This window comes from Phalacrocorax aristotelis, chromosome 9 (assembly GCF_949628215.1).
Source record: "Phalacrocorax aristotelis chromosome 9, bGulAri2.1, whole genome shotgun sequence".
Classification (NCBI taxonomy): Eukaryota; Metazoa; Chordata; class Aves; order Suliformes; family Phalacrocoracidae; genus Phalacrocorax; species Phalacrocorax aristotelis.
The window spans coordinates 12,318,523-12,455,965 of record NC_134284.1 but is presented as its reverse complement, the minus strand read 5'-3'; the positions used below and the strand labels follow the sequence as shown (position 1 = coordinate 12,455,965).

Sequence of the window (137,443 nt, the reverse complement as noted above, 5' to 3'; positions counted from 1 at the left end):
TGGGCAACCTGCTCCAGCATTTGACCACTGTCATGGTAAAACATTAGGATTTTAGCACATGCTCTGAAAAGTCAGCACTCCAAACTGAATTTAGGCAAATCACTTATGCCCACAATATGCTGTTCCATAGGGGTTTACACAGCTCTGTCAGTTAAAAATCTGTCTCTCCCATTGATCTGGTATTAGTATTTGACTGATCCTGCAGTAACTTTGGCCAGGGACTCAGACCAGCTGGAACTCAACCCTCTCATATAAATATGTTTGTTGTGTCAGTGTAACTTCCTGAACCATTTCATTGAGAGGTCAGACAAGTAACCATGTAGAAGCCGGGAAGGAAACAGAATCACATGGAGTGGATCAGATAAGATAGCAGGACAACATATATAGATTGGTTTAAGCTATCCTGAAACTGTAGCTTCAGCGCCTTGATTTACCCAGCTATTAAGATGGGATCACACTCTTCACCTGCTTCATATGGTTCTGGGGGACAGCTAACTGAGTCAGTGAGAAGCCAAGGTCGTCACCTTCAAGGCCCTAAGTGGCCTGGTACCAGCACATCAAAAAAAGGTTTCCTGAAACACCAAGATAAACTGTAGGAAACAACTCTGACCCTCTGGCACAAAAAGACTGTGCAACAATTAATGCTTGCCTGTGCAAGAGACCCCATTTCCCATGGACTTGTCCAGATTGGGAGAATGAGCTCTCTGGAGACTAGGGACCCTTCAGTACCTGCCCCTCCAGACTGCAAGCTATGCTGCTTTCACCTGTAATGTAAACACACTGTAACACAGAATCTACTGGGGAGAGGAGAGGGGAACAAACCACACATTTGTGTATTAGTCACATTTGAGGTTAATGGGAAAGTACTCAGATGCTGCTCTGAACAGCTCATGGAAGCTGCAGAATAGAACAGAACACTTCAATCATTAGTGCCCATAAGGAGCTCTGAGATCCCCAGGTGGAAATCATTATGTAATAAATACTTTGTCCTCATAAACACAGATGATTATTTCAGTGCATGGTGATCTTAAAAGGAAATACAAACCTTTGGTTAAGAGTCAGAGCTGGTCCTTACCACATTATGTGCCTGATCACCTGCAGGGCACAATCTGTCATGCAATATCCAGTAATTAAGCTATATTTATGACAAGATTGGAAGCTGTGAGATCATTCCCTGTGCAACTACACATGCCTTAAATTAGCTGTGATAATCATTCTCACATGCACGCAACAGTTCAGGCCTTCAGCAGCAGTCTGGTGTTACAACAGCCAGAGACAATATAACATGGAGAGGAAAAACAATGCAGACTTTGGTCATAAAACAGTTTGGGAAAAGCAGATTTTGCTGAGGTCTGACTGCTTGGCATTACACTCAATTCCACATATCCAGCAAATGGAATTACTGGCACTTTGATCACAAACACACAGATACCTCCAAATGTCGTCTTGGTATCTGCTCTCTATAAGGAATCACCAAATAAGCTGCATATATTTTTTAGTATGAAAACACTTGCACAGTAAAATGTTTTTCAAATTACAGGTTCTAAAAATTATGAAAAAATTGAAACATTTCAAATCTGGAGAGCTGAAGCCCTCTTGGCAAAGATGACTTATGTTTACATTATATGACAAGTTTATCAAGAAGCCATGTTAATCCTGCTCTGGTGTAACAAGTGAGAACCTTGCAGTCCTGTAGTACCTTTCCACAAGGACTAAAGCTACAACAGAAGGCGTTTCATAGGAAGGTGATGACAAGTTCAGGTCTTGACTAAGTGTGTTGGGACTAAGAGCCAGAAGCTTTACCCAGTGAAGCATTTGCTCTCAGTAGGGTCCCTAGGAATGTAGAGGTAAGAAAAGTATATATATAAACTTTTCTCAAGTACATGTTCCTAACTGGGAACACCCCTTCTGGGAGAGATAGCTTGTATCATTCTGCAGTTCTAAAAGCTGTGGAAACCATCCTGTAAGTCTGCTGTGCCCCTCAGCTTGCAGACTGAGACAAAGATCTTGAAGAGAAACAAGCAGAGTAACATGTTTCCTCTTGTGCTATGCCACTGTATGTCTCCAATTACAGCTACAGATCTACCTTTCAGTGGAAAACAACAGTTCATGTTTCCCTTAAATCCCACCCAATATTTAGGGTGATTTGGGGATAGTTTACCAAACATTGCAGTCATCAGAATTCTTTTGGAGCACTGAATGCCTTACAGACCCCTTACAGCGAGGTAAATCCTCTAAGCTGCCAGAGGTCATTTACAGAGTGGTGGCACAGGCAACATCTCCAATACCAAACGAAGCAGGACCAGGAACTGCTCTGTGGTGGAAGGGCCAGGCAGTGCACTCACTACATCCACACTACACAGCACTTGGCCCATGGTCACCTTCGGACTATGTGTGGTGTCCTTGTAGCCCTACTGCATAAGTATTATTTGAGGGGTGTTACTTCGAACACCCAGAATTGCAGAAACAAGAGCTGTGCTGTAGTCCAGAGGGGTGATTTGCAGAGGGGTGTGTTTGATAGGATGAAGACTGCTAGGATATTGCTGGATGACCCCACAGAGTGAGGGGAGCCCTGTTTCACAGAGTCTAGCCCACTGCTCACCAGACACATGCTACCCTCTGAACCATGCTCAAGCACCACCTTGGAGATTGCTAGCTGACACGGGCCAACACTGTTTCAGGAACAGGGCAGGGTGGGAAGTCAACAGTCCAATGCCCAAGCTTGATACCTACCCAGTTTGATTTAACAGCACAGGCATAGCCAAGGAACACAGGCTTGTGGGCACCTGGAACCTGCTGGCAAAAAGCACGCAGGGGGTCGCGGGATGGGATAGTAGATTCCCATGAATAGTTGAAGCAGTGAAGAACTGAATTCAACAGTCTCAGAGTGAAATCCTTACCTTTGCTGAAACTCCATTATTGGCTTTGCACTCAACTTTTATGTAATGACAGCAAATTACTTTGGCTTGTCTTCCTTGGTGTCCTCAAGGTTAGTGACACATCATCATTAGGTTATGTTACTATTTTAATTCAATTACTATACCACATGCTTAAATGCTGTAACAGAGCTTGTCCTTCTTTCTACCATGTGTTACCGGCAGCTGTCATTTCTCCTGCAATTAGAGTTCAAATGCTTCATAGCAGCAATTGCATCTTTCTCATGCTGAAGCACCCATCACACTTCAGAGTAGTGTCAAAATAATGTTTTACTTAAAAGCCCCAGTAACCCAGTAATATCTGAATCCTGTACATTTCAGATTACATTCGTTAAGACTGACACTGCTACTGTATTTTATGGCTTTTGCAATACTGTTACATATTCAAAACAAATACTTAGTTTTCTAAATGTGAACAGATAAATACTGTATTATGAGTTGGTTTCAAATCCCTTACTCCCTAGCATAAGAAGATTCAAGATGGGCTATTTAAAAGGAGCTAAATCCTTACCAAATGGAAGATGAGATGCAATCAGAATTAAAAGGACTCCTTTAATGTTGCAGCTGGTTGCCTTTAGCCAACAGGATCAAGTTACAAAACAATTGTATAAAAACAAAGCTCAAATATAATCAGTGAAGAGGAGCTGAAAATCTGTTGTTCTGCAGACCAAAGATATGGGGGGGGAAGAGAACAAGAGCTCCATAATTGGAAATAATAAAGAAACTTTGTCCACATGCTAGCTATGACCTTCTTTTGTTTCCCCATGATATCCTGTTGATATAATATCCAGGTCCCTTGTGGACATCCGCTGTTTCCAAATGAGAAGAATGAGTGCTGTTAGTTTCACTTCAGCACCTCACCGGGTCACCAGCCCTACCTACTATGTCTGGAAAGCCTGCCGGAAGCAGCATCAAAGAACAACCTTATCAGCAAGAGATCTAAACAGATGAGGAGCACGGACATATGAGATCACATCTTGTGGTAATTTAAACAAATTTCAAATAGCATTACAATAAGGAAGCACAGAACATGAGCAAAACTTCAGCTAAATACTTACAAACCCACATTAGGAATAGTCATAGCTGATGAGATCAAGCACAGCTTTTCCCCCACTCTGCTATCAGCAACTAAGCCCCACACAGCCACTCACTCACTCCCCTCTGTGGGATGGGGGAGAGAATCAGAAGGGTAAAAGTGAGAAAACTCGTGGGTTGAGATAAATACAGTTTAACAGGTAAAGCAAAAGCTGTGCAAGGAAGCAAGGCAAAACGAGGAATTCATTCACTCCTTCCCATGGGCAGCCAGGTGTTCAGCCATCTCCAGGAAAGCAGGGCTCCATCACGCGTAATGGTTACTGGAGAAGACAAACACCATCACTCTGCACATCCCCCCTTCCTTCTTCTTCCCCCAGCTTTATACACTGAGCATGACGTCATATGGCATGGGATATCCCTTGGGTCAGTTGGGGTCAGCTGTCCCCGCTGTGGCCCCTCCCAGCTCCTTGTGCACCCCCATCCTCCTCACTGGTGGGGTGGGGTGAGAGGCAGAAAAAGCCTTGACTCTGCATAAGCACTGCTCAGCAGTGACTAAAACATCCCTGTGTTATCAACAGTTTCCAGCACCAATTCAAAACATGGCCCCATACTAGCTACTAAGAAGAAAATTATCCCAGCCAACACCAGCACAAGGTTGTAAGCACAAAGTCAGGGTGTAGTGCTGCCCCCTGCAGTATTCTTCAAGGCCCCAGAAATTTACAAAAATCAGGACTTCCACAGCCAAAGGGGATATTTTTGTGTTTAACAGTCCCCGTTAGCTGTCTCTTCTGTTCATTTTCTGGACTTCTTTTCACCTCAAAAAAAAAACCCTGTAGTATCCACAAAATCACGCAACCAAGTTTTCCACAAGTAACCACAGTATGGAATGAGCACCTCATCAAGTTTGGGTTTATCCCACGTTTTCCCCAAGTTTCATTTAATGCACATCGTTCTTATGTTGAAAGAAACCTCCTCTCACTTGTGTCTCTAAGGCTTAACAATCCTCACTAATTTATCTGTCTCTCACCCAGAAGCTGCTCCACACCTCAGAACACCTGTTTTACTTCTCTGCACCTCTTACAGTGCTCTACGTCCTTCTGAAGATCAGATCAGAACTGTACACAGCGTTCAGAGCACTGGCACGCCAGATCAAGCCCGTGCCATAATGATGCTCTCTGCTTTTTCCTCTAGCTCTTCTTTCTTACCTCCTAACATTTGATTTGCTCACTTACCAAGCCTTGAGCTGAGATTTTCACAGCACTATTATTATGTCAAGATCTTGCTCCCAAGTGATAAATGTGTTTCTAGGCTGTTCCTGGATCTTTAAAGTTACGATTGCTTACCTCCCATTTGAAACACTTTACATTTACGTACATCACATTGCATCACCTGCTCATTTTGCCTTGTGACATCTTACTAAAGTTCCTCTCACACCACAGGCTCCAGTTCAGATCCTTGTGGAACTTCACGTGTTGACTCATTTCACCAAGAAAATGTTTTTGCTCTGTCTTACAGCAACCTGTCTTTAACCCAGTGCCATCTACCCACATGAAAACTTCTCTTCTTACTCCACAGTTTCTTCAGAAGCTTTTGCTGAAAGCTTTTTTTTTAAATGCTTTTTAGAAACCCAAGTAGACAACGTCAGCTGAATCGCTCCTGTCCGCACGCTTTGCCAACTCCTCACAAGACTCCAAACAACACGTGAGGCCAGCTCTCCTGGCACACCATTTCCTCCCCACACCCACTAGCTCACCTTTTTAAACAGTTTTCATTAACTTGCCTGGTGCAGATAACAGGCTTATTGCTCAGCAGCTCTCTAGAACTTTTCTAGACACTTTTTTTTTTTTAATTGGCATATTAACTATCTTCCCATTCTCTGTTATTAAAGCACTTCTAAATGCGACGCTACACAAAACCATTAGTAAGCAGCTCGGCTATTTAAATCTTGACTTCCCTTGGAACTCTTGGATGAATATCATGCAGTCCAACTGTTCATCGCTTTTTATTTTAGCTATTTGTTTCATAACTTTTTCTACAGACTCTTCAGCTTGAGACACACCCTCTGATAAATCTTTCACAAAATTGAGTATAAGCACAGGAATCTTCTTAAGTTCCTGTACAGTGAGCACAGAACTAAATACTAATTTAATTCTTTTCTAGAACCTTATCTTCTCTGAACAATCCATTTATTTTTGACTGTCCACTGGCTCCGACAACTTCTTTGGCAGGCCGCCTGTTCTATTTTGACTGAAAGCAGAAGAGTCAGATTTATTGGCAAAGTAACAACAAAATAAACGCGAAGAGAACCGGCAAAACAAGCATTCAAGGATTCAGGTGCCTGGTCACCTGCTACACTGCGGTCAGGTTTAGCGGGGTAGCTCTTGTACTGCCAGCATGGTAAGAAAACGGTAATTATTTTCTTCCACTTAATTCCATACAGAGACAAAAGGTAATTGCTATTATGCATTTTTTTTACGTTAAACTATATCACCTTTGATTTTCCACTGTCATAGGTCAATTCTTCCAGCTAAAAGCTGATTGTGAAGATCGAGGAGCTCTGCACAGAACTCAGCCACAGGCTTCACACCTTCTCTGGGATGGGGCAAGACGCTGAGCAGTACTCCCGGCTGTGAGGAGGCTGCCGGGGCGGGGCAGGGTGTGGCCGGGAGGGGCGGGGCGGGGCAACGCAACACGGCTCCCCCACCCCTTCTGGAACTTTCCCGCCGCAGAGCCGCACGCGCGAGCCGACGTCCAGCGCCCGCCACGGCAAGAAGGTCGCTGCCGTTTTGCCATATATGGGCACGGCCGGAAGTATTTGCGTCATGGCGTTGGCTCGTAGCGTCTCCGCGGGGAGCGGGACGTCACGTCCTTGACGCGCCCGCCGCGCGGCGCCCTGGCAACCAAACAGTAAACACGGCGGCGGGGAGGGGCGCGCAGGCGCGGACCGGGGCGGGGAGGGCAGGGCTGGGCTCGGCTGCGGCGGGCGCCGTCAGGCTGCGCCTCGGGACCCCGGGCAGCGCGGAGGTTCCCGGGGAAGGCCCGCCTCCGCCCCCGGGGCCGCGCTGGGGCCGTCCCGGCGCGGGGAACCTCCGCGGCGATGTCAGATAGCGGCGGCGGTGCCGGCTCGGGACCGCGCGCCCGGCCCTGCGGGGGAGAGGGGCCGCCGGGGTGAGGGGCTGCGCGGGAGCCCGCCGGGACCGCAGCCGCCGTCCCGTCAGCGTCGCGGCGGCCCCGGAGGCGCAGCGCCCGCCAGGAGCCTCTTCGTGGTGTTCTACAGCTCCACGTTTTGTAATTCGTAACAACAGTTCCACTACTCTCTGTGTTGCGTGGCAGTTTCATTTCTAAGAATTAATTACAGCGCTGCCCTCGGTGGGACCAGGAGCGCGGGAGGCGTCAGCGTTACCCGCTTGCCTTATCTCGTTCCATTGTTTTGTTTCACAAAGCTTTGTACTGGTATCTGTGTGATGCATCAGATACAGCGTATGATTGAAGCACATGGATGCAATCCGTTCCAAGCAGAGATTGCTGCATTACTCCCTCTCACGGCTCTGTTGAAGTTAGTGGCAAGATTCCCACTGATTTAAGTGAGATTTCACTCCACAGTTCTCAAACGCTAGGAATCAGATAAATTGTAGCTATGACACGCCATAAATTTTATCTAGCACATCCTGAATCCTGGATCACACCAAGCTGAAGGCAAAGAGTAGGGCTGGAGCCTGGGGTTAAACGTACCATGTCTTGTGCCATCCCTGAGTTTGACATCATTGCGTAACAAATGCAAAAACTGACACACTTGGCACTTGCTGTCGCTGCTGTTAGAAAGAAAAGCCTCAGTTAGGCTGCAGGACTGCTGTCTCTCAGAATTCGTTAGTAGATTTGGCTTTAACCTGTCCTGTGATTATGAGAGATAATGGGGACAGGATCACTCCACCTATTTTGATGGGACTGTATGGTATTTTGGGACTCTAGAGCCCCCTGCTCCTTTCTGCCTCTCTGCTGAACCTCTGGCAAGTTCAACAGCATGCATGGGCTCTCTGGGACGTCTGAGTTCTCCTGCTCTGAACCTGAAGGTCTTTCAGCAGAAGGCACATGGTGATTCCAGATTTACTGACTTCATGGCGTTACTTGTCATGTAAGCTGCCCTCCTGCAGCTACACCTACATGACTGCTTTGGGGGTCAGCACTACTGTGCGTTTGCTGTGCCTGGGTGTTACCCTTGTAAACTCGAATGGCAATGTGAACATAGCTGCTTCTCAGTGGGTGGCATCTCAGTAGCAACTGGGGTCATTCTTCATCAGTTGTCAGTGCTGCTTCTATCTTAATGTTGAAAGACAGGATGCCACGCACATAATTTTTGCTTTTGCAGAGGGCAGGCCTTGTTGAGCAAGCTGTGAAGCTGCAATACACACTGCTGAGATGAGATACATCCTGTGCGTGTTCTGATTAGGGAAGGGGTGAAGAAAGCAGGGCCTGCTGCAGCAACCAGGAAACGCAGTTACACAAACCCAGCCCTTGAATGCCAGAGAAACCTCCAGCCTGCAGAGATTGCCAGAGAGCGCAATGTCAAGGTGGCCTTTGGCTGGGCACACATGGCAGCACAGGTGGCGTCTTTGCCTCCACCTTCAGAAGGGAGTTCTCAAGAGCAGGAGTGGCAGGGCTGGAGGCCATCAGGGAGGCCTTGCTGCTCTCGTGGAACTCTGTGTGTGTGTGAGCATTTGGGAGGGAGCAGGGTAGTGCTCTGCATGCAAGGGCAACCCGCCCCAACTGCTGTCCTGCCAGAGGGCCCCATGTTTCACTGCACAAACAGCAGGAATGACAGGGTGGCAGCCCCTCTAAGCTAACTGGGGAAGGAGAGGCCACATTGCAGATGGAGCGTGTACATGCAGAGGGAACACATTCCCAGAGTATATGGGCTGTTTGCTATAACTTGAATTCATTCAAGCACTGGGCTAGCTTTAATAGAAAACAAGCAGCAAGGGGCAGTGCCTGAGTATTTCTCCTCCCCTCATGACCAGGAGGCAATAGTCTGTAGCTGTTCCTAGAAGTGCCAGACCAAGTCCCAGGGCACTCAAAGTGAGCCTGTGCCTCCTCCTCCCCAGGCAGGAGGAAGTTGAACTGTTAGGCACATGCAAAAAATTAGGTGGACCCCAGCCTGGAGGAGGCCCCTTTTATGCCTGCTTTCCATGGAGGCCTCCAGCTTGTCCCTGAATGGCCAAAGCAGGCAACACACAGAGGCCTGAGCAGCAGGAGGGGACCACACCCAGACAGATTAGGTGGGGAAGGTCATAAGGAGCCACCCCACCCTGCACCAGGTTGGGTGGGAAAGGTGTCACCACAGCCAGCCCTGACTAACACCAGGGCAAGGACAGGTCTGGCCTTAATGGTACACCTGCCCCAACAAGCCCTTTGCCTCAGGCCACCTGCACCAGTCTGCCATTGATAAAGCCCAACCTAAATGAGAGGCTAGGGAACCCCTTTGGGGTCATGGGGAAGCAATGCAAAAGGTAACACAAGGACAGCTCCAGCAATCAACTTAAATGCTTTTATTGACAATGTATCTGAACAATAATAAGCAAACAATGCTTAAGTTTCATCCAAATTCACTTTCCACATGTCAAAAAAGACCTCAAGGTAGAAAAAAATAAAATAAAAATATAAATATTTGAGAATCCATCTTAATAAATAAATTAAAAACACAATAAAAACGTTTTCATGGAAAACTTATGTAAGAACATTCAGACCACCTCAACAATGCATGATCAGTAAAGTTACAATGAACATCAATGTAGAACTACAGTACATGGATATAGCTATTTATCTACCTACTAGAAAATAAAATAAAGTCTCTTTCCCCCCCACGCAAGATGGGTCATTGCTAAGTCATCAGAACACGATATTGCCAGGAACACAGTAGTTATTGTTAATCAGCTGCACTAGATACGAGTTGGAGATACCCAGCACCAGGTTAAATTCCAATCATTTAAAACCAAGAGATTAATTAGTTAATGCTAGTGATACTAAGGAGGGGAGGGAGTCACCTACCCAGCCATGTGGGACATGCTACAGACTACCAGCTCTCATGGATGGGCCATTGGGGACGAGACAAACTCCATGCGATTTGCTACATCTCTGGAAGAGGTACGAGGCCTCAGTGCAGGGCGCTTTGCCAGGCCCCAGGGCACCAGGCCAGACAGGGCAGGGTGGCGGTGGCAGGGCCCTCCCCAGGCCCGGGGAGCCCCATGGGGCGCAGCGGCAAGTCCGTGGGGGTGCACGGGCAGGGGAGGGGGCCCGGCAGGTCAGTCAATGCTGGAGCCCCTCACAAGGCCAGGAGGGTGGGGGAGCTGAGGGAGTCGGACGAGGGCTCATTGCTGCTGCTGCCCTTCCGGTGCGCGGCAGCGCAGCTGGGGAAGGCGTCCGCCTCAGGGTAGGTGAAGACAAAGGTGGAAGTGTAGGTGCTGGGGCATGGGGTGCAGGTCACCACAGGAGTGCAGAGGGGCTCCAGCTCACTGCTGGTCCCGGCGCCCAGCGACTCCCAGTCCGACGCATAGAAGGAGGAGGCCCCAGGCAGGTCCATGTCGGGCACAGAGCGGGAGGCCTCCCGCGGCCCCGTGGAGAAAAGCAGCTCGTCAAAGGGCTCAGCCTTGAGCTCCAGCCCACCGCCGGTGGTCTCCTTGGGGGGCACGGCTGGCGGTGCCTCAGCCATCAGCGGCAGCGTGAAGGCAGCCTCCTCAGCCACGGCAGGGCTGGGGGTGCCCAGGTCCAGCGCGGAGGCAGCCGCCAGCTCCTCAGAGAAGCGCAGCTCCTCGGGCATCTTGCAGGCCGGCCGATGGGCCGCCAGGATGAACTCCAGCTTCTCCTTCTCCTTCAGCAGGTTAGCGATCTCTGCCTGCAGCGCAGACTTCTCCTCCTCCAGCTGGTCAGTCTCCTGCAGAGAGATCAGGGCTATCAGCCAGGGCCGGCATCACCCCCGGATGGAGTCCCCTCCTTCTGCCGCCCCCGGTACCACCCCCACCCCCCCCCACCCCGCTTCCCGGTCGGCACTTACCGCCTGCAGCGTGTCGGTGAGTTCCCGCCGCCGGTTGCGGCACTTGGCCGCTGCCATCTTGTTCCTTTCCCGGCGGATCCTTCTCTTCTCCTCCTCCTCCGGGGACAGCTGCGGGCAGAGTGAGAGTGGCCGCTCAGTCCCGCCGCCAGCCCGGTGCCCCCCGACCGGAGTAGCCCGCCGGCCGCGCCCCCCCATTTTCCCTCCTCATTCCCCCCAATAACCCCTGTCCCCGCTCACCTGCTCGACTTTGCCCCTGCGGCCAATGCTCTGCCCGCGGCCCCCCGGCGCCTTCAGCACGGCGGGGCGGGAGTAGGCGGCGGAGGCGGGCGCCGCGACGCCGCCGTAGGGGTGCCCGCGGCTCTGGGAGGGGGCCACCGAGGAGATGAGGGTGGGTTGCACCAGCCACTGCAGGTCGGGGCTGGTGGAGATGGCTGTCACCGTGGGCACGAAGCTGGCGCTGGAGACAGCCAGGTCGGTGCAAAAGTCCTGCGGGACAGAGGAAGGGGGGGTGCTGCCGTCAGCGGGGCGCCCGGACCGCTCCCCGTCGCCCCCGGGGCCGCGTCGGCCGCGGCGCCGCGCTGCCAGCGCCGGCTCCACACGAGAGCGGCCTGTTATAAATATCTCTGACGTCCGCGCTGACGCAGACGCTGCTCCGGAGTCTCCTCAATGAACTCGCGTTTTATCAATGAAGCTGCTTTACACACCCGCCGCAGAGCGCGGCCCTGGCCACGGCTCCCCCCGCCCGCCCCGCCGCGGCACCGGGGCCGCTCTCCCCGCCCAGCCCCCGGCCCGGGGGCAGCCCCGCCGCAGCCCGCCTGCCCTCGCTCCGCGGGCACCGCCGGGCCCCGCACCACCCGCTCCCGTCCCGCAGCCCCGTCCCGCTCCCGCCCCGCGGCAGCGAGGGCGCAACTGGCGTGCCCGGCGCCTCACCTGCGGGTTGACGGGCGAGCCCATGCTGGAGAAGGAGTCCGCCGGGGAGGGGTAGTAGGTGAGGCTGTCCCCGGCCGGGGAAGCGCTGCTGCAGCGGGAGGAGGGCGCCTCGTACTCTCCTGCGAAGCCCTGGTACATCATGTCGGCTCGGGGTGCGTAAGCCGGTGGTGCGTGCGGGGCGATGCTGCGGTGGTAGCGGAGCACCCGTGGGGAGGAGGCGAGGAGGGGGGGGCCGGCTGCGTGCGTCCCTCTGTCCGGTCCGCGCCGCGTCTCTCCACTCCGCCGCCGGGGCTGCCTCTGCTGCCGCGTCTCTCCACTCCGCCGCCGGGGCTGCCTCTGCTGCTAAGTCCCGCGCGGCGCCTACCTTTTATACCCTCCCGACGACGTCACTGGGGACGCGTCACTAGCGCCCGCGGGGGGGACCGCCCGCACCGCGCCCGCACCGCACCGCCCCCGGCGCCACCCTGCGGGCCGCCCGCCGCCTCCCGTCGTGGGAGAGAGCCAGGACCGGGACCGGGGGGTGGCCGGCTGGACGAAGGAAGCCCCGCGGGCGGGGCGGGGGGGGCCGCGGCGGGGTTTCCCCCCCCCGCGCGGAGTGGTACGGCCGGGCTCGGGAACCCACTGACGCAGATATCCTTATATGGGATACATCCTGTGCGAGGGGGCGTGACTGACGGGAAGCGCTCCAGGCTGCAGCCAAGTGCGGCGGGCGGGACGGGACGGGGCGGGACACGGCGGCCCCTTCCCCCCACCACCACCCCCCCACGCGTGGCGAGACCCCACCGAGGGCCCTGGCGCACCTACGTTGCCCCGCGGGCGCCGTCCCGCCGCAGGTGACACCCTCTCCGGGACGGGAGCGGGGGACAGGCGACACCGCGGCTCGGCGGGGCCCCCGCGCAGCCCCACCGCGGAACAAAGTGCTCCAAGGGAGGAGGCGAAGAAGGGCCGGGCCCTGGGCCCCGCAGAGGGCCGGGCGGGTGGGTGCTTTGCACTGCAAGCAAAACTCCGTCCCCCGGCACCGAGCGGCGTCTGCCCACCTCTGGGCAAGGGGATGTGGTGGGTCCTGCGTGTGGGGAGCCTGACCTAACACCCTCCCTGCAGCGAGGAACGCGTTACACTCATGTGGCACCATTTACTTGTCTTGCACATACAGAGTAATAGTTGAGAGCAAGGGTAATGGCACAGGGTGCTGGGAAGCCCTGCCAGGGAAGCCTGGGGGGCCACAGCCCCCTGGGAAGGTTAGCAGAGCTTGGGAGCCGCACTCAGGGGTGCCAGGACACCCGCCAAGGGCATGGGCACAGGGCCACTGGGAAACCACCAGCAAGGAGCAAGGGGTGAGGCTCGTCCTTTCCTCCAGTTTGGGTTTTGTTTTGATCCTTGTTGCAGTGAAGCCCGGAGACACCCACCCACGATGGGGATGTCAGGCAGCCCTGGCTCAGGTCAGGCTAAGCTGGGAGCCAGACCGCAGACTCGCCTTGCACGGGAGCCAAGAGATCACAGCTATAGATAGTAACAGGGAAGCTGCAGCAGTGAGCATGTTTACAGCAATAAACAGAGCCTGCAGCGCAGTCTCCAAGCAGGAGCGTCACCCAGCCAGGCTGGGATTCTGCTGGCAGCCTCTCCTGCTGTTTGAGCTCATGGGCTAAATGCAGCGCCTGATGCTGCTGCTGTTGCTGTCACTGTGCGAGCAACCTCCGTTCTTAGAGATCTGGGCCACGGGGGCGGGAGAACTGGGCCAGCTGCTATTTCTGAGCTGCCCGTCAGAGCAGAGGGGATAGCCAAGGACTGCCGCAGCTCACGGCCTGCACCGCTCCCTGGGAGAGGGCCCGCAGGGGCCAGCACTGCCTCTTGCCAGCTCAGCACCAGCCCATAGGCTACCCCTCTCAAGGCAGGTATCGGCCACCCCAGCTCCCTGTGCTCCCTGTGCTGCCAGGGGGTCCTCACCCTGGCCAGCATTCCCCCCATGCCGGCTCCTGAAGCAGTGGGGCAAGCATGGTCTCTTCAGCAGCCCCAGGCTGCAGGCAAGAAGGTCCCCTCTCAGCATTGCCCCAAGGAGGGACATGCCAGCAAATTAGCAAAGCCACAGCCCTGCCAGTAGCCAAGCAGTGGGCCAAACCTCTGTGGCCACGTCCCCATGGTGCCCAGCATGGGCAAGAGACTCCAACACAGTTTCAAGTCCCAGACATTTGCCAGGCACACAGAAAATCCCTGCTTAGCACTGCTGCTGTCTACAAAGTGCCCCAGGGTTGCTCTACCCAAACTGCCCCCCTCCCCCCTCCCAAGAAGCATCTGGAAATCAGGGAGGGGGACCTGCTTCACCAAAGCCCAAAATATTTTTGTGGCACCTAAGCAAACCGCCTGTTGCCATCTCCTCTGGTAACCGAGTGTGCTCCGTTTGTACCAAATGGAAAGTGCACAGATGCTGCAGATTTCTAACACGTGGAGGCAAGGAAACAGAGAAAGCGAAAACACATGACGTGGGTTTGTTGTTTGCTCCAAACGCAGGGTGCACAAGTTTTACCACAGCATGTGTGAGAAAAAAAAAAGGAAGCAAGCAGTACCGCAGGGACAAAACAGAGTCAGAGTGCAAACCCTCCTGCCTGGGCGACGGGGTTGCCCTTGCCAACATGCCGCCAGAGCCTGATGAAGGTTCCTCACCCCCCTCACCAGCTGGGAGTGGGCAGAGGCATTTGGCCCTTCCAAAATAGTGTGATGTGAGGAACAGACCACAGGTCCATTGAGCACTACAACATTATTAAACCTGTACAGCCAGGGTCAGCAGGGCTTTGCGGGGCTCCGGCGGTGCTCAGCTGGGCCTCAGCTGTAGCAGTGGACCACTGTAGGGACTGGTACTCTCCCCAGCCCAAGGGTAGAGATCCCCCATCCCAGCATGATCCTTTTTCCCTGCTCCAGACAAGCCCATGAAATGTCTGGGCCCTGTGCTGGTGAGAAGGAGGTGGCTGCTGACCACCACCAGCAGAGAGATGGCTCTTCCCAGATGCCTGCCCAGACAGAAGAGGCCATGGCCACTGCACTGCTCAGGCTTCTCAACTCTGCTGGCAGGGCAGAAGGAGAGCACCCATCCAACAAGCATCTTGTCCTGGGTACCAGTGGGACCCCTCCACCTGCCTGGCCCCCACTTTGCTTCCTGCTAAGCAAGGAGGTTGAAAGCTTGCAGCTCTCCAGGCTTACAAGGGAGCAGTGAGCTCCCTGGCCCCACAGTGCAGCATGGGAACTTGGCCTTGCTTTCACACCCCTCCTTCAGCTGAGCTTGCGACTGAGCCTAGGCTTGGAAAACCACAGCAGAGAAGCACCCAAGGTGTGTGGGCCGGTGCAACCCACATAGCCAAAACCTGCTTCGGGGCAGGAGATGGCTGTGCCTAAATTTGGCTGCTCACCAGGGGAAAGTTCATGCCGGCAGCATGGCCCTTTGGCAGCCATGTGACAGCCCCAACCCACCCTCTGTCAGCAGTACCAACCACAGTGTGGTTCCACGTTCCTTCTCTGGGCACACACTCTGACAGATGTCTGCCTTCAGCTAACCAGGGGCTGTTGCGGTGGGTAGGAAGGAGAGCTGGGGGCCAGAGTCCAGCAGCAGGGCTGGCACGCAGGGGACACTGCTGTGGGCACCAAAAAATATAGTCCCTCACTGTAAAATACCTCTCTGCACTGAGAAGCCATCACTGCCAGGCCAAGTGCCCTGCCCATACCATCAGAGGATCCATGCAACAGCCTGAACACCTGTTGCAGTACAGACTTCATGTGCAGGCTCCAGGGGCATTAGTGCAATTCCCCCTGCACACCCACTGTTCCTGTGTCCCTTGCCACATGCACTCCCAGCACGGCACAAGGGACACCTTCTATCTGCCTGGCCACAGGGATGCTTACGGAGCTGGGCAGGGGCTGCAAGGCTCAGGAGCAAACAGGATGGAAAAGCAGAGAAGGGGGCTGATAAACCAGTAGAGGGGGCCTGCCCTGTCTTGTGATGTGGCTGGGGAGTAGAGGGTGGAGGATGGGCCCTTAGCGCATTATCTAGGGGGCCTGAGCTCCCCCCAAGACAGTGCAGTTACTGCCCTCCCGCCTAGCCTGGGAGCCTCCAGGAGGGCAGGGTTCCCACCTCTACTGGTCTTTACAATGCAGCGCATACCTAAAGCAAAGTATAAATAGTAATTAATAATCACAGCAGCTGGGTGTGTGACAGGGACATCCTAAAGTATAAACACTGTGAGCAGAGACATCCCGGCACCTCGTGGTCATGTAGCCGCATGCCATGGGCCACCAATTACTGCAGATGACGTCGTTGAGCCCTCCCACCCATTCTCACTATTCACCTTCCTGCTTTCACCTGCACAGTCATGGACACTAGCTCGCCAAGCACAGCTGGACTTTGCTCCACACATGGACAAAAGCATGTGCTGCTCACAGCCTGCAGGTCCGAAAGGCAGCTTCACCCATTGCAGTGCTTCCTCCGCACCCCATTGCCCTGGGGCCGGGCTGGCAGCTGTCGCCCCATGAGTGATGGTTCATAACCCAGAGCAATCCAAGTGCAAAGTTCTCCAGCCACAGCTCCTGCTGCTGCCACCAGCGCCATCCCTTCATGTGCTGTGGCAGCACAACAGAGCCACAACACCGCAGCCAAGCTCCAGCACCATAGGCCCATCCCAGGGCGTTGTGTGTGCTCACAGTTATAATCCCAGGGAACCGACCAGCTGGGAGGAGAGGAGAGGAAAACACCTGAAACAAAATGACCCACACATATGTGGAACAGCTTGATATTTAGAAGTGAAATCCCAGAAATGAAAGGCAATAAGCTCATGCTCAGTGAGAGGCAGCACATTCAAACCCAGTGACAGACAGGCTGATGCAGGTCTTTTCTGCTAATCATACAAGATCCAAACAAGGCAAGCACAGCTGTGCTTTCCTCGCTAGAACTCCACAAGGAGCCTGCAATAAACCCCACACAGTCGAGAGAAAGCTGGGCTTCTCACTGCATCCAAGAGCTTTCAGGAGGTAGTGGCTGGATGGTCCCATCACATAAGCTGCCTCTTCCCCCGTGGGGCTGGGCAGCCACAGCAATGCTTATGCCATGGGCTGAGGTCTAGGTAAAGGGTCTGGGGTCTGGGTAAAGGGGTCCTGCTCCCTCATCAGTGTGGTGGCTCTTGAAGAAAATGGGCCAAGGGTAGCAAAAGAGGAAGTGCTGAGATGAAGGAGAAAAAAGCCACTGTGCTTAACTAAGGAGATTTTGTTGCGGGGTGGAGAACAAAGCAGCTGAAGTGAAGGGAAGGGACAGGATGTTGAAGATTGTTTGGCTCCTGACAGAAAGAAACCCTCTAATTGTTGTGACTGGGGAGTGTTCTGGGGAAAGGCTCAAGGGGACTCAAGACAAACAAAGGATTACAAAGCTGAAGATAGCTTGGGAGGAGACAGCCCAAGGCTTTGCCACTGTCTGGAGAAACAGCCTTGCTTCCCTGGAGGTAGTCCCCAGATCACCTTCCTCCTGTACAGTCGGTGTCAGCGACCAGCACACCAGGCAGGCTGCCCCAGAGGACAGCCATTAAGACAAGCAAGGCCTCTTTTTTTGAGTCCTCAGCTGTCATAGTGATGGTGCTGTTGCAGGGACTCAGATACTCAGCTGGCCTTGGCCCAGGAGAGTCACATTCAGTTGCTGCTGCTGAAACGAAACTCTGAGATTTGAAAGCACGGTGTTTGCTCCAAGCTCTGGCCAAGCTGTACTTCAGGGCTGGACAGTCAGGCTGCACACAAGGCAGAGCCAAAGGAAGTCATCGGCTCTGTGGAAAGACGCTGCCACTGCAGGAATAGAGACCCCAGTAACGCACTGAGAGAATAAATGATGAGGCATGCCTACTTGGAGAGTTGACCTTTTCAGCCCTAGGAACAAACATTGGGAATACCCCAGGAAACTGAGGTTCCTTAGATGGTATTTAAGAAATGTAATAAATATGAAATTCAATATTATTAAATGGTCTGGGGTTGACAGTGCCATGAATATACATACATGTAAACAGCATGGAGTGCTGCCAGCCTGGCCCTGAGGCTTTGATCCTCCGCAAGGATCCAGATCTGCCAAGCAGTTTGGTTTGGCTGGGGGGAACTGCCGGGAGGTGGAAACATCTTTTGTGTTAACTCATCCCTAACTATCTGCGCAACTGCAACAAGAGCTAAGCACATGCTTGCACAGAGAGACCTGGGAGGAATATGAGATTTGCCGATCATCTGGGGTGCTCTGCTCTATCTCTGCATGGTGAACAGGCTCTGGAGGAGAGTCTCAGTCACTCACTGCTACCAGCCCGCAGCTAGGTCTGTCGAGGAAAGCACTTGCCATTATTCAGGCCCATACCACCTTCTACCTGAAGAGGTTGGCCATTTCCTTCCCCATCAAGGTCAGACAGAAAACATGTAGACAGTAAACAGCCCTGGAAACTCAAGTGCCTGCCCGGACAGAAGAGGTACAGTGATCCACTTTGGGACCGAGTCTGACTGGCAATTGCACATGGGTGTCTGTCATTTTCCACATTCTCCTCCTAGGAGCCCAGCTGCCAGGGGCTCAAACACAAAGCCAGCGGGGACAGGTTAACTTGTTTTCTCCCTGCTGGCTTTAGGATGTCAAGGGAGCTCAGCGAGCTGTGAAACTGGCACCTCTCTCCTGTTTGAGACACCGCTTGGCTGTGCCAGCCTTGCCGGGCACGGAGTGTGCCAGCGCGGGTGTGGGCAGGCACCGGCACGGAGAGAAGGCTGGCACCAAGCCCCAGCCAGCCGGCCCTGTGACCAGGGGTTCCCTCCGCCCTTCCCCTGCCCCTCCCGGGGCTGGGGGCAGCCCGCACAGCGCGGCCCGGGCCTGTGAGGCAGTGGAGGTTGGATGCTCGGCCCGCCGCAGCGCTGCCCACGCTCTCCGGCTTTACCAGCCCCCTCCCGCCCGGCGCAGGGCCCGGGCCCCCCGGCCCACCCGCACTGCCCACTGGTGTGCCGGGGTGCTGGCCAAAGCCCACACCCCGTCCGGGCCTCCGCCACCCCCAGCCTCGGCCGCCTGCCCCGCTCCCCTCAGCCCCGGGGCGGCGGGGAGCGGGAGGGGCCTGCGCCACCCGGGGCCCCACCCCCGCCCCTCGCAGCCAATCCCGGCGCTGTTGCTGGGGCCGGGCCGACCGCCTGACGTTGCCAGGGAGACGGCGGAACGTTGAAAACACACAAACCTGTTGACGTCGGTGCGTGGTTTCCGTAGAAACGGACCGGCAACGTCATCGCCCTCCCCCTCCCTCCTCTCCCCGCCGGAGCTCGCGGGCGACGCAGGCGGCGGCGTCAGCCGCGGCGAGAGGGGTGGAGCCCCGTCGCCATGGCAGCGGCGGAGGGTGGGGCTCGGTCGCCATGGCAGCGGGAGCGGCTGTTGTTTGTTTGGGAGGCGGCGGCGGCGGACGGGAGCCGGCCCGGGCTCTGGCCGCGGTCCCCTCGGGCGTCCTGCCCACGCAGCCGCCGGCGCCCGGCCCGGCCCGGCCCGTCCCGGCCCTCCGCCGCTGCCCCTGCTGCCCGCCCGGCCCGGGGGGAGCCCCTCAGCCCCGGGAGGTGCCCGGCCGCGTGGGAGACTCCACGGGCAGCCTGGGGCGTGGGCTATCAGGCGTCCCTTCCGCCAGCAGTCCCAGCTGAAGCAGCGCCCCTTGGACGGCGGGTGGCTGCTGGGCACCCCTGCCCGGTGCTCCAGGAGGGCGGGGGTTTAGGAACCTGGGGAGGGAAATGGGTCCAGGGTTAAAATTAATCCTGCTAAAAAGGAGCATTTATTTTTAACCGGGATTGGCTGTGCAGCCTGCTGCACGGAGGAGCCTGAGCAGCAGTGGTAGGCGCCCGGCTGAAGGAAGAGCCCAGGGCTGGGAGGGGTGGATGGGACAAACAGATGGAGGGATGGACAAACAGATGGCTGGCTGCAGAAGGCCACGCTGCCAGTACTGGTCTGAGAGGAGCAGGTATGAGCTCTTTCCCCAATACAGGCACAGGCTGAGCACCCACAGCATGCATGTTGGGGGTGTACTGTGCTTATCACCCAGGGTGCCGAGTGGGATGCGTGCGTGAAGTGGACAGCCAGGAAAAGCTCAGAAATGTGGCCTTGAAACAAAAAGAAAGAATCCAAAAAGTGAACCACAGATGTTCCGGTGTTTTCTGGTCCATGTCTTGAAGAGTGGTCGGGTCCGTCCCCTCCCAGTGGCATCCTCTGCAAAGCCTGCGCTGCCAAAACCGCCTGGCAGACTTTGCCCAGTGCCGGTGCATGGTGTTGCTCCCATGACTGGTAGCGGCGGCGCCTGGCAGAGGCAGGACAGACCAAACACTCCTCCCTGCACGGGGGCTGCATGGGCTGTTCCAGAGAGCCCTAATCCTGGCACCCTGCCTCCTCCCCTGCTGCCAGCCATTGGGTGTGCTTCGGGTGTCTTACCCTCTGACATCAGCTTCCTCCCCTACAACATGCGGCAGCCAAGGCCCTCCTAGGTGAAACACCCGGCGAGGAGAGCCAGCTGGCAGGGGCACCCACCCACCAGCATTTCTCACACACACACACACCAGGGCCAGGTGGGTGGGTCACACCAGCTGGGGGGCTTCCCTGAAACCCCAAACACTGTCTTTGCATTAGGGGTTGCACAAGCACTGCTGGCAGACAGAAGAGGAGGGAACCTCGGGGCCGCCCCGGCCTCTGCCGCTGTGTTGGGTGCCTGCGGGGTGGGAACTCCCGGTGTCTCTTCCCACCGCAGCCATCTGCTGAGGCCAGCAAACTGGAAACCAGCTGCTTGCCCAACCCTCGCCAGCAGCCAGGCTGTTGTCATTGCAGTTTGCTTTACATCAGCTCTGTTTGGTTTGGCAGGCCAAGGGCAGCAGGTTCAATCCGGGTGATTTTATGAGGGCTGGTTCCTGTCCCACACCCCTCGTCAGTGAACAGAGTGTACGTTGAGGATACCCTTGCCCTGCAGCCCTGCGGCAGGAAAGGTGTGGCTGAAATTAGTGTTTGCTTCTCAAGGGCAAGCCTGAAGTGCCAGTGTTTGGGAAGGTAATCACTGGGCATGAGAAAATGGCTTCTGCATGGTCACGGCAGCTCCCTGCATGCTGTGGGTGCCCGGTCACCTGCATGTGGGGACCGCTGGCTGCGTGGGAAAGTGTGGGTAGGTGGCCAAAGGCAGGGATCATGCTTGGGGTCTGACCGGCTGCAATGCAGAGCTTGTCCAAAGTCACCTGCCAGGGTGACAGTGGCCAGCAGGAGGGATGACCCACCAGGACAGGTACGGTCCCACAGCCCTTGCCCCAGGCAGTGCCTGCTACTGATGCCTGGCACATGGGGCGCATCCCATTTCCATCTGAGCTGCATTTCACCCAGGCAACTGGTACCTGTGGTAAGGGAGGGTGGTTTCTCTTCCATGTTTCACACTGAAGTGAGAATGGAAAAATGCCACTAGTTACTCCCGCTGCTCCCCTTTTCCCAGGACAGGCTGTCTCTGGCCCCATCCCATCCCAGGGCACAGGCAATGTGCCTGCTGGCATGGGTGCTCACAGGTCCAGAGCTGCAGGCAGCCACAGCATCTGGAGGACAGTTAGGCCAGCGTTGTCCTCCTCATTAGCTCCTGCCTCAGCTCAGTCAACCAGGCAGTGCTGGTACCCCATCCTGTTGGTCAGTGACCCCACCAGGGCTAGGGTGCCCCCACTGTTTGCCGCAGGACCTCACCCGTGGGGAAGGAGCAGCAGGGCAGAGGACAGAGTTCAACACACAGCAGCAGTTCAATTCATCTCCAACCAGCCCTGCCCCCGCTGCTCCTTTCCAAACCCGCCCTGCCCCAGGGCATGCCAGCCCAGCTGAGTGCTGACATGGGGTGAGAGCAAGTGGCTGGAGATTTGGGGGGGGGGGGGGTTGGGGAGCAGGCAGCCACGCAGCCCTGTGTCACACCTGGTCCCTTCCTGCCTGAGCCACAAGCCATGTGTTTCTTTCCCTTGCGCTGGCCACAGGGGCATGTAGAGCATGGCAAGACAGTTCAGAGACCTGAGCTGGCTGGAAACAGAGCACTCTATTTTGTCAGGTTGGAGGTCAGCTCAGGCCTCTTGCCGCTCAGGCTTGCAATGGGCTGAGCTGCTGCCAGGGTCTCCTCCCCACTGGGGGACCCCATTCCTGCCCCTTGCTGGGTCGAGCTCTCGGCCATGGGGTGAGGAGCCACCTTCTTGTGCTAGCCCAGCAGAAAACCCTTTGCTGTCTTTTGTCAATCAGTCCTTCACCAGTTTAGCAAAGTGAAAGGGAGCAAACTCAGGAGTCAGCAACTGGTGCAAGGAAAGGGCTGGGTCCCAAGCCAGGAGGAGTGGGAAAAGACAGCCTACGGCAGCTTGGCTCGGACTGCTGCGGAGCTGCAACCTGGGCGGCCAGGTACTTGGCTGTGTGGGCATGACGCAGGGTGCGGTGCCGGCAGCTGCCCAACTCCCTCTAAATCAGCTGATCTAAATCTGGGAGGAAGAGCCGGCACCTCCCGAGCCGAGCTGTGGTGCATGGCGCTGCTCTGGAGCCTTGAGGTGAATTGTGCTGGCAGGCAGCTAACCCCTGGAAAACGGAATATGATGGTTTTTCTGCCAGATCAACTCCTGGATCAGGTTTGCGAAGCAGCTGTATATAGCGTGGCTCTGGCACAACAGAGAGGATGCAAGTTAGTGCTGAGGAGTTGCGATTGCCTAGATGGGTTTGAACATCCCTGGCATCAAGAAAGTGTAGTCATGGCCACACAGATGACCCCAAGCTAGTAAGACTCCAGTTATCTGCAGATCCTTTGTGAGTCCAAGTCTCTACGGAATCGCCTCTTTAGGACAAACTTCAATGAGCGCTACATCTGAGCTCTAGCAGGAGGGCTTGTGGGGGGTTCATCGGCCCTTTTGCAAAATATTTGAATGCCTTCACACACCCCATGTGGAACTGAGGTGCAGTTGGTTGGCTGTTCTCCCATTCTAGTCTATCCGGGGTCCATAATATTTTCACTCCCTGAAGCATTTTAGTTTCTTTGTGCATTTCTTTGTTGCACTGGTGCCAGTTCTGTCAGTTTTACTGGCCTTTGCCCCCTGGGCAGCATTCACAGTCAGGCGCATCCACAGCAGCATTGCAGGGGTCTGCATAGTAGCACCACTCCTCTTGCTTCGCCCTGAGGGTGCACTGCCTGGCCAGCGCTACAGGGGCTTACAGAGCTGCTGTGCATGCCTCCACGCAAATCCTCTCTCTCCACACAAGCCAAATCTGTCCACATAATTTTCAGGATGCTTCCCTGTATCCCAGGCTGGGCTGCACTCACTCTCTCGGTGCTGAGACTGTTCTCTCCCTCCCCAGCAACCAGGATCACTCTGGAGTGAGCTGCTCGCTGTGATCGTGATTGTTGTGAAACAGCTTAACTTCCTATGGGAGTGGCAGCCCTTGCCTGGCAGCCTGTGGCTGGCGCTCACAACGCCTCCAGCACTCACAGCTTCCTTCTCCCTGACGTGCGCACATGCACGCTCCTGCATGCACACCCGTCCCTCCTCTGGCATGCCTTCTGTGCCCGCTGGTTTCCCAGGGGCCAGGACCTGCCCTGGGGAGCATGCCAGCCAAGGGGCCACAGTGGCGTGTCAGGGTGCCTCAGCTCCCAGCACCAATGGGTGATGCATGAGGATGATGGATACAGGTCCTGCTGGGAGGTCCCCAAGGAAGCAGCTCTATCACCCCAGCCAGCAGGTCCTTGGGTGGGTGGGTGGTGGTTATATGTGGACCACAGCCTCATTGCCCTGCAGGTTATCCTGCACCCAGCAGTGCCTTCTCAGGAGCAGCCGGGTGGCAGGCATGGGCTTTTGGGCAGGCACACGGCCGGGGGGGGACATCGGATGCCGTGGCTGCCTCTGGAGGCTCGGCAGAGTTCCCAGGAGGTGACTCTTTTAGGAAGTGGGTGCATCCTGCCAGTGCCGCTGTGGGAGGTGGCCCAGCAGGAACTGCGCGGGAGTGAGGAGAGACACAGAACAGGCTGGGCCCTGGCCTGACCCCCCGGTCACTAGGGAGAAGGCGGCTTTGACATGAGTCAGCAACAGAGCTGGGTGCAGAGGAAGCAGGGCCTGGAGAGCAGAGGAGCAGGGAGGTGCCAGTCGGCATTGAGACACGTCCAAATTACTTTAGCTTCCAAATCCATGTTGCACTGTTAAATTTGCCTGCTTGTATGAGAAACAAAACCAAGAGGCATTCCCCAAAACTCCCTCCAGGCAGTGGGCTCCAGCACCTAACCCAGTTTTTGACAGAACTTGCCTGTGCCAGACAGAGGAGGAGGGAGTCCTGGTCACACCACCTCCTGCCAGAAATTCCTAAACCGGTAAGCCCAAGGCTTGCTGCCCTGCCTCGCCAGCCTGGGATCAGGCACTGGAGCATTGCTGATGAAGCCACCACCCAGGAGGGCCAGGCACGGAGGAGCCGCAGCCTGCACAGGCAAGGAGCCCTGCGTAATGTCTCCATTCCCCACAGTTGGGAAATAGCTATTGCGTGGAGGCCAGGCGCTGCGGTCGGTTAGCACGGGACAGGATCACCACCAGCCACTTATCACGTCGTGCCTTACGTGCAGGAGGTCAGCCCAGGGAGCAGCCCCTGGGATGTCACAGGAGCTCGGCCACAGTGTCAGACCACAGTACGCCAAGGTGCCAGGAAGGGCAGGAACCCCTCACATCCCCTCCGCCCCATGGGATCCTCCGGCACACTGCCTGGCTCCCAGCAATGGGTGCTGGGCTGGCTCTGCAGGCTCCTCCATAGTCCCTCTGGCCTCCTGTGCACCCGCAGAGTTCCCGTGGGTAGAGCAGCCTCCTGCTGCTCCTGCTGCTGCTGCTCCTGCTGTGGCTGCTGCTGCTGCCACCTAACGGAGCTGCTCCTCCGGCCCAGGTGAGATGAAAGCAGCAGTGCTCTGCACCAGCAGACCAAAGCTTGCACACCCTGAGCAGCCTGCTGCCTGGCTGTGCCTGTGCCCATGCTCGCAGGGGACATGTGTGACATGCAGGTGCTGGAACAGGTGAAACCCTCAAGGGCTTCTCATACCACACGGCAGGGAGGAGAGCCAGTCTGCCGCTATAGATGGTTGCCCTTGAATCTTGCTGACCTGCTCTCTCTCTCCATATGCATGGACATACGGCACACCTGGCCCACGCAGCCGCTGCATGTGTGGAGGTCTAAGCTGCTAGGAGCAAGCATCCAAGCCACTGGTTTGTGCAGGGAAAGCAAAGCAGCTCCCAAGTGATGCAGGTCATGGCAGGATGCTTTATATAACCCACAGCCACAGATAACACCAAAATAGCTGCCTCCCTGCTGCTCAGTTCGTCTCTTCCATCAAACACGGATAAAATTAGAGCAGGCGGTGACGTGCACCTACGTCTGCGCAGGGACTCCAGGGAGACAGAGTGAGCCGGCTCAGGGCTCTGCCATTAGCGGCACAGCCCGCCAGAGCTTTCAAGTAAAATCCGTCAGCGAGGCTGGGGTGCGGCCGCAGGGATAGATGTGTGGAAGAGGAGGAGGTGGCGGGGTGGGCACAGCTATGAAGGTGCTTGGGGACTGCTCCACGCCTCGTTGCTGCCTTTTGGGAATACGGGCTGACTGCTCACACGCAAGCTGGGCTTCGCTGCCGTGCTGACTGTCACCTTCCCGGTGCAGACACCACAGGGGTAAGAGCAGGGCTGCTGCAAAGGGTGAGCTCTGGACTCACGTGTCTGAGAGGTCTGAGCCCCTGAGCAGGGGAGTGCAGGAGCAGGAATACTTCTGCCAGAGCTTCCGAGCAAACATGCCTCTGTGGGCTGGGACCCAGAGCTGCGGCTCTCCCGTGGGAGGTGGCCGAGAGCTGGCCAGCCCCACTCCATCTTTGCTGATTTCGCAACCTGGTGGAGCCCCAGGCTATGTAGTACGGCAGGGTGGTGAAAAGCTGATTCAGAAAACACTGCGTGGAGAATCAAACCCTTTTAAGGAAAAAATGAACAGGAAAAAAAGCCAGGACAAAAGCCTAGGCTAGAAGCTGGAAAACAGTCACCTACATCCCTGTATAGACACCCCGATACCGTCTGAGCCTTTCACTGATGACATGAGAAGCTGCAATTGCTCAAAGCCTCTGAAAACCAGGTAAAAAAAATATAATGTCTTTGTCCAAAGCACACGCAGATGGAAGTATCTAACTTCAGCTCTTTCTTTTGGACACATTGGTTTTGATTTTTATTGTCTTGTTTACTGGTCTGAACAGAGGAGAGTGAGCCAGGAATGCAGTTTTCTGCTATGCTTGACATTGCTCCAGTCTGTGACCTTGGGCACACCTTTCCCCGATGTCTGTGTGTCTGCGTGGGTGCTTTGGTGTCCCATTCTCTTCTCTGGGGCTAACGTTCTCCATCCTCATTCAGCTGACAGGATAAGGATTTGGGAAGGTGAGCAAGTTAATATTTGTCAAGCACTGAAGATGACAAGAGCCCTGGAGAAAATCTCTATGTTAATCTTTATTTATGGAAAAGCAACCAAAAAAAAAGGAAAAAAAAAAAAAGGACAAAAGATTTTAAATTGCTTTCCTGGTCTGAGAGACATGTGCCCACTTATGAACGTAATTTACATCCCATTCCCTGGAGCTCTGCCACACAACAGTGCTGGATACCTCTGCTCTTGGAGAGGCGGCTCAGATCCCAGCCAGCTCCTGGAGGGAGGAATCGCAGATGTATGTAGCAGCATGGCAAGAGGCGAGCTAGGCAGCCACAGCAGTAGCCCCTCACACTGGGCTTGAAAAAACCCCAAAACCACACAGAGCAAATGAAATCTGTTCATCTTCCCCACAAGATCCTGGAGTTGAATGGCTCAACAGGGGGGAAGTGGCCAGATGAGAGGAGGGATACCTGTGTCATGCCACGGGGTCTCTCCTGCCTCAGTCCTGCCCTTAGCCTGCAGAGGCACCCTGGAAGTTGCTCGCATTTCCTTGGGGACATTGTTTGCTGAGTATCTGTAGATGTCTGTTATCTTATCTCACAGATTTCTGCCCTGCAATCCAAATATCAACCACGCGGTGCAGAACAACCGGCGTGTCCCTGCGTCCTTTGTTATCTTCTTCTCCTTTGGCCCACAACAAGGCCAAGAGACATGTGCGCACGCACAGCACACTGGAGCACCTGAAATGGCACAGGCTGGTTTTGCATATTCAGTGAGGCAGTTCAGAAAGGGTGGGAATCAAAGGGCTTCATGTGACTGTACAGCAAAATCCAGCTTCTATGGGTTACTACCAAAGACTGTGTGACTCCTCCTGGCTACAAACAGCTGGATCTGCATCCCCACAATCCGTAGCAGCTTCATGTCCTGCGATGCTGCTCTGAGCAGGCTCCTGCCCAGTGCTACCCACACCACTGACTCCACGTGCAGGCAGAGCTCTCTGTGCTGCCTGCCAGCTGAGCAGGGGACATTCATCCCATGGTTCCCCGGGTTACCAGCTTCCTTCATTTCACTGAAATTGCTAGTTTATTAGTAGCAGCAAAACCCCGAGAAAGCAGAGAGGACAGAGGTGGAAGGGACCAGCAGGGATTGGACAGGCCAGAAGGGCCCAAAAAACATGTCCTTTCCCCACAAGCCACAAATCACCCCTGCTCAGACCATGCCAGCTGTTGCTGAAGATTTATGACACCAAAAGTAGGTGAGGCAGCCATGGGCCAGCTGCAGGAGAAGCACAGAGAGGGTCACACAGCTCAACAGCACAGAATATGGGAAGCCTTTGGTGCTGCCACTGCACTCACACCTCACTCGTGCCCTCTCCTGCACACCGACCCTTGAGGGGTAGAGAAGTAACACATGAACAGTGAATATCAGGTGTATTTGTTGCAGGCAAAGGCAGGAGAGCAATATGAAACAGTCTGGGATTCCCCTAGGGCTGTTGGAGGACCGGTTTTTACTAGCGGGATCTCTGCTGGGATGAGATGAATGGGGAGCAGGACTAATTTGCAACCCCTCCTACGTCACTTGACAGAAGATTTAATGACTGGGATTTCCCTCCGGTTATCCTGAGGGAATTGGAGCTCACTTTTCAAGCTCTTGCCTGGTGTCAGGCAAGGAGCCATTCTCAGGCTGTTTGTGTCTCTTTAGAAGATGTCGGGAATACAAAATATTTCCCATGAGCAGTAGCAAGAAGCAGCCTGGCACAACTGTGGTCTGAAAGGGATACTTACAACAGGAGCATCTTTTTCCTCAAACCCTCAGCACATTGCTCTTTCATAACTGTTCTGTAGCCCAAAATAACCTGTCCTGGCAGCTGGTGCTACTTGCATAAAGAGGAAGCTGAGGCCCTCAATGAGGTCAAAGGGAAGATCACCCTGTCTAGACTAACATCCCTGGGGATTTCAGCCCCAGTCTCCTGGAAACCCCCCTGGTCCAGAATTGCCCTGATGAGTCAGAGCCACTTGCACAAAGCCAGCACCGAGACAAAGTCCAGAGCTATCCCATAACTGCGGCACCTCTCCTATGACCTGCTCTTCTTGGGAAGGCTTCTGCAGGGCAAAGGAAATTTCTACACTGCTCTTACCACTTGATCCTTGTCAGCTCTTTCTAGCCACGCTGCAGGATGGATGGGAACCTGAGATTACACATCCTATCCATCTTAGTTGCCTGGTTTTCCCTTCCCTCCAGCTAGAAGGCCTTTCTTGTGCTGCTCACTAAAAGGCCTCCCTGCTAACATTCTGCATACCACCAGATGTTGCATGCAATGGTCAGCCATATCTTTGATACTCGCTAATCCTGGAGCACTGATGGGGCTCACAAGAGCCACCGGTCTTTGGTACAATGCTTAGGAGTGACTTCTTGCCTGTGGCCAGCAGTGAGAAAACCCGTATCCCTGTAATACCTCTTCCCTGGGTTTTGGGGTGCCTCCAGCATCCCCACTCAGCTTGGCAGCTCAGCTTGCCCTTGCAGAAGGAACTCTGCAATGCAGAAGTGGCCACAGAGGCTGTGGTTTGGGTGAGCCATCCTGCCCCACAGAAGTCTTGCTGTAGAGCAGTTATTAATATTCCTGTTGCCCACGTGCAACGCTGACTAGCTTCCAGGGATAAGTGCTCTCCTCATGTGCCTGTGGAGAGAGGGGACTTCCCAGGCCTAGTTCAATGCTTCCTATTCCTGCTTTCTTACACACCAATCCCTGCCGAGGCTATGAATATGTCCTGCTGAATCAGTGTTCATCCAGCCAACTTCCCCCTTTCACAAGGGGAAATATTTATAATCTAACACTCAAGCCACCACACAGTGCAGCTGGTGGAAGACATCCAATAAACATCCCATCTCACTGCTGCCTTTGCTGCCAAACCTCCTCCCAAGAGTTGGTGATGTGAGTAGCATTCAACTGCGCTGCTGTTGATATATATGAGGCAATATTCATTAAGCTGTTCATTAGATGCTGACTACTCTGATGAGTAGCATGAAGGGATGTTCTCCATGTAAATCTTCAAATAATCAGCAAGGAATGTTCTCAGCTGAAAAAAATCATATCAGTCTGGAAGAATGCATTAAGGGTTGTCTTCAGTGGAGAACCTGGCTTGGTACTCTCCACTGCAGCTATCATGAAGATATCTTTGAAATATATAGTGTCCCTGTACATAAATGTCCTCTGTTTATTATTACCAGGTGATATGAGGATAATATAATTCAGAAATAGTGGCTCCATAGCTACAGCTGAGATTAATTTTGTGTTTAAAATAGGGGTTTGAGCTCTCTCCTGTCTTGGTGTTCCCTCCCCAGCATTCTTGCACTTACTTGCTACATATAAGAAGGAAAGATCTGAGAACAGACAGATACAAATGTTAAATAGCTGAGAAGTTAAAAATAATTAAAATTAGTCCTTGAAGAAACACAGCCTCTAGTTACAAACTTTTTGATGTTTAATCATCACCATAGTAGAATAATAAAAAGACTCAGACTTCCTACACAGTAAAAGGTTACTGCTATCATGTGCAAAGCCTACACAGGAATATTTATTTTTTAATACCTGGGTATTTTTCACATTACTTTTGACACGTGGAAGTTTCTCTAGATGGTTACATTAAGAATTCAGTTCAGAATTTTTCTTTTAAAAATGCAGGTGAAGTCACTACTCATCATAACTGGGGATCATTTGGAATAGTGGCTTTTAAACACACTAATACATAAGCCCTTCCTCGTACCTACTCACGTATTTCTTTCAGTCTCTGTCTCTCCTCCACCTTGCTTGAGAGCCGACTTGGCTACGTTCCCATCAGGTACAACTGGAGGACAAGTTTTGTGAAAGATAAGCTTTCAGTTACGAAAAACTGAAACTGATTTAAGGAAATACTTTCACAGATGTTGGACAATAAAACTGGAAGGCATTTAAGTCAAGAGTTCAACGATATTAAAAAGCATAGAAATGTATACAGCTGATAAGAACATCCAGATTTTTAGAAGTCAATGTGTGTTTAAAAAGGGTGGTGAGTCTTCTTCTGAGGTCCTCTGGCTAGCTCTGACTAGTAAAGATTTGATGCTGGAGTATGTCTTGCCTATCACAAGCCATTATCAGAGAAAGGACAGTGGAGGAGCTGGGCTGGGCTGGGGGTCCCCAGCAGTTAATAGGGGTGAGGAGAGGGAAGACCTCACCTGACCTGCAGGATGATGGACCTAGCATGGTCAACCACCTCTTATTTAAGGTATCCTTCATCATAAATTTGCTTTATCTCTTCTCTTCACTCATTTGTTCCATGGGTGTGGAGACTACGTGGCCAGTCTTGTGCAGAGCAGCAATACACAATATAATCGCTGATTAGACCTCGTTTTTAGCATCAATTCAGTCTGAAGAAACCTGGGATGGGATTTACCTCACCAGATGTAAATGTCTAGTTCAGGATGAGTTGACCTTTTCTCTAAAATAAGCTCTTTCTCCCCATCACTTGGATAGAGGATGCAGCCCCCATGCCCCATCAGATGCAGAGATGGGTGTTTGATCAGATGGATCTCAGCTCTAATATTTAAAGAAAAAGTAACCGTAAAGTTATGCCCCAAACCTTGACTCTCTTCTCAGGATGTGGAAGATGAAAACCAGTGAGACACAAAGGTTAACAAGAGAATCCATCTCTGACCACCCTTCTCCTTCCCTACAAAAACCATCAATGTCACTCTGAGAACCACCAAAGCTGACTTTTACATTGGGTCTCAGAATTTAGGTTCCTGCCTTGTTGGGGTTCCTTATTTTTAATTTTTTTACACAGTTTAAAATTGAGTTGACTCAAAAGAGTACTCTCTTTTGTGTTGTCCTAAGCCTGGACTGAGTTTCATAACTGAAAGAAAAATAATGGTATGACTTAACATTGGAGTTTGCCTGTTAAGGCATGACGGCACCCCAAGCCTCTAATTTTTTTAGAGCTGCAGCTTAGGTAACAAAATTGCATGCAATGTTTTGTAGAGCTTCTTGAAAGTCTATGTAAACAGCAATTTCTTACCCTCCCTCAGCAGACGCATGTTTATCACAAAGATCAGAGGAGGACAGGGCAGGGGCTGGGGGGCTGGGAGGAGGTAACAAGCCAGCTGCTTCTTGCAAAGGGTGGAGGTTTCTAGGTGGACTCTTTATTGGTGTTTGCTGGGAAAGTTAATCCCGACCAGCTGCTGGCGAGCAGGAGAGGCCAGCAGGCCTCTGCCGGCTGGGGAGCTCACATGGTGCACACTGCTGGGGCTGTGGGAGAAGCAGGGCTTCAGCTGGAGCCACCTGTTGGGAACAGAAAGGGGAACCAGCTCCCCTTGAGCTCCAGAAGGGCAGTAGGTGAAAGTTGCTGGGAAACAATATGGGAAATTTCCTCAAAAAGCTAGGAGGGAGCCTCACAAGCCTGTCAGGCTATTGCTTGAAAGCCAAAAACCTGCCTGGCAGCAGGCAAAGCTCTGGGGAGAGATGAGAGAAGAATCGCAAATGCTCTCTTCCTCAAAGTGGTTTGTGTGTGATTGAACATGAGCTATCTTTGATGAAGGATGTTTTGTTTCCATAAACAATCTCATGTTTTAGACCAAGGGCCATACACTCGATTTCAAGCAAAACCAATTGACATTTATGCAGGATTTTTAATTCCTTTAGGCAGAAATAACTTCAGTCACCAGGTGAAATGGAAACAGATATCTATAACTATATTGTAACAGCAGTTTGTCTCCTCAAAGGAATTACCTTATATGCTTCTTGACATCTAAAGGTTATTTTGTTCCATGTCTCTTATCCAAACACAATATATTTTAGCTATATGGCCAGCACACAACACCTGGGGTCTCTGGGACAGACTAGAGAGGGGGCAGAGAAGCGCGATGCTGTTTTACGGCTGTTTAGCCACTGATTTATTTTGAGTTGATTGAATAACGTTCCTATCTGGATTGTGATCACGATGGTGACAGTGATGGTTATATTCCAGCAATGAGTTCAAATATAGCCCCTTAAAAGAAGAGGCCTTGCACTTTCCAGAAGTGGATGAATAATCCACAAAATTTTGCCTCGTTAGTAAAAACAGCGATTAGCATCGTAAAGCGTATGTAGTTTTTATAGAAGTTTCTCAGTAGCTTGTAGTGGATTGCCAGGTGCAAGGCAGAATGCAAAAGGATTAGAGCATAAAAGTAGGTCTAGAACAGTTTTTAAGAAGAAAATTGTTTCAACTTTTTATTGTCTAAAAGAAGAAAATGCAGAAATGCCACAGCAGCTGACGCAGAAACAGTAAAAAAAAAAAAAAAGTCTAATTACATCGTTCACACACATTCATACACATTGTTTCATAGAGACAGCAAATTAGTCCTGTTTTCTGCCATTTACCATAGATAAAAGATACATTTTGGTATGGCAAAAATTGACTACTGCCAACGCTCTGTGAACATTCTTGTCAGCTGGGAAAAAATTAGAAATTTGATGGGAAAGGGCATATTTTCCTCAATGGCCACTGCTGCCTCAAACTACAGAGATACCCAGAGGTGTCCAGTGCTCCTTTGCTGACACAAGGGCTGAAAGCTGAATAATTCATTGCTCCCTTCATTAATTTCCAGACAGCAATGAAGCTGCATTAGGGATACTTGGAAATATAAAAAGTAGAGATGACCAAAATGGTTTAAATTTTGGCAATGTATCATGGCTGGCAGATGCCAAGATAACATTTGCTTTGGGGATACACCCATCTGTCCACGGATTAGTGACAGTGAGAATGAATACCTGCTTCCAGCTAATTGCCAGGCTCCCAGAATGCATAATGCAGCAGATTAGGCTGAAATAGGTCATCACTTCATCTCGACAGTTGTGTAACAAGCTATCAATCTCTTCTTCAGAGGAGTTAAGTGTTTCAGAATTACAGGAAGCATTTCATTTTGCCAGCCTGCACTATGTGGAAACGTGAAGGCATGTCCCTGCAAGACTGTTATTTCTAAACCTGCAGCTGAAAGGATCTTAAAACGCTTTCCCTCTGCTAGAAGTTACTTTGCACACTCAAGGAAGGCTGCTGCATTGCATGTTTAAGTGCTCTAAAGAGTGAAAAGCTGGGGATTGTGAAGAGACCGGCAGCAGCTCAGTACTGCTTTCTTTCACAACACACTAAAGCACTAAAGCATCTCTGATGGGGTTTTATAATTAGAGCTGAACTTGCCTGTGCACTACTTTGTATCAAAAAGCATGGACATGAGAGAAGGCTCCAACAGAAACTGGGGAGTAAATTTATTGGTCATAAATGTAACTCATCTAAAAATGTACCGTGACAAAACGGCCACAATAGGAGGGGACTGTAGTCAGTTTCATATTTGCTCTTTGATGGTTGACTTCACACTTTGATTTTAGAAAATGAGGCTATCTTAACATGAATGAGCCCCTTTCTCTGACATTTGCCCCAGAAAATAAGGCATTATTGAATGTTTCAAACGTGCTAGAAGGCTGGGTACGTATCATTGGTATGAGGAATGTTCTGCATGGAAAGATTTGTCGTGCTGCGCATGTTTCATCAGGAATTTTGTGGTACAACATTGCAACATTTCATATCTTCAGATTTTAGGAATCTACGTTTCTTAAAGCTTGTGAAATAATAGCTATTTCTGCCTTAAGTGCTGCAATGGAAAGAATGGTTTTGTTGTGCAAATATACTTTGACATACTGCAGAAAGAGCTAAATATTTATTTTGTTAAGGTTAAGCTTCCAAATAATTTAATTGTCCAAGTAAGAAAAGGTTCGTGAACCAATTAGGAAAATAAAGATGTACTGAAATGTGCAACAAGAGACCATAAATCCAGTTTCAAACAATAAGCTGGAGCTTAAAGTAAAGCAGTGGACTGAATATTTGAGCAGTCGATCTTCACTTAAAAGATACATGCTCTGCTAAGGAAAATGGTGGTTCCCCAAAATACCATTTAAATGAACGGCAGAGGTCTAGTGCTGGGAGGGTCTTTTTGTGAGGGTTCTCTTTATTTCCTTCCAAGCAAGGAGGTCACTCCACCACTGTACAGCTGGGCTTAGTTTCTGTTCTTTCATATGGCGGGTTTCATTGTGTTGTCCCTGTAAGCACAAGCACAAGGATGTGAAGGCACAAAGCTGTTCTCTGAAATGGTCTGGCCATGGCGTGGCCTGGCTCCAACTCCACATGAACATCCAGGCATTACGTTTGCTGGTTTAAGCCTCTTAAGATTGATGTTTGTACCGATTCCTGATTACTGCTGTAATTGAAGGCACGTTTTGCCCAACGAGAGGGGACTGATGAAGTGAAGTGAAACAATGGTGTCATTTTTTTTTTAAACACAAGATAATAGAAATAAAAGGGTTTTTATACTTTCCAGCAATGTTACTGTGCATTTCTTTCTCCCCACCCTTCCTTAGGTCTCAGCACAAGCAAGCAAGTTGCCTCTCCCACTCATGCACGCTCCCCCCGGCAGTGCCTCTCCCCGGGGTCCCTGCGGCAGCCGCAGGCCAGGGTAGGCAGGCTGAGAAGTGGGGGAAGCCGCTGGTGTGCTGCCGGGGAAGCAGCCGTCCAACACTGTTTTTTCCTAAAGGATAAAATAAAGCAAGGGAAAAAAAAAAATGTAGATCTGAGCATATGCTGGAAAGGGAGAGAAAAAAATAGTCCTCTGAGTATCTTTAAAAATCATCATCATTTCATTTGCTGTCAAAACCACTCGCATACCTCTGCTGCTGTTGTATCTGCAGGATGCTGATCCGAGGAAGTGAGACATCTGATAAAACTAAATTTTCTTGGCTGAAGAAGACAAGAGGGAGATTACTCAGAAATTTAAAAAAAATAATAATTAGACAGCAAGCGCATCACCTGGCAAAGGACCTGGAGGGGCCCCACTGCATGGGAGGCTCCGGGAAACTCAGGCGGCTCGCCCACCCTCAGCGCAACCCTCTGCATCGGAGCACGGTCGACTTTTTTTTTTGTTTGTTTTTAATTGTTCACTTCTTGACCAGGTGGAATTATTACGAATCATTACCACGCGGTGTTAATGAGTTAATGCATTAATCCTGACCGTAACAACGAAACAGCCCACGCGAGGGGGCAAGCCTCAGGCCCTAGGACCAGCAGCTCTGTCCCCGACGAGGGGGCGGTCGGGGGGACACTGAGCCCCCGTCCACGCGCGACCGGTGTGACACCGCCCCCGCCCCGCCCCCGCCGTGACGCGGCGGCGGCGCTGGTCACGTGCGCAGGGGGAGGGAGGCGGAGGCCCGGCCCGCCGCACCCGGAGCCGCCGCCATGCCGCTGCCGCCGCCGCCGCCCGGCCGCCCCCGCCTCGGGCAGGCCCCGCTCCTGGCGCTGCTGCTGCTGGTGGCGGTGGTGGGCCCGGCGCGGCCCATCTCCTTCCAGCTACCGGGCAAGGCGCGGAAGTGCCTGCGGGAGGAGATCCACCGCGACACGCTGGTCACGGGCGAGTACGAGATCGGCGCCCCGCCGGGATCCTCCACTGGACCCTCCGCCAACCTCAAGGTGCGTCCGCGGCGGCGGCCCAGCGGGAAGCGGCGGTGGGGGGGGGGGAGAGGAACGGAGTGGTGGTAGGCCGGGGCGGGCGACGTAGCCCCGCCTCCCCCGCCGTGCCGGGGGGGGGGGGCGTGGGAGTGGGTGACGTTTTCCACGCGTGACGCCAGCCTACGCGTGGGTTTACAGCAGGCCTGGCCTCCCCCCAGGCCAGGGGCGGGACTCGCCGTCTGCTCAGGGCCACCGGTTGTCCGGGGGCTTTGCCGTCTGGGTGAGCGAGGCAGCAGGGCAGGGTTTTGGCTTGAGCCAAATAGAATCTTGTTTTCCCCAAAGACCTCGTCGCAGCGGCCCGTCACGCGGGGCGCCGTATAATCCGTATGCCAAACGGCGTGCGGTGCGGTGCGGTTTATACGGCGCCCCGCGTGACGGGCCGCTGCGATGAAGCTATCCTAAGGCTGCTGACGCCGTGTAAGGAGGGAAGAGTTAGGGTGACGTGGCTTTCCAAGGGCTCCCTCCCCGTGTACGGCCTGGCACGGCAGGATGAAGCCGCAGGCCCAGGGAAAGGGCAAGGCGGGGGCTTAGAAACGAGGTTTTCGTGCACAAAATGGCTATTCCCATCTTACTGTTTCACGGCTCACGTGGACTTTAAGGAGGCAGGTGTTTGCTACGGGGAAGAAAGGGATCCTGAAGGATCTTTAGAGGGTGTTGGGGAAGGCTCAGCAGAATCTATGTAAGAAGCAGCTATTAAAACTACAACAGCTTCACTTCAATTCTCTCCACAATTTCCCTTCCCCAGCCTTTCTTCAGGTTTCCCAAATAGCTGAGTAAGGTCTGTTGCTTCATAGTCAGTTAGTAACTGCTTTCTGTCTGTCTTTTATTTCTGTCTAAGCTACCAAAGGCTTCAAAAGTAAGCATGCAAGTAAACACAGACAGGATGGTCTGCTCAGGAGTTTCTGAACTCAGTGTTAATTGAGTGAGTTTTTGAGATCTCCTGAAATCAAGTTGCCCTTCCAGCATCTGCCAACAGGTGCCCAAAGGCCTTGGGTAATTGGCAGTTTTGCTTGGTTATGGCTAGAAAAGGCTGTTTCTGGAGTCTTGCTTTTTAAAAAATCTTATTCCGTTCTTACATCATTCACAAGGGGAAACTTGTCTGTGTATAGGTAGAGTCATGCAGCTTTAATGCTTTAAAATGTTGCTGTAGTATTTGGCTGGTAAGGAGCATGTATTTCAGATCCAGTGCTATGTTCCCACCTGTCTCTTATTGCTTGGTGATCAATCCTCCTGGTTCTCTGGTTGCCTGCTCTTAGGTCAACTGACCCCCCAGGCTCTTCCAAAACCCACTTCAATGACAGAGGACTTAGCTAGGGAGGTCGTGAAGCAATGAATCCCACGGTTGGGTCTTAGTCTGGCTTTGTTGCTGAAGCTGGTATCAAGGTAGGACTGGTCACGGAAGTCCTATTTTATTCTAACTGCAAAATAATAATAATTTTTAAAAAAGTCCTGTGCCAGTTTGAAAAGCTACAGAGGAGAAATAATAATTTATGCAGCTCTTGCTTTCCTTCTTACTTTGTTCAGGTATGCTGTGGCCTATTGTAAGTGCTGTAACCCTAGGTACATACTTTATCTTTGTGTCTCTATGGGAGAGGTTGGTTCAAGTCATCATGTCTGCAGGTGGTCTCTCTCCTGCGCTGGATGTTCTGCTTTGGCCCCCTGCATCAGGACACCAAACTGAGGAGACTGGTAGTTAATTCTTGCTGGGCTCAGTTCGGTTCCTGCCGGTGAGCTAAGTTTTGTGTGTGTGATACCCCAGCGCTAACAGTGGCACCCTCTGTTTTGGAGGAATCCGTGGGCTCTGCCAGCTGGCTGCTGAGGGGTGGCAGCGGGGTGGCTGAGGTCTTGCTTGGACCCAGCCACGTGCCTCTGCCCCATTGTCGAGGCCGGTGGTTTGGGGGACTGTCGGGCTGCTTGTCAAGGGTGAACAATGCCCTGTCTGTAGGGGATTGCATTACCGTAAATATCGTTAGAATAGCATGAAAAATCCCTTTCAGGTCAACTCCCCCACAAGCGTTCTGGCTGGGCTATTAGCAGCTTCTCCCACCCCCACATGCCCGGCTGAATGGGCAGTGTATTTGGCTGATTTGGGTAATGCTATTCAGTTTTGATGAAAGCAGATAGTAGAGCTTTTACTGTCCAGAATCCTGTTCATGAGCTGGCTATTGCTAGAGCTGCAAAGGGCAAAAAGGGATCAAGCTGCTTAATATTCTCTAGCTAAAGATTAGCTCTGGTATCTACAAAGCTAAGCACTTATTTTGAGCACTAAGGGAATAGTGCTCAAAATAATAGGGACATTTGAGAGCTTTCTTTGCTGTGTTCTTGTCACCACCACTTGGGATGGAGAACCCAGTGTGCAGGCCATATGATATCACCCTGATGAGGCCAGCATATTGGTTAATCGGGACTGTTCCATTGAAGAGTGTGCACCATATAGTGGCCAAAACACACGCTTTTAGACTGTGCCTGTGTGGTCAGATGCAGACAGTCCAGTGCTCCAATGGGGCCTGCTGGCTTGAGCTGGGTGCTTCCAGTAGTCCAGCAGCTTCCAGACAGGAGGTGGCTTGTGGCAGGGGATGGCAGGGCAGCTGCCTGTGCCTGACTGCGCAGGCGTGCTTTCATCTGCTTGCCCCTTGAATGGAGGTAGAGCTCTGAGCAGGAATGGCAGCACGGGAGGAGAGCGGTGCTCTTTGTTGTTCTCAGATGCTGACAAATACCATATGGTGCAGGGGAAGCTACAACAAATCCCCTAACAGACAATTATGGGATATTCTGTATGTAGAGGAAGTTTGCTCCTAAGGACTTGCCTGCTACTTTTTATAACCTGAGGCATGAGAATCTATATATACTTTATTATTTTTCCTGCCTAATGCAGCAACTCTCATTATCTGTGTGAAGGTCCACACCTGTTCCGAGTCCAGCAGGTTGCTGGCATCTGTGGTGTCCTGTGGCAGGGAGTTAATTAGGTGTTCTAATAAAAAGAAAGAAGAGCGTTTCCTTAGAGTAATTTTGGGTACATAGCCCTCTTTTATGGCCTTTATACAGGGAAACGAGGCTGGTTTTCTGTTATAAGATGGAGTGAAGGAGACTGTCTGCCTTACCTTCTCCATGCAACAAATTATTTTGTGTATTTGACTTATACACCTTTAAAATTATTCCCAAGCTTTTTACTCTCTTCACCTCTAAGACTTTCAAAGACCCATAGTAACTTTAGCAGACATGTTTTTCAGGCATACCTGTTGAAGGATAGAGTAGAGGGAAACTGGGAAGCATTCCAGTGGAACACGCGCTGTTGATTTTCACACAGTGTTGTAACACCTTCTGCTTTTTTTACCCCTTTCCACGGTCAGAGTATTTCAACTGGACAGAGCCTTTAATTGAGCACAGTGATTCTCAAGTCTGTGTCATGAAATTTGTGGGTTTTTTTCACTCTTTGTTGAAGCATTTTTGTAGAACTTCTACAGTTTTTGCCTATTCTTAGTAATTTCATAGACTTAGCACAAAACAGTCATTATTCTGTCTGCTTAGTCTGAATTGTCCTCTGAAGTGGCCACTTTTATGGATCTTGGCACCCAGACCTTGCATAACTCAGGGCCACGCTGACGGTTCGTTTCTAGAGGAATAGATGTGCCATTTTCCATTTCATCTTCTGGGGAATGAGTCTTTTTTTGTCCTCTAAGGCTTCTCCGTAACTCTGTTGCTATGGGAATTTATGAATTTTGCTTGAAAAAAGAAGGCAATGGATAACAGTTTCATTCAGCTAGAGTTCCTAAATGTAGTCTCTGTTCAGCGGTTATAGGAGGAATAGGAATTGGTGTGGTTTTGGGGGGTGGTTGGTTGGCTGTTTTTTGGTGGGGTTCTTTTTTGTTTAATCTAAGAGTCAATAATTAACTTAAAGGCATTCTGACTTTGTCAGCACCTGGAATTGGGGATGAGGAAGAGAGGAATTAATATAGTTGTGAGGAAGGAAGGAAACTGTTGAAAGGAGAATGCAGCAGCTCCAAAGGAGACACTACAAGGATTCTTCCTGCATAACACAGGCAGCGTGAGCCCGTGGCAGCAAAGCACTGTGTTCCTCACCTTCGTTTTATCTTTTACAGATAACTGACTCAGCTGGGCACATCCTGTATGCCAAGGAGGATGCCACTAAGGGCAAGTTTGCCTTCACCACTGAGGACTATGATATGTTTGAGGCCTGTTTTGAGAGCAAGCTTCCTGTGGGTAAGTGAAGTGAAAGATCTGTTGGCTGCTTCTAGCTTCCGAACAAGTTTACACAGATGTGTGGATTAGGGGTACGGGTAAAGTGATCCTGAGTGTGGTCTCCAGAACACTTTGACTTTTAAAGCTAATCTTCAGGAGCTTGTAGACAGTCTCACTGCAGAATATCTGCTGTTGGTGTTGCATTTGAAGTTAAGTAATCCTCTGTGGCTGTTGCGTTGAGCACTTGGGTTTCTTTTGAAAGGGGAATTGTGGTGACATCTGTGGGAGGAACACAGTTGCAGTGAGTGGCAGCACCAAGGAGCAAACCACGTCTCTTTTGCCCTTTTCATGCTTCTCCCCATCTTGCAGTCCAGCCAGGACAGAGCAGGATGCCATCATCTCCAGGAGCGTGTCTTTCTCCCTAGCTGATGATCTGTCCCCATTTGGTGGAATGTGATACCTCCAAAATGTGTATTTGGCAGCTATTCTGCATTAGGTTAGCAAGCATTTTTCTGGGGTTGGGGGGTGTGTGTATAGAACATGGCCTTGGTTTGCACCTGCAACTGCTCTCTAAGTGGTCAATAAAGGGAAGGGGAAATGAGCAGGACGTCAACCTTGCATTTGTGCTGCAGGGATGGTTGCCTAACGAGTGCTGAGGCTCATTTCCTGTGAGTGTGACGCATGTGCTGCTCTGAGTGGCTGGGCTCAACTTCAGGACAAACGTGCTGAAAACAGCCAACACATGGGCTCCAATCTCATCTGCGGTGGTGTGAGCACATGCAAGCTCGTAGGTACTCACATCTTTTTGTAGTCGCTGTCAGAGTTCTGCTTCCTGGATCTCATTGTTCTTAGGTCTTAACCTAAAAGTTCCCAGAGCACTTCACAGAGCAGTCACTAGCAGCATTCCTCATATCTGTTGAAAGGCAGCCTCTGTTTTGCTGTTCTGCTCCATGTGTAAGATGTGGATAGTTTGCAAGTTGAAGAGAACTTTCCAGAAAGAGAAGGCCATCTTCTTTGCTGGGATTGGGAGGGATCTGGCTTGTAACACCTCTTCTATAGTATTTTACAGGTAAGGCAGTGACCCCAAATGCTCAGGATTTTGCTTATATTTTACTCCAAAGGTTGGGCTTCCAAATGCTCCTTAACACATCGAGACATGCAAGCACTAGTGACTCATCTACGAGTCACTCATGCTATTTACTGTCCAACACCTGGGTATTTGGGAAGCCTTCAGACAGTCCCACAAATCGTTTTGTAGCTTCCATGTGATCACACACACTGAAGAGGGAAAGGCTTCTTTCTTTAGTTGTGTCTGGACTCTTACTTCAGTTCTTGTGACCAGAGATTTCTTGCCTAGACTGATCCCCTTATAGCTCTCCTGATTGTAGCAAATGTTTGTTTGTTGTTGAGTGTTCGTTCCCTGGCTCCTTTGTATTGTTGTAAGTTTGTTTTAAAGCTTTCAGTACTGATAAAACATTTCTAAATGAAGCTTCTACCTGATGACCAGTGGGGCGTTGAGGTGCCAAAATCTAGAGCTGTTCAGCTGAGCAGCTGGACCCTCTTCTGGAGGCTTTCTCTTCAGGGCTCTTCATGCTGTACGTTTCTTTTTGGACCCAGGTGCCCAAATTCCTTACTAAAGAGAGATGCTGCATGGTGAGCATCTCCAGATTTCCCATAACTGTGCTAGAAATCAAGGATGTATTAAAGTAAGGGAGATGGCACTGTGAGGCTTGATCACGAGGTTGTGGAGGACAGGAGAAGTGCCTGAGGACTGGAGGAAAGTAAATGTCACTCTGATCTTCAAAAAAGGCAAGAAGGAGGACCCAGGAAATGATAGGAAAGCAAATGTGACTCCAGTCTTCAAAAAGGGCAAGGAGGAGCTGGGACACTATAGGCCAGCCAGCCTTACCTCCATCCCCAGAAAGGTGATGGAGCAGTTCATCCTGGAGGTCATCTCCAGGCATGTAGAGGAAAAGAAGGTTATCAGAAGTAGTCAACATGGATTCACCAAGGGGAGATCATGCTTGACCAACCTGATACCCTTCTATGATGGTGTGACTGGCTGTGTTGACAAAGGGAGAGCAGTGGGTGTTGTCTATCATGACTTCACTAAGGCATTTGACACTGTCTCCTATAGCATCCTCTTAGACGAGCTAAGGAAGTGTGGGTTGGATGAGTGGACAGTGAGGTGGATTGAGAAGTGGCTCAGCAACAGAACTCAGAGTCGTGATCAATGGGGCAGAGTCTGGTTGGAGGCCTGTAACTAGTGGTGTTCCCCAGGGGTCTGTGCTGGGTCCAGTCCTGTTAAAATATATCCATCCATGACCTGGATGAAGGGATAGAGTGTAACCTCAGCAAGCCTGATGATGATACCAAGCTGGGAGGAGTGGCTGATGCACCAGAAGGCTGTGGTGCCCTCCAGCGAGACCTGGAGAGGCTGGAGAGCTGGGTCGAGGGGAACCTGATGAAATTCAACAAAAGCAAGTGCAAGGTCCTGCACCTGGAGAGGAACAACCCCATGCACCAGTACAGGTTGGGGCTTGACCAATTCAGCAGCTCTGCTGAGAAGGACCTGGGAGTGCTGGTGGACAAGCTGACCCTGAGCCAGCAATGTGCCCTTGTGGCCAAGAAGGCCAACAGTATCCTGGGCTGCATTAAAAGGATTGTGGCCAGCAGATTGAGAGAGGTTATCCTCCCCCTCTACTCTGCCCTAGTGAGACTGCATTTGGAGTCCAGTTTTGGGTCCCCCAATTTAAGAAGGACAGGGAACTACTGGAGAGAGTCCAGCGGAGAGCTACCAAGATGATCATGGGGCTGGAGCATCTCCCATATGAGGAAAAGCTGAGACACTTGGGTTTGTTCAGCCTGGAGAAGAGAAGACTGAGGGGGGATCTCATCAATACTTATAAATATCTGAAGGGTGGATGTCAAGAGGATGGGACTGGACTCTTTTCAGTGGTGCCCAATGACAGGACAAGGGGCAATGGGTACAAGTTGGAACACAGGAAGTTCCACTTAAATATGGGAAAAAACTTCTTCACTGTGAGGGTGCCAGAGCAGTGGAACAGGCTGCCCAGAAAGGTTGTGGAGTCTCCTTCCCTGGAGACATTAAAAACCTGCCTGGACGCGTTCCTGTTTCCCCTGCTCTAGGTGTCCCTGCTCAAGCAGGGGGGGTGGACAAGATGATCTCCAGAGGTCCCTTCCAACCCCTACCATTCTGTGATCTGCAGGACTTAGTTGAGGTACTGTGGAAGAAGTAACCATGTCACAAGGAAGTGTCTTGTTTCCTCTGTAAGGTCAGCATGGGAATGGGGGAACTGACCAAGTGCTATTTTATCCCTGTTTCTTTTTAAAGGTGGGGTTTTTTTCAGTCTCATCAAGTAAGCAGTCAGGACTTCTAGTGCAGCAGCCAAGGAGGATGTTGGTGGAGTACTGGAAGAGGAAAAACTGTTGGTAGAGGAAGCCCAGAGCCGTTGGGACCTGAGGGTTCTAAGCAACTGGGATTTCTCAATCCTTAACCACAGAAATGAGGAAGAGGAATTGAAGAGATCCTCTTTAGAAGGTCCACCTTATCAGAGTGGAGGAGTTCTTAGGGTGCTTCTTGGAATGTTTGCATGACACGTTTTTTTCCCCCCCTTCCAGAGTCGAAGTCCTGTATTCCTGAACAGTGCTCTGTTCTCAGGCACACTTACTCTTGCACCATTTGCTAATCTCTGAGATGAACAGCCTAGCCTGCACTACATGCTTCCCTGTAGGGCCCCTACTGCGTGCTAACCTTTACCTCTTTGCTCCTTCTGTAATCTTTCTCGTCCCAAACTTTCTTAAGAGTGTTAAGGCTCACTGTTTCTGAAATTCCTGCGGGAAAATTTTTTGACATCCAGTACAACAATCTTGGTTTTCCACTGACTTTGCAAATTAGGAGCTCCCCTAATCTCCCAGGAAACAGTTCTGTGCTCATGTGAGATGACCTCTTGAAGACCTCATGCGGGATGTAGATATCAGTTTAGTTCAAGATTTCTGGGACTTAACTGTTTTTCTCTTTGCTGCTGAGCCAGTCTGTTCTGGCAAGCCCTGGCTGTGGGAGAAAGAGTGAGTTACTAAGGATCTGATGAGCATGAAAGGAGCTGCCTAGGGCCTTGGGCTCAGCAAACTTGTAGAAGAGCAGTTTGATTTCTTCCAGGCCAGTCCCTGACAACATTAACCTCTTGCAGAATATCTGCTTTCTGTCCCTTTGCACCCAGCAGCTCTAAGGTTTCTGCTTTCTTACTGCCTCTTGGCAGCTCTCCCTTCCAGCCTGACAAATTAATCCTTCCAGTTCTGTTCTGTTCACTGGCCTTTTCATCTTTCTCATCTCTTCCTGGAAGCTCGAGCTCTCCACCCAAGTTGCTGTAATTTAAACAACATTCAAAAAACCTCTCACTGAAATGTGTGCTTTGAATTTTCTTCTGCAGCTACTGTTGGCTGTCCTACCTGCCAGTCTCCAGACATGCTAATAGATGTATGGCATAAGTCATCATTTCTCCAACCATTGTGGTTGGAGAAAGGAGCACTGGGTGGTTGTATACAGCCCATCTGTTAAAGAGCAGTGCTGGGATTTTAGTTTGTTTTTACAGTAACCAGTCTTTTATAAGAAAACAAAAAAATTCCATCCTAATCCTGAATTATTCATTGGGCGCTTACATAGCTGGGTTTGCAATTTTTTTTTCTCCTGTATCCCTCAGGAAATTTAAGAAGCAATTTGTAGTTGATATGGACCATCTTGTCAGTAGGTTATGCCATGCTCTGCTAACAGTAGAAGGTGGTGGTGATTATACTCTGGTGTTGAAGCGCTGTTCAGTGGGTAGAGAGAAAATTTGGGCATGTTCTGTTGAAGATCTGAAGTATCTTCCTAGCTCTGACTGGAGTGACCCAGTGTAACCTGTACATTGAATTTGTTTGCGGACTGAGGGAATGTCTACCTGGCAGCCTCCTAAGGCAAAGTATGAGTATTGGACATGGTCCTGGATAAAGACTCTGAAATTCATAGTATAAGTGAATTCAGACCTTGTATTTTGCTGGCAGCCAGCTGAGGACAACTGTATGCCCCACCATGCTGGGATTTGGGAATGTGTTATGTACAGACATTTCATTGGTGGGTGGTATAGTGGAATATGATACTTGGGTCAGCTGATGTGCTGCATTCTTTAGGGTATCTTATATGCCTATTCTATGTTTTTTTTTTTTCTCCTCTTGTGAATGTTCTCAGATGTGACAGTCTGTAGCAGTTAAAAGAGGCTATTAGTCATAGGTGGCCCTAGCTTGGGGGTTAGAACCTTAAAAGATACCTACTGTGCTGTTGGCTGCAGCCTTATCCTACTTGTTCTTTGTGTGGCTCCAGCTGGCAGTTCTCTGAAGTGGTGTTTTCCTGGCTTCAGAAACTTCTTGCTACCTTGGGGTTTGCATTATCAGCGTGGGTCTTGGACATCTGAGCTGTTCTTTCCCTGAAAAGATATGTTGATAACGGGGTCGCCTTCATTTCTGTAGATACTGCAACATGCAAGGGTCAGTAGTCCCCATATGCTGTATTCCTCAATTACAGCAGTTTACCTCCTGCTCCTTTGAAGGTAGTCATTTACAACCCCAGTAACCTTGACAAGTTACTGTTGCACTTCCTGCTAGAAGGAACCTGGGCTTCCCAGTTGGGTATTTGTCCCTCTGGTCACTTGTCTTTCCCCAGGCTGTCTCAGAGCAGCTGGTATTCATCATCTAATACTCTGCAGTTTTTGCAGTGATTTGCATCCTGCACACAGTTAGCACTTTTAGTTACAGCTTGTTCTCATTATCTTTGGGAGGTTTTCCTCCAGCCAGTATTTATTGTGAAGTCTCTGTATTTTTAGGCTGGACTGTGCTGCCTCCGCAGTTAGCTGCAGACATGGAGGAAGGGGAGGGATGTTGTGAGTTCTTCCTCGGTGAGGAGAACTGGTGATTTCCTGGCAGGCTGAATGTTTCGCACAATGAATCCTTTCATTACGCTTCCAGGAACAGGGAGGATGCCGGACCAGCTCGTGATTCTCGATATGAAGCACGGAGTTGAAGCAAAGAACTACGAGGAGGTATGTCCCCTGGCTGCCTGCACTGCAGGCTCCCCTTTCCCAGCACTCACGTGATGCCATTTGTAGATCTGGGGCTCATGATGGGAAGCTGTTGTCCCAGCAGTCATGAAAGCCTCTCTGCAACCTACAATTCCCATGAATTTGTGTGTTAGGGGAGGAAAAAAAAAAAGGGACAAACATCAGCTAAAATTAATTCTGTACTCTGGGAACTGGAGCCTAATGTGTGAATGTCTTTGCTAGGACAATGTGACACAGCTTCTGGGCATAGATATTAGAGGCAACAAGAGACTGGGATGTGAAGTTACCCCAGCCCCAGTAGTGGAGGGCATTTTAGGTTAATATCAGATCCTCCTAAAGGTCAAGTTGCATTGTTACTATTCTTACCTTCCTGACTATAAGATGTACTGGCTCAACAGCCCTGAAATGGTGCTTGTGCATTTCTAAGAACTAGCAGTGTGTCAGTGTACAGGTGTTTGGCAGAGTAGTAGTAGGTGGTATGAAACGGGTATTTGAGTTGAAGGCATGACATTGCAAGCAGGCATAAAGCCTAAACTTTTCCATCTTAGGAGGACATAGCTTTCTTAGACCCAAGAGTCAGCTGTGCAGAATAGCTGTTGTTTTGTGTCTGGGACAGTCCTGGCTGGTTTGGATGCTGAACTTTGATGGCTGCTACTATGCTTTTGGCTCCTGAGAATTTGGGGTCAGTCAGCCCCCAGCACAGCACCTGTGCCTGAGAAAATGAAAGTTGTAGGTGCAGAAAGGTTCCTGCAAATGCTTGCTGTGTCCACTATGCCCAACAGTGTGGAAGAAGCCTTAGGGAGGAGAGTAGGTAGCAGGGGAGGCTATTTATGGTGCCAGTTAGAAAATGAACAAATTTCTGAGATGAGCACGCTGGAGTTTTTATAAATTTTTGAGCTTTGGGCTAGCTGGTCCTGAATGGCTTAAGCCAGTCTAGAGCACATCCTACATGGAGAATGAAAAAGTGCTAGGGGTCAGAGAAGAGCAGAGCAGTCATCGGGCCAGCTGTCTGGCAACCAGCTACTGAAGGATTACAAGATGTTGAAATCTTATGGGATGACCCCTGAGAGTGTAACTGGGAGGATTATGGTGACTACATTTACAGAACCTCTTTAAATACAATCCCGTGGCATACTCTGAGTTATATTACTCTAGTGCTACTTAGAAGCATTTTCCCCATGCAGAAAGATTCTCATATGCCCATATATCTACATACTCAATGGTTGTACTGATAAAACTGTCTTGGAATAAAAGTAAGTATCTGTTATGCATGTCAATGTAGTTAGATCGATGGAAAAGGTCCATGGACAAACATGGGAAAAGAAGAATTTAGACTTGCAGTCCCACGTGATACCAAATGCAGATCTTGGCAGTGCTGGTGAGCATCCTTGACTTGTGAGGACCTCTCAGAGTAGCAGCCTGTGTTGAGCAGCGTGTCTGCAAAAGACACAAACTAATTACTGTTTGTACAGCTCCTATGGATTTTTAGCAATGCTGATTTGCAGTGTGTTTTTTCTCTTTCATCCTCTCTTTCCCCAGGTTGGTGTAGTACTTGTGGGTTTGACAGATTGCTGTAAGGCCTCAGAGGGGAGGACTGTTGCTCAGGTTTCCCTCCTGGAATTGCTGCCTTTTTGAGCCTTTTGCTTGTGATGTTCATCTGCTGTAAAGTACCAGTGACCTGTCTTTCTCCCCAGTTCTTGTTGAACTGCTGCAAGGAGACTTGATGCAGGGAGTTGATTGAGGGTCACTGATACTGTCCTGCTTGTGCAGGGATATATGCAGTGAGAGGAAGGATGATGTCCAAGTCTGGCTTCATAAGCTTTCATAGATGCAGGGCATTCTTGGAGCAAAGCAACTAGGAGAGTGGGCTGGTTTAGAAAACCTGACTGCATGGCAGTGTTACAGCTTAGTTCTCTGGGGTAGGGAGGAATAACATTCTCCATTCAGTAAACAGAAACTAAGGTAGGGAAAAGTGAAAAGACATTTCAGAGAGCACCAAGAAGGCCTGGCGATCTAGATTCTTTTCCAGATCAGCTACTCCTTGCCAATTCTTGGCAATAGCGTGTCTCTCTCTATGCTGGGAAGAGAGTTAGGCTTTGATGTATCTTTGAGAGGCCCCCAAGAAGATCAGTGGAGTTGTCTCAGTTGTTCTGATGGTCCACATGCTCCTTCTAGGATGATGGTGTTCTACCATCACAGATGCTTGGTGGGATTTTTACAAAATCCCTTGGAGCATCTGTGTGTATTTGGTTCACTAAGGATGAAAGAGGTTCCAGAATGTGTGTCTCAGAGTACATGCAGGACTGAAAGTAGCTATCAGATGTTTCTAGCCACACCTATTAAGAGCAGCTGAAGGGATGCAGGGATGAAGGGAGCAGACAAGCCATGATTTTTTCGAGTAGAACCTTTGTAGTCCTCTGTGATGGGGAAAAGTGCCCTCCAGGAAGATAATGGAGCCGGTCAATGCAGGGTTAGCTTGTCAGTCAAGCTGCCTGAGACCTTGTGTGTGTTACAGACCTGCTGCTCTAGCTGTGCCAATAGAGTCTGGGCTATAGGCACGCTTAACACTGGTGCCAGTTTTTCAGCACAGCTTTGCTGGCAGATATATGTCCAGGCCACAGGGTTTTGCCAGTACAGCCTATTGCCTAGAAAGCAGGAGAGGTTTAACCTCCCTTTTCCTACCCCTCCTCACAAACGCACTCCAAATTGACACTGCTATGCTGGCAGAGCAGTAATATGCAGCCTGCTTCAGCATAAAAATCCTCCGACGACTGCTTGAGGGCCTGCTGCTTGCCAGGATATGCGCGTCATGGAAGACCCTTCAGTGAAATGGCTGATTAGATAGCACTGGCCTGGTTACGAGCATCTCTTCAGATGGGCTCTGATGCCCAGGCAGCTGCCTCTGGAAGCAGCGTTTTGGGAATGCCTGCACTCTGCGTGCCCTGTTGCCTGCCTGTTGGCATCTGGACCACAGAGGGATGCAATCCTGTGGCTTATGTCTGAAATCCCGTGTGGCAGTGAGACCAGTGGTGAGCTGCAGGTGCTCCTTGTGGTTTTTTTTGTAGTTTCTGAAGCACATCTATTTTCTGCTGTGTTACTTGGGGACACGGCATCTGGCTTTCATGGCAGGGGCCTGTCGCTCATTGGTAATAGTGACAAATTCTACGTGAGAATCAGAGTTACCCAAACCCTACACTGTAGTAGTGGCAGGAATTGCAGTTAGTTTCCTTTGAGTAATGTTCTTGTCTCACAGATTTTACACAATATATAACCAGGTTACAGCCAGGACTGGGGAAGGACACAGGTATACATATTTAACTTTAAATAGTTGCTGTTGTGGAATGTGCTTTCTAATCGAATTTCCTGTGCATTTTTCTTTTTGGATACAAGTCTGTGACTTCCAGGACTGTGGGTTGCATGTTTTGTACAAAAATGATGTCGTATAAAAACAGCTTTTATGAGGGAAGTGCATTTTTCTTTAAACTGACCCAATGGCATCCTGTCCCATAAGTATTTCAGCAGCGTCATCTGGTGGCTTGAGGCAGATGGAGCACTTTGTAGCTGTGTGGTCTCTACCAAGAGCATATGCTGCCCTTGAGGTCATCAGTCTAAGTGATAAAAGCCCTGAGCTCTTGTGGGTGTAATCAAACCACTACTGGGAATCAGGCTGCCCGGGCTTTCTGGGGCATGTGGCAACAGCTAGGAAAGTGAGCCTTGGTGCTAATATCCTGCATGCCTATCGAACAATATCGTATACGTATGTAAGTTAGTTGCCTGTATGTCAGGCTGTAACTTCCGTTCAGTGGAGGTTTAGTCATGTGCCAAGCTCTTCTACCCACTCCTCGGAAGCCAACTGTGAATAAGCTAACATTAGGCCGAATAAGGAAGAAATGTGCTTGTATGCATACTGTGCTCCTCCGTTGTGTAGGAGGGGTAGTAGGAAAGTGTGCTTCAGTGAACAGGTGGGAGAAGTGATAGTGTTTTATGCAACGGTAGTTTCTGGCTTGTCGAGGTGTTTCCCTAGGGGAGGATGCCCCAGATCTGTAGTACGTGAGGAGGAGTGGTTCAAACTGGCAGTAAAAGCCCATGTGGGAGCTTTTGGTTTTGGCTCAGTGATTGCCTGACTCTTCTGTTTTCTAGATTGCTAAAGTGGAGAAGTTGAAGCCTCTGGAAGTAGAACTGAGGCGCCTGGAAGATCTTTCAGAGTCCATTGTTAACGACTTTGCCTATATGAAGAAACGGGAAGAGGAGATGAGGGACACGAACGGTAAGAGACTGTGTGCTCCTTCAGTGGGATGGAGCTCTAAGACCCCTTACTTCTGCTGAATGTGTTATTAGGACAGCATTTGGAGATCAAGCAATTATAGTGGTCTCTGCCTGTTCTTTTCCTAGTGGGGAAACCTGCTGCTATTTCTCTCCTCCCAATGCAATCACTGAGTCTTCTGTGTCCCACCTCTAGAAATCATTTCTTTCTGTCTCTGTTCCTAATGTGAATTACTCTGTACCATTTGACGACATTTTCACCTTGTTCCCTCTCATCCTTCTCTCTTTTTTTTCTCTGCTTTTGTTCTCAACTACTGCTGGTGCTTAGGTACCCTTGCCTTCATGCTGTATGATATCTTGCCTTTGAAGTTTCACACAGGTGGGGAGAGAAAATCCTGGGAACTTTGCCCTGTTGAGGCACATCCTGTGATGTCAGACTCCCGTGCAATGGTTTGTTGTCTGTTTCAGAGTCGACAAACACCCGGGTTCTGTACTTCAGCATTTTCTCCATGTGCTGTCTCATCGGACTGGCCACCTGGCAGGTTTTCTACCTGCGTCGCTTCTTCAAGGCCAAGAAACTGATTGAGTAAAGGAGCAAGGCCTCCTCCCCCTCCTCTCAGACCCAGCTGGACACCACTGGGACCCAGCCATGGCCCTCTGGAGCCATCTCACAGATGATACCCACTGACTGGAGCTTTTCTGCAGATACTCGGACCCTAAGGGGGGGGGGGAGCCTAAACACTGGAGGCAATGGGGGACTTATGAAATCCTGTTGGATGTTGAGGGTGGGGGAGGTTGTGAAGGGTTTGGGGATTCCTGGGGCAGCGATTAAATAAAAAAAGATGTTTCTATGACAGCTGCAGCAAGTTTTTGCGCTGTCTGTTCTCTTTTTATAATCTTGGCTTGATGATGTCTCCCATCTGAATGTGACTGTAGTGTTACTCTGAGCCACTTGACCCTGCTAAGCTCTTTGGGTGCCATGCAGCTAGCACTGGGACAGGGTGGGGGATTCCCTGTTCTGACCAGCTGGGATCTAAGCCTTGTGCAAACAGAGGTGAATGCAAAGCAATAGGATTCATCATTCCAGCAGGGCCTGAGGATAGAGGGAGGTCCAAGGTTTGGTCCCTGTCGTGGACCTCTGTGTTTCTCCCTGTGGGAGCTGGTGTCTTTGTGTTGACAGGTCAGGGCACTTGAGCATACGGTGCTTCAGCCTGGAGGAAGGGGATCCTTGGAAGGAGGGCTTGGGGACGTGTTTGAGCTTGGAAAGGAGGAGCCTGCTTTGCTCAGATAAGCTGTCTGGCCTTGGTCCCGCCCTTGCTCCATGTGTTTGTCTTGGATTTGCCTCTTGTTCTGAAATGATGCAGCAGCTTTCCTGAAAGCCTTGGTCAGGGACAGCCTTTTGTGCAGACGGGAGGCCTCAGTCATATACAGTCACAGAGCAGATAGGAGCAGGTTATGCTAGGAAACTTGGTCTTATATTGAGCAGGAGACTTTTCTCATGTAACAGTGTAGGGTTTATCCAGCAGGCAGCTGGCTGAATCTCATTTTCTGAGACCTCAAAGCAAGGTGGGCTGCTGCTCATGTGAAGCATAGGGGCCTGTAAGGGTCTGAGGGTGCAATGGTGCCTTGCCTGTTGGCAGAGGAGTTGGAAGAATACGGATGAACTCTAAAAAGCAGTACAGGGCAGGAATAGTCTAATTGTACATCTGGGGGAGGCTGAACTGTGCCCTCAACAGAATTGTTATTCTCCTATGCGGTACTACAGAGAGAGCAAGCAGCTTCTTGTCATTTCTCAGCCGTCCAGATGGCAAGATGTTAAATAAGCCAGGCTGGGAAAAAACAGGTAGGTTAACTTCCTGGATGGTACCTGCTGCAGTTTTTAGGCAGTGACTAAAATTCTTTCACCTTCTCTGCATTCCTTCAGAGCCAATGGTTTGGCAGCACAGCATTCTGGTGTTGTGTGCCTAGACACTTCTGGCTAGGGAAGGGGTTGTCATGGCTCTGGGCCTGGGCTACCATTTTGAAAAAAGCATGGTTTTATAATTTCTGACCAGAATCTGATCTATTGCTGGGAAGGAGACTGTTGTCCAGGGAGACGCAATGGGAAAGAGGATGAAAAGATGACCACCTGTCATAACTACATTGCCTCCCCTTTGCCATTGCCAAGTTCCTGCAGTTGTTAGTTCCACTGGCAAGTGCTTAGATTGCTTTTGTTTCCTTTTTGATAAAGCCATATTAAGAATCCAAGTCCACTCCTCTGCCCTTGCATCCATTTTATCCTTGTACGTTTTTGAAAGCTGTTACAGTGCAGAACAGCAGTGATTCCACAGGTCTGAATTGCAGAAGTCATTTGAAGGTAGTTTTAGGTCCTACAGTTTGAAGTCTGTAGATCTGTTAAGATATTGCTTTTGTTTTTATATAACTTGAAAAGACAGCACAAGAAAGGGACTTTTCCAGTCTTGTCTGTTTTGATATCCCCTCCCCATCCTTATCTGAGTACAAAGATACCTTTGTCTTAAAAATGGTGGCGAGGCCTTAAGTTCCCCAGGTGACTGTTACACTATCATTGTTCTGGTGTTGCATTTTGACCTTCACTGTACTGGTATGGTTACTGGGGAGCAAGCGTGGGGTACTGGTGTGGATTTACCTGTAATGACTGGTTGGGGGATTTTTGTCAACTTTCTCAAATAAAATTTCTTTGGGGAAAACAACCCACCTCAGTGTCCATGCGAGTCTTGTCCTCTTTGTGCACATTCCTACCGACTGCTGTTTCCTGCAAGCTGACCTGTCACAGGAAGCAGCAAGTACACAGACCCCCTGCAAGCCTTTGGGTTTCTCTTGCAACTGTGAATTTCTAAAGAATTTGAGAATTCCAGACTCGGGAAAGGTGCCGGCTTGATGGGCTTCTCTGTGGAATGGGACCAGCACAGCAAGCAAAGTGTCTCTAATACAGGATACCATTTGTTGCTTTTCTTACCCCTCTTCCTGATTATATCCCTCCACATGGAGGAATTTTGAGGCTGATAGTGAAACAGGGCAGGTGCTCTAGAGGACAAGATGCAGTTTTTCACTGTCAGCTCCCATGTAAAATTTAGTTCATTAAGACAAATGAAGTTACTTCCAGTTTTGTGCTTTAGAGGAAATTTCAAATTGTTGCAAAGATGAGTTGGTCCTATGTGTGTGGCAGATGCTTACTGAAGAGAATGGTTAAGTACTTACAGAACTGCTGTCCAATCTCTCTTGAGCCTGCAAACCTTTTGTCATGCAGCAGCCAGGTGATACATGCCACATAACAGGACTGGGGCATATAAGCACTACATAACTAGTTAGTATTATCGGGGCAAATTTCAAGAAAGGAAATTCCCAGATCTTTGGATAAGGATTAGTCTCGGCAAGTTCTTGCCCGGATGAATATTTGAGTATGTGAAATCGTACAGCTGTTCTTATGCGGTAGGTTGGCGCTGGGTCTGGGCTGTTTTACAGCACTGCAGGTGCAGAGCTGGTGTCTTCGTTCCATTTTACTTCTGGGAAATGGGCTAAAGTTGAGTTGTTGCAGATACTTGGGTCAGAGCCCATCTTTGTGTGTGACAGATGCATCACTGGTAAATCTGTAATTGCCTGTAGCAAACTGCATCAGACATTTCCAGCCTCTTCCACCCACTTGTCAATGTGACTAACGATTTAATTATCACACTACTTAACACAGTGCATGAGCATTCCTAAGTAAGGTATATCTTTGCGTGTTCCCCCTCCTGCTCTGCCAACGTAGGCTGCACTCTGTACAAAGTGCCTCCTGCAGCTGCTGTGTGTGTGCACGCATGAAAGGATGAGCATTTTTACACGCTGTTGCTCATTTCTTACAAGCTGCTCCAGTATGTGAGAAATAACCCAAGTGTACAACACCTGTGTTGTCTCCTAACTGGCAGATCAGGGACTTGGGACTCAAACTAGTTTGGCAACTGGTTGGCGAGATCATTAGCGGATTCCTGCCTGCGCATTTCATGGGGTCCTGCAGCAGAGGTTTTGGAAAGTAGTGTGGCCTCTCTTCAGCCCTGCCAGTTCATGTGATGTATTTCTGTCTCATATCTTCAGTTGTGTCCCTGTACTGTACTGTCCACTGTACTTGTCTTTCAGGTGCCTGAGATGGCCTTGCCCTTAGTGAACAAAGTCTCTGGGAAACGAACTTCCCATATGTTGAAGGTGGCTTGTTGGGAAGGTGAGAGCACAAACCTGAAATGCATACATCTTTCACAGGAGGAAAAAAAAAAGTCAGATCTGGTGAAGACTGCAGGAGTTCAGGGTTGGTAGTTGTGTCTGCTGTCCATTCTCCACCCAAAAAAATTTTCAGGCTTGTGCTTGTTCTGTTTTTCCTCCCCCAAACCACCACTGGTGGTGGTGTGGCAGCCTGCCTTTCTCTGAAGAGGTGGAAGGAGCAGAGGATTTAGAAAAACTGCCTGTTTGGACCTTTTTGTGAACTGAAACAGGTGAGCCCAAGCTTTTGCTGCATCACTAAAATACTTGATTTGCTGAGTAGCGTTTGTAGGAAGCCTGTTTTGCTTTGCACTGGAAGTGTGTTGCACTGGCAAGAGTTGGGAGTTGCGCTGTTTGAGCTGCAGCTGAAGTGACTTAAACTTTCTGCAAAATGGCAGTAATTTATCCCCGATTACTTCTTCTGTTGCCAGACGTCCATGAGGTCTATCACATTAAACTCTGCATTAGCTCCTGCACTTCCAGCTTGCTGACACAGCCTGCTGTGGTCTCCAGGTGTTTGTCCCAGTGATCATAGCTATGAGGATAATTTTTTTAGCTCAAGTTTGGAGAAAGCTGCTGTGTCCTGTAGGATCAACCTGACTTGTTCTATTTCAGTTTTTGCAATAAAATGTACATGTTGACTAACTTCCTTTGGGGGCATGTTACTCAAAAAAGGCAACGACAGAACCGTGCTCACATTGCTTAGTCTCACTTATGTGGTTGCCTCTGTCACTTAATTTCCTTTCATAGCCGATATTCCTGAGGTATCTTTTCCCTGGGCTTTTAAATTGGTTGCATTAAGTGATCTCTGCATAAGCTGCACCAAGAGGTTCTGTTGGAATTGTAATGAGATGAACTTGGTTTTTGTTCGTTATACAGGGGATGCTGTTCCTACAGCTACCACACAGATGAGGCAGGCAGAAGGGAGGGTGTGCTTGTGTTTTCCAGCTATACCCCATTACAGCTCTGGTCTGATCTGCTGCAGAGCTTTACCCTCTAGGGTTTTCTCACCCATAGCAGCTGCTCGGTCTTTTATTCCCCCCTGAATATACTTTGTTCGGATAGTCTTCCCCCAGGTGTAAGTTATTTGCTATACATATGTAACTGGAATCTCATGGTGGTGTCTTTTTAATTATAACTAATCATATAGATGCTTTGTCATTTCTTCCTTCTCAGCGTGGACTGCTCTTTCCTTGTGTTAGTAACATAATCAATGTACTGTCTTGACTCTGAAAACTATGAATGAGATCTTTGAACTGAGGCTGATACTTGCTATGATTTGGTTTAAATGTCAGGGTTCCTACTCTTACCCAAATTCGTCCTTTAGTAATGATTTTGCAAGAGGCAGAATGGCACACTGCCTCTAGGTGGTGTGATTTCTTTAACTGCTTGAGCAAAAAATTCAGTGTAAAGTTGGGTGTGTATTCTTCGGTCATATTCCAATAAACTGGAGTGGGCAGCAGCTGTTACTTCCCTTAAGGGCATCTTGCTGAGAGTTACTGCCCTGCTTCTTAAAGTGTAGTAAAGGCAACGCTGTTGGGTAGCTAAACCTGATTGTAGCTACTACTGTGATTGTTTTGTGGAAGTATGTGTATGATACTGTAGATAATAATGGGCAGAATAACTCTACTTTTCAAATTGGAAAAATGAAGATTGACTTTTTCAGTTAGTCTTCTGTTTTCTACAACTGTTCCATCTTCCTTAATCCCATCTCTGTGAGATTTTGCCATCTAGATTTTTAAAAAATTATTATTTGCCAGATGACGTTTTGCCAGGTACTCCCCTTGCAGTGGAGGGAGTGAATGATCCTTAGCAGAACATGTCTGAGCTTTTTCATGCATTCCTGCAAGCTCCTTTATTCTAAAACTGACGTGCTATCTTTGCTGCTTGGAAGGACGTCTTGGTATGGAATCAGTTATGAAGCACAGCAAATAAACTTTGATGGATAAGTTACTTTTAAAATAGGTGCATATAATGCTGAACAGCTCTTTAACCCTCACCACATTGCAAGGAACCCCGCTCGTTGCTTCATGCCCTGAGCAGTAAAGCATCTTCCCAACGTAGTGGGATAAGAGCCAACCAGGCTTTGTTGTACCTGGTTTTAGGGATTTGTGCTTCAGCTCCTGATGTCTTCTGTAAGTGTAGGATCACCTGTCCTGAAGTGAACATTTCCCATCGTTCAACTCTGCTTTCGTATCTGTGGCTGTGACTGCTGAACTTTGAAAACAAAATACTGAAATGGCGATGGTGTGCATTATCTGTGAAGAAAATAAATTACATACCTAAGATTAAGGTTGCTAATACTTCCTTATGACAGAGAAGTTATGCAGCTCCAGATCTAAAGTGTTATTTGTGAAGCTTTCAGTTTATTTCATCTTGGTTAGAGAGATGTGTCATGGAGTGGCACGGTAAGGGATGCCACTATGTTCTATTAATGGTGTGAAGTGTGTATCCACCAGAGATGCCCTTGTCTTTCCAGCAGACCTTTGAGCTTGGGATACAGCTGTGTTGTTTAATGGTGTCTTCTCCCTTGTAGCAGTTTTCAATGTGTATTTTGTGTAGAAAAGTTAACATCTGTGCAGTAAGAAATACTAATGACTTTTTTTCTGGATATAAATCAGTTAGTTTACACAGGTTTTTTATCACCAAAATATAATTTGAAGGCTTTTGGGGAAAATAACCTTGAACTCTTGACTTCTTGGGAAGCAAAGTGACATCTCTGTCAAGCGCTGAGGCAACCTCTGCTTTGTGCAGGTTTTGTTAGGCCAAGGCGTGGCAGGAGGAGGAGGTGGGAGATGGCTTCGGCAGCCTGCGCTGAATTCCAGGCGTTGCATGGCTCAAAGCGCTGGTTTTAACACCGTTTGAGACCCCGGCTTTGGGAGGTGGCCGGGCCGAGGCTGCGGCCGGGCCCCGGCGGGAGGCGGGAGCGCGGAGGTCGCGGCGACGGCAGGAAGCGGTTCCGGGTCGGCGGCGGGAGCCAACATGGAGCCCGTCGGGCTGGCGGGGCCTCGCTGAGGGAGAGCCGGGCCGCCGCGGGGCCGCGCCGCCGCCATGTCGCTGGGCGAGTACGAGCGGCACTGCGACTCCATCAGCTCCGACTTCGGCAGCGAGTCCTCGGGCAGGGGCGGCTCCCGCGGCGGCGGCAGCCTGCCCGGCGAGCAGGAGGAGCTGCACTACATCCCCATCCGCACCCTGGGCCGCGGCGCCTTCGGCGAGGCCACCCTCTACCGCCGCACCGAGGTAGGCTATCCCGGCGGCGGGGCGGGCCGCGTCGGGCCCCGCCAGGCGGCGGGAGAGGGGGCCCTCTCCTCCTCCTCTTCCTCCTCCCCCTCCCCCGAGGAAGGGCCCTCGAGGGCCGCCCTCAGGGCGAGCCGGGCGGTTTCCAGAGGCTGGGTGCTTGGAGGGCCCGGGACTTGTCCCCTGGCGTGTCTGACAGAAAGCCCCCCGGGTGACAGCCGCCCCCGGGTGACAGCCCCCGGCGGGAATAGCCCGGGTGCGAAGCGATGACTTTGGCACCTCGGCATCAAGGGGCACAGGGTTTGGGTTTCGGCATGTTTGAGTGCCGCCAACCTCTCGGTCCCCAGAAGTTTTGTAGGAGATGCAGAGACTCTTCTGATGCTGATAGATTCCTCGTTTTTCTATGTTTTATTCTGGTCTCGGAGGACATGAGGACATCTCATACAGGTGACTCTCTCACGTGATCAGCATTTCAGTGTAACCAGGGGATGCTGGCTGAAAAGCCAGTCCTCCCAATACACCCAAGTCATTTAATCCCATCCAGTTCAATCATAGTTGTGCTTTTTAGCGGCTGTCACAGAAAAGCACTTCACTTGGTTCCCGTGGTTCAGTTTTCTTCTGGGGAAAGGCCATCCTGAGGCGTCACAGCTCGAACAGTTGTAAGTGAACACTGTTCACTTAATGGATTGTGCATCACATGTCTGACAAAATGGGTGAGCCTAACAAAGGCAAACCAAATTTGTTCTCATTTCCTTGATTCTTTTTTTTTAACGGAATACCTGGGTATTTGTAATGGCTTATGGTCTTGTACAATATCCTACAGTTATGGGATTGGAAATGCACTCTTCTCCCTTTATTGAACTGGAGTATGTTTAGTCTTTATTGAAACAAACTCTGTGTCTTTCCCTGGAAACCTTGTAGTATGTTTTTTGGGTTTTGGGTCTGGGTTTGGTTTGGTTTGGTTTTTTTCCCCCCAAACAAATGCTGGCCAGCTAGAAAGATGGCTTCAGGCCATCGCTATTCCTGGCAACAAGCACCACCTCAAAACTTATTGTTGTGAAGAATCTTTGTCTGAAATCTGTAAGAGGCAGGAAAGTCTTTTTACCTTTCCTGAAATTTTAATTTCCTGCTCTAAAGGCACGTACTGTTCTCTTCACAGTAGCATGTTTTTAATTAAGATGTTTTTGTGTTTCAGGATGACTCACTTGTAGTGTGGAAGGAGGTGGACCTGACCCGGTTGTCAGAAAAGGAACGTCGTGATGCTTTGAATGAAATCGTTATTCTTGCCCTGTTGCAGCATGAGAACATCATTGCGTACTACAATCACTTCATGGATAACACCACGCTGCTGATTGAGCTGGAGTACTGTAATGGTGAGGTCCCCACTCCCACTTGCAAACAGGCAGCTGCCATGTTGCTGAGTCACCCTCCTGTAGAACCTGAAGGGAGTATTCCTGGGTTGTCCTCTGGGGAGCAGAGGAGTGGAGGTGAATTCTGCTGCATAGCGCCTGAAGAAGAGATCGTGAACCCTTCTGATTGATTTGTGTCTCAGGTGCCAAAGAAAGAAGCCCAGTAGTTAGTGTGGGCAGTAGGTGATTTCTCGAGTGTTCTGAGTGGCTGGTGCAGTGGAAGAAATGGGTTATTGGTAACATACACTTCTGATGCACCTTGCTGTGCTCTTTTAGGAGGACGGTGGGAAAAGACCATGAGAATATTCAGGCCTCTCTGCCAGTACAGAGTGGGGCTGTTTTTCAGTAGCATCGCTTAGAGCCCTCCATTTGGCAACTATAAATCAAAGCTTAAAAGTCTACTGGGACACTGCAATCAGGACTTTTTCCTGCCTTGTGCTATCAGCTTCTACGTTTACTATTTAATAAAAAAATCTAGTCCTTCTGGTGGTGGAGAAAACTTTAAAATTCCGTCCAAGAGTAGATCACATGGTATTGTTTGGAATTTGCAGGGGAAGCAGTCCTAGCTGGGATGGAGAGGTAGAAGGATTTGATATGAGGGTCTGAGTTGCAGCTGCTCTTAGACTGTGGGAAGAGAAGGTCATGTACAGCTAATACTGCTGGAACAGTGTACCTACCTAGGACTGCAGTATGGTTCCTATTCTGATGAGTGGGACAGCTCCCCTGGCTAGGTATCCTCTGTGTGTTCAGGGGTTACGTTAAGCCTTGACCCATCAGCAGAAACATTTTTTGGTGGGAAAAGCTGTCATCATGTTGTTATCATCTTGGATTGCTTTCACTGGAACAGGTTGGGGAGGACAACAGAGTTGTGCAAAGTATTTTTGAGGGTCAAACACCCTCAGGTTGGCCAAAGCTGGTTTTGCTTCTCTGCTTTTTGTTCTTATGCAGGGTGGAGTCCAGCACAAGAGTAGGGGAATGTGAGCTTTTTGCACCATTTATTTTAGTGGTACTCTGTGTGAATTATTTAGCTGCCCTGAAAAGACTGCATGCTTGGGGTTATGATAAATTCATTGGGCAGCATAGAGAGAGGCTGTGTAGTACTGATGTCTGTACATGTTTGTTAATGTTTCTAAACTGTTTGTTTTACTCTGGGACAATAACCAAGAGATGAGTATAGCCTGCGTTGCCTGCATATGTCTGAGTGGTACAGAACTAGGGACATGAGAAAGAAGGAATCTCATTTAGGCTTACGGATATTGGTTTTACACATGTGTTAATAGTTGTTGCTGTGGCTTTTTTTTTTTTACAGTGTACAAGTCCAAGATATTTTGTGAGTAATTTTAAAAATGAGCTTGGACTAGTTGCTATCAGATGCTCCTCAGAATCCAAAGTTTTTACTGTTTAATTGGCCTGTCTCTTCTGGACATCTAGGAAACACTTTCAAAACTGCGTAAATTTCATCCCCATGGTACAGTAGAGGAAGCCAAGTTTTCGATTTATTTGCCTGTAGTTCTGTATGTATATCATGGTACCATAAGACTTGGATTTATCATGGGGCAACATCAGTGAATACATCTGAGATAGATTTGAGAAGAAAGAGCCAAAATACATTTGTTGAAGCAAGAATAGAGTGTCAGAAGGATAGGTGTGATTAGATGAAGCAAAAAAGAAAGTAATCTGTTCTTCTTTTTGGTACCTGTGCACAGAGGTATTGGTTATCTGAATTAAGAGCTAATTTGTTTACCTGTGTAGGATTTTGGTGATGTACTACCTCTCGTGCTGCTCTTTGGTTCAGAAAAGCTGCAAAAAAGATGGCAAAAAATCAGAGATGGGGAATAGAATTCACTAAAAGCCTGCATAGTCTGGATTGTTAGGAAAGAGGCTCATAAGATGAGGCAGGACTGAATACTTCGGTTAAATTTGCAGTGTGAAGAGTGATTTGTAGATAATTTGTAAATGTGAACGTAAGGCAGAAAAAAAGAAATGTTGAGAGGTTATAGCCAGGCTGAATGAGAAGAAATTAAGTGAAGGGCATCTCAATTAGAATTTTAGAAAAATCTTCCTAACGTGGAAGTCTGAAGTAAGTCCCTCAAGGAGGCAAAGGAACTATTGCGACCTGATTTGGACATCTGCAACTTGACAGGCCCATGGAATTCATACAGCAGAAAGCTGTCTTGCACCATACCTGTGGGAATGGGAAAGGGTCTGGTGTTCCATTACTATTAGGACATAATATAGGAAAATTGGGAAATGGAGTAGCAACAGGATGTGATGAACAATTTAGGATTTACTGATAATTCACCACCTGCAGCCCTCAGCATCATCTCTTTTAGCTCTCCTTGATTTTCAGTCTGACGTCTTGAAATTGTGAGGTGTAGAGGTTATAAATGTTTACATATCCCAAGAAGTGCTTACAGGTAAAAAAGTAGGGACTGCTAGCCTATATCTTATGGATTCACTTTTTAGAGAGTATTAAATGGTGGTGTTAAAAAAGAATCATCTCTGCTTGAGCTTAGATATGCCAGTGAAGTTCTTAGATGGAAGAACTTAATTTTGTGAGTGTCTGACCAGTTTACGTGAAGAGTGCTGAGAGCGAGCTGTAGTGATTCATCAGATTTGAGTATTCCCAGCAGAACCTGTGCAGAGTAACTGCTGCCATTGACTAAGATGAACCTCTCTCTCTTACTCACTTACAAATACAGGAGGAAACCTCTATGATAAGATTCTGCGGCAGAAGGACAAGTTATTTGAAGAAGAGGTAATTTGGATGGGTTTGAGGGAGCAGTGGGGCCGGCCTAACATTCTGGGGATCTGTATCATTATCTGTGTATTTATACAGGAATTTTTCCATAGTGCTGGTGGGGAATTTCTGTGCGTATCTGGGGCCTGACATCCTTCCTCTCCTGTCAAATATTGTGAGCATTTACGGACTATCAGAAACTTCTTATTTTAATTTTTGGCCATCTATAAGCCATATAAACTTCCAAGGGAGGAATAACGAAAGAGCGCACTAAACTGACTTTGGTCACCTTATCTTGGCTAACATTTAACTTTAAAACGTCTTTCTGTGTTTCTTCCTGGTTAGTACTCAGTTTCTCCTCTTAACCATTTTGTAGGTTTTCTGAGGAACATTGGATCTGTCTCACCATAGATTTTCTTTTTCTTTATTCTTTTTAAACTTATTTTCTGCTGTCTGCTTCTACCTCATGCTGAGGTGGTTAATGTTTACACTTATTGACCTTATATAATGATTTTTAAGGCGTTCTGGCTCATGGTGAACATTAAATGGTCACAGTGCATATTCCAGAGAGCCCAACTGTAGATCTTTCCCAGGTGGTCATTAGCTGTCATTCTTAAGTCTTTTCTCTCATTGAATTCTGTGACACTTGTTAGGACAGACACTATGAACAGCAGTAGAACAATCTACCTTTGGAATATCTTTTTAGAGACTTCCAAAACAGGAAATTCTAAATTTTTGTACTCCTGGAAGAGCATCCAAATGATATGGTCAGACCCTCTTGCTGTGCCTCTGTGTGACAGGGACATATGGGGTTTTGGGGGTGTTTTTTGAGCCTCACATAAGGCTTTTATTCCTACCTTTGCAGGTGGTGGTTTGGTATCTTTTTCAAATTGCATCAGCTGTGAGCTGCATTCATCGAGCAGGAATTCTTCACAGGTAGGTGTGGCATGCGATAAAGCTAAGGTAACCAGTGTGGTTCATGGATGTGAGCACAGGACTCCTCAGGGTAGCCTTTGGTTCTGTGTTCAAAGCAAGTGCTGAGCTTCTCTCCAAAGCATAGCTGGACTACCTAGATGTCAAGTATTGCTTTGTAAAGAATTTTTTTTTTTGCTAGAAACTGTCCTGTGATAAATGTGCAAAAAACCTCATATACAAAATGGAATTGCTGCCTTTGATGCTGCAGCTTTGTGAACAAAAGAGTTAATCCATGTAGGAAGGAAGGAGATTGACCCTTTATTGCCATAGCACATAATTGATGTTTGCTAAAGTGGGTAGGAAGACCAGTTACCACACGCCAAAGGTACTTCCTGCCCATTCCACATTAATAGCTGTAAACCAACATGTACATCCTTCTGTAATTCCTGGAGGCTAACGGTGATGAAAGCTTTGCATAACCTGTGCGAAGATTTGTACTGCATTGGCTTTCTTCAGCCAGTTATTTAAGGAAGTAATAGCTTGTTAGCTGTCAGTGGTAATTTTGACATTGACTCTGAGATTTTAATGAGTAGCTAATTACCTTTTTCTGTTGCCCTTTTCTGTTTGGAAGGGGTAAATTTCATGGCTTTGTGTGCTTCAAGGAGGCTGTGATGTTCTGGGGAGTACTGCACATGTAGACAGCTGTTTCAGCGTGGTTGGATTGTGTGCTGCACAACATCTGTCCCTAACTAAGAGCATAGCAGTGTGAGGGTGTTTTCTATGGGCTAGCATCCTGGTTGCTGCTCTTCTAAATCTCTGGTAATTGGCAAGCCTTGCTAATTAAGGGTTGGTACCCTACACTCAACAAAGTAGTGCCTAAGTTTTCAACATACAGCAGATGTCATGTCTGTCCTACTTTGCAGTGATTTCCTGCTTACCACCTCTGCCCACCTTTATAGCAGGGTTTCAGTCTAGTAACATGTGTGGCCCCAGATCCTTCCATAATAACGAATTGAACAGTTACTTAAATGTTTGCAGTGATCTCCTCCTGCTGCAGACATTGTCAGAGTGACCCAGGACTTTGCATTCATCCACTTGGGGCATTGCAAAGTGCTGCTTTACTTGATGTTGTCCCGATCTACACTGGGAAGTTGTTGATGGTACATTAGGAAAAGGGGGTGTTATGAAGTGTTGGCCATGGGAAGCATATCATACTCTGGGGGCTTCCTCTCTGTATTTACAGACTCTTATATTGATCTGTGAAACTACATATAAATTGTTCTGTCTGGGAGAAAGTGTTTTCAATGAGGTTCAGAATTCAGCATTTTGTGGCCGTCAGCCTTTTGATCTTCTGAGCATAGTACATCTGGTTATAAAGAGTTTTCTTGAGGCATAAGGTAGAGGGATGTTACGCTTAAGTTTTAGAGTGGCATCTGTTTCACACCCTCTCTGTGCGTGTTTATATTTGCCTACATTTATGTTTTCAGTGAGCTCAGTGACTCCTGGCTTGGGACTACTTATAAAACCAGGAAAAATAAGACCTGCTCAATGACCTTCATAGGAGAGGAGTCCGAGAGGGGGAGAAGAACTATCTTTGATCTGTGGCGTTTAGATAGGTGTCTGGAACCTGAGCTTTTGAGACTGTGTTGTGTTTGTGTGGGAATGTGATGAAACATGGATAATTGCATTGACTGCCCCAGTACTTGGGGTCGAATTGCGTTTGAAGAGCTATGTGTGTGAGAGAGAGCGCTGGCAGAGTAGCAAGTACCTAATTTTGGGGGGGCAGTGTGGAAAACTGAAATCGGAAATATATTTGAGTGTCTGCATTTCTTTTTCTCCTTTCAGAGATATAAAGACATTAAATATCTTTCTAACCAAGGCAAACCTGATTAAATTGGGAGACTATGGGTTGGCAAAGAAGCTGAACTCTGAGTACTCCATGGCTGAGACTGTGAGTATCTGTCGTCTTTGTGTGCAAACTGAGGTGTGTTTTTCTTTCATCTCTGCATGCCTTGCAGAAGACCAGGGATTCTGTATGTTCTTGGTGCTTGTTTTCTGTGGTTTTCCTTTCCCTCTCCTATCAACTTCCCTCAATGTTGTATCATGAACATTGCAGTCTGAAGTTATCCTTGCTCCCAGGTTACCTTTTGGAGGTCTGCCTCTCTGTAAAGCAGCAGTAGACTAAAGATAAGTGCCACTGTGAGCATGGAGTTGTGCCAGAGCCAGTATAGCTGTGCTAGAGAGCACTGCTTTTCTTTCCGTGGTACCTAGGTATGGAGCTTCCAAAGGTGAATCTATGTAACATGAAGGCAGTGTAGTCCAAAGGTACAGAGGCAGCACTATAGTCACACTAGTACAGCGTTCTCCCTCTGGGCTAGTTAAGCCCAGCTTAGCAAGTTAAATTAGTTTGGTCATGATGTTGTGCTAACAGGGGCATTTTGCCTCAGCTGCATCTGAGATAGCCAAGCACATCCAAGCTGACACTGCACCTGGCCATAGATATGTCTCCTCTCTCTAATATTCAGGCTCTGAACTGAATTGCAAAGCAGCAAGAAAGACACCCGTGCTTCTTATGGTAACCAGGTGTGTGGTTTATTGGTAATGCTCTTGGAGAGGGGCAAAGCTTTGTAGGAGAGATTAATTCTACCAGAAGACTATCAAGCTTGGCTTTGTTCCAGACCCTTGCAGGAAGCAGTTTTGCAGCCGGAGTTACGACACAGGGTAAGCTGTACTGCAGGCACCTGAAAAGCTCAGCTTGGATTTCCCAGCTCCATTAATTTCTGTGGTGAGCACTAGGCTTGGAAAGGGAAATGTCGTCTGGAGCTCCTATCTGCTAAAGGCCTTTATTATAGTTTGGGACGCAAGCCAGCTTGCACTTCCCCTTACCAGGCCGTATTATTAGATTTAACACAAGCTGTTGGTGTTCTGTTAGGATGTGTAGTTAAATACTTGCCAACCTCTTTCCAGAACATGAGCGCTATTGTGCAGTTGCACAGTAAGTGGGAACTCAAGGCTACTGCATAAAGCCCTCGCTAAGCTAGGCTGCAGCAAAACTACTTCTCTCACATTTTACATGGCCTTCTGGCTTTCAGAGAAAGTGCAGTCTGTGCTATGAAATTCCAGGCTGGTTTTCACCTGTTATGTGTGTTCACCTACACCTGCGACTTTTTTGTTTTTCTTTTTCACTTATGAAAATTTTTAAACTAAATGCCTTCAACTGTATTTCATTCTGTATATACTGGCTGTGCTCTGGGCTAGTTGCTCAATTTGTGTTCTAATGACCAGTGGTGGTCTGGAAGTAATCTTTTGTGAAATGAATGCAGAACATGGTATTGTCAGTATTTGTAATCATAACAGTCTAATTATGATTTTGTAAAATGTTTGTCTTGCTTACTAAATGCTGATTTCTTAATTTATCATTATTTCTCCCATTGACCAAGGAAGATATAGAAAATATGTCTGTGTCTTTCTTACAGAAAGTTTACATTATCCTTTGCTTAAAAAGGGTTTGGGTGCAGTGTCCAAGTTCTCCATATCATACTCCAACTAGGTGGGCTTCTGAAACTTTCCGTGGCTGGGACTCATGTAGCTCTGTAGCTGTTATGCTCTGTAATGGGAAACAGAAGGGAGATGGCAGATTCTGAATGCATGTTAGGTATCTAGTGTACTAGCAGAGCCTAATGAAAAGCAAGCTTTGTAGTCCTTGGAGCATTGCTGAGAGAGTTGATAAGAGGGCAACTATAAATATTTCCCCTCCTTCCAAACTCTGTCTTTTTAATTTTATTTCGCTGTCTAGTTCCTTGCTAGGGAATGAGCTTCATTAATCCGGAAGCTTCACGCTTACACCTTTTACCGTGTTTGTTCCATGTCTCCTCTTTCTGACTTTGAGCTATGCCACTATTTCTGTTGTAGCTGTGAGGGCTTCTCTGTTTAAATGCTGGGGTTTGGGATTTTGTGTGTGATGGGGGTGTTTGCTTTAAACCAGTTGTTCAGAAAGCCCACTTCTGAAGTGAAAGCCTTTCAGGTGGGACTCATGCCAGCTTTCTACTTACTGACCCAAAAGTAACCACTCTTTTGTTGGAGGCGGTAGCCATTGTCCTGGCAGTACCTTGTGATCAGACAGAGTGGCTCCATAGCCATGGGCTGGCACCTGTGTTCGGAAGCTTTGCTAGATCCCTTTTCCCTCAACCTCTTATGAGGGTTTCCATATGTCTGGTCAGCACATAAGCCCCTGGCTACCTCTAAATGTAGTACATTTAAGGGAGGGGCAAGTCCTTGCTGCATTCTCATGACTAATACTCTATTGAGATGTACCACATCAGGATCTGAGCAGAGAGGTGTCTAGGATCTTCCAAGAAACCCAGGCCCATGCTTGTGGACGAGAAGGAAAGAAATGTACATGTTGTTCCCATCCCTCCAGCACGTTGGTGGGGTGCGTCATCTGTGTCGATTCAGTGCTGTGTCAGAGCCATATCTAGCTCTGATGCTCATGGACCTGTGTGAATATGAGGGATGTGAAGCTCCTGAATTGAAGGCTGCTGGATCACTTCTGATTTTTAAATGTTATTTTTCCTAGCTGGTGGGAACTCCATATTACATGTCCCCGGAACTCTGTCAGGGTGTGAAATACAACTTCAAATCAGATATTTGGGCTGTGGGCTGTGTCATCTTTGAGCTGCTTACTCTGAAGAGGACCTTTGATGCTACTGTAAGTCTGGAAACCAGAATGGACTTAGTAACTTTTATTTTTATCACCCTAAGATTCACACTTGGCTCGTAGCTTTCTTAATTCGTATTTTTCTTTCATCGTTGTTTAAGTCTGCTGATTAAGAAATCAGTGGCCTGGGAGTGCCAGCTATAGCCAGAGAAAATGTCTGCATGATTTCCCCTACCCTGCAGGTGCCTCTCTGGCTTCTGCCAAACCCACCCTCATCTGCAGCCCTGGGTTTACCAGATGCAGAATACAGGCTGTACTAATTAGTATCATGGTTGTGAACAAAACATCCTTTTCTCTACAAGGAAGAAGTTTGTGATTGTGTAGTCTTTTTGGTTTTTTTTTTTTCCACTATTACTAGCTGTGAATTTTCTGTGCAGCATTCTGTAGCAAAAACTTCTATACTTTGGATTTCATAGGATTTAATCCTGTTACCCTTTCTCAAAGTTTGGGTGCAAGAGAAGTGTCATCAAGCTGGCATGGAGGGGGTGAAAGGGAGCATTGCTGGCTGGCGTATATGATTTTCCAGCTTGTGCCATGAGGTGAAAAAGCTGCTAGCTGCCATGGTGCAAGATTTTATAACCCTTAAGGAGCTAATATGAAAATACCATCCTTTCCTGACTTCCTCTCCTCATGGCTACCACGTCCCCAGTAACTTAGGTGCTGTGCAGTGTTCCAATGGCATTATGCTGTGTAAGAGATTCCATGCCAAGAGAAACCTATCCTCCCTCCACTGTTAGGGAATTTGGTGAAAAGCTGGATGTTGCCACCAAGTCCTAGCTATCAGAGGTACCATTTCTGTAGGAATTATTATTAGGTTTCTGGAGAACCTACTAGGCAGGGAAGAAGGATGTGTCCTGATCAGAGAAGGAGGAAAGAAATAATGGTGGCCTGTAGCATCTCTCCCCACTGGACACATTGTACAGTTCAGTTCCCTTACAGCTGGTTTCTGGTTTCTGCCTAGAATCCCCTGAACCTTTGTGTGAAGATTGTACAGGGAAATCGTGCCATGGAGGTTGATTCCACTGTCTACTCCCGGGAGCTGATCCAGATGGTGAATTCCTGCCTTGATCAGGTTGGCAAAATACTTTCGTAATTTCCAGACACCCCTTCCCAGCTGCCTAAGCCGTAGAATTCAGGGGTGAAGGGGAATGACGTGCCTGTTTCAGCATGAGAGCTGTATATTGATACCTTCAGAGTGTGGAAGTCCCTCCTGCACATTTATCCCTATTCATTCCAAATATTTGAATTAATTTCTTTCCCTTCTGAACGGAATCAGGGAAGGAGGTCCATGCAGTCTTGAATGAGGTCTTCTGGCCCAAGGTTTCATTGTAGGCGATGAGCATTTCCCAGGGAATGACTTGTTGCTCACTTCTTTCAGGATCCAGAGAAGAGGCCCACTGCAGATGAATTGCTTGAACATCCCCTTCTGAGCAAACGCAGGAGGTAATCAGATGGTCTTGCCTGAAACCAGGACAGCTGTGAGGGAGAACAGGAGGGTTTGTGCAGACTAGTAGTGTTTATGCTTTTGATCAAAGTCCTTAGGTTAATTTGGCCTGACACAAGGCAGCTGTTGAAGTACACTTCATCTTTCTTAGGAAAGAAGTGCATTCTTGCTGTCTTGTCTTCTGATCAATCCCTATATTCTGCTGGTGCATGGGTATGCTGAGAAAGGTCTGTGTTCTTTGTCTTAGAAGCTGTTGTGTTGAGAACCTTCAGTCATCCCTTTTTGAGGCTTCTTTGAGGAATGCTGGTTCCCACCCTTCAACTCTCTGTGAACAAAGGGTCACCGAGATCCTCCTCTGGTCATTTGAAAAGGCCTTTCAAAACATACATATGACACAATATAAAGACCCTCACTTTCTCCCTTTGTTGCCTCCCTCTTCTGGAAAGAGTTGCATTGAAAGTGGCCCTTTTTAGCTCAGTTTCACCATCAGCCTCCACACACTGTCTGTTTATGAAAGGTGGACCATAATTTTGGATTGTCTGGATCCCACATAGGTTGCTCTGGGGACAGCAGACTTAGTCCTTTATACCAAGATTCTTTTACTTGGTGGTCAGCCAAGTTTGAGTTTTATCTTGCTGGGTGCACTAGTAAAAGCCCAAATCCTGATAATATTTAGCTGTTTAAGGTTGTTCTTGTGCAATATGGGTATTGGTTGGCCACATTCTGCTATATACATAGTTTGTTCTCCTCAGCTGTCCTGGAAGTTTGTTAGCTATGTGGTACATTACTTCTGCCCTGCTACTGTGTGTTGCTGTGAGCTGGTAAACAGCTGCTGCATTTCCTCCAAGAGGGAGCAGCATTTTATTGGAAAGGAAAGCAGTCTGTGTGTGCTGCTTGGCAGTAAATTGCTTTGGGTGATGTTCCTGTTTCCTAATATGCTTTTTCTCCTTTGGCAGGGAGATGGAAGAGAAAGTCATACTGCTTAATGGGCCAAATAAGCGACCAAGGTAATTATCTGGGCATGTGTTTGAAAGGTGGTCTGGAGACAACAGCTCCCCAGAGAGGAACTTTGCTGAGGCTGTTAGTCTGTGACATCCTTAACAGAATAGTGTAGTTTAGAAGATCCCTAAATGCTGGGAATTTGACATAGTTGCCACATGGTTATTGTCCCATGCTTATATGTATGGCCGAAGCCGTACCTCGGCAGGTCCCATAAAGCTCTAATCTGTTCTGAAGATGTAGTCTTTACAGCCTACATATATGAGGATGTAATGTAGGTCCCTCCTTTCACACAGATTCCCTTAAGCAAGAAGAATATGACTGTCTGAATGTTGAATATTAAATGAATATAAATATCTTTCATAAAATTTTCATAAAACTTTTATATGCAGAGGTTCTCCGCAGTCCTCAGCAAGCCTGTAAGCTGGGTTGCTCTGTGAAGCAGATAACTTCCATGACGTGTATGGCTGGTTTTCTGTTGATTTGTCATATAGAATTTGACCTTTTTTCCCCTCAAACTTGGACGTACTATCTGAGCACTTCATGTGAAGTTGTTCCAGTTTGTGGGTTGCTTGCAAACAATTTGCTTTGATTACAACTTCCATTTTGCAATCTGCTTGTGAATTGATTCTTACCTGCATTGAAGAGTTATATTTTTGCCCTCAGATGGAAGCCTGTAATTTAAATAAAGAGGAGAGAGGGAAGATAGGAGCTTTTGGAGGTTTCTGTATTTTGAGCCATATTTCACGACTGTTTGTAAGGCTTTCATTTTTCACAAATGGGAAGAGCTCCATGGCCATTCAGTGAAAGCCCAGTCTTTTTAAATGACATAGAATTGGACTGTAGGCTTTCAAAAATGCTTCCTGGAGGCTGCTTTCTCTGCTGCTCTGAGACAGGTTTGATCCTGGATCTCTCTATAGCAGTCAAACCCTCACAACCGCTCAACAAAGAGAACAGTTTGTGAAAATAAAAATGAGTGATGACAGTGAATGCAGACTCATTATTAAAGTCATGTGTGTTTTGGGGGGGGTCTTGTGCAGGTCGAGTACCATGAATGAGGCTCCCATTGCAGTGGTGACTTCACGCACTAGTGAGGTGTACGTCTGGGGGGGAGGGAAGTCCACCCCCCAGAAGCTGGATGCAATCAAAAGTGGCTGCAGTGCACGCCAGGTGTGTGCTGGTAACACCCACTTTGCTGTGGTGACAGTGGAGAAGGAGCTCTACACCTGGGTGGTAAGTGAGAGAAACTGCAGGAAGAGGGTGAGGGTGGGAGAGGAAGGTCCAGGTCCACTGCTGGGTGTTCATGAGCCTGGTAGAATCAGATGGACAAGCAGCCTGGAAAAGGAGAAATCTGATTGCAGGGGACACTGTGAGGCCATCTGCTTCAGGGTTGACACAAGTCTCCCAAGGCAAGTGTGTTATTGGGAGAAGTTTTCCATCATGACAGGAAGAGACTTGCTGTGCACTTGAGGATTGTAGGTGGTGGACTTGTAGGCCTAGACACTGAGTCAAACATCTCTTCCTCTCCTTCCTGACTACTAGAAATGCACTGGAGGCTTTGTGATGTTCTGTTGGCTTGGGTATTTTTGAGGAAAGTTTTCTGAGATCTGAATGGGTGGGACCTTGTTTTAATACAGATGTCATCTGTGAGGCAACCTGTGCATGAAACCAGAGGTGTCTTATACTAAACAGCTCTGCTTTTTATGATGAGTGGAGATTCTGTAATAGTTTAAAGTGAATAAAAAATGTTGGCATATAATGCATTTAAAACAATTGAATCCAGTCTTCTAGGGCTTAGATGGTCAGTGACATGGAGGTATTCTGCATCTCCAGGCTTTTGTATTGATGATACAGAATCTGTTAAGACAGATTAGAAAATTCTGGTAGGTAGTTGAGAGAATAGAGGTCCAAATGGGAGGAGAGTAACCTGAAGTCATTTGGACTGAATCTGTTGAACTGGATGTTCCTGCAAGAATGGCTACTGAAAACTTTAAGCTGGCTATTAATATTTTAGTTTTAGCTTCAATCCTGTAGAATTGGTAGGTCTGGCCACTTCAGTGACCATGTTTCATGTTATGGGTTTCTTTACAGCCATTAGGATTTAGAAAAGTAGGTCAAAAAGCTGAAGGATGCATTTCAGTCCTGCAGCAGGGAGGGGGTTCTGTAGCCTGGCAGATGAGAAAGGAGCAGGGGTTTCTCACTAGCTGGTTGCCTGAGACTAGATCACTCCTTGTTAGTGTGTAACTGTCTGAAAGCCTGGGCTGCCTTTTAGAATGTTGCCTGCTGTTATGCCACGTAGCAGACAGCAGTCTCTTCCCTAAGGTAGCCAACACGCTTTCTCTTGCTCTTTGCTCTCTTCTGTTGCTCACTTGAGGTGCTGTAATTATTGGCACCGTCTCTGGAGTTGTGGATACATAACCTTACCAGATGTTTGTCTTGCAGAATATGCAGGGGGGCACCAAGTTGCATGGGCAGCTGGGGCATGGAGACAGAGCCTCCTACCGGCAGCCAAAGCATGTTGAGAAGCTTCAGGGAAAAGCTATTCGCCAGGTATCCTGTGGAGATGATTTCACAGTGTGCATCACAGGTGAGAGCTGGAAGGGAACCACCGTCCCCTCACTTCGCCTTCACCATAAGATTAGCAGAGCAGCTTTCTGCACAAAGGAGAAAGTCCCATATGTTACTCACCTCTCAGTTTTGAGGATAGTAGGTGTGGTAGTGGAGATAGATCAACACTGTTATGCAGAGGGAGGTATCAGCTCCCAAGAAGGCTGGGTGTTTTGCGAAAGATGTACTCCTTTTTGGTGGTGAACCTGCGTGTTGAGCACAGTTCCTTATGGCTATGCAGGGTCTCTGCTCTTACCAGTGCATGTGTTGCCTCCATACATGCCTGTATTAAAGACAGAGGAGCCTGAAGTCAAGAATGTAAATGCATTTGAAACTCTCTTTGGACTGTGTGTGGAAAGAGTCACCCAGTGATAAAAGATGGCACGTATCTGAGATTTGCTGTTTAATTCAGAAAGCTTTAGACCTGGTAGCTGTCTCTAGATATAACCCTGCTCATACTTTTAGAGATGTGTTAACTGTGGTGGTGTCTGTTATGGAAGAATTTGAGTCTTGCTCTACCCATGAAAACATAATTCTCAGCAAAGTAGTTTCCAGCTTATTTTGCTGGTGGTAGAAAAGCAGGGATTTGACAGAGAGAAGCTCAGATGCTCACTGTTATTGTAGGAGTGAGTTAGGAAGCCACAGGATCAATTTGTGGGTTTCTGTTAAAGAAAGCGTCAGGTTCAACCCAAGATTTTTTGACACTGGTGGCCTGAAATAGCTGCAGGTTGTGGTGTAGTCATTCATCTTAATGTGAACAAGAAAGGACTCCATATTCTCCTGATTACATTCTTCTGCACTAAAGAAGAGGATGATTACAGAAAAGCAGTTGCTCTGGCCGTGTCTTTAGTGGTTAATATGCAGCCTAATACAAGCTCTGTGTGCTGACCAAGCTTCCCTTGTGTCCTTCAGATGAGGGCCAGGTGTATGCCTTTGGCTCGGACTATTATGGATGCATTGGCATTGACAAGGCTTATGGCTCTGAAGTGCTTGAGCCCCTGCAGCTGGATTTCTTTCTTACCAACCCTGTGGAGCAGGTGTCGTGTGGAGATAACCACGTGGCAGTGCTGACCAGGAACAGAGAAGTTTACACATGGGGCTGTGGAGAGTATGGTAGGTAGAACCTCCCTGGAACCTAAAGGCACTGGGTCATGACATTCCAGAAAGTAGCTTGGTGTAGGTGTGTAATGTGGGGCCTGGGCGAGGGCTGTCTGGTATATCCTGGGGGCAAAGAACATTGTTTCTTTGTGACTTTCTTTCCATGTAAAGATGGGGAATTGGGGACTGAGCTCTTGGGACTTTACTCTGGGAAGCTCTAGGGTACTGCTTGGCTTCCTCATAGGTAGGGCAGTTCTGTGAGTGGGGTTGGATTAACTTGATGATTGGCAGGCAATGATGCATGTAGGGGAGCAGGTTTCTGGTTCTGTAGGGAGATTCCTTTGGAACTATGGAGAGACAATACCATTTCTTAGAGCCGGGCACCTTGTGAGGCTATTTCTAACTGCAGCGCTTTCACTGATGCAGGGCGCTTGGGCTTGGATTCAGAAGAAGATCACTACACCCCTCAGAAGGTAGGGCTGTGATGACTACGTCTCAAAATCTGTATGGGCATAAATCCAAATTAGTTGCTGTTCGGAAATATTAACTGCCTGAGGCATCAGGTGTTTTTTCTGAGGTATCATAGAGTTTGCAAGGGTTTTAACTTTACTTCCTCACTTTATTTTGCTTCATTTGTCCATAGAGATCATGGCAGAGAGACATGCCACTCCCAAATCAGGCAGGATCATGACTTAGAGCTTCATTGCTCTGCTCTGCAAGCTGGAACGGGAAATGCCAAACTTAATGTTGTAGAAATCATAGTAGGAAATACTGAATTGCATACCTCAGGTCTGTAGAGGAAACTCACATCAGTGCAAACAACTGGGAGTCTTTGAATTTGACATAATAAGTTAAAGATTAATTGAAAGTAAAACCCTCTTGAAATACAGTGCTGGGGTGATTGAGGTAATGTAGCCCATTATGGGTTAGAAACCAGCAAGGATGTGCCTGGAAGCCAAATATCTGTGATCACACGGTATCACGCCCACACAGCACAGACCCAGCCCTGCTCAGCTAACTGGGCCTGGTGCTTGTAGAACTCAGCTGGCCAGGATGCCTGTGCACCACATTTCTGGTTCCTATGCTGGCTCACCGGTGCCTGCACACAGGTTGTCTAGAATGCTTTGAATTTCTGCGTTGTGACCAGAGTTTCAGTATGCTATAGGCTTTATGATATTCTTGCACCTTCATTCAAAAGAACTGCATCGGGTACCATCAGTGCCCAGGTGAGCTGAACCACTGCTCTAACTCCATATGTTTTCCATGTGCCAGCTTCTGTGTAGTAGGTGTTGGGTTTTTTATTTTCTTGGGATATATTTCTTCCACATAGGTAGATGTTCCGAAGACCTTAAACATTGTGTCCGTTCACTGTGGCTGTGATGGGACTTTCCTGCTCACCCAGACGGGCAAAGTGTTGGCATGTGGACTCAATGAGTTCAACAAGCTGGGCCTGAATCAGTGCACATCAGGGATAATCAACCATGACGTAAGTGCATTTGGGTCCCTGGCTCCCACTCCCAGCAGTCAGTAGTATATGAGGAAATGGAGGTCCTGCGGCAGTGACAAAGCATTCATTAGCTCTGTGCCAGTTTGTTAGTTCCAGTCAAGACAACGGATACTGGGATCGTGGGAAGAGGGAACTTGTTGCTCAGTTTCTTGTCTGCCCTGTGGGCTTATGTGAGATCTAAGGTAGTGAAACAGACAGTGAGCTGCACCAGGGTGACTTAGCCAGTGACACAGATTCTGGCAGTTCTTTATCATACCTGTGTTGGGACTGTCTAGGTTAATGCTGTGGTTTGCCAAGACCTGCTTGAGTAGGTCTTAGTGGTTTTTAATTACATGCTTACCTACATGTCTTTTCTCAGACGTACTGTGAGGTGCCATATGCCACTTCCCTTACTTTGGCCAAGCAACTGTCCTTCTACAAGATCCGTACTATTTCTCCAGGGAAGACACACACAGCTTCCATTGATGGTGAGCCTTATGTATTAAGAAGCAAATACTGGTTGCTGGATTACATTACATCAGCTTTCCCCTTTCAGCCTAGCCCTTGACACTGAGGGTTGTGCCTTGGTAGCAGGGCTCATGGCTGTTCCAGGAAGCTGGGATTCCTGTTCCTCAGCAGTGTTGCCTCCTGGCCAGCTGAAGCAGCAACATCATCTTCTGGGTCAGCCTTACTTTTTTTTTTTAAAGAGGAAAAAAAAAAAATGTTTGGGGAAGTATCATGCTTTGGGATAGCAAAGAAATCACTTATGACCAAGTTAGGCTTTGCCCAAGTGTCACCAGTCAGAGGGCTGTGAGGACTCCCAGTCCCCAGTATCAGAAAAGGGGAGCAATGGGAGAGAGAAGGACCTGGGGAGGTGTTTCCAGGCTGAAGCCTTTCCTCTTGGCTGGCACTGTCCCTTTCCAGCCCAGCTGACTTCTCAGCAGAGTCCTTCCTGGTCATGGGCTGTTGCTGCTAGTTCTCTGCATGCATGGCTGCTTCTAGAGTCAGGCCCTCACTGTGACTGTCTCCTTGTTCCTCCTCTCAGAGCGAGGCCGCCTGCTGACCTTCGGCTCCAACAAGTGTGGACAGCTTGGTGTGGGGGACTATAAGAAGCACCTGGGAATTAACCTGCTGGGAGGCCCCTTGGGGGGTAAGCAGGTGATCAGGGTTTCGTGTGGAGATGAATTCACCATAGCTGCTACTGATGGTGAGTGGATCTTTGCAAAGTTGTGGTGGGTGCCTTTGAACCAGATTTGCAGGGTGGTTAACTGGCTCCCACTGATGGTTTCCTAGGCCACCCCTGCAGCACTGCACTGAAGTAAAGAAATCCTCCTAGACTGGGGCTGTCTGGCCCTGTTAGTTGTCCCAGTACAGCGCCAAGCATTTGCAGTCCCTGGGGCTGTAGACTGCCAGCTTGGTGGCTGCCTGTTAGATTTGTTATCAGTTTGTTCTCCCACTAGCAAAATGGAGTGGGTGGATTAGATACTTTGGGATAGCAGTTATGGCAGGGAGGCTGCAATGCTTGTAGCAATTAAAAGATGAGAGGGGGGGAAGGATTTGAGACTCCTGTATCTCTTTTTCCTCAGACAACCATATCTTTGCCTGGGGTAATGGTGGGAATGGGCGACTGGCAATGACATCGACCGAGAGAGCTCATGGCTCGGATATTTGTACCTCCTGGCCTCGGCCAATATTTGGATCATTGCATCATGTTCCAGACCTGTCATGCCGTGGCTGGCACACCATCATCATTGTTGGTAAGTGTAAGTTTAGGATGAAATTTTGGGATCTTGGTTAGGATGATGTATTGCTTGCCCGGATCTAGACTATAAATCCTGCCGTGGAATAAGCTGGGTTGCTGTGGGAATATGGCAAGCTGCTCTGAGCTCTAGGCCTGCACCATTGGCTTTGTAGTGTGCTTTTGTAGGAGTTGTCTTGCTTTCCATGTGGCACTGTAACTGAAAGCGTGCTTCTCTCCTTGCAGAAAAGGTGTTGAACTCTAAAACAATCCGATCCAACAGCAGTGGCCTGTCCATTGGTACTGGTGAGTACTGTCCTGGGAAGTTGTGGTTTAAGTCCGTTCAGTGGTTAGAGTGGGTGCAGTCTGGTCCTACAGCAGGGCGTTTCTGTGTTTGAAATGCCTCACAGAAGAGCTCAAAGGGAGAAAATCTGGTTGGTCCCATGCATGGGAAGGGATGGCCCAAAGCTGGGAAAGAGAACTGAAACAAAGGAGGAAGAATATGATGCAGTGAGGTCTTTGTAGTTGAGGAACTTCAGTTTGACGAGGAAAAGCTGAAAGGAATTCACTGAAGGGAGTTGATAAGGGAAGGGGGGCTATGGGGCAGCTGCTGGAGAGATGGAGTCCAATTTCTTGGACCTGTGGGAGGGCTAAGGCCAAGAAGCTGCAAAAGACTGCGGCACACAAGCCCTTTTGGGGACGCCTGCAGGGAATGTTAGGAGATAAGCTGTTGAGGGAGATGTGGCCAGCATGTGCTCTCACTGTGGCCATACAGCCCAAATTTTTGCATCTTCTCCACTCCAGCTGGGGCTTGGCAGCAGGAGTGGCAGAGGTGGGGAAAGCATAAAGTTTTCACTCTTGTTTGCTAGTGGCTCAGAGCTGCACGACTGGTGGAGGAGAGGAAGAGGATAATGAACGGGAAGCAGAGACTCCCAATCCCAGTGGAGGCTTTCGAGGAACCATGGAAGCAGATCGTGAGTTGGGGGGCTGGATCAGCACCACAGAAGCTATGGGAGGCAACAGTGCTGACAGCAGCTCCTGCCCGGGCTGGCTACGTAAGGTAATGTGGTGTCTCAGAAATGCCTTAAAATGGGGATCTAGGTTGGGGAAAAGTGAGTGGCCTTTTCCACCTTTAAGGGGTGCTTTGAAAGGTTCTCAGAGCTGTGCTGCACAGGGAGCCCTTTTGGCCTCGCTGCCTTTTTACCACAAGAGGGTGTTGGTGCATTGGTTGGGGAGATGAAGTCACATGCAGGAAGGCAGGCAAGCCTGACAGTGCTGCTTTTGTGATCCAGGAGCTAGAGAATGCTGAATTCATCCCCATGCCTGACAGCCCCTTTCCTCTGAGCATGGCATCTTCAGAGCCTGAGAAGGAGACTTTCCCTTACCAGAAACTTCAAGGACTCAAAGTGGCCTCTGACGAACCTGTTGGATTAAACAAGCCCAAAATGGAGCCCTGGGTAATGTTATCCAAGTGAATACTTGGCCAAAACCACTTGGGGACCATAAATGGCAATGTTTGAATTATGGGGAGAGCTGAAAAGAGGATGTTGGATTGGCCTATTTCATCTGGATGTGGAAAAGAGGGCTGTTGATAATCAGAGACGATCCTGCAAAGAGAACAATTCACAGGAACCTAGAACATAGAGATGAGGCTTGGTGAAATTGAAAATACTGAGGTCAGTTCTGTGGAGAAATGTGGTTAATGCAATTGGGCAAAAAAAAAAAGAGAAGCCCAGGGCCCAGAAGCCTAGCAGAAGATAGAAATTTAGAAAGCAGAAATTGCTGTGAGATAGGAAGAACTGATACCGGAAATCACTGAGAAATTACAACCTGTGGGACTACCTTATTCCAGGAATTTTCTGTCCCAAGAGGAGGCACAGATCCCAGACTTAGGGAAAGGGGGGATTTTGGTGATATGAGGACAGAAGCAGCTTTCCCAGAAAAAGGAGGAAGTTAGTGGCTTTGCCCTGAAGACATAATGACTAGTGGCTTGTTGACCTTGACTGCCAGAAGTTTGGGAAGTCAGGAAATAAGCTGGGTGACACTTTCTGTGCATAGTTTCTTCTTGTGGCTTACACAACTTCTGGCCTTGCACTCAAACGTGGCCTGATTTCCTTCCGTGTCTCTGCAGCCTACTTGCCTGAGTCCAACCTTGCCATGTGGTGAAGGAAAGGCTGCATCTCCTGTTGCAGGCTGCATGTGCAGTGCTCTGCAAGTGGAGGTGACGCACCTCCGAGGCCTGGTTTTACAGTGTCTGGATGATCAGAAGAAGCTGCAGCAGGAAACCATTCGTCTGAGTGCCCAACTCCAGCGGTTCTGCAGGGGGACGGAGGGAATGCAGCAGGTGAGGATCCATCGCCTGGGTGCACATCCATGCTCAGGGCTCACTATGCTGATCCTGGCTCCTGCATGGATTGTGGAGGCTGTGCAGAAGGAAGCAGCTCTTAACAGACATCTCTCTTAGAGCAGACTGGGGGGGACTGAGCATGGTGCCTGTCTCTTGTTTGAGCTGCTGATGCAGGCTCTGGAAGTAGCAACAGGAATGAAACCAAGACGACAGTTTCCTGTGAGGACAGCCTGGTCCTTGAGGGACCTGGGATTCCCCTTTATTCCTCCTGGTGAGAAGGGATGGGCAGTCAGATGTCGTGGGGAATCCCAAACGGCTGTGGAGAATAGGAACTGTGCCTTGGATGGCTCCTAGGTTCTTTGCACCTAGTCCTAGAGCTGTTTGGATAACTGCTGTGTGTTTTGGCAGGTGGAGGTTCATTCCAAAGGAACACAGACCGCCAAAGAGGAGATGGAAGTGGATCCGAAACCTGACTTGGATTCAGATTCCTGGTGTCTCCTGGGAACGGACTCGTGCCGCTCCAGTCTCTAGTCTCCTGAGCCCACTGGGATCCATCTAACTTCACAGCACACTAACTGAATGCAGAGAGCGGCTTTCCTGGCTTCAGGTCACTCGCAGACAAGGGGCGAGGCCGGAGGCTCCAGAGCAGCACCCATGTACGTTTGATATGAACTAGGAGTGAGTTTGAGAGGGGAAGGGCCCCTGAGCTCTAGGCCAGCTCAGTGATTGAAGCAGCAGAAGCTCCTCTTTGTACCTTATCTGTCATTTCTGCACGTGAGGCAGAATGGCCCCATTACGGCAATGGCTCCAGTAGCAGCTTGTGGCCCTTTCATTGTTTCACTGCTTCATGGGAGCTGCCTTTGGGACCCCAATATTCATCACTGCATCTCTAGATGAGAGGAGGAGACATGTTTTGTACTGAAGCTGGCTGAACCCTAATACTTGCCACCTTCACTTCAGAGGGGTGAAGGACTAGGATCCTCTCCCTACCACATGGTAAGGCTCAGCTGGTGAGGCTGCTCCCCTCTGCTCAGGGGCAGAGGGAGCAGAGAATGTCTCATTCTGGAGGCAGAAGAGATCTTCCTGTTAGGGAGATAATGGTAGACAGCATGTCCCTGGCCTTAAGGCGCAGCTTCTGGCCATATAGCTGTGTCCAGTGGCCTGTATAGACAGAGTTTAAAGGCTTTATTCTGGGTGCCTAGAGCTTTCCAACTTCCAGGCAGTGCAGCGAGATGAGTGAATCAGGTGTTGCTTCCAATAGTAGTAGCAGGGACTGGCTGAGATGGGATCTCTGGTTCTCAGTTTCAGACCACCTGCTTTCCAACCAGATGACAAGTGTCTGGGCCTCAGACTAAGTCACCCATTTCTTGCTCCAGCTGTTCAGCTTGGTTTGGGTGCCAGAGCTTCTGGTTTCTTGGCATAAGCCTGTAGCTGCTCCCTGCTTGGCTTTTGTTCTGCTCAGCCCCTGGTGCCCACACTCTGTGTGGGTGTGGGAAGAACAGTGTTTTTCCACTCAGTGTTTTGATGAAGCTGGAATGCAGTTTCCTACCCAGAATAGGTCATTAATGCCGTGGTCACAGGATGCAGCCTTACCCAATGACCATGAATGATCAAGTCTCTGTCTGGAATTCACCTTCTTTCTAGAAGCAAGAGGCTTTCCCAAGAAAATGGGAGATGGGAAGAGGCACGGTCTGATGCTCAGGATTTCCTAATTTCCTGTTAATGACATTAATTTTATTCCCCTCAAATTTATTAGCAAACTGACTTTGAACTAAGCTTTTGGGATTGGTAGGATCCCTGGGAGCAGCTAGCCTACCTTGCCTTACATGAAGCCTCTAAGGAGTCCTGAGTCCCTCTCACCTATGCTGTGAGAGTGGGGTTGTGATTTCATTAGGCTTAAACCATCCCCATCAATGGCATGTCACTAGAATTGCCTTAGGTCTGTTGGAGTTGGATATCCTATCACCTCTCCTAGACTTCTTTTTTTGAGACACCGTTCCAGGGGAGCCAGCAATCCCCATTTGTCTCTAGAGGTGGATGCCAAACCATTCTGCTTGTAACGCTCCTTAAATACTTCTTTGGCGCCTATTGCTAGTATCTTGGAGCTGAATCAAGTGCAGTGTCTAGGGCAAGGATCATACCGGTGTGCCCGTCCATCGTTACCAAAGGCAGGCTGGGAGGTCAGCCCTTCTGGAAGGTGGCGAGCGTCAGGCACCCTGGCATGGCCACGTCACTTGGTCACCCTTGTGACTCTGCTCTCCTTTCCCCCGTGTGTGTTGAGGCCAGTTCTCAGGTTAGGGTCCCAGCTTGAAGGGTGGTGTTGCTGTTGGAAACAATTCAGTTGGTCATACTGCGGCAGTGCCTTTGAGGAGTGAAGAGCTGAGGCTGAGCCATGTCCAATAAGCAAGCACCAAGCTGATGGGAGTCGCTCTCATGCAGTGCACTGCTATCCTCATTTCTCAATGCTCTGCAGTTGGGAAGCTAGGTGCACAGACTGGATTCCCCTTGGATCTAGTGGAGGATTAGGGTCCCTTACAGAGGATGCCCTGTCCTCCGCAACCTCATATGTGCCTTAGAGGATTCACACTATCCAGGTTGTGCCTGTTACAGACCACAGATTTCACACCAGCCAGCTATGCAACCAAAAAAAAGCAGTTTCGAGCCAGCACCTTCGTCTTGGGCTGAAAATGGAAGGGCAAGTGGGCAGAAGTGCCTTTTGAGCAGTTTTAAACCCTTTTTACTTCTCCCCTTCTTCCAGTGCTAGCTCCGTATGTGTTGGTCTCCTGCTAATATTGCTACTGAGTTGTTATAGTGGAACACAACTTATGCCTGCTCTGACACTCTGGCTGAAAACTAGTTTGTCGTTGTCTTTTTTTGAAAGGTTAAAGGGTGTAGTGGTTTGGAGTTTCTGTTCAAATAAATGTTTAAATGCATTCTCCTGTGTCCAGAGTCTTTTCTTGTTTTTGTTTTTCCCAAGAGATGAAGGGGAAATATGCATATAGTCAGCTGGCTTCATGCCATTCTGTTGTTCGATTATTTCTTTTGCTTACAGAATGAGGGCCAAGGTGCTTGCAGGTTCTTTGCTATGGGAGAAAAAAATGTCGGGTTCTGTGTCCCTTCATTTAAAAAAAAACAAAACAAAACAAAAACAAACAAACAACAACCAAACAAGAAAACAACTCTTTTCTCTTGCTGCTGCATCTTCTCCTAGTGATGTCAGGAGGCTTTTGTGTGTGCACGTGTGTGTGTGTTTATTTCAACAGTTTGGGCGCTAAGTGGGAAATGAGTAACAGGAGAGAGGCTCAAAGGGAAGAAGTACCTGCTTCTCTTGGAACGGCTTCTACTGTGCATTAAGGCCTGCAGAAGCAAGAACCTGTCTGACACCTGCTTGACCAACTGTTCCTGCACGCTGTACTTAATGCCTGTCACTTATAACTTTTTATCAGGGTTTCTAGTGAATTATGAAATGTCTTGAGAGGCAGAACTGAGTTAAAGTCTTAAAATTCACCAGAGATTTGGATACTGAAAACGCAGTATGTCTCACAGAGGGGGATGGTACTGTAGCAGCAGCAGCAGAAACTGAGCTGGTGTGAATAACAAGCCTGAGCAGTGGCAGGGCAACGCTAACCATGACAGTAAAGCAGCAGGGTAAATCTCTGTACTGAGCTTGATGCTTTGGCTAAACTGTTACTAACTTTTAAACCAGTTATCAGAGACATTCTGGATATTGCTGTCTGTCTTGACCTGAAACAATAGCTCAGCAAAGGGGGGTGAACTGCCCATGGTTAGCTGTGAAACGAAGATAACAAATAAAGCCTGGTAATTTAATTTCATTAACTTTTAATCTCAGCATTAGCTGTTTGCCTGTCACTTAAGAGAAGTCCCCAACAGATGGATTTGTTTTACGATATCAAATGCTTTTTGATGTGTATCTACCCCAGTCACCATTTGCACTCTGCTGACTTCTAGGGTCCGCTAAACACAGTCAACAAAACAGAGTGTAAGGGAAACAGAGAATATTACAAGGCAGGCAGTGGTATTTAATTTTTGAACTACTGTCTACTTCAGTTTAATGCTTTTCATTAAGGAGGCTGGCATAAAGCTTCCGGTTTACCCCTTTCCTACCTCTTGTCATCTCTTGCTATCCTGTATTTCAAAGCTCTGAACTTAACATTGGTCTTGCTTCTCTGATCAATTTGGATACAGCAAATCGTTTTCCCTCATTTCAAGTCTGTTTCTTCTCTCCTCTCTAGGTTTGCACACTCTTGTACCTTGCTGGCCTAGTGCGCTACTGACCCTTTCTGGGACCTTCATGCATGCCAAGAGATTGAGATTTCTGCCCATGCGTATCTATAGAGCAGAAGCTCTCTAACTTCTTCCAGGAGGCTGGTCCGCCCATTGAAGGCTACAGTGTTTCTCCATATTCAGCTTCTGACTAGTCCAGTTTAATCTAGTTGCTTTCTGTTTCTTTCTAGGTTCCCATGAGCTGCTGCTGTGTTACTGAAGGACTTGCAAAAGGAGCTGCTGGAATTTTTTTTGCTTCCTGTTTGCCTCCTGTTGCAACTTTCTCATATGAAGTAGTCATTCTTACTTGGAGAACACAAACCACTTTTACACAACAGAACTAGTCTAATATATTAAAAATCAGAATCTGGAAAAATAACTTAGAAATGTGCAGGAACTGTTACCAATTATAAGGAGATGCTTCTCTAAAAGGGTCTGTAAGATGCTTATTTCTCCTAAAAGACCCTTTAACAGCATGTGACAAAGACCTTTAGCATGAGCCTAAATTCACCAACAACTACCAACACCTCGAGAAGAAAACAAAAGAAGGGGTATACATTTGTCATAATTCACTACCGTTGCAGAAACTAAGATGAAAATAAGCAGGTGCCTCAAGGAAGAGTACAAGCCCTGTGTTTAAGAGGTCCCTAGCAACTTGGCCTGCAGGAAAACTCATTTAATATTAAAAAAAAACCCAAATTGTTGATTTAATCCTGAAAAACGTAGTGAAACAGCTAACAGCTTTTCTGATGTGAAGTTCCTAGTGTACCATCTGGGGGCAGGGGCTATTTGGCTTCTTTTAGCTGTAGCAGTTCTTAAACATACTGGATGGAAATTAAAAATAAATCAGAAGCCAAGCTAGGAATCAAGGGAAGGTTGCTGTGGGAAGGAAATTCCTTCTCAGCTTCTGGAAGTGATACACTGAGGCACAGACCTGTCACTGATCTGTTCTTCACACTTTATACCAGAAGCCTGGAGATAGGAACAAATGCTCTGCATCACGATTCTTAATTTCTAACTCCTGCCGTATGATCGCTTCCATGATCTCCTCAAAGTCCATCTTGAAACAATGCAGGTTCCTTGCCTGTGCTAATCTATTTGGAAGGTTCTTCCATGACATCACTCCCCTTCTAGTTAGAAACCCAATTTCTAGTCTGAGCTTATTCATGACCTATTTTTGATCTGTGTGACATTATTCTTAATTAACTGTTTTTTCTTCCGCCCCTTCCTGACTGTGAGCCCCAGCTATTGTGCGTGGTCAGTAACAGGTTGGGATGATTGTTCTGTGGCCTCAAGGGCCAGTTTGGAGTGTCTCTGCTCTTCTGGGCACATGAATTTACATACAGACTCAAACAGAAAGCGCCTGCTACTGCTCGCTTTTCTGACCTGCTGGATTTCTGATCCTGAGCTTCTTATGTTGAGGAAGCATTTAATACTCCTCCTCCCAGATCTGCTTTCATAATTCAAACAATGTCACACTGGGTTTCTAAATGGTAACATTACAGATCTTCAGCTGTTAAGATGTAGCCCCAGGATTGTCACCTGTGTTCTAGAAAAGCACCTAAATAAACTCTTGGGCTGCTGCAGAACAAGTGCGGATTAAACCTACCTACACAGCTTTCATAAGCAGTGCTACAACTGATAGGACAGAGCGTGAGGGATGACGCAGCAGCAGCTCTGGATCCTGTCATGTAGTACAAGTACCATGGATGGAAGAACACAGTAGTGCTTGCTGCAAAAAAAGTTAACTGCTTACATAGCTTTCTCCCTTCCCTCTGACTTTTCCAAATGCCTTGTCTAAATGCTAAATAGTTTTGAAGAATGTAGAGTCCTTTCTAAAGCAAAAGACAAGGAACCCCTCACATCCCAATCTTTTGTAGGCAGCTACAGTCAGATGCTATGCCAGCCAGAACGACTGTTGCTGTTAGCACATTCAGGGTGAACATCTGCATCTATAGAGCAGCAGAGCAAACAAAAGGCAGGTGTTCCATTTGGCCCACCTCTTCTTCACGTGAACGGTACTGCTCTATGCTTTTGGAGAAGGGAAAAATCTCAAGTCTGCAGCCGTTGATGAGCTAAAGCAGAGCAGCTCTCTTCACATCAGACGCCACTAGGAAAAAAAAAAAAAAAGGAAAGCCCAAGCCTCCCTAACCAACAGGCAAAATATGATTCTGAAGAACAGCCCCTTTTTGATGGTTTGCTCCTCACTGCTACCCCACTGACAGCCTGTAGCAACAACCTTTCTCCCCTGCTCAGCTGCCTGAACAGTGACAGCCTTAGACCCAAGCTGAGACTCCACGTTGAGCTCACGGGACAGGAGAAGCGGCCCCCAGAGGGGCATCCCACATGGGGCAGACCAGGGCACAGGTCAAAGCACACAGGTTCCAGTATTCTGTTTGTATGTCCTGCGCTATTCACTTGCTGTACATACAGGCTCAACCCTTGCAGCCAGTGGGAACCTGGAGACCTGGCAGAGAACAGGCAGGGAGTCACAGCAGCAGGTACAGTTGGACGCCACCTCAGCAGCGCCTCCTCTGCGGTGGGGGTGGAGGCCTGTTCTTGATGGTTTTGCATTTGGGAATATGTCTTTCAGCTGCTTGGGGAGCAAATCGGCGTCTGCAGTAGGGGCAGGCAACATAGTCTGGATTTTCGATGGGAGGCAACGGGGGCAAATCAGACACCTTCCCTCCCTTGGATAGGACTTGCTGCACCTGGCGAGCCTGGCGCAGGGTCTGGATGAAAGCCTCATGCTTCTGCCTCCAGTTGTTCCTTCTGGGTGGCTTATTCTGCAGAAGAGAAAGGCAGTCAGTGCAACTGGCACCACCGTCAGCCTCCATTCTCAATCTTATGCTCAGGGTCCAATCCAGGTGACCCATCAACAAGGAATGCCCAGAGATGTAAAACCCTCCCTGAAAAACTAAGTCCCACAAAGGGGAACAAAACAACCAGCACCAAGGAGGATTTGAAGGAAATACTGATGGAGACATCAATATTTGGAAACATCTTGAGAACCAGAAAAGCAAGCAGTAGGGCCAAGGAAGTGGAGATAGTTGCTATAGCTGCTTTGCAGGAACAAAGCTGTGTGTTTCCACTGCCTTCATTTTAAAGCCTGTGTTATTACATGAATTTTCAGTCAGTTCCCTGCAGTCCCTAATGTCACAGAGCTTTGCTGCAGCAGAGCCAGCCTGCACCCTGAGCACCCTGACTACAGCAAGGAGCGAGCTTTCTCCAGGAGTGCACCCTTGACACGTTACAAAGACAGGTCAGGTAGGAACCCCCCCTAACCCCCATCTATGAGATTTTAAAATGATCTATTTATCCATTTGGGAAGAACTGTTCAGAGGCAATGGCCGGACTGTATCCTTTAGCCCCGTGTACATGTGAAGGTGCTTGCACCTCAGTCAGAATTAGATGCCGAGGTGGAAGGAATGTGAGCAGTGGATGTGGATCGAGGGAGGCAAAGGGACTGCACGTTACCTGAAGCCTCTCTGAGCTCTTCCACTGCTGATACTGTTCCAGTTCTGTGCCCCTAGCTCTGGCCCTGCTGGAGTCAAACACTTTCCTCTTGGAGCCTTGGCTCTTGCTGCAAATATTCATGTGCTTCTCAAGCCTGGTGCAGAGAAACTTACGTCTGCAGAAGCTGCACTGTCCAAGCCCTCCCTCTTCCACAGCGCTGGCAGCCTGCAGGTACAGCACCTCTGCGGATGGGTGGTCACCAGAGTCTTGGTCTGAGAGAGCAGATGGAGAAGGGCTACACCTTAGGGCCAGCTCTGAACAAGAGGTTAAATGCTCCATGGGTATGCGGTCTCTAATTTTGCTGTTGCTGGCCACCAGCCGCTCCTTCTTGAGTCTCCCCATAGCCAGGTCTTGGGGGTGGAGGGTGGTGCCGGGCTTTGGGGTAGCAGCCTCTGCAGACTGCACCCCACCAAGGACCCCCCCACCCTCACCTGGCCTGACTGCACCTCCAAAAGCTTTCTCTTCAGCGTGCCTTGTGGCCTTTTGCTCATGGGTCCTTTCTGCTTCTCTGTCTCTTCTCTCCTCTGCCTTGGCAAGCTCCTTCTCTCTTTGAATCCTCCTAAGATCTTCCTTTGTTCTCCCCAGCTTCTCTCTGAGGATGGCCTCTTTCTTTCGAATGTGCTCTTCCAGGTTCCGTCCATCTGCCTCCAACTTTAGGATGTAGGCCAGCTCTCTCCTGTAGAGATGGGAGGCTGACTGTTTAGGCCCTGCTGTCCAAGGAGAGAGCACTGCAGGTAGCTGAGACCTGCCTGCTGGAGGCTTCCCTTTGCTCATTGAGCTAGGCCTACTCTTTGGAGCTTCCTCCAGGTATGGGGAATTTCCGAGCTGTGCTCTGTTGACTGTTGGGACACTCACACCCTTGTGGTGAAAAATTGGTTTCAGGGGATACGCACGGTCCACTCCTTCCTTCTGCCTGGCTACTGATTTAGCAGGCAGAGTCTTGGTCTGGCTGGTGAGACACTTGCTCTGCAGTCCAGCTGAACAGAAGCCCCCATGCCTGCAGCTGTGTTGACTGCTTTCTGCAGAAAGAGAATATGAGTAACTTTGGCTCTTTCGGGCACAGAAATCCTTTAAACTTTCTTCTTTGTGAGGTATGAGTTCATGCTGAAAGCTGTTGTTCTGGGGTTCCAGCTGGGAACTGGGAACAAGCTTAGTAGCTGCCACCACAGAATCCACTGGTGGAAACAAAGCCATTCAGTGCCTGAGAAAGAGCCCGAGGTTAGAAGCAAAGTCATTACACACACAGAATACACAGAATCACATAGGTTGGAAAAGATCTTTAAGATCCTTGAGTACAGACTATCTTATCCAAAACGGGACAAATTTTCCCTAGCAGTCTACACATGGAGGCTACAGTGAGAGGTCATAATAAATATTAGCAAAGGTTTTGTAACTTTTCTGGCTTCTGTAAAACTTTACATTCCTTCCATCTAGGGAGCTCCCATGCTGCCTCTTCCAGTCCCAACTGTTTGTGCAGCCAGAAATAAAATATGCTTTTATTTCGCTCTCTGTCTGAGCTCTGTCTTATGGTAGCAGCAGAAATATGCTGTACTGCCAGAGAAATGGTAATACTCCCCCAGGGTGTTTCCCGTAACGTGTGCCTTCAGTTCTGGCACCGTAGATCCACCGGCGTGGCACACAGGCCCTACACGTCCGGTAAAGCTCAGCGCAATCCTCCCCTGGCTCGTTCCACCGCACCCCCGCGGCGCGCCTGCCTCCGAGGCCGCGGGCCCGCCCGGCGGCGCGGGGTTACCTGCGAGGCCGCGGCCGGCGCTCCGCCCGGCCTCCTCGGCCAGCTGCGTAGCCTCCCGTTCCGCTCATCGGCCTCCCACGGCCCGGGAGGCCCGCCGCCGCCCCGGGTGCCGTGTTGACGGTCGTTGCTAAGAGACGGGCACGCGAACAGCCCGTTCCTGCGCCGCTCTCGCCGGTGAGCGGCCTCTCGGTGGTTCCTCCGCAACGCTCCCCTTCCCTCCGCTGTCCGGAGGACCTCACCTCTATAGCCAGGTAAGGGGGATTAACCAGCGGGTGAGTCAGTATGGATTATTCATGAGGCAGTTAATGAAAGACCAACCCCTCCCCACCCAGCTCGCGGGTCCTGGCTCTTCATTGGCTACAGGGGCGGGTGAAGCCACGCCCCCCGGAGCGCGGCGTGGGGCACCGCGCAGGCGTAGAGCGGTGTGCGGTGGCGGCGGCGGCAGCGGCAGGAAGAGGTAGGAGGACGGGGTGACGGTCAGTGCCGCCATGGCGGAGGACGAGGGCCTGGTCTCTGTGGACTACGAGGTGTCCGGCAAGGTGCAGGGCGTTTTCTTCCGCAAGTACACGCAGGTGCGAGGTGGGGAGGGGACAGGACGGGACGGGCGGCCTGTCCGCTGGGGTGCGCGGGGCCCTCTGTCAGCGCTGCTGGGGCAGCCCCTGGGGGCACCTCGGTGGGGCTGGGCTACGGCATCGGCCTGGGCTCTGGCTACTTCGGAAGCGGGGCTGTCGTTCCTCAGTGCTGCCTTATGTAAGCACGGCTGAAAAGCCCCAGTTTTGAATGTAAAAGAATATAACGAGTGTTCGGATGAATTGTGTGCTGCTTTCCTGCTGCCTGAGCCATAGGAGCCTCCGTGGTACTCTGCGTCTTATCTATAGAAATGACTCCTATACGTGAACGCCATTCTGAGGTTCTCTTACCGTTCAGCTTAATCTCATTTTGCTCACGTTGTCTCCTCAGGGGGAGGCTAAGAGGCTGGGGCTCGTTGGTTGGGTCCAAAACACCAGCCATGGCACCGTACAAGGGCAAATTCAGGGTCCGGTGGCCAGGGTGCAGGAGCTGCAGGAATGGCTCAGGAAGGTTGGGAGCCCCCAGTCCCGCATCAGCCGAGCCGAGTTCAGCAATGAGAAGAAAATTGCAGCGCTGGAGCACAAGGACTTCCAGATCTTGAAATGACTTTGTCCAGGAAGAAGCAAAAGCTGGAGTGTGAGCTGCCCTCATGAAACATTTCCCCCTTTCCCTGTTTGTTCAGTCAGCCAATGTTCAGCTCTAGAGAACTTTATTTTATTATATTTCTAATTTATTGGTTTGTTGGACTGTTAGCCTAACGCTCAGTCTTTCACAAAGCTTTGGCAGGTAGGGGTGTGGTGTGTATTAAAGGGGCTGTTTCAGGACACGGCCTCTTTATTCCTGAACGCGTGTACAGAATGGGGCTTGAGTAGTTGTATGTGAGTAAAATTTGTAATTTGTGTGGCGTTGTGCTCACCTGAAGGAAGTCACAGACTCAATGCTGATACTAAATATTGCTAAAAATGTTATTTCTGCGCTCTAAATGCGTCATAAACAATTAATTTTGTTCCAGAACTTTATTTTTTCTGTATTCAGCGCTCTAAATGTCTCAGACACAATTAATTTTGTTGGAGAACTTTTTTCTTTTTCTGTAGAATAAAACTGCTTGGAGCTTCTTGCATGGAACAGAGGTTGTTGTAGGGGGTTAGAGCGGCCTGGGCCCCCGAGCGTGGTCCTGTCGCCGGTCCCCGCTCCCGCGGGGCGGCCTGTCGCCGGGAGCAGCCCTGGTGCCGCCCTGAGGGCCAAGCGCCGAGGCAGGCGCCCGTCCCGCAGCCGCCTCTCGCCCTGCTTCACCCCTCCGCGCTGGGCCCGGCCCGGGGCGAGAACTACGGCTCCCGGCATGCGCCGGGGGGACGTCCCAGGCTCCCTCCCGCCGCTGCGCATGCGCCCTATGCTCTTGCCGTCCGCCGTTATCCTCCCCCCGGACCCGCGTGCGGGGGGATCGGCAGCCCGCGACGGTTAGTCTCGCGCCGCGGCCGGTGTGTGGCCGGTGGGGTGAGGGCGGTGAGGGGCGCCGGGCGCCTGTCGCCTGTCCTGTCAGCATCCCTCCCCGTCCCGGCGGGGGCCTGCCCGCCCCCGGGCCCTGCTTCTCTCGTGAGCCGGCTGGGGCTGGGAGAGGGGAGCCCGTGGTGGGGAGCCGGGGCGCCGATCCGGGCTGCCCCCCTCCGCCCCCGAGCCCTGTCAGGCAGCGGGGCACGGCGCCCCCAGGGAGGGCGGTTAGTGCTAGCTCACGGGGAGCTCGGCCGAACCCCCTCGAATGCTGGTGAGAAACCGGTGATCATTGGGGACAGGACAGTGGGTTCTCCTTCACACAAACAGCTGAGTGTCCCGCGCCCGTTCCCAAGGCCGCTCTGTTCCTTTCTCGGACGAATTACAGCAGATGCTCTTCGGCCAGAAGGAGGCATTGTGAATTTATGTGAGGAAACTGAGCTAAACCCGAGAGGAAAGCAGCTCTGTGCGTCCTTCTCGGTGATACTTTCGATATAATTTCGAAACAAATGGAAGAAGCAGCCTTTTGCTTGCAGGTCATTTGAGTTTAGGCTTTTCACGGTTGGAGTTTTGTTTAGGTATATTAAGTGTGAGAATCGCGTATGTTGTTAGTAAGGAGCGTAGACTCAGATTCTGGCCATTTACCCTGAAGGCACCAACAACATGTAGTCAAAGCCTGAGCAGGAAAGTAATCACAGAAAAAGCCTCTTAATGCCAGGAAAACTAACAAAAGTATGTTTATGAGGGTGAATGCAATAAATGAAAGGGTTTTTTCAGGCCTTTAATTTGTTTTTTTTTTTTTTTTTTTTTTTTTATTTTCCTCTCTCTCCACCCAGGGAGTTTCTTTAAGGAACATGGAGGAGCGAGCTCCCTGCAGTTTCTTGAGTTTCTCATCTATCTGATTTTGACATGATCAAATGTTTGGTGGAAGATGTGCGAGCCAGGCTGCGTTCTGGAATGACTATCAACTCACTGGGCCAGTGTGTTGAGGAGCTTGTCCTCAACAGCATTGATGCCAAAGCAACATGCGTAGCTGTCAGGGTGGATTTGGAAGCTTTTAAGATCCAGGTGGTGGACAATGGCCCTGGGATGGGGAGGGAGGACTTAAATGCAATGGGAACGCGGTACTTTACTAGCAAGTGCAGCTCAGTGGCAGACCTGGAGAACCTGACATTCTATGGCTTTAGAGGGGAGGCTGTAGCAAGTATAGCCAACCTGGCCAGCATAGTGGAAGTTTCATCTAAGACCAGCAGGACAGCAAAAACGTTTGTGAAACTGTTTCACAATGGGCAGGCACTGGAAGTCTTTGAAGCTGAATTGAGCAGACCAAGTGGTGGAACTACAGTGACTGTGTGTAATCTGTTCCACCAGTTACCGGTGAGGAGAAAGTGTATGGATCCTGTGCTGGAATTTGAGAGAGTGAGACAGAAAGTAGAGGCCATTTCGCTGATGCATCCCTCTGTTTCACTTTCTTTAAGGAATGACGCTTCTTGTTCTCTGGTGCTTCAGCTCCCTAAGACAAGAGATGTGAATTCTCGGTTTTGTCAAATTTATGGACTGGGCAGATCGCAGAAGTTACGAGAAATAAATCATAAGTTTGGGGGGTTTGAGCTAAGCGGTTATATCAGTATTGAAGGACATTACAACAAGAACATGCAGTTCTTGTATGTGAATAGAAGGCTTGTTTTAAAGACAAGATTACATAAACTAATTGATTTTTTATTAAGAAGAGAAAGTGTAATTTGCAAGGCAAAAAGCGGCCCTACAAGCAGACAGGCTAGTACAAGTCCTGGTCACCACCGTTGTGGCCCAGAGTTGCACGGGATCTTTGTTCTCAATGTGACCTGTGCATACAGTGACTATGATGTGTGTCTGGAACCTGCAAAAACTCTAATTGAGTTCCAGAACTGGGACATTCTTCTAACTTGCATAGAGGAAGGAGTGAAAACATTTTTGAAACGAGAACATTTATTTATTGAACCATGTAGTGAGGACATCAGAGAATTTAATGAAGATAATGACTTTTGGTTATATAACGCTCCAGTTCTGAAGCCCTCACTCTCTGACAAGAAGAGCATCCAAGACAGTTTTCAGAAAGCATGTGATGAAATTGTGGAATCCTATGAAATGTGTAACTTGCAATCAAAAGATGTCAAAAGGAAATCTGTGACTAGGAAAAAATCTTCAAATCTTATAGAGTCAAACAAAAATCTACAGGAAGCTGAAGTCGCCCCAAATCAGAAGACTGCTGAACCATCTGATCTGTGTAGAAACAACAAAGTGGAGATTCCACTGCCCAGCAAAGATGGTACAGCTTCTGATTTCATTATATCGAATATCTCGGAGCAGGAGCTGAAGGACATCAGCAGTTCCCAAAAAGCATCTGATGCTCATCTGAAACCTTCAGAAAATCTTCATTCCTCTTTTAGTGGAGGGGCCAGATTGGAAACAAGAAAAACAGATATTTGTGGTGACCTGCAGCATTGTGCAGAGAATTGCATAAAATATGTGGGAAGCCAGCAAGGCAAAGGCGTGCAAAAACCCAGTATGGTCCATATCTTAAATAATGGTGGTGTTCAGTTGCCGCCTGAGAGAAAAGACCCTACTGAAATAGCAATGGAACCGGAAACTGTCTCTGGAAGTTCATTGATGAGACTGTGTGATGCAAGAAGAGGAGACAGGGAAACAGCTGAAGTGGTAGATGACGCTGGAAGAGGGACTGTTAGTTCAATACCTTTAAAACGGTGCTCTGCAGGCCTCATAACATGTGTTAGGCAAAATGAGCCCCCCCATGCATATGAAGAAACAGAAACAAACCTTGCATTAAATGTGCAGTGTAGACCTGGCCCTGTCAGTGCCAAGGATATTTTTGGCCACAAAGTGAATTTTCCGATTCAGTCTTTAAATGCTAAGGATATTTCCTGTAATACAAATAAAGAATATACACCTCCTTACACCAGAGAAGTATGCATGGCTGATGGTAATGAGTGGTTAGAGAGCAAAACTTTGTCAAATCAGGTGAGTGAGGGGATAGCTATGCCTACTGTCACCAGTAAAAGACTTTATGAGACATCAAATGTTACAGAATTGCCTCTGGCAACTTCTTCAGGTATTCCTCACAATGAAGTTATAAAAAGCACTAAAAGACAAATCACTGTGCCAAGATCTGAGCCCTCTAAGAAGCTGAGCTTGTCCACACAGCTGGGTTCGTTAGAAAAGTTCAGGAGATATTATGGGAGAATCAAGTGTACGCAACCAACGCCGTTGTCAGAGCAGAGTGAGTTTGGTCTCCCGGTTTTTAATGCACAAGCTAAATGTGACTTTTCAAAGAATGAGAATGACAACCATGGTAGTGTGAGCACTTGTGAAACTCCAACTTTGGAAGATCCCAATGCTAATAACAGTAGCCAAGATTTTGGTTCTTTGGAAGAGACTTCATTCTGCAGTGGAGAAACTTCACAGGACAAACAAGCCCTTTGTCAGAGTCCTTTGACATTGTCTGATTACTCCCAGATTAGTAAAGAAAATGCAAGTTGTAAAAGATTTCCAGGATCATTATCATCCAAACTGTCCAGAATGAAGCGTGACCACAAAGAAGTAGAACTTGGTGTACAATTCCAAACAGATTCAAGTAGAAAAGAGGACTACTGTATAGATCCTGAATCTTCAGATAATGATTTTTTTTTCAATTCTCGTCAAACATATAAATCCTCAGTGGAAGAAATGAGGGAATGCAATTACAGCATTTCTAAGGGGGATGCATGCTCACAATCAGACAGTATGAGACCAGGGTCCATGAAAAGCACTGTCAGCCCATCACCATTCAGCAGCATAGAAGGGGAGTACATAGTCTCTTCAAGCAGTGTTTTCTGTGCTAAAAAGGATTGTACTAACATAATCTGTAAAGATAAAAGTACATTAGCTAAATCCTCAGAACAAGATTTGAAAGATACTGAGGTTCCCCTTATGACTTTCCCAAGTAAGTTAGAGTTCTCTGCAGATACCACCAGCACAGGCGATCCCAGGAATTATTTGTGTTGTTCTGACTGGCTGCAAGATTTTGATGTTTCTTCGGGTAAGACAATATACATCAATAAAGCGACTGGACTGAGCACCTACCGCACTCCTCCTACCGAAGGATTTCAAGCTGCATGCGTTCAAGATATAACAACCATGGCTGTGAATGTTGTCTCAGAGAATGGTAAGAGGGGTGGTGGTGGTTGTTGTACAAATGGGATGAGGAAAACTGTTTGTGTTCTGCTAGGTGCATAAAATATCCTGCTGACAGCACCCAGCAGTTTATACTGAAATATCCACTGCCTTATTGTGATAGCTGTATGAACAGGAAAGTGTTGGAGACTATGGAGACAGTAACACACTGACATGCAAGATATTAAGATGGTTTCTAATAAGACAGTCAAAAGAAATGTCAATACCTTGTCAATTAACAGGCAGCTGCCTGCACATCATGACATTTACCGAGATCACAGTTATATATAATTGCTGTCATATGTAAAGAGAGGGACACACTTTAAAGTAAGTGTACTGGAAAAATTTTGTGGTATTTAACATTTTGTCCTAACTGCACACAAAATTTAAGTCAACCCTTGAAAAATTAACCAAAATCTGACTTTTTCAATGAGAATGTGTGGCCTCCTGCCTGCAGATTTTGGAAGGCTGTTCCTTCATACATAGCTTTGTAGATGTTGTACAGCATTGTTGCTGTTTTGATGATGGAGCTTTTCCAGGGGTGACAGGACACTACATCATTGTGTTGGTTTTTCAGCAATATGGTGTTCATGAGCCTTCATTGATCTGTCAGATTTGGCTTTCTGTGTCTCCCTGGTCTGGCTTGGCAGAATAGTGTCTTCAATAATTTTCCCTTCCATGTGTGTATCTTTGTTCAAAGTTGTTAGTCAGTCTGTCTATAGGCAGGTTTTATGAGCAAAGATGCAGCCTTTCGTCACATAGACCATATTTTCTTCTGTATAATTTGTTTCAAAAAAGTAGTTTGTACTTCTTTCTAGATAGTTCTCTTGTGAAATATTTGTCTAATCAATCATGATAGCCTCTGGTTTGTTCCATTTCTGTCTGTTACTTCCTCCTTTATCACCAGTTGTAGAAACACTGGTGCAATAGGTGGTTTGGTTGTTAAGCTGTTCCCTTTAAGTACAATAATTGGTGCCAATAATTCTTAATATCTGTTGTGTTCCACTGAAGTAGATTTGTGACAAGGAGAAGAACATCTGTTTTTATTAGGTAAAATTACCTGCAAGCACAAATGTATGCTCCTTGACTAACACTTTTAATTTCTGTGGTTTTCAAATTTCGGTTGCCCACAGTGCTGTTTCATAGCCAGCCAAAGCACTGAGATGTGGAGCTTGACCTTCTATCCAAAATGTTGGTTAGGCCATTCATGTTTATGAAGAGAATACCTCACATACCCTTATGCTTTCAGATTATGTGTAGTCCATAGTTTTTGGAGACGTATATTGTGTTGCATCTTTTTCCCTCCAATGACTTTGTTCTTTACTACCCTTATTGTTGGTGTTACTCTCTGTCATATCAGTGGTGCCACTCTTAACTCCATCAGTGGTGTTATTCTTTGGTGAGATGTCTGCTGTAGCTTTTTTGCTTTTCTTAGGTTGCAGGTCAGACCTCCCAAACCTTCACAAGGTGTTTGGACTCTTAGACCCTTAGGTTTTCAAAGCTCAACAATCATGTTCTTTCACACGTTTTTCAAGCAAAGGATATTAATTCTTTTTAGTCAGAGGAATAAACATCACTGTGTCCTAACACAGCATTCATATCTCTTGATGTTAAGCACTGTTTTGGACTGCTGTTAAGACCCAGGGATGGAATAATTTCTTCACTTGCTATGTACGCTTTCATTTTGCTTTTTAGAGTAGTGTTGGTAACCCCGTGGTGTTGACTTAGAATTTCATAACCCCATGATTTATTAAGAACAGCATCTCATAGAAAAATTTAGGGAAATTACATGGGTTGGTGGCCGGTGAGGAGGCAAGAGTAATCCATATCCTCTTTTCCATGACAGCAGTGGCCATCTGTTCCTTTTTCCAGTCACATGCCATGCGCACAACAGAAATGCTAGATTTTGTAGGTTAGACTCAGGCGTCTTTGTACCAATTAAGCCGATTGCTGCAGGAAATTTTATCAAGCTTCATTTCACCACTGGATGCCTTTTTGAATAAGCTTGTGCTATGCATTTGTAGAAGGTTAATATCCCAGTTCAACTCTGTCTTTGTTGTTATACCAGCTACATTTGCATTTTTTGTTACTTTTATTACATTATTGACTGATATGTCATTACACCACTATATTTTAATGATCTAATTGAGGCAGCTGAAAATGAATACACAAGTATGGTAATTGTATGTGGTTTGCACATATAAAGTAGAGACATTATTAGCCTCAGCACCTTTTCTGATCACTTGTCAGAATCTCTGTCACCTCTGAATTCTCACTGGCCTTTGGGCAGGAAAATCCTAGCTTTATGAAAAATGTATGTCCGGAACAAAGATTTTCCCTGCAGCAAGAAGCAGGAAAATGAATCTTTATTTATGATTCTATGTAGAAAATACTGGACTTCTGTTCACGTAGATGATAGATGCTTCTGTGAACTTGAGGGGTAATATCTTTCAATAATACTAGCTATAAAAGTTCTCTCAAAGCCTGAATTAGGTAGAGTTCTTCAGGTTGTTACAGTTTACCAGGAACCATGTCAGTCCATCTTGACTTCTATTCTGTGTTTTGTGACAGTGGGGTGCTGAGTTACTCTCCCATGATGGGCAGCCAGTTTGGATTCTTGAAAGGATTCTCAGTCCCCAGGGTAGGACCATCACTGGTCCTTACTGGAATGGAGCCAACTGTCAGGAGTCTACAGACTGGCCTAGGATCTCCTAGAACCTTTTCATATGGAGCTTATCAGCATGCAGCTGGTTTTCTTTGGCGTCATCACTCTGTCGCTTTTCCTGAATGCACACCCTTAATTTCTTAGCAGAAAGGAACTTTATTAATTTATTATTATTTCACAAAGAATAGAAGTCTGAATTGTACCAAAGGAAGGGTGAAATGTTTACCACTGTGCTGGAAATCTGAGCCACTTTTCTTAATAATCTCGATAACAGTGCTAGTTTGTAATATCATTAAATCATTTTTGGGTGGGTAGAAACATGTTGTTAGGCTTACTCCGATATCTCACGTGGTCTCACTGACTTGTAGTTTTCAGTTTTACAAGTTCCTGATAACTATCAAGTATCGATAGGAGTGGTGATAGATTGGCAGTTTTGCCACACCTTAGCAGAGGGAGGTCAAAAGTTGATATCTGGCAGGCTTTACTATATGCCTTCTCTTTCCTATGGGGATAATGCTTCTGATTGCGCTAATTCTGGAAATAATTCTTATGTGATTAAAACAGTAGCCAATTTTTAAGAAGGATGGTCTTGCAGAAGCCATGATAATATTTTAAAATACATCTCCTGATGCAAGTGTGTCTGATAATTGTCCGTTTTTTACATATATACTGTTATTTCTCAATGTTAGATTGCAAGATCTGTGGGATACTCTGATTTGTACAGGGCTAAGCACATGCTTGTTTATAAGAATATAATACTCCTATAGCTTTTTGTAGTTTTGCATGCTGTTGAATCTGCAGCAGTAAATTTATATTGTGTTTAGGGATTCAGATGAGGTGCCATCCCTTTAGAAGTGAGATTGTGCTACCCTTCCTCCCTAGACCTCGAAAGGAGAAGACTCTAGCAAGCCAGGATCTGAGAGGTAGGGCCAGCTTTCCAGGACACAGTGTTCTGTGGTAAACAAAAAAAGTCAAAATTGTCCCAGATGTCCCAACAGGAACCCAGAATTACTCAAGGTCTGTTAACAATGGGAGCATGTGAGTCATCTCAAATCTAGAACTGGGAAAAAAAAATCTCTTAGGGTTGAAGGCAGGTTAGGGGATACTTATTTACAGGATGAAATACCCAGTTCTTTGTTGAATTATGTCAGTAGTTTAAAGAATAATTACCTACTCCCTTCTTTGTACTTGTTCCAACCTTGGAATATGAGAAATAGCTTCAATCCTCACAATTTTTTTTGCGGTGGAAAGGATTGAATCATCTTTTTGGTATGTGGCTTTGTCCAGAGGGAGTGGGTAGCTAAACAGGTCGTTCTTACACACACACACACCCCGCCACCCCTCCATTTCCAGGCCCTGTTGAACTGTGCATGTTTAGGAGTCAAAGCTGCAGTGTCCTTCCTAGTTAAAGCAGACAACAGAGAAGTCCAGTTTCATGTTCCATCTTTTATTTGTATATTCTCCCCTTTCTATGATGGGAAAAATAATAATACTTATGTGAGGTACAGGTACCCAGTGCCCCTTCTGTTGGCAGATGGTGGTAGTCCCTGTATTATCTATGTGTTCCTTCCTAGATGCTGAAGGGGAGTCTCTCCAGTCACTGCTTTCAGAATGGGATAATCCTGTTTTTGTTCCCTGCCCAGAGGTAATTATTATCTCACATCTTATGCTAAAGTAGGAGTCAGTTTAACCTTATGTTATTTTCTGACATGGGGACCAAAATTGCAAATACTGTAACTATTGCATGTAAGTTATTCAGCGATATGTTAGACTACAGACCTGGAAGTTATGTGTGTTTATAGACTGTTGATATGTATATCATTGTTGTGGATTTATTCAAAGTCAGAGAAGCAGGTGTCAGGCTAAACTTCTGCCTTACATAATTTCAAAAGCAAAACATTATTGTAAGCTGTCTTTTCCTCTACAAAGATAGTAATCTTAAAAGTTAAAGGATGGCAAAATTGTAATACAGTGTCTGTCCTCTTTGTGGACAGAGTTAAAATAACCCAGCTTTCTTCTCTGGATGCGATGGGTCTTAAGAGTGTATTTTACTATACTTGTTTTTATAGCCTAGCAGTATTATAGGATGTGAGAGGGAAACAATGTTGGAGCTTTTAGAAAAACTTCCTGTATTGTCATGTGGTAGCATTATCTCTAATCATCATGTTGTGTGTGTGTAAGCATATGTACGTAACCATTTCCACCTGCGAACAATAGAGATGGAATAGCAAACCACCTGTTGGTGAGTTTCTGAAAAGGAACAGTAGTTCTGTTCAGTTGTTGCGGTGTCGTGTACTCTGACTCATTTCAGGGTAATACAACTTTTGTAATGCAATGCACTGAGAGCTCATGCAGGCTGATAAATAACTTCAAGTTTTCTGATACGTACTTGAAATAAGCTGAATGCATTGAAGTTAGCAGGTAATATCCAGATGGGAAAGTATATGAGGCTTTCTGGATTGCTGGATGGTATCTTTAGCTAGTGCTATTCTTGTGTAGAAAGCTTGGTTTGTAAAGCTTAACAGTTTGTCAAACTGTTACTTCCAGTTTTTCATAAAGGTGGTTTGTTGGGGTTATTTTTTGTGTGTTTGCATTTTTTGCCATATCCTTTGTATCCTGCTTGATCTGTATTTCTGTTTTTACAGATTGCTGTTGATGTGACCAGCAGTCAGGCTGACAATCTGGCTGTGAAAATTCATAATATCTTGTATCCTTATCGTTTCACCAAAGATATGGTTCATTCAATGCAGGTACAATATGATCTGTTACTCATTTTATCCCCAAATTCCCACTCAGCTGATGGGATTTGCTGATGTTTCTGCCTGGTGGGAAAGAGGTATCCAGGGAAATAGTTTATATCCCTAGTTTTCACAAGCACAAACAGAATTCTTGGTTGTTGTGTGACAGCAGCAGACATGTATGTCCTGGCACACATATGTTCTGGCAGATCTTAGTATCATCTCATGGTTAATCAGCTATCTGCAAGTGACTCAAATTCCTTGACTATATGGTTAAAATGAGAGGCAGGCCTGTTACTGCTGCCTAGAAACACTGTTAACTAAACGATATTTCAATGGGAAGTTTTTTATATTTATTGTAGGTATTTTCTTAGTTTGTATTCCTCTGAAATATGTGTCCTGTATCTTCCATTTTTATTTACCTTAGAAACTTAATTCTTCAGCAGAGTGGTTTCAAAGGCAAATCTCAGATTTCATGGAAAGACTTGAAATTTCAGTTTAAGATTTATGTTTGTTCTGGAAAGTGATTCTTAAAAAATGGCATTACAGATTCAAGTTTAACTGTTTTAGTGCTTCTTGATCAAATGTTTTGAATATTAGCTTAAAAGCTAATGTAAATGTATGGCTTCAGCTTACATTCTTTGATGGTTTGCCTGGATAGAAATGCCAAAGTGAATTCTCTCCCTCTTTTGCTTCCCAAGGACAAAAGGCTTACAGGCCCAGTTAGCATTATTCCCATGCAATCAGGTTGCTGGCTTTGAGACTGCAGATTCTGACTGTGTTGGGCATGGTAGTGTTGATCTCCAGGGTGGACAAGGATCCAAGTGATTCCCTGATGTTGTGTGTGCAAGAATAACAGGAGTAAATAAAGTTATTACAGTAAACAGATCATGTTTCAAAAAGACAGGAGAGTAAAGCTGGAAAACGGAAGGTAGCATTTTTCTGTTAATACCTCATAATAAGAACTGTTCTTTAAAACTTAATGAGTGGTTCTGTGATTCAAACTTAACCTGTGTAATGTTTTCCTTTCTATGTTTTGAAGAACGTAAAGCTAGAAGTTACTACTTCCCATCTCTGAAGAAGCTAAATACTGCCTTCTGTACCCTATAGCTTTTGAGAATCACTGTAGAAAAGACAGAAGTACAAAATGTTGCATCGTGCCACAGGAAAAGAATAAAAAGTATCATTAATGTCTTGCATCCCTGCAAAGAAATAGGATCATACATTCCTTTTTACCTAGCAGATCAACAATGCACATGTGAGACAGAGAATGCTGAGTGAGCTCTATCTGACTTGGGGAGAAATTTCTCCCTAACAACATATCTGTTAATTTGAATCTAGCAATGAGATACTGAAAGCATTGTGCATCCCTGCTCAGTATTCCCTGTAGCTCTGGATGATGTCTGGTGCTTGACAGGAAGGTGGAATCAAGTCACAGAGGCAAATTCTACATCAGAAAATGAGGGGAAAAAATGCTTCTGGCCCCTTCAGATGATCAGCACAAGTTGTTAAACACAGGGCAGGTTAAAAAAGGTTGTTTACGTTCTCTTGTGGTGATAGCAGCGAATCAAATACCCAGAGTCACTGTGCACAGGTTTAATTTCCAAGTCAAGGAGGCTTCTACGTGAGCATTTAATCCATTCTGTAAATTTTCAGCTCCACCTTAGAACAATTAGAGTTCTTTCCCTGATGAGTCTCTCTGAAAAAATTGATCTAGAATTATTTTCTTGGATATTTTGAAACTTTCTGTTAGTTGCAGGCTAAACTGTTTCATGACTTATTTATGGTCATTTGACCTTCTGCCAATATTGTCTTTTAGCTTAAACAATTGCTGCCTTTTCCATGTTTAGTCCCCCACTGTATTTATAAAGAATAATTATATACCTTCTCAGTCTCTATTTTGCTAGGCCAAATTCTTTAAGCCTTTGGGACTGTAAAAGATGTGGTTTCCACTCCCCTAATCATCCTACTGGCTATTTGTTGTGCTTGATCCATTTTGAATGTTGTCGTCTTTCGTTTACCTTCATTTTTAAAAAATAATTTTACCACCAGGCAATGATTTTTCTGAGTATCTTACAGGTTCTTCAACAAGTCGACAATAAATTTATCGCTTGTTTAATCAACACTAGGAATGAAATGGACAAAAAGGCAGGTAAGAGTGGTTATTAACATGAAGTTGAGGTGGCTGTCAAGTGTGGTTAGACTGCAGAGGAAACACTGTCTATTTGCATTCTCTTCTTGCCTTGGGATGATATTGTGAGTAGAGGAAAATGTTAGTCTTCACTTGAAATTTCCTGGATCTTCTTTATCTTTATTTTGGACGTTGTTGAATGTTCCTATTGCCTTCAGATTAGTGTTATAAAAATAGATTGTACTCAAATTACTAACATCTTTCAGTCTCTGTTCGCAGTGTGTGGACATATTCATTGTCGAAGCTTGCTGAAGCTGTACAAAAAAGGCATTCAAAACCAGTAGTTTTCATAACATTTTTAAAGACTCTATTAAACAGAACAGTTTGTGGGTAACCTCAGCTCTCATTCTGAAGTCAGATAAAGATGTCAAGAGACGAGAGTTTCTGACTCAATCTAATTACCTTAATTTAAATGCCAATTTGGATCACTAAATTTCTGTTCCGTAGTGACTTTATGTTCTGCCAACATGGCCTCCTCCTCACTTTATTTCTGTAAAACTGGCTGATAGTCTAAATGTGGCCTCTAGAGAGTGGTCGTTCTTCCCAACCTGTGCAGTTGTCTGGTACAAAGTTGCCTATTTCTAGCCTCTTGTTGGTTACATTTTTAGATGGAAACCTCTTGATTTTGGTGGACCAACATGCAGCTCATGAACGGATCCGCTTGGAGCAGCTTATTGCAGGTGAGGATTCAGATGGTCTTAGGAAGAAAGATAAAAGCTGCACAGAAAAGTACAAATGAGCTGTCTGAAAGGGAGAGCTTGCTAACTAACTTACCATAAGGATAAATCTGGGATGTATGGAACCAATCAGATATTCGTTTGTCATATTTATCCTGATCCCTAGGAGAGTGCAGACATTCAGTGTCTGTAGCAGTCATAGTATTGGCAGCTGAAAATTGTTACAGTGTTTCCAAAAATAGAAGATATACTCCCTACCCACAGAACTATCAAACTAAAATAGTCCTGACATAATGAAAGAGCAGGAAGACTGAGGAAAAACAATGAAGAGGAAATAGAACAACATCAATAAGATTATGTGGTTATGCTGTGAAGAATAAGACACGGGATGCAGAGTAAAGAGCATAGTTCATTTGGTTCCTTTTTAGCTGAATACTGTGCTTTAAGCCTAAAATTTCTACAATCTGAAACTGTTTGCAAAGGGATAATGGTCTTCTCTGTAAGCTCATTAGCCATTGATTTCAGTGTTAAAAAGCACAATAGCCATTCATCAAGTACTTAAAAATCATTGACCTTCTCTTTTATCAATAAATATTGTGCAATTCCTGCAGAGAGGGTTCCAGGAACTCTCTGCTCCTTTTGGTCAGGTACTGAAAAAAGTTAAAGACTGAAGGGAGAAATGCTTAATGAATAGTACTGTAATGCCATTTATATCAGACTTTTCTGTGGAAAAATTGCTGTCTGTGAGTTGGACTAAATATATCAGTAGGTTTTTTTGCTATTTAGGGTGACTCTTTTTTGGAACTGGTGGGAAAAACCAAAGTGGCATTAACCAACCCTTCCCCAGAGGCTAGATGTCTGGTTTGTGACATTCCCAGTCCTCCACAAGTTTCAGGAGAAGGCATTCTGTGGTCACTTTTTAATCCAAACAGAGGATTACATGCCAAACCGTAGGGTCATTAAGGGTAATGCCTGCGTAAATATTCTAAGAAAGGATACTTCTCAACAATTCATTCACAGATTCCTATGAGAAGGAAGCTGCAGCCTGTGGTAAGAAGAAATTACTGTCCTCCTCCATCTCTCCTCCTTTGGAGATTGAAGTTACAGAAGAACAAAGAAGATTTCTACGGTTAGTAATGATGAATAGCTCTAAACTTCTGGGGACAGCTCTGTTGACCAGGAAGATCTCTACATATTGCTAGGTTACCATGAAGCTCAGGAAAGCAGCTGTTGATTCTTTCCTGGGCCGAGACCAATTGGCTCTATCTGTGCTGAGGAAAATAGGTGTGTTTCTCAGGCACGTTGTTACATCATCTCAGGACAAAACCCTGTGGTATGCCATCTCTGTGCCTCTGCAATGTACTGTGGTTTCCCTGGGGAAGTAAACCTTCATGTGTGGGCCAGGAGAATGCCAAAGCAGTCTCCAACAGATCCTGCTGTCTGCATCTCAGGACTTGAGTGTGCACACTAGAGTGCAGTGCCCATAGCATCAATCTAGTCGCTGATTTAACAGGCACTGTTTGAGAAGAGCAGGATGGGGTATGGAAAGTTTGTATTGTGAATCCTTCAGAAATGCATTCTTTAATCCTAGATGCCTGCCAAGAGTAACTAATGAACACTGTTTCCCAAATGTTTCAGAATGGTGGCCCAGCTACTATTAGGGTATTTAACTTTTGTACTGCAAGAGTTTAGACACAGATCTGTTGTTGGACTATTGCAGACCTATTGGACTCTAGTCAAACTTTCTTCCCCCAAATCTCAGTCTGTCACCTGTCACATGCATTAGTGGATTTTTTTTTTCCCCCTGCATTGTTGTTCATTTTCAGGTGAAGTTCTAGCTTAACATTCACAGGACTACCTCATTAGTCTCAAACTGCTCTTTTTGTGATGCCAGTGGCAAACTTGACAGCTTTTAAATCACTCCTTGTTAAGATTGTTGCCTATTACAGGGCTACACTTGTTTGGTGTGAAGACCGTTTTGGGTGTGTTCCAATTGTGACAGTACCACTGCTGTATCCACTTGGTAACTCTTTTGTGTAACAATGGCCAATACCAGAAATTCCGAAGTGTAAAGCACTATTATGTTCCACCTGCCTTAGGGAAAAATGTGAGAACATAACCCTTGCTGTTCATAGTTCAGTAATATTTCATGCCTTTGTTGTTCCCAGCTCTTAATAATGTTCTTGCTAACATCACGATATTTGTAATGCCTCATGTTAAATTTTGGATTATTTTTGCACTCATCTTTGTATGTCTTTTATTTCTGATATATCTACTTTTGAGACTGGATGGCCAAAATTTTTGCTATTTATGTAGAAGCCAAAAAAACGTGCAAATAGATCAAATTATTCCTGCTAATTTACATTTATTTGTCTTTGGGAGTGGTGGATTCAATTTCTCTGTCCATTTTTCATTATATACCTTCTTCATTCATCCTACTGATTTCATTCATCATTTTTCTACTTGTTTTAAGTTCTGATTGAGTTCAGTGTCATCTTTAGTCTCAGCTAACCTTAATAATTTTGTGTTTTCTACAAATTTGCCCTCTTGACCATGTCCCTTCTTTTCCACATCATTAATAAACAATTACAGAATTACAGATCAAGTCATGTTGAACACTGACCAGCTGTTGCCAACATACCTTGTTTCTGTAGTCTCTAAATCACAACAAATGTTATTTCTTTATCCATGACAACATTTTGCATTTGCCTTTCTAGCCACTTTTAAGAGATGGCATCCAAGGCTTTTTGAAAGGTAAAATAAATTCTGTGAGCTACTTTTCTTCATCAGGTATATCACAAACATACTACAAAAATCAGTAAGATAAAGTCAGAGAGGCATGGTTTTCTTTTAAGGACACTGGTTAAATTATTCAGCACAGTGGGATGCCAGCTGTGATTTTCAGTTATTACTTAATCCAGGAAGCTTACTGGTGCTTTTATTGTGTTGCTCTTTAATTTATCAGTATTTATCGGCAGTTCATCTCTTTACAATTACTCTGTGAGACTACCGTACTAAAAAGTTACGAATTAAAAGTACTATGTAAAAATCTAAATTCTGTTGTTATTGTTGCTGGCAAAGTATGACTGTATTCTGTAGTAAAGTTTGATGTGATAAATTGACTTCCCTAGAAGACCTTTCTCTTCACCTATGCTTGCTAATTAATAGTTCAGCTGGACCTCTGGTTCACCTGCAGCTTCGATTCTGTTATTTGTCTACTTAGCTTTGTAGTAATGCATTGTTCTGTTGACTCTCTTGGACTTCCTTTTTTTTTCCCCCTAAAAAAAAAAGCAAGCCTGATTGTCTTCAATAGCTGCTTGGATTCTGTCATTTCACCACAATGGGCTTTTTCTGTCTTTCTCTGCTTTTGCTGAAGGCTATACATGTTGTCTTTTTTTGGATAGAATTACACAAGTCATCTCCATATGGAGGCTAACAATTGCATTATTCTCATGACTGATTTTAGTAAGTTTAGATTAACGTCTTTTTTGTTCAAAGAATCTCTTTTCTAAAATTGACCTTCATCATCTTTAAGTGAGTATTCCCTGAGTTAATAAAATCAACTATATGTTAAGTTCTTTTCATTTTGAAGAGAGGTTCTTATCTGACTGTGAAGTCCCATTTTTGTGTGTATTTTTCCATCCACAGGGTGACATATGTCAGATTAACTAGAGGTTGTTCTTTCCTTGGTTTTCTTTCCTTAATGGGGTATAAAGTTCATTAAATCAGCATAAATTTCTTACAATATTTTTTCCATCATAAGTGTTCGCTATTATGTGCCAATTGAAATAATGATTTTTCAGGTTAGGCTTAAAGGGAGTCTTTAGGCTGTGTAATTTCAATATTTGGAGTGTTTCTGTGTTGAACCAGACACCTCATGCATCTTCAGAAAAGATAGATTTATAAATTTAGACATAAAGCTTTTCTCCACATAATACAGGAAGTCTTAGATCTTGTGGAACATGAAATATGCACAGTTGATTGGAGTGAAAAAACATGGCTGAATGTAGGCTGAAAGGGCAAAATTACTTGGTATCTCATGATGCATGGATTTTGAAATTGGAAGCTTTTCCAGGAAGAAACATATATGGGGACTTCAGAAATATTTACATATGCTGTGGAGACATAGCTACTGTAGTTGATGTCTTATTTCTGGTGGCTTTTTCCTCAGATGCTGCTACAAAAATTTGGAGGACTTGGGTCTTGAATTATCATTTCCTGAGACCAACAGCTCTTTGATTCTAGTGAGGAAAGTGCCACTGTGTTTTATAGAAAGAGAAGCCAACGAATTACGACGGAAAAGACAACCTGTCACTAAAAGCATTGTGGAGGTCAGTGGTGGTTATGGGTGAAATTGTGATCCTGAGTCTTGTTCTGTGTTGATAGCCTGGGGTATTAGAGTATCTGTGTTATGAGGGAGACAGTGAAGTCCCTTGGTGAATGTGGGTGCCATCCCTTTTAGTAGCTAAATAGTCCCACAACTGAAATCCCTGGACTATAACAGAAACGACAGGAGACTGTTCCAGGTTTGGACTAGTGGAGAGGCTAAGAAAAATAGTATATAGTGCAGGTGTTTCAACAGTTTACTTCTCATAAATGCTTGCATGAACAGTAAATGCTTGAGTCAACAGTAAAATGATTAATATTGCTGATACAGAAGAATTTTTGTAAGGATTTAAAGCTGTTTTCATGAAATGTCTACATTGGCAGTGCAGCTTTCTAAGAGCTGCAGTTCCAGATGTTCTGCAGTTTGAGGAAGAAATTGTCTGAACTGATTACTTGCAGTTTCCATTGCAAACAATTCTCCACAATCATAACTGCTGCAAGGACTGTAAAAATTGTTTCTGGAGTACCATATTCAGCCACTAGGCTGAGCCATTGTGAATCAGCCCAGTCTTGATATGAAAAGAAGAAACAAGAGAGGATGATTCATCTGATTAAATTTTCTTTTCCAACCTCACTGTAATCAGGAAAAACTCAAAATGCACTCTCCTGGTCTGATTTAGGAGCCAAGAGCACTAAAAGTGGTGGAGGAGGGGCTCATGACTGTGCCTCACGAGCACTCATTCATAGCTGACGCCTCAAGATCTCATGAGCGTTTTGGCAAATCTGTTTTGCAGTCCTTTTTATTTTAGTTAGGACTGGTAGCACCCATTCATGATTGATGACAAATTCATTGCATTTTAGGCTTCAGAAATGAAATCCACATGGACTATTTTGCAAAGAAGAAAGGGCAGCTGTTCAAAGATACATGCATTCATTGCACTCTGAGGTATAGGAGTTCCATTATACCCATTCTACAGATAGGAAACTGATGCACAGAGAAACCAAGTGACTTCTAAAGTCTGAATAGATACTTGCGAGAGGTCAGGACTTGCACCTAGATCTTTCAGACTGCGGTCAGTGTAGTAGCAACAGCATAATTTTTCCTTGTTCTGGCAGTTAAACAGTAAATTGTACATAAATGTGGACAAAGCAGGATATGGGCAATGAACTGATGATATTTCCTTTTCCTTCCAGGAGCTTATGCAAGAACAAGTTGAGGTGAGTTGCCGTCTGCTTCTGAAGTTGACTATAATAATGCAAAGCTTACTGCATGAACCAAAGGGAGTGTATTAAGCCTCAAATGAGAGAGGTGGGCTAGATAATCCACTGGCTTTTCCTCATTTTTAATTTCCTTTGTGTTACAGTTCTTCCTTTTTCTCATATTAAACAGAAAGTAAGATGATGTTCCCTTACTGTTTTTAGCTAGTGCAGACTACAGGAGGAGGAGCACGAGGGACACTGCCTCTGACAATGCTGAAGGTGTTAGCTTCCCAGGCCTGTCATGGTAGGGAAACTGTACTTTTCTTTCATTCTTTTTTTTTTTTAAACCTTTCTGTTTCTACACAACATCCTCACTGGGAAGTGGTTTCAGAATATGTTTGCAGGAATTCCAGGATTAAACTGTGTGTTTCACAGGGATGAGAAGATAATGGTCTTCTCACAGACAGCTCTGTGAGGGACAAGCAATACTGCTCTGATTTATTTATGTATGGGCCTAATATACCTTCCAACCCTCACATAAAACAGAGTACAGTTCTGAGATGCACTTACCCCTGTGGGCTCTAAACCATTCAAGTAGCAGCTCTGTGAAGGGGCAAGGGGAGGTGCTGGAATCTGCTTGAGAGCAAGCAGGGAAGAATACTTAGACACTCATCCCAAAAAGCGTTTTTCATTTCAGATAAGTGTCGAAAGTGCTAATTTAAGTGCACCTGTGACCTTTCAAGTGTTTTTGGAAGGAGGGCAGCAAGGATTTACATTTTTGAAGGGACTATGGCTTTCCAGCGTCTGAAAACGAGCAGACGTTACAAGTGTAGACTGCAGTAGCTCTAGCCTCTTTGGCAGTTCCTGTGCTGTATAGAGTATTAACAAGATTATGCTGAAGGGGTAAATGTGAACCAAAAGCATCTATTTTCATGGAGGGTCACTGTGTTCTACAAATGGCAGACAATATATGATTTTTCTTTAATATCTAAAAAAGTCCCATGACTGAAAGGCAGATTCCAGGTTGTCTTGTGTGTCTGTGAAGGTGAACGATAGCAAACACCTCTGAAATAACTCCCTGATGTTCTGCTTGGATTTCCTCTGGATGCCATTAAGTGCTCATTTGTGAGAAAGGACTTAGCGGCAGGGCTAGCATCTAGTCTTAGAACTGGTGCCTGTCAGTGGCAGAACTGATATTAGCTGTCATCTTGGTTTAATACTTTTTGATTTGTGAACTGGTTCCGTCTTTAGCTGTAACACACACAAAAAAGAAAAGCAAAAACCAAAGCCCATTTGCCTCTTTCAATGGCACCTAATAATGTTACCATCCATCAGACTTGGGTTAGGTGAACGTTTAGGCCATGGAAAGCTGATCCTTAAGCAGCAGGCTGGTTAATTGAGCTGAGCTCTAGGTCTGCCATACTGCAGCCTTTGGGCTGCCTTTGCAGCCTCCCAGCTAATCTTTGGGAGCTGCCTTGTTCTCTGTGAAAACCACAGCTGTGGAGGGAAGCCTGCTGTGTGGTTTGAATTCTCTTTAGCAGCGCGTACAAGAATTTGTATCTTTTTTTCAGGAGCTATTAAGTTTAATGAGCGTTTGACTTCGGAGGAGAGCTGCAGGCTTATTGAAGCTTTGTCATCTTGCCAACTGCCCTTCCAGTGTGCTCATGGAAGACCCTCCATGATGCCTCTTGCAGATATAGACCATCTACAGCAGGAAAAGCAGGTACTGTGTGAGACACTGATATGCGTTTGATAATTCACACTCTGGGTTATCAGAGGCATGTCATATATGTGCGTGCAAGAACTAGAATGGGCCAGTTTGAAACCATCACCACTGGCTGTATCTTACTTGAATTTTTACTTAGCTGTTACCAATAAAATAAAACTTCAGAACATTAAACCTCTGTCCTGCAAACACTTTAGCCAGGATCTTACCATATTTCATTTGAATGGTCATACTGACTTGAATGGGGTCCACTAGTCCTTAAAGGTAAGCATATATTTAAAGTGCTCACAGTTTTTAAGTGTAAAAATTGGAAAACATGTAAATTCTGATATTCTACTAGTGGTAAAGATGCTAATTAAACAAAGACCTACTTCCTCAAATTTTAAGATGCTATAAAACGGGGAAATAAGCAAAGAAATAGCAGCATGTAGATTAATAAAATCATTACTCCTTCCCTTTTGCTATATACTATATTAAGTTACTATATTATATATAGTATATTGTATTAAGTTACAAAATTGGATTCTGTTGAAAGTCAGGTGGGACTTTGAATTAGATATTAAAAAACTTGGGAATGACTGTACTAGGGCAAAGAGTATGGAGGCATTGAAGCTCGCTCACTTAGTTATGATTTAGTGCTTCTTAATTTTTCTCCCTCCAGCCCAAACCTAATTTGTCTAGACTGCGGAAGATGGCACGAGCATGGCACCTGTTTGGAAAAAAACGACCCTAATTTTAAAAAGTTAAGACTGTAAGCTGCAACCACTAGAAGTATTGGTATGATCCAGGTCCTCTGTTGTTAGACAACACTGCCCTGTGTGGAGCCAAGTTTCTGAGCCAGTGGGGTCACTGAAGGTCTGCTCCGAGTACTGACCTAAGAAGCAGAGGCCAACCAGGAGAACATGGCAGGAGGAGCCCACCCTCATACCCTGGAGAAGTGTCTTCAACGTTAAGGAACTACATTGTAAGCCTGGGCCTTATGTCAGTGCTTGACACTGAAGTTGCAGCCACTCACAGCTACTAAAGTGCTTTTTCTCTACAAGCACAGTATGATTCTGCATAATAGAGAGGAGACTTTTAATTAAATATATTTTATAGTGCTTTGAAAATGGGGAGGTATTTATTAATAAAATTAACACTAAACTCTTTCCTTGGGCTCATGGCAGCGGCTGGAATGAGGACCAACCAGATTCATAGTACACATAGACCAACTTAGGATCAAAAAACATTCTTTTTCTTTAACTAGGCAATGAATGACACACCCAGCTGTCTTCTCCAGCTCCCTGCAGTTTGTATTCTTGAGTCAGAGATTTCTAAATCCTAGCATGGCCCCATGTTCTCAGGGTACAGAAACTTAGCCCCACAGATATACCTGAATAGCCCACAGCATTTTTTACAATAGGTAGACTTAGAGGTTCCAGTTATTCTGTGTCTCAGTCTAAGGCAGAGGAGTAGAGGTTATTTCAGAATGGTAAAAGATGACATCTTTATTTAATCAGAGGCATCCAACTTAAAATCAGAGAGGTATTGACACCTGCTGAATCAAAAGCAAAACAAGGAGTGGAAACTACTTTCATTTGATGCCTTAACTGTGGTATAATGTATTGCCATACATTGGTAAACAGGACTAAGGAAATGTGATCTGACTGACCTGCAAGAGCCTGAGATTTCTAAGATGTTCCACGCTGCCCCTCACAAAAATCCAGAATTTCCTGAATGAGACAAGATACCCGCCCAAGAAGAATAATTGCACTCAATTAGTGCAGGAAAGGAGAGACCCTCAGACTACAATAAGCAAAGCAAGAGCTTGAGTTCTGCCATGGAGGTGAACAAGCTAGCTGATGGGACTTCTGAAGGTCTGCCTTTCATCCAGAATGGAATTTCCATTCCAGCATTGTACAAAAAGCTGGTTTGTACTTCAGCAACTCACCAAAAATTGTCAGAAAATTCTACCAAAAAAATCCATTTTGAAGACAATCGCCAATGGATTTCTATCACATTCAGATGTGAAAGCACACCTTAAAGCCTGCTATGGCATCGTAGGTGCAGGCAACTCACTACACTGTTAAAACTCTTGCTAGTTAAAGAAACAAAATAACATGCTTAACAGTGAAATCACTGTAAACAGCCTTTATTGCAGCATACTTTGAAGTAACAGCTTAGCTGCCCCAGAAAGTTACACATATGCCTTGCTGTTTCAAAATCAAAGTGGGTTAGCAGGTGCACAGGGCTTCTAACACAGCACAGAGATCAACACTTGTACAAGACCAATTCGGTCTGTTGCTTTTAGGTAGGAAAGACATTGCTGAGCAAATTCCTCGCCGATTGCTCACAGCAACCTGTCTTTGCAACATCCACTTGCTAATTAGCTGTTGTACCTTTCTGAAGAGAAAGATAGTAAGAGTCTGGAGAGTGACATGCTTCACAGCATTAGAGTTCATAGTCATCTGGATGGTAGAGCTCACTCATGAGGCGGTAGATGTAGGAAGGAGCGTTACCCCCAATGTTAGAAATGAAGAGAGTAATGAGCTCTGGAGGGACGTAGTCAAACACTGGGCAGTGAACGTTGATCTTTGCCAGGATCTCCCCTGTAAAGTGAATAGCAGCAATATTAGACAAAGCAACTCAAAGTACATTTAGCCTTCTGCACATCTTCCTGAGCCCCTGAAGAAACTGACTACGCTCATGTCACCCTGAGGTCAGTACTGGAACATCCTGAATACCCTCCCAACTTCCTCACTGATGTCACTGAATTACAGGTATACAGCAATCTTGGATGAATGGCAGCACTCTCTTTTACTGATAAAAATCCCAGAGTCCATCTGATCTAGATCTACTAATTGCCAAAAAACCTGCCAGTATGGAACCAGAGTACATGAATCCTGTTGCTGCCGTAATTATTTAAAGAAAACCTCAGAAGACCAAAAACTGACCAAACCTGCTATCTTAATTTCAAAGGTCTTTGTCACACAGAAACAGGGCTTTGAAAGAGACTTTGCTATCTGAAAATAGGCTTGGGAGCTGATGCCTTTCTGAAGATGGTACTTGTGTGTGAAACCCAGTATCTCCGCAATGGGCTTCCACAAGTGAATCGCATAATGAAGTTTGAAGAAGTTAACATGAGTTGTAGAAAGCTGCCCTGAGTGTTGGGCATCTGCTCTGTCCCTCAGGGAACTGCCACCTACCCAGCACCATTATCACAATCCTTTAAGAAAACACTGACTATTTCAGAGTAGAAGCAAAAAGTGAAGAGATAGTGTTTAAAGGAAATCCTTTTTCTGTACTTTCTGTAATAGAAATAATAGAAAGGAATAGAAAGTTATGTATAAAATAGGATGGTTCCTGGCATTTTTTCTGCTTAAGACAACAGGAAAGGATTTTTTGTCCTGGGTTACAGGACAGTCTTATGTTTGAATTTTATGTGAGCTATTAAGAAAAAATTTTAAATTGTAGCCTGAACCAGTACCTTCTGTGAATGGCAGCACTTCCTGTGGTGACACAAACTTGTGGAATGAATCTTCTTCGTTAGGGAACTGAATGAGAAAGAGTACAGGAAGGTCAGGAAAGAAGTGACTGCCTCATTATCCCAGTGAAAACAGATCCTGGGTGCTGGAAGGAACTAAAGCAAAGGAAGATGACTTGTCAGGTGGTACTACATCTGTTTACAATAATTACATAGTGCCTGTGCCTAGAGCCTGTATCTGTAGACACGGGTGAAAGGGTTTTCCTCACAGCTTTTAGAGCTTTCTATGACCTGGCTGCCCTTCTGCAAAGCCTAGGGAACTAAAGCATAGAAGTGACTTCCTCAGTCTGCAACTTCATCTGACCTGACAATACTGAAAAAGTAAGAAATAACTTAGAGCATCTCCCATCTACATCCTCTGTCAGTACAGAGGGTCTGTCAACACTAAAGATATAAATTAATCCGCTGTAGTTGAAGAAAGATTAAGTATGGTGACGTCAGTCTCTAGCAGGCAGTGGTCTACATCCTTATACCCAGTGCACTGCCTGTGCAGCACGTGTGGCAGAGGAGGGTGCTTCAAGGAGATCCTGAGGTGGGCCAGATTTGGGTGAGGATCTCCTGTCCGAAGTGACAGCCATAGGTGGGGGGAGATGGCTCATTTACCAACCTCACCTTGGGACAGGTGCTGCTCTCCACCCTAAGTTTTCACAAGCATAAAATCACCCCCACCTCTATGCAGAGCAGGTGCAGTCCTGAGGAGCTGCTGTACTTACCTGTGGTGAAAGCTTGAACATGGGGGCACACACAATGAGCGGAGTGGAGTGGTGTTTAGCTGCCAGTGCCAGCGTGTGAGTCCCACTCACAGCAATCAGGGCGCCATTGGCCAGGATTGTCTTTGTACCAATGATGACCTTAAAAGGCAAATCAGCATTAGATAGCATGTTCCACAGCAGACTGGGGAAGGAACGCTTCCTGGCTTGGACCCTGCCGGATGACCTGGAGGAAGAGTTTGCCAGAACAGCCAGCCAGCCACAGGCTGGAGTCACAGGGCAGCTGGACGCCTGATCTGTTTCATCTGGCACTCGCTCTGCACTGAGACGTTCCTCTCTAACAGGAGCATGACTCCAGCATGGTGAGGCCAGCACAGAGAACTTGAGAGGACAAATATATGTTCTACTGCAGGGAATGTTGAGCAGAAATTGGGCTGTGTTCCCTGTTGTTCTACAAGCCTGCAAAGTAAGCTTTGTACAAGTAACTTGACTGCTGGCTGTAATAATTCCATTGCTGTAAAATGGGAATAATGTAAAGCAGCTTAAAATACATCAATAAGAAGTGGTGTGGCTGGATTTTATTATGTTACAAGTACTTTTTTTTCTTAAGTTTGGGGTGCCAAGTCTTCATCTCTATTTTTATACAGAACAGGTCTGTTCAAAATAACATACCTTGGCGGCTGCCCTTACCACCCATCTTGTATTCCAGGCAAGGGGAGTTTCTCCCCTTTGGAAATGCTCCTTTTTGTTCCATCATCTTTAAAAACTGAGGTTAATCCTGGCTTGGTTTCTTTTAACTGTTCTGCCTGTTAGCCATTAAGGCAGAAAAACCTACCACCATGCAGTCAGTCATTGTAATGACTTGGTGTTCCATGCTGAATCTCCACCAGCTGCAAATAGGGACTGTTACAGTTTTGAGTCTTCAGTGAAGAAACACATCCATCACTGCTGGGACCTGCAGGTGGTTTGGGAGGCCTAAGCACCCAGCCTACCGTGAAGTCCCTCCTCCAGTACAGCCCTCCTTACCTTGTTGACTCGAGACATGACAGCAAAAATAGCTGCATCACTCATGACAGTAGTTTCAATGTTCTCTTTAGATAGTCGGACAGCCATTTCATGACCCTAAAAAGAGGGAGAATCCAATTGGTCTCCTGGGACATAGTTCCTGCAGTGCAGCTGTAGAGATATAAGCACTCAATTCTTGTCTGAACTGCAAAAATACCAAGCAATGGTGCACAAATACAGCCCTCTGACTGAAGGACACAGGGTAGGATAACAAGCTGTCTTCGATCTCTCAGCTGCAGAGGAGCTTCTGTAATGTTGAGCTTGCCTCTGGAGACAAGAGCTCAGTAGAATGGGCAGGACAAGGCAGCGCCTGGAGAAGACGGCCAGCCCGGGCCTCACCTGGCAGAATGGCGCACACTCCGCCACGATGACCTGGAACTTCCGCTTGCGGGCAGCTTCCTTCAGGAAGGCCTCAACGGTGCGCGAGTAGCCAATGGTCATGATCACCTCGTTGGAGTGGATGTGCTCCAGTGCCTGCATAGCTATGTTATCAGTGGTGCCCTCTGTAACAGAAGGAAGCTGTGGGTGGGAAAGCAGCCAGGAAAAGCAACACTTGTGCTGCTAGGGCTGTCCTCCAACAAGATAATTTTTTACTAAAGCGATGCTATGAGCACTGGTAGAGCAGGAGCAGCTTTTGTCCTCGCTCTCTTCACCAGTAGAGAGGGACCAAGAAGCTGGCCCTTGAATGCCCTGTGCTCCCTAGCTACTCATAGAAATAGCTGTATTGAAAACTCCATCATGAGGGAAGTGGATTGTGTGAGCACTACCCCAGTTAACCACCATGCCCGCACAACTAGTGGCAGAAATTCAATGGTTTTACAGTTCAATAGCACTAGAACCAGGTGGAAAGTAGAGGCAGGCCAGCCTGGGCCTCAGGAGGAGAGTCGCGTGCTTAATCTGTCACAAGGTCTCAGAAAAAGGAAAAATATCTATCACAGTGCTTTGTGTATGAGGGTCAGGTTAATCACGCATAGGGATTGAGTCCAACCTTTGGCATATTTCTGATACTCTTCTTTAGAGGACTCAGCTGAAGACTTCCCAGAAGACCAAGAGCACAGGCCAACGGCCCCCATATTGTTCCCTCCACAATGTTGCACTCATCTCCCTGTAGGCCAGAGAGTCCTGGGAGCAACAGGACTTCTGCTCCTTACTTCCTTCAGATTAAGCCTCCCAGACCCTTGCTGTTTTGTTTCTACCTAAGAGGAAAGGGTAGCACCAGTCCCATCCCATAAGAAGCTGCACTCATGGGGCAGTTCAGACCCATCCGTACCTAGCTCTATTAGCAGCTCATTAATAGCTTCAATAACGTTAGCTCTGAGGGGAGGATAAGGGGTGCTGAAATCCTCGCTTCGTCCTCCAGAAGTCAGGAGTTTGTGCAGAGATTCTTGCTGATCGCTTTCCTCACTGCGCCCATGAAGCCTGCAGAGAGAAGCAGCCCTTCAGCCTCGGGCGAGAGCGCAGGGGCACAGCCAGGCTGAGTAGTGTCCCCACAGCACAGCACACCTGGATCTGAACAGAGAGGAAGGAAAACCACACACAGGAGGCACACCGTGCCATGCTGTGCCACAGGGTTTCCCTGGATGTCTCTGGTAGGAATCATCTTCCTAAGTTGTGTGCAAACGCTGCAGCCCACAGGTGATGAGCAGGCTCGAGGCTACTGCTCCAGTGGGATGGACCCTCCTGGGGACACAAAGAGGGAACAGCCCGAGGTCAGGGCACAAACTGTTCTCATGCACCCACAACATGTATGCCAAGCAGAGTTTCACTAGAGGAAATATCATCAGCTACGCTGAAAACGACAGGTTTCCTCTGATGGTAAACTTGCTGAATCCCTCTATAGGAGAAGTGGGAAAGGGGGTTATGGAAGCTAAAGGGGTCTCACAGACGCAGCAGAGCACGCTGCGCAGGAGGGCTGTCCTGAGCTCCTAAAAGGGGTGCAGGCAGCGAGACAGGGGTGCTTCACCTGCCGTACTCTTCCCGAATGACCTTCAGCACTCGCCGCACCATGTTGCCCACGGTTGTCTCAGATGGCTGGGCTGCCGTCATCCTCTGGCCCTCTGTCCGGATCAGATCCATGAGCTCCCCTGGAAGAAGGGAGGGCCTTGGTTATCATCACCCAGACTGAACGCATGCGAGCACCAAACAAGCGCATCCTCCCCACAGCAGCCCCATGGCCACCTCTGGCGCTGGTGACACAGCGCTGGGAAAAGGTACGGAGGTGGAAGCAGAAAGCTACTCGCAGAGCAGTTGGTTCCACAGGGGTTCCTGCAGTGTGAATCGCTGGACTCGAAACTTCGGGAAGACCATAAGTGCAGAGTTTAGCGATGGAGGAAACCGCCGGCTGCCAGAGTAGTCAGCGCTCGGACAGATGCGGCTGAAGCAGGGCGACTCCTGCCACCCCTCACGCAACTACACCGGTCAGCACGGCAGCCTGCAAAGGGCCAAGGCGCGGCGGGACGCGCACCGGGCGCCCCGCCCCACCGGCAGCTATTACCGAGGCCCCCTGCACCTCGGCACCAGCCGCAACGCAACGACCCCGCACCGGCCTCGCCGCTCCCCCGGCACCCGCCACCGGAGCGCCGGGCCCGAGCGGCTCCCCACCACCGCCCTCCCGCAGCTCCCCCCGCCGCCGTCCAGCCCTCACCCGCCCGGTTCCATCGCCCGTGCGCGATGATCTTTCGCAGCAGCGACAGCGTTTGCCGCGCCGTGTCCTCGGAGCGCGGCCGCTCCCCACCGCCCCGCAGCCGCGTCACGAAGGCCTCGATCTGCTCCGACAGCTCCGAGCCGCGCTCAGCGGCACCCGGCATGGCGGCACTGGCGGCAGCGGGGCTGCGGGACGGCTGCGCGCTCCGCTTCCGCTTCCGTCCTCCCACTTCCGCCCTCCCGCTTCCCCATTGGCGGGAGCTTGTGGGGCGGTGGCGGGCCGGCACCGGCGGGGGCAGGAGGGTGCTGGAGTCGGGCGAGCGAGGGATGTGGGCGGCCTCTCCGGGCAGGTGCCCCCGGAGGTGGGCGCCGGTCCTGGCGTCGCCCCCCCCGGCGCAGCTTGGGCCCGTCGGGGTGGCAGGGCCGGAACAGCAGCGCTGCCCCGCACGGGGAAGCGCCTGGCCCGCGCCCCGCCGCTGGCGCCTCCGTGGAGGGGAGCGGTGCGGGCCGGCGTCGGGAGGGGCCCGGCGGGGAAAGGCAGCGCCTGCACCGCGGGGCGGGAGGGAGCCGTGCCGTGCCGTGCCGGGGAGAGCCCCTGTGCTGGGATTTACTTTGGACCCTACAGCGTTCTAGACGCGAAGAGCCAAAGCAAACGGGGTGGGAAAGGCTCAGTTCCTGCCAGTCCAGTTGTTCTTGCTGGTAGAGCCAGAACCGGCCCTGGATAAGGCTGGAACGCAGCTCCTTTGTGTCTGTTTCCTGGAGCCCTGTGTCCAAGGAGCAAGCAGGAGCCACCGTGTAATTCTCATTGCGGTGTTGCTTTATTCTGTGGCTCTGCTCCCTGTCCTGTTGTTTTACATTCAGAAACAAAAGCAAACTGGTTTAAGCTGGAAGCTTTCAACAGGCACTTCCTGCAGGGGCCCGTAGGGCCTTGGGCGCTCGTCACGTCTTTTTTGTGCTTGTCTGATTCTCTTAGGACTCTCCCCACAGCCAGCTGCTGTCCAGGGACTGTTGGGTCCGCAGCAAGATACCAACAGTTTGTGCGCTGGGTCTTGAGGACATATCGCAGGTGATTCCGAAGCCTGGGCTGGGCTAAGGGCCCTTCTGCCCCTCTCCCTCCATGCTGCTTACCCAAGTGCCCCTGTGTGCCTGGAAGCCAGAGCACCTGCCAGCCTGGGGAGGGAAGCTCACCGCATCCTTCAAACACCTGGCAAAAGGCCGTGCATCTCGGTTTGCCTGGACATGCTTGGGGGGCGCTGCTGCTGTGGCTGAAGTCAGTTTCCCTCCTCGATGAGCTTGTCTCATCTTTTGCCCCTGGAGAGAGTCAATAGAGAGTAGCAGGGTTTGCCCTGCTGTATGCTCACTGTGCTGGGTCCCACTGGGCTTACCAGGCATGTCCTTCTTCCCTACTGCCTTCTCTCCCCCTTCTCCCCAGCTTTAGGTGTCTGTTTTCTTCCATCTTGCGTAAATTGGAGGCTCCCTGGGGCAGGGCCTCCCTGGCTCCGCATTTGCACAGGGTAACGCAGATCCCCCTTTCGCCCCTCTGCACAGCTACGTTGCAGGCAAAGCAATGGAGGGCTGCCCGCGCCCATCGGCTGCCTGCCTCTGCCACCACCATTCCTGTGTGTTGCTGTGTGCCAGCTGCCATGGCGTGCAGAGACTGCTCCCACGCAAGCACCCTGGGACTGGGACATGCAGTGAATTGGCAAAAAAAAAATTAAAATCATTGCTTCAGAGCTTTCCTTTGTTTATTTACTTATCTCACTAGTAAACAGAGCAGCTCTTGGAGATCAGGCAGGAGGAAGAAGAGGAAGGGAAACTGGACTCTGAGGTTATAACCTTCTTGTGGATGCTGGGCTGTTTACATTCCCTGCTCTGGTCCTAGTAACTATTGCAGGGCAGTTTCTTCTCAGTCAGAAAAAACTTGTCAACTGCAGAGATCTTCCCTGCTTGTGCTGTTCCTGCCCTGTTCCTTCCAGGACTTTCTGCTGGGCACTGCTGCTACAGCTGGCCAAAGGCAGCTGGCAGTCCAGTGTCCCTTGAGGGGCAGAGTTCTGTGCTTGGTCTGCTGCCTTCTGTTTCATGAATGAAAGCCTCTGAATGGGGATTTCAGGAGCTGTTTGCCCCATGTAGCAGAGCTGAGCCGGAACCTTCGGCTCTCTGGGGAGCTGAAAGGCAAACCCCGGGCTCTGGCTGCTCAGAGAGTCTGTGGCTACAAGACATCTGGTTGTCATTAGCCAGCAGCTGCTGCCAGGACCTGGTGAGTTAGGCAAGGAGTGCCTAGGGGGACTGAAAAGGAGGGAGTGGGGAAGAGGAGTGGCGGCAAGGGCAGCTCACGGGAGTGTGGGGCATGTGGGAGGCAGCTGGAAAGACACATCTTGGCATACTTCGCTAAAATCTCACTGCCTTGCAGGCTGTGCTGGCTGAGGCAATGTGGTATGGGGTGTGTGTGTACATCCCTGGGCAGCTGGAAGAAGACTCACCTGGTGGTCCACAGCTGCTGGGTGTTACAGAGCAGGACCCCTCTCCTGCTGTGGCCACAGACAGCTGCCTCCTGAACAGCATGCCCTCCTTCCTTCCTATCCCAGGTGTATCCAGGGGCAGAGTTGGCCGCTGTGGTGTCTCATCTGGTGCATGAGCAAGCAAGGAGGCTGACATGACTGCAGAAGGTGCTGATGCTGTGGGCAAAAGACCTGAGCAGGGGATGAGCTGGCCAGCTGAGCAAGGCAGCACATTTTCTGGGCCTGCAGAGGAGCTGAAATCTGGCTCGTCTCTGAGAGCTGCCAGCCTGCACAGGATGGTGTCCTGTTCAGTGCTTTCAGGGATGGCTGCTGGAGACACTGCTTCCCCTCCACCCGGTGAATTGTGCATCCCCGGGGGCTGAATGTCATCCCCCAAGTACTCATGTCAGGGAGGAGAAGGCAGGATGGAGGCTGGGTAGAGCCCGGGAGTGCTGGAACATTGTGTGCTGGGAGGCTGTTTGGATTAGAAGCTCTCAGCGGATAAGTGGGCTGGATGAAATGCCAGGGAGGGGAATCAGAGTTTGCTGAACTCTAGTAATTGGATTCGTCTGCAACACCCGGGTAAGCAAAGTGAGCTGCTCACACTCAGCACAGGCGAAAGGAAGGAGTCAGCAGGCAAAGGCCAGCAGAGCCACAGCCCAGCAGGAACAGCAGCGCAGGCTGTCAGCACAGCACGGACTGTGCAGACTGGATAGGTGACATGGGAAGAAGCAGCATGGGGTCGTCACCATTGCCTAAGCCACCTGCTGAGCACAAGTGACCAAGGGGCAGTTAAGGATGGTGTGGCAGCAGCATGTGGGAGTGGGAGGAACACAAAGTGCAGTCTAAGGAGAAGGATGCACCAAAGATATCTCTGGTGTGACGTCATTGCTCATTGGATGGTCCATGCTCAAAGGCTTGAGATAAAAACAGAGGAGACTACTCAAGCCCAAAGCTCTTGAAGTCACAGATATGAAGGCAGGCATGAATCTGCTGAAGGGCTGAGGGAGCCTAAGCCAGTGTTTTCTTCGTGCTACAGGGGAGAAAGTACATCACTTAGTAAGTGAAGGGGATGGGAATGATGGGCTGAACTGAGTGCTGCATGCACATTTAAAACTCAACCTTCCAGGGAAAGAAGATAAAAAATCCCAAACAAACAGCTGATGATCAAAAGCAGGTACATGAATAGCTGGAAAGCTCAGCTCTGTGGGTCTGGAGGCGCATGCACGTGTTGCCTGAGTCATCAGCAGTTTCAGCATGTTTGAAATGCACAGCTAACTGCAGGTACCAGGGCACATGTGCTGCTGGTCTTTGCTGATGACCCTGGTAACAACTGTCCCCTAAACTGGTCATCCACAGGAAAGCATGGCTGCTGTAACTGCCTGGGTGGCCAAGGAAAAACAGACATGTCTTGCTATGGGGAGTAACAGGACGGATTCATCGCTTCAGGTTAGCAAAGGACTTGATGCAGCTCCTTGCTTGGCAGCCTGCATGTACGTGCGCCTGTCTCTGCCTTGAAAACAGCTGCTGGCTCATACTCACGTCAGCGCAGTACCCGCGGGCACACCAAGCCCATAGCCAGACCCTTGCGATACCGATACAGTCTGCGATCCCTACGGGAAATGAGTAGGCGGTTCTGAATCTGGCCTGGGGACCATCTCTCCTGCCAGCAAGATTGCCATTCACCCCCTTCCTTTTTGGACCCTTAAAAATAGAGACCAGGACCAGGAAGCAGGAGGGTTTTTCTAGGGCTGGTTGTGGAAGCAGCCCAGGCTGGGCTGCCCCTCACCCTTCCTGGCCCCTGGGAGAGGCATGGGAAGCCGGTGTCCAAATGCCTCCTCTGGATGTGGAGCCTCACTTGTCGGCTCGTTCATCTGTGGCAGTTCCCCAGCTCTCCTCTCGGGATGCAGGCAGCTGGAGGCAGCCGGTTCAAAGGCCAGGCTGGTCAGGAAGAGGCAAGGGAAGTGTGGGAAGTCACTGCGTGTCATGTAGGAAAACAAGTCCCTGGGAGGGACAAAGAAGCCCAGGGCTGGGCGGGAGATGCTGGCCCCAGCATTGCTAACAGTGTGCCAGGCCTTCATGCCCAGACAAGGTGGCTTTGCTCAGTGCCACCAAAGGCACAAGTGGCTCAAAGCTCAGTGACATCGTGCAAGTGTTGGCTGTGGCTCTGTCCCTGCTCAGAGGGCACACGGCAGGCTGGCTGAGCCAGGGAGGAGGTGATACCGGGGCCTGTTCCTCCAGGCTGGCTTCAGAGAAGCCCCTGAGCAAACCTGGCATGGCTGCAGGAAGCCAGGTCCTTGGGGCGAGACAAAATGCGGCCTGGCCGCTTTGTGGTCACCAAGGGGTCTGTGACACCAGCAGTCTGGGCTGCTTCCTGGTCACCGGCCAGCTCCCTGCAGTTCCTCTGCTCACGCACTCCCGGTGCTGCAGCTGGCCCCGGGCTTGCTTTGCTCATTGTCTGCTGTGGGTGATGGCAGCTATTCAGCAGCTGCCAGGTTTCAGGGAAAGGGAGAGATGAGCTGCTTCTCCACCCACGTTCTGGGAAAGCCTCCGGGACGAAGCCCTGCCGATGCACACGTTCGCTCCTTGGTGGGGAGAGCATGCTGTGGAGCCTGCATCCCCACTCTGCCTGCATCCCATGTCTTTCCCTTATCAGCAGGCATGATGCCGGGGAGCAGATCTTGGAAGCAGCCCAGGCTGCTGACCCATCCCGCACAACAGCAGAGCCTGCTGCTCCCTGTCTCCTCGCCTGTTTGCCTTCCAGAGCCAGGCAGAGTCTCGCCATCACTATTATTTTGCTTTGTGTCAATATTATGACAGCTAAAAGCAGGAGAACTGCATCCACATGATAAGCAGCCAGAAGCTCTGGCTGGGCGTGGATCGGGTTAGAGTTTGGCAGGAGAGAAAAGCGCCTGGCAGCCCCTGCCCGCTGGCTGGGCTGGCTGGGCCGGGAGGCGACGGGCAGCGCAGAGCAGCAGGCGGTTCGCGCCCATGTGCCTCTCCTCTCAGTTCAATGCTTGCTGCCCGTTTCCCAGAGATGAAACATGATAGATATGCAGGTTATGCTTGGTTCTCCGATGGAAAAGTAACCACTGTCTCTATCGTGGGGACAGGGTCTGCTCCAATCCTTCTGGGAGAGTCCCATCCCTCCCAGGGCTGCCATAGCCCATCACTCCTGCCCTGTGTGGGCCTGGGGTATTTTACCTCTGCCGGTGGGGGAGGGTCATGCGCACGCTGCTGCACCAGTCTGTCCTGGTCGTAGCCTGTTTGGGCTTTCCCAAGTGCAGTGCTCTGCAGCTGCTGGAGGGAAAACCCTGCAGTGTTTCTGGAATGTGGGGGCTCTGCTTCCACCCAGGGCTTCAGGAGAGGAGCTTGGGCAGAGTGGGGTGAGCTGTGCCGTGGATGCTGCATCTCTACTTCCCACTCTGGACTCTCAGTACCTCGTGTGCAAGGGGCTGTTCTCTTGGCATAGTAACTGCACGCCCTGCAGAGGCTGCTGACACAACGCTTACCTGTAGGCACCCACGTATACTTGGGGCTGCGGTTCAGCTCCCCAGTGCCTCGCCCTGCTCCAGGGCTGAGCTCTCCTGCAAACACCCGTGGCCTGGCCAGTCCCTGCTGTGTGGGGCTGCCTGGCCAGCCGGCCACCAAGCACTGCACCCGGCATGTGTGTTTTCTGTCACCTCCTCATGGGGCACAGCTGACTGACAGCTGGTCTGGGAGACCACTGGTCATCATTAACCCTCCCGTCTGCTGCCTGCATCACTTTGCCACCTGCCTGCAGCTTTGCCCTGGTGGGAAGCCGACTCTGTCCCCTGCCCTGGGCTCGGCCTTGGCACGAAGCTATGCATGCACTGAAAGACGAAGCATTAGGCTGAGAGGCACTGAGTCTGCCAGCCAGCAACCTGTTGCTGGAGCACTGGCTGGCTGAGGGACATGGCTTCCTAGGACTTGGGTTTGGCAGTCTCAGGGACCTGCTTCTCGGTGGCACTGTCCCTGTCCCAGTGGGGGATTTAAGCTGTGCTCTGGGGCAGCCCACGTGCCCATCCCATGCCCCTCTAAAACTTGTGTCAGACCTGGGGCAGCCCTGGTGCCTGCAACTCAAGGGGGCTAGACCCTCCTCTCCCCAGGCATGGGGCCATGCTCTCAGGTGCCTGCAGTTTTGGTCACAGTTCCCTGGGGAGGCTGAACTCCCCTCCTGGGGAACCAAAACAAACAGCAGAGTTCCTGCCACGTGCAGCCGGGGCTGACTAAGGCCGGACGCTTCCTCCTGCTGCCGGCAGCAGTGGCTGGGGCTGTGAGCCACCACCATCGGGGTGCATGGCCCGGCCCATTTCCCGCTATTGTCAGCCTCACCCTCGGCAAACACATCCCCCTGCACACCTGGGCTGGGAGGAGGCACTGATGCCAGAGCCACCAGCCGCCAGGAGTGACGGATGTGCTGCTGCCGCTGGCATCTCTTGGAGTCGGAGCCACCGTGGCATGGCTCTGAAGAGTCTTCCAGGGCCTGGGTGTCCAGGCAGGTTGTTTTCAGGTTGTTTCTTTGAGGAGCAATGCTGACTGTCCAGCGGTCACTGGTGCAGCCCTGCTTGCCTGCAAGGACACTGGAGAGCCCTGTGTTTCCCAGAAGAAACCAGGAGCAATTTCCTGGAAGAGAGGACTGGGTTTCCCTGTGTGGAGAGGCTGGTGCTGGGGAAGTTCCTGCCAGACCATGCCCATCTCCATTCCTACTCTGACATGCAGGCAGGTACACACAGCTCCAAACAGCCAGTCTCCATTGCTCTGCCTTTTGCCTTTCGTCCCCACTGTGGAGACACAACCTGCAGAAGACTGAGCAGGCTTAGCTGTGTTAGCTATGCGCCAAGTCCTCCACTCTTACTGACAGTGATGCTTAGGGGAGCCTAAGAGCCAGATCACAGGGCTGGGAAAAGCAATTGAATGAAACACCAAGGGTGAAACATGGGTACTCTGGGATGAAGAGTGGTGCTAGGAGCCCAGTGCCTTATGTCTTCATGCTGTTTTGACCTTGGGAGTCCCATCAGTGCAGGATGTAGGTAGCTGCTGGGGGGACTCTTGCTTGCTGGGCAGGAGCAGCAGCAGCCTGACACGGTGGCTGTGCCAGGCACTGGAGCACAGGGGGTTTGGCACTTCCCCCAGCAGAAGCCTCCAGCCCTGATCAGACTGACTCCAGTGTCCTAAATAGCAGCAGCACAAAAATAATGCCCTGAGAATTTCAGAGGTGTTCTTCAAGGGCTTCAGGGGAGATGCAGGAGGTCCTGGCTACAGTTGGCTTAAGAGTGACACAGGGATGTGTTTTTGTTGAGCTCTTTTCATCTGAGGTGCTGGAGGTGTGATTTTGCAGGGGAGAAGATACCTGTGAGGGGATTTTGATGCTCAAATGAGCTGTTTTACGGAAAAGGAGACTTAGAGGGGCCTCGCCTGTGGTGAGCAGGCTGAGGTTTCAGGGGGAGCAGCTGCCTGCACTGGGTTCCTTCAGTGCTCATGGGCAGCCCAGGCCTCTGTTCTTGCCCCTTGCCCAGAAGGTATAAGAGGCACGGAAGTGAGCCCACTCCCCAGCAGGGCTGCACAGCAGCGTGCTTGCAGCTGGGTGCCAGGACTGCCTAGCCCTGCCAGACTGCCAGGGCTCACCTGCAACAGGGATGCACCATCATTCCCCACCCGCCTCCCTCGCCAGTGCTGCAAGTGGGGCAGGGAGGTGGCACAGGCAGGTGGTGGCATATTGGAGTTGATGCTCTCAGCTCGTGGCCACTGCACAGGGCTCGCTGCAGGGGAGGCATCTGCCCTTTAAGGAAATGTCTCTATATTTGCTGTATGTCCCTGGCCAGTCCCTTGAGCCTCCTCTGTCCCTTGTTCCCAAAGTGCGTAGCTCTGCTCCCTGGAGCCCAGTGGGAGGTGGTGCGAGGGACACGCCTGTGCATATATAGCATCGACCTCCAGCCCAGTCCTGCAGCTGGGGAAGGGTAGGCTCGGCCCCTGGGGAAGGAGCGCAGCAAAGCAAGCAGCCACAGTCCCAGCCAGCTGGATGTTTCTCCCATTTGCAGGAGGATGTTGCTGGTCACAGGTTACCAGTGTCCAAATATTATTTCTCTGCTCTGTGCTGCCTAGAAAGGGATGCTCATCCCAGGAATGTAAACTCTGCCCAAGGCCTCTGAGGAAATAGCTTCAGACCAGGAACAGGATTGCACTCGGCAATTAAGGGCCGGTCTCCCCAGCCACACGGCTCCTGGGGGAGAGCCCTTTGCTCCAGCGCCAGAGGCTGGCCTTGTGTCTGAGAGGTGGCCCTGAGGGACCTTCCTGCAAGGACAGGCATGAGGCCCCATGTGGTCACGGTCTTTGCAATAACAGGATTCTGTCTGTCCAGTGAGTTGGCAGCAGCTGCTGCTCAGGGTGGCCTCTGATCCAGGATCTTGGGTTGGAGGAAACTCTCCCATTATGCCCTATCTCAGAACCATCCCAGGGGAGCCGTTGGGGTCCCCTTGGCCCAGGAGAGTCCATGGAGTGGCAGAAGGAGAGCACAGGCATGCTCCAGCCATCACACTGGGGACATTACCTGCTTCTTGCTGCCTGGCCAGGGGCAAGAGCATGAGCAGGCACCAAACGCTGCTGCGGCAGCCCCCCGGCAGCCTCCATGCTGTGCTGCTGAGTGACGAACTGCAGCATACCCGGCCGCCCTGGCGGGCCGGGATTTCTGTGTGCTTATCTCTGCAGCATCTCCCTGCTAATTTGCCAGGCCCTGCTCCAGCAGCTTTTTCACACACTCAGCAGTACCAATGCCTGGAAGCTCCAACCAGAGCCCATCTCCTGCTGACGCCTGAACTGCTGCCACCTGCATGGCCCAGCAGGGCTGAGGACAGGCAGCTAGCTGTCCCACATACCCCGGGGACAGACCCCACGGGGCTGGAGGCAAGCCACTGGCATCCTCATGCCACAGGGACAGACCTCACACAGAGGTGGGCAGGGAAGCCCTGGAGCAGCCTCCCTGCTCTCCCGGGAAGACAGAAAGGTGAATCCTGGCAGGGACACAGAGCCTGTTATTTCCCTGGGACCTGCGGCCCATGGGGGATCGTGTTGCCTGCTGGCATCTCTCCCCTTCCCACCTCCCATAGCTCCAGCTTCTCTGGCTGCTGGGGCTTAAAAATAGAACAGAAAAGGCCACAGAGCTCCTTTGGGTTTACCCTTGGCAGCAGGGTTTGGCCCAGACCTGCTCCAGGGAACTGCTCTGCCCCCTTCCCGCCCAAGCTGGAGGGATCCCCGCTATGGCGGGCAGGACCAGGATGCTGTCCCTGGGGCTGAGGGGGCTGGAACCCCCCTGCCAGACCTCCGACAGCGGGGGCTGACTGGGCAGGCATGGGGCATCTTGCAGGGAATGGGGTGGGTGGGTGTGGGGTGTCCGGGTGGGGATGGGGTGAGTGGGTGGACATGGGATGTCTGGGTGGGGCTGGGGCAATAGCAGGAGAACAGGGTGAGCGGATGGGAAAGGAGCTGCTGGGTGGGCATAGGGCAGCTGGGTGGGCACGGGGTGGCACACACCGACCCTGGGAGAGGCGGACAGGAGTCGGGGGAGCCCGGTGAGCCGAGGAGCCCCGGTACAGCCCCGGTGCTTCCCGTCGCCCCGGGGAGGCACCGGTCCCTAGAAGCCCCGGGGCAGCCCGATGGGGCTCGGCTGGAGGTGGGTGGCTCCGCCGCTCCCGGGGCCACCGGCCCTCCGCGCGGCTGCCGGGGCCGGGCACCTGCTCCCGCCCCGCGGCGGGGCCGGGGCGGGCGGGGGCGGAGCGGCGGCGGTGAAATAGGGCGGCGGAGCGGGGCGCGCTCCTATGGCCCGGCGGAGGCGGCACGGCGGGGCCGGCGGCCCGGCGGCGGGGCAGCATGCCGGGGGCGGCGGGGCGGTAGCGGCGGCGCTGAGTTCGGTGGCGGGAGCGGCGATGCGGCTGCTCGGCGCCTTCCTGCGGCTGCTGGTGGCCGCGGCGCTAGGGGCGCCCCCCGCCCCGGTGAGAGCCGGGGGCGCGGGAGGGGGGGTTGGAGCGGGGGTAGCCCGGTCCCACCGGTGCCGCTGCCCGGTGTAACGGTGGCCGCTGGGGCGGCTCCTCCCGGCGCTGGGGCGGGGGGGACGGCGGTGGGTCCCCCCGTGCCGCCCCCGCCAGCGCCCGCCTTTCCCTCCCTGCAGGCCCCGGAGGCGCGGGGGACCGCCAGCGCGGAGCCGCCCGGTGAGTTGGGAACGGGTGGCCGCCGGTGCCCCGGCTGGGAGCGGGCGACAGACCGGGGGGGGGGCTCGGTGCACCCCAGGGCCGTTATCCCCCCCGGAGCCCCGCGGCGAAGCCCGGGGGGACAGCGGGGAGCTGTACCGGGGCTCGGAGCAGTGCTTGCGGCACCGGGCCGGAGCAGAGCGCAGCCCTATCCCGGGCTTGCTGCTCCTCTCCGGCGCCGGGGTGCGGGGTCCCGGGCAGGAACGCCCCGCCTGGGCCCCCCTCTGCTCCCCGCCCTGGGAAACCCGAGGGGACGGTTGTCCGCCGCGTTGCGGGGCCGGACTTCGGCGCCCGCTGGGGCTGGGCAGGGAAAATGGGAGAGCCCCGCCGCGGTGGAGTGTGGAGAGGATGTGGGGTGCCTGAGGAGGGAGAGACGGAGCTGGGGGGCAGGTGGAGTGAGACCCCATCGGGGTGGACGTGGTGGCTGTCTGAGCCCCCTGTGCTGGTGCGGTGATGGGCTTACTGGGGGCACAAGGAGGTCCTCTACATCCCTGTGCCCCCGTGATGGATGCAGGACCCAGGACCCCACCACGGCTGCTACACCTGCCTTGGCAGTGGGTTGGATGGGCTCAGCCTCCCTGGAGCACCTCCTTATAGTCCCCCAACCCTGGTCTCTTCCAGTCCTGACCTTTCGGGAGATCTGGAATCGAAGTTTCTGCAGGCCTCTGGAGCAGCTGGTGGATGTTATTACTGAGTTCCCCAATGAGGTGGAGTACATTTTCAGACCCTCCTGTGTCTCCCTGCAGCGCTGTGGAGGCTGCTGTGGGGACGAGGGTCTCCGCTGCATCCCCGTGGAGACAAGCACAGTCACCATGCAGGTAAGCGCTGCTGCTCTGGGGTTGTGGCTGCGCTGGGGAGGTGATGGGCTCCTCGTCAAGTGCCGGGGAGGTGAACTTGCAGCTTCACATCCTCCAGACATCATAGCTGCATGGATAACAGGGGAGGGGGCTTACTCACAAGTGCTCAAATGCATGCCAAACCAGGAGGGTCCCTCTGCCTGCTCTGTGGGCTTGACCCAGAGGCCAGGTAATACCCCCAGTGGTACTGGCCTCTCTCTCTGCTTCCCTGCCCTCTCCTCTCTGTGTGGTCCATCTTGCTGATTGCTGTCACCTTTCCAGACCTTCCCTGACCTGTGGTGGGGCTGGGGGGTGTCCTGGTTGCCCGTGATTGCCTGCTGGGTCAAAGCAGGCACTGCCCCTGAATCGCAGGGAGAAGCGAGGCTCTCGTGTGTCAGGAGATGCCCACAGTGGTAATGACAGTGAATGTGTGGTGGGGGCATGGTGAGCGTGAAGGGCCGCACCAGTTGCGTTCCCAGTCCCCACTGTGGGAGCTGTGCAAAGTAGGGTGGGAGATCCCAAGCTGTGAACAAGCTGCCAGCTGGCTCTTCCCTGTGCGCCAGGCAGCCGTTGTCCTCACACTGCAGCCCTTGTGCAGCACTGCTGGAGATCAGCCTGCTGCTGCTGCAGAGAAAGGCTTTGCTTTGCAGTGGGTGATGGACTAGAGAGTGCCTGCGGTAAATCACCAGTGACTTTGGTCCCTCAGGGGTTGAAAGCGTGTTGGAAGGCAGGGTGGGAGTCTCCAAAACATCTTGCAAGTGTCTGACATGAACGGAAGGCAACTCCCCAATCACAGGTCTCCTTCCACAAGAGGGATCCTGCTGCTGTGTGCAGGGTGGCAATGCCAGGCACTTCTGTGGGGGCTAATGTGGATCACACCAATGATGAACATACCTTGTGAAGTCCCTGGGTGTCCAACCCAAACTCTGGGCTGGGCTGGGCTGTGGACTGACACATGGCAGGGCAAATCCTGCACTCATGGGCTCGGGAGGCACCACAGTACTGCCTCCAGGCTCCGTGCTGTGGGAAAGAGGCAGGAGCAACAGGAATGGTCTGGGAAATGTGACTGGGGGGGAATATTTCCATCAGAGAAGGGATATGTGCAAAGTGGACAAATATGTGGAGACTCTCCAGAAAAGTAGAGGCAGAAAAATCTTCTCTAGGGCTGGGAAATCCCAAGACCATGGCACTTAAATCACAGCCCTGAAGACACAGGGCAGCACTAGCAGAGCCTCCCAAGCTGCCAGAGCAGCTGGGCCTGGCCTGTGCTGCCAGCATGCGGAGGTGGAGTCTCTACTGCTGGAGGTCCCAAGGAACAGGTTAGACACGTGTCAGCCCAAGAGGCTGGGGTGCTGAGGCAGTGCCATGGGAGCCCTTCCAGCCCCCTCCTGCTGCTGCCTGGGAAGTAACCTTTGCTCTTCTTTCAGCTCCTGAAGTTAAAGCCAAACGGGGAGGCATCCTATGTGGAGATGGCGTTCACCGAGCACAAGCAGTGCGAGTGCAGGTAGGGACGCCTGGGCTTGTTTTGCACCCCTGTGCCCTTCCAGCAAGAGTGACCCTGCCAGCTCACCCTGCGTGTGGGAGAAGAATGCCCTGGGGGCACCCCAGCCATGCTGGGACACCCCCACTGTCTCCATACTGAGGTTTGCCCGTGCCTATGTTCCTTGGTCAGCTGCAGGCTGCACCATGCCTCTGCAGCCTGGTCCCCGCAGCCAAGGGGGTGCGTAGTGTTGTGTGGCCAGGTCAGGCACCATGCACTGTCTGCAGGGCTGGAGCTGCTGCAGCACCCCAGCTCTGTGAGCAGGAATGCCCATGCCCCCGTCTACGTGGCTGCCTTGGTGTGCCTGGCTTGTGCTCCTCTGGCTGGAAAAGCTGCCTGTCGGTAACAGAGCAAGGCAGGTGGCTGGAGACAGGTGTTTGGTGTGGGGCAGTGTGCACAAGGGTGGTTCAGCAGGGAGCTCCATGGCTTGGTATACCCGAGTGTGACTGTGGCCCAAAGAGAAAGCTGAAAGGCTGGGCCTTGGGACTCCATTTAAAGGAGGCTGTCCCATCCAGGGCATCCAAGTTTACATCCAAGCCAACAAATGAAAGCTTAAAACATACAGCACCAACCTGGTATGGATGTGCAGTGCTGGCCCAGGATGGATGCACAGCACCAACCTGCCACAGACTACTGGCACATAGTTAACCTCTTGGGGTGCTCACTGTGTCCCAGAAGTGGTGAGAGGTTGGGCAGGATGGGGCCTCTGCCTGGGGGCTGCAGTGCTGTAGGAGAGGGGAGCAGCTCCAGTGCTGCCCAGGCTGATCTAGTATTGTGAAAACTGGGGACTGAGTGTCCTGCTGGGCAGCTGTGATCCCTGCCTGGAAGAAGAGCCTGAGGATCCCTGGATCGGTATTCCCCTGCAGTTGTAAGAGTGGCCGTGCTGGAGTAGACCCAAGGCCTGTCCAGCTCTGTGCTGTCTCTGGAACGTCTGTTGGTGGATGCAGAAGAGGGACTGGGAAGAAGCAGATGTGTTACTTCCCCCTCTCTGCTTCCAGCTATTTCTGCGCAGGGAATTTCCTGAGCCTGTTGTGGTTTTCCTACCTAGGGTAACTCCCAGGGGATCTCCTATGTGTACTTGTGCAGGCTGCCTTTGAATCTGTCTGTGTAAAATTCTTGCTTCTGCAACACCTTTCAACTTCTCCCTAAGCCACCTTCCACACCTTTACATCGTTCCCCTTTGAGGTTTAACATAGGTGTGGTGGATGTCCTGGTTTTGGCCCTTATAGGGGATGCTTAAGCCAAGTATGTTGTGGCTGTCGTCCGAGAACCACTACTGAGACTTTGCAGCAAATCCCACGTTACTCAGGATGTTGCATCTTGTTTAACCAGCTGAGCTATGAAGCCTGTCACTGAGAGCAGCTGAAACTGAACCTGTGCTGCCCAGCCTCATGGGCAACATGTCACATTCCCCTGGGGAGTCACCAAAGCCGACCATCCCCTGCCCCTTTGCTGTCTCTGCCTTCTCTCTGCCTACTGCAGTCAGCTCTGGGCTCAGGAGTTGATAGTGGGGAGAGAAGTCATATTGGGTCTGTTTTAAGCATGAATGATAGCAGGTAGATTGTGCTGTGTGCTGGGGCATCTCAAAAAAACACCTCCAGCAGCTCAACAGACAGCATTGCCCAAGCAACCATGTCACTCTGTCCTTTTCCTGCCCTGCAGGCCCCGGCAGGACCTGATGAGGTTGGGAAGGTAAGCGACATCAGGGGCTGTGTTACCAGCTGGTGTTGTGGGTCTCCTCTCCCATGCATCAGCCTCTTGTGGTACTTTTCTTTTGAAGGAGGAGGTCCAAGGGCCGAGGTAAGAGAAGACAAGACAAGATGAGACGTAAAGACTGTGAACTGTAAGTGAGCAGGGGCAGGTATGGGTGGTGTCTTCTGGGTTAATTTCTTTGGGATGAATTCTTTTGTTAGCCTTTAGGTCTTTACTGACACTGTGAGCAGTGAGGGGTTTGTGCAGAGCAGACATAGGAGAAAGCAGGATGGAGGGGACAGTGGGCAGCTGTGGGGAAATGGGCCTTTTGCTGAAGGCTCAATAGGTGCTTGGTAGTCTCCAGGCTTAGCTGCTCAAAGCTGGCCAGTCCCACCCAGGGTGGGGATGGATGGGCTGGGTGACTTGATAGCTCTATCACCATCACAGACCACACTGGCTTTTCTGGATTAATGAATTTCCAGTTTCAGCCTCATCTTGCTGCCAGCTGTGTCCTTCCTGCAGTCCTTGGCTAGTCGTTGTTTGGGTTACTCTACCCTTTCCCTCCTTACATTTAGCTGACTGTCTCAAACGGCTTGCTGTAACAGCACAGGCTGGACTCTTACTGCAGACACTTTTGGGGCTGGCACTTTCCCATTGTATTTCCCCGTTTTGTCTGAATCTTGCTGCTTGGGGCTCAGCCAGCACCTACAGCCCATTGCCCTAGCTCTTCCCTGTGAAGAGGCTGTCTGTGGACCCTCCCCCACAGTTTGGTGCGGGAGAGGCCAGACACAGGGATGGGGACTTGGGACAGAGCAGGTGAGCTTGGATGTCGTGGTGTTGTCTCCCTGCATCCTGGCATCACTCATCCCATGCCTTGCTCTCTTTGCAGATGTGGTGCACCACGCAGGTAGCCTCTGCTCTGCCCCCAGCCTTGCTCCTGTCACCTGGGTTTGAGCCAGCTGTGTTTTCCCCTGATGTCAGGGGCTTGTGGACCCATGCCCCTCCAAGCAGCGGTGGGGAGCAGGACTCCAGCAGGGAAGAGCTGACTCGACTTCTGCTTGGCCTTGGCAGGAATGCTGCCTGGAACCAAGGACTCCCTTGTGCTGTCTGCACCGTTGGCAGCAGAACAAAAGGACCCATGATCAGGGCTGGGGCTGAAGATGAGGAGCTCAAGCAGCCTGTTGGTATTCAAGGGCATCCTGGAAGCAATGAGAGAAGCTGGTGGATGTGCTGCTGGACCTGGCTGGGGACAGCATGATGTGGGGGCGCGTGGAGATGGCTCAGAGGGCTGCAGCTGCAAAACTGCTCTGTCCTGCAGCTGGGGAGGAAGGAAACCTGGGGCAGGCAAGGCTGCAGGGCTGCATCCGTCCCAGCCTTGGCATGGAGCAGCCCAGGACAGTGCCAGGGAGCTTGACTGGGAAACCCTCCTGGTGGGGAAGGGCAGGGAATTGGGGTTGTCAGGGCTCCTCACGTACTCACAGCCACAACCCAGCCTTGCCCTGCTCAGTAAAACCTGGTGGTCAGATACAGGAGCTGGCAGTGCAAGCACTCCCATCTGCTTTCCAGCAGCCACAGGCAGGGCTCTTCCCCATAGGTGCCCGCCCAGGCTAGAGGAGGGCACTCCTGCAGCATCCAACTCACTCCTGCAGCACCCAACGGGCTGCCCTTGGTATGATGCTGGAGGTGGATAACCAGCAGTTTGGGACCAAGGTGCTCCCCAGGGTGGGGGCTACCCATGTGCTGGAGCTCAGGTGGGTACTGGGAGACCCTTGGGGGAACTGTTCTTCCATACCATAGTATGGGTCTGGTATCTCCCCTGTTCGCCATCTGCATCCTGTTCTCACACCAGTCCAAATCTCTGGCTTGCTGTCCTGTGGCTTTCCTTCTCCCTGGCTGGGCTGACGCCTGGTTAGGGCAGTCGGGGGCAGGCTGCCCATGGGCCTTCCCACCCAAGAAACACCCCACCAAGGCTCATGCACCTGGCATGGGGGCTGGCTGGCCTGGGGGCCCTGTCTGTTACTGGGAACATCCTGGGGTGTGTAGGGGGCTGGTGTCCCTCATCGAGGTGGCTGTGGGTGCTGCTGTCTCCTGCTTTCCATGCTCAGGTCATGAGGGCAGCCCCAGCCTTTGTTTCTGTGTGCCTTAAGCAGTGCCCCTGGGGCTCTTCTTCTCCCCTTTCCTGCCCCCACTGTAAGGGGGCTGGTGCTGGCTGCGAAATGCATCCTGTGCTGCTCCGTGCAAGTCATACCCTGGAGCAGTGCACATAGCTGGAAACCCTAAGGGTGAGTTGGGTACCAGCATGATTGTGGAGCACCCCTGACACGAGGTTAAAATAAAATCAAGGGTTATTCTTGAAAGGTTCAAGCAAAAGGCTGGAGGCAAGGTGTGCAAAGGCTTCAATGTTACCATCGAATGAGGTGACCTGAGGTTTATCCTGCACTGAGGAACAAGAGTGGAGCCTCATGTAGCAGGGGTTGGCAGCCCATAGCTGGGGCTGGCACGAGGACATGGGGACAGGGCTGGTTCTCTGGCAGCTGTTCCCTGGCAGGGAAAGCTGGTCGTGTGTGTTGAGATGATGTGAACTTTCATGCTGCCACCATGTAGCATAACACGGACTGGGCAAGTTGCACCTGTGTGGCTGGGCATATCCTCCTGGAGCTTTCTGGATCCCTTTTAGACCCCATTTCCACTTCTGGCATCTATAGTGTCCTGGGGCACAGCCTATGTGGATTCTGCCTCAACAACAACCCATGAAGCTCCTCCTTGACCACCTCATGGGTGAGGGGGACTCACCACTCCCCTTCCCACACTGCTCAGGGTCTGCATGGGCCATGTGGCACCCTAGGTCCAGTGGCCTGTCTTGGTCTGTGCAGGCTCTCCCCATGCCCGTGTGCCCTTGCAGCCTGGCTGGTTGCGCTTTGAGGTGAGGGAGAACTGTGCGCCACACTCAAGGGATGAACGTGATGGCTTCTGTATTGTTTTGAACAGTAAAAGTTTCATCATGGTAGTATTAAACCTTTAAAAAGGAAGTTACATAAACCCAAGGATGTTAATTAATAAAAATAAGTTTGTCAAGAGTGGTGATTAGGGTTAAAAAAAATTCAAACAAACTCCCACCCAGCAGCTTTTCCTAACAGTTCCTGGTTTCTGGTGTCACCTCTTTGGCTGCTGCTCAGCACTGAGATTTTTGAGGCAGCTCTGTCCAGAGCTGATGGGGCTGGGTGCCTGCCTTCTGTGGCAACCCTGTGTCGCTTCTCCCCTTGCATTTCCTGACCCCCTTGGGTGCTGTGTGTGGCCTCATCCCCTGCTTCAGTGGCATGCAGTGTCAGGGTGGACAGCAAGGATGTGGGTGCCTGGGAGGGATGTGGCTGTCCTGCTGTGGCAGTGACGAGAGGATCAGCTGGGGCTGGGCAGGAGCAGGGGAAGGCACCACCAGCACAGGAGGTTTGGGAGCTGCATCTCTTGTTGTCAGGGCTCCCTCCAGCTCTGGGAGTTGTTTCACTGAGGCTTCACTGGCAAGGGGAACCCAATGAGCCCTACCAGCTCCTTGATGCTCCTGGGGCTGTGGCAAGCATCATGTGTCCAGGGGAAACTGGCTCCCTTCCCTGCCCCTGTATGTGTCTGCCAGAGGGGAGAGTCCTGGCACCCCTGGGACCCTCCTCATCCCCTAGTGGCAGGGACTTCCAGCAGGACGTTGCACCCAATGGTGATGTGAGGCTCAGGGTGGGGGCCTGCTGCCCTGAGGGGAAAGCAAGGCTCCTGGCCTCGGGGCTTGCAGCCACCACCCACGCTCCCTCCTGGGGACTGGCCACTATCTGCCTGTGTCCCCCCTCTGTGTTGCTCCAAATTGTGCCTTTT

At 49.1% G+C, this 137,443-nt stretch overlaps 8 protein-coding genes and 1 long non-coding RNA gene across 13 annotated transcripts; 5 read left to right on the top strand and 4 right to left on the bottom strand.

Moving 5' to 3' along the window:
* Positions 1–9,491: 9,491 nt before the first annotated feature.
* FOS (Fos proto-oncogene, AP-1 transcription factor subunit) lies at positions 9,492–12,283 on the bottom strand. Its single transcript, XM_075103523.1, has 4 exons — positions 11,947–12,283; positions 11,254–11,502; positions 11,017–11,124; positions 9,492–10,896 (listed from the first exon to the last, which is right to left on the bottom strand). Exons 1-4 carry the CDS (start codon positions 12,085–12,087, stop codon positions 10,288–10,290), a joined length of 1,107 nt encoding a protein of 368 aa, XP_074959624.1. The 5' UTR covers positions 12,088–12,283; the 3' UTR covers positions 9,492–10,287.
* A 21,316-nt stretch (positions 12,284–33,599) lies between these two features.
* LOC142061897 (uncharacterized) lies at positions 33,600–35,626 on the bottom strand. Of its 2 annotated transcripts, none has more exons than XR_012662294.1 (3): positions 35,417–35,626; positions 35,074–35,145; positions 33,600–34,936 (listed from the first exon to the last, which is right to left on the bottom strand). It is a non-coding gene; the product is annotated as an uncharacterized LOC142061897 (long non-coding RNA). The 2 variants fall into 2 exon arrangements; XR_012662293.1 differs by having other exon boundaries at positions 33,600–34,451.
* Positions 35,569–53,208, top strand: TMED10 (transmembrane p24 trafficking protein 10). The gene is made up of 5 exons (XM_075103521.1): positions 35,569–35,871; positions 40,011–40,131; positions 46,129–46,202; positions 50,361–50,487; positions 50,952–53,208. Exons 1-5 carry the CDS (start codon positions 35,641–35,643, stop codon positions 51,071–51,073), a joined length of 675 nt encoding a protein of 224 aa, XP_074959622.1. The 5' UTR covers positions 35,569–35,640; the 3' UTR covers positions 51,074–53,208.
* Positions 53,209–57,680: 4,472 nt separating this feature from the next.
* On the top strand, positions 57,681–82,404 carry NEK9 (NIMA related kinase 9). The gene is made up of 22 exons (XM_075103516.1): positions 57,681–57,974; positions 59,167–59,344; positions 62,083–62,138; positions 62,986–63,056; positions 64,881–64,986; positions 67,612–67,743; positions 68,714–68,824; positions 69,131–69,195; positions 70,153–70,203; positions 71,236–71,428; positions 72,638–72,782; positions 73,715–73,915; positions 74,327–74,373; positions 75,231–75,386; positions 75,766–75,874; positions 76,432–76,593; positions 76,973–77,143; positions 77,371–77,430; positions 77,994–78,184; positions 78,417–78,581; positions 79,256–79,468; positions 79,880–82,404. The coding sequence occupies exons 1-22, from the start codon at positions 57,786–57,788 to the stop codon at positions 80,000–80,002; spliced, it is 2,895 nt and encodes a 964-aa protein (XP_074959617.1). The 5' UTR covers positions 57,681–57,785; the 3' UTR covers positions 80,003–82,404.
* Positions 82,405–83,297: 893 nt separating this feature from the next.
* Positions 83,298–89,267, bottom strand: ZC2HC1C (zinc finger C2HC-type containing 1C). Its single transcript, XM_075103517.1, has 3 exons — positions 89,025–89,267; positions 87,233–88,472; positions 83,298–86,541 (listed from the first exon to the last, which is right to left on the bottom strand). The coding sequence occupies exons 2-3, from the start codon at positions 88,463–88,465 to the stop codon at positions 86,275–86,277; spliced, it is 1,500 nt and encodes a 499-aa protein (XP_074959618.1). The 5' UTR covers positions 88,466–88,472; positions 89,025–89,267; the 3' UTR covers positions 83,298–86,274.
* Positions 89,268–89,425: 158 nt separating this feature from the next.
* Positions 89,426–90,709, top strand: ACYP1 (acylphosphatase 1). 2 transcript variants are annotated; one of them, XM_075103520.1, is made up of 2 exons: positions 89,426–89,563; positions 89,985–90,709. In XM_075103520.1, the coding sequence occupies exons 1-2, from the start codon at positions 89,513–89,515 to the stop codon at positions 90,198–90,200; spliced, it is 267 nt and encodes an 88-aa protein (XP_074959621.1). In that variant the 5' UTR covers positions 89,426–89,512; the 3' UTR covers positions 90,201–90,709. The 2 variants fall into 2 exon arrangements, with proteins under 2 accessions (XP_074959621.1, XP_074959620.1); XM_075103519.1 differs by having other exon boundaries at positions 89,431–89,596.
* A 272-nt stretch (positions 90,710–90,981) lies between these two features.
* MLH3 (mutL homolog 3) lies at positions 90,982–111,963 on the top strand. Of its 2 annotated transcripts, XM_075103514.1 has the most exons (13): positions 90,982–91,051; positions 91,919–95,283; positions 98,781–98,879; positions 99,531–99,601; positions 100,602–100,706; positions 102,774–102,846; positions 103,494–103,565; positions 104,583–104,691; positions 107,734–107,893; positions 109,083–109,106; positions 109,311–109,392; positions 110,660–110,811; positions 111,476–111,963. In XM_075103514.1, the coding sequence occupies exons 2-13, from the start codon at positions 91,992–91,994 to the stop codon at positions 111,545–111,547; spliced, it is 4,311 nt and encodes a 1,436-aa protein (XP_074959615.1). In that variant the 5' UTR covers positions 90,982–91,051; positions 91,919–91,991; the 3' UTR covers positions 111,548–111,963. The 2 variants fall into 2 exon arrangements, with proteins under 2 accessions (XP_074959615.1, XP_074959616.1); XM_075103515.1 differs by lacking the exon at positions 98,781–98,879.
* A 966-nt stretch (positions 111,964–112,929) lies between these two features.
* EIF2B2 (eukaryotic translation initiation factor 2B subunit beta) lies at positions 112,930–118,990 on the bottom strand. Its single transcript, XM_075103518.1, has 8 exons — positions 118,757–118,990; positions 118,076–118,196; positions 117,383–117,531; positions 116,452–116,615; positions 116,074–116,169; positions 115,051–115,188; positions 114,281–114,347; positions 112,930–113,402 (listed from the first exon to the last, which is right to left on the bottom strand). The coding sequence occupies exons 1-8, from the start codon at positions 118,917–118,919 to the stop codon at positions 113,245–113,247; spliced, it is 1,056 nt and encodes a 351-aa protein (XP_074959619.1). The 5' UTR covers positions 118,920–118,990; the 3' UTR covers positions 112,930–113,244.
* Positions 118,991–129,062: 10,072 nt separating this feature from the next.
* Positions 129,063–136,803, top strand: PGF (placental growth factor). Of its 2 annotated transcripts, XM_075103512.1 has the most exons (7): positions 129,063–129,262; positions 129,439–129,478; positions 130,139–130,335; positions 131,781–131,857; positions 133,556–133,585; positions 133,674–133,736; positions 134,475–136,802. In XM_075103512.1, the coding sequence occupies exons 1-7, from the start codon at positions 129,089–129,091 to the stop codon at positions 134,494–134,496; spliced, it is 603 nt and encodes a 200-aa protein (XP_074959613.1). In that variant the 5' UTR covers positions 129,063–129,088; the 3' UTR covers positions 134,497–136,802. The 2 variants fall into 2 exon arrangements, with proteins under 2 accessions (XP_074959613.1, XP_074959614.1); XM_075103513.1 differs by lacking the exon at positions 133,556–133,585 and having other exon boundaries at positions 134,475–136,803.
* The last annotated feature ends 640 nt before the right edge of the window (positions 136,804–137,443 follow it).

What these genes read in the sequence shown, in the direction of transcription:
- ACYP1 (XM_075103519.1), top strand. Translation starts at nt 89,513, where the DNA reads ATGGCGGAGGACGAGGGCCTGGTCTCTGTGGACTACGAGGTGTCCGGC. An exon ending in TCTTCCGCAAGTACACGCAG is followed by an intron (nt 89,597 to 89,984) that starts GTGCGAGGTGGG and finishes TTGTCTCCTCAG; the next exon opens with GGGGAGGCTAAGAGGCTGGG.
- EIF2B2 (XM_075103518.1), bottom strand. Translation starts at nt 118,919, where the DNA reads ATGCCGGGTGCCGCTGAGCGCGGCTCGGAGCTGTCGGAGCAGATCGAG. An exon ending in TCATGTCTCGAGTCAACAAG is followed by an intron (nt 115,189 to 116,073) that starts GTAAGGAGGGCT and finishes TTGCCTTTTAAG; the next exon opens with GTCATCATTGGTACAAAGAC. An exon ending in TGTTCAAGCTTTCACCACAG is followed by an intron (nt 114,348 to 115,050) that starts GTAAGTACAGCA and finishes TTTCTCATTCAG; the next exon opens with TTCCCTAACGAAGAAGATTC.
- ZC2HC1C (XM_075103517.1), bottom strand. Translation starts at nt 88,465, where the DNA reads ATGGCTTTGTTTCCACCAGTGGATTCTGTGGTGGCAGCTACTAAGCTT. An exon ending in AGAGCTCAGAGAGGCTTCAG is followed by an intron (nt 86,542 to 87,232) that starts GTAACGTGCAGT and finishes TCTCTTCTGCAG; the next exon opens with AATAAGCCACCCAGAAGGAA.
- TMED10 (XM_075103521.1), top strand. Translation starts at nt 35,641, where the DNA reads ATGCCGCTGCCGCCGCCGCCGCCCGGCCGCCCCCGCCTCGGGCAGGCC. An exon ending in TGAGAGCAAGCTTCCTGTGG is followed by an intron (nt 40,132 to 46,128) that starts GTAAGTGAAGTG and finishes TTACGCTTCCAG; the next exon opens with GAACAGGGAGGATGCCGGAC. An exon ending in AAGCAAAGAACTACGAGGAG is followed by an intron (nt 46,203 to 50,360) that starts GTATGTCCCCTG and finishes TCTGTTTTCTAG; the next exon opens with ATTGCTAAAGTGGAGAAGTT.
- FOS (XM_075103523.1), bottom strand. Translation starts at nt 12,087, where the DNA reads ATGATGTACCAGGGCTTCGCAGGAGAGTACGAGGCGCCCTCCTCCCGC. An exon ending in GCTCGCCCGTCAACCCGCAG is followed by an intron (nt 11,503 to 11,946) that starts GTGAGGCGCCGG and finishes TCTGTCCCGCAG; the next exon opens with GACTTTTGCACCGACCTGGC. An exon ending in TCACCGACACGCTGCAGGCG is followed by an intron (nt 10,897 to 11,016) that starts GTAAGTGCCGAC and finishes ATCTCTCTGCAG; the next exon opens with GAGACTGACCAGCTGGAGGA.
- PGF (XM_075103512.1), top strand. Translation starts at nt 129,089, where the DNA reads ATGGCCCGGCGGAGGCGGCACGGCGGGGCCGGCGGCCCGGCGGCGGGG. An exon ending in CAAGCACAGTCACCATGCAG is followed by an intron (nt 130,336 to 131,780) that starts GTAAGCGCTGCT and finishes CTCTTCTTTCAG; the next exon opens with CTCCTGAAGTTAAAGCCAAA. An exon ending in AGACGTAAAGACTGTGAACT is followed by an intron (nt 133,737 to 134,474) that starts GTAAGTGAGCAG and finishes CTCTCTTTGCAG; the next exon opens with ATGTGGTGCACCACGCAGGT.
- MLH3 (XM_075103514.1), top strand. Translation starts at nt 91,992, where the DNA reads ATGATCAAATGTTTGGTGGAAGATGTGCGAGCCAGGCTGCGTTCTGGA. An exon ending in TTTTTGTTCCCTGCCCAGAG is followed by an intron (nt 99,602 to 100,601) that starts GTAATTATTATC and finishes CTGTTTTTACAG; the next exon opens with ATTGCTGTTGATGTGACCAG. An exon ending in GAACAAAGAAGATTTCTACG is followed by an intron (nt 104,692 to 107,733) that starts GTTAGTAATGAT and finishes CTTTTTCCTCAG; the next exon opens with ATGCTGCTACAAAAATTTGG.
- NEK9 (XM_075103516.1), top strand. Translation starts at nt 57,786, where the DNA reads ATGTCGCTGGGCGAGTACGAGCGGCACTGCGACTCCATCAGCTCCGAC. An exon ending in AGAGGACCTTTGATGCTACT is followed by an intron (nt 67,744 to 68,713) that starts GTAAGTCTGGAA and finishes GTTTCTGCCTAG; the next exon opens with AATCCCCTGAACCTTTGTGT. An exon ending in TTTCACAGTGTGCATCACAG is followed by an intron (nt 72,783 to 73,714) that starts GTGAGAGCTGGA and finishes TGTGTCCTTCAG; the next exon opens with ATGAGGGCCAGGTGTATGCC.